Raw genomic sequence first — 144,179 nt, forward strand, 5'->3', positions numbered from 1 at the left:
TTTTACATTTTTTTAAGAGCTACCAGATGTTTTTGGACGATTTTTTCCCCTTCATAAAAGCATCACCATCATCGGATCTTTATAAATATTATAAAGCTCATTTGAAAATTATTTTGAACCATTTCGCCCGTTGGCCATTGTAAAAACCGAAAACATGTCCATAATTAAATTTGAATACCTAACGAAACCAAAAGTCAACTAAAAGCCATAAGGAATGCTCTCATGAGATATTAAGAACACATTGTCTTTATGTAAGAAAGTAACATTGTGACGAAAACGAGATTATTTTCAGTCATTGATCTCCTTTGCTATTGATCACCAAAGTACAATGGTTAGTACATGGAAACAATTGATAAACATAAGAAATTTTTGTCTTTTCACACCTCTACATTTGAGGCAAAGCAGTATTTAAAATTAATATACACAGGTATTTATTATATTTTTTTTACTTTCTATTTTCCTTTTTGAAGGAATAGGTAATATTTTTTTCATTGCTGAAATGTACTGAGGTATGTAGGTAGAATAAATTTAATGTACTTCAGCCTACATTAAAAAACATGCTAGTAAAACATTAAACGAAACATGGTCGCAAGAGGAGAGGGTTCACAAGAGTCCACAACTTGGCTAGAACGGTAGATTTGCCGGCCGATAACACAACGCTACAGCGAACGTACTGTTTTGTATGCATTTAATGGACTGCTAATACAAGTCATAATATTAATAGTCTGCTGGGAGTGCTCCAGGGAAAGGAAACAACATGTATGTTCCTTATCAAGGGAAATGTCCCTCCTACAAGTTGCACTGGGGGTCTCGGATGTGGGGGTAACAGGTACAAGTGGAAATTTTGAGAGCCCTCACCTCCACACTCCACTCAAGAACTTGTAATATTATGCACAACATAAAGCAAGTGCATTCACTTGTTCCAAGTATCTCTTACAAAGTACAATGAAATCTGGGATGGAAAGAACTCTTTTACTGATTGGGTAATGTGGTATGGAAATAAGATAGGTATTGAGAATTTGAGACCCCAAATTTTGATTGTTGAACTTTTCGCTAAAGGTTATTGAGATGTTCCTTTTTAGACCCTCTCTTCCAAAACAAAGCATTTACAAACTGTCTGGACAAGTCGGTCAAGTTATTGAAAGTACAAGAGAGATGATTTACTCTTATTAAAGATATTGGTTGTTTACTTGGTGTTTTGGTATTGATGGTGGGTGATGTTTGCTCATCCCAATGAATTTGTGGGTAGAAAGAAAAAGATAAATATCAGCTGTAGGTAGTTGCTACTAGCAACCAGGGTAGAAAGATAAACAAAAATTATGAACACTGGGGAAAAATGTAGCGTCTACTGAGAAGATAACAAAAGTGTTGCCATGGTAACCACTCGAAAAAACGGAAGAGAACTGAAATGCAAAACTGAAAAACGATAAAAAGTCTATGATCTACTGCATTTTAATGCAATTTCGTACTCACGAAATGAAAATGTTAGAGCCACATGTAGCCCTACGGGACAAACTTGGAACTTCGTATTATTCGTTATTCGTACACATAGAGGTACAATACTCCATGTTTTGTTGTGTTTTTCAGTTCGTCTTGTTAAGTTTTCCAAACGCCATGCGCCAAGTTGTTGATTCTTGACGTGCCATAAATATCGAGTGATTTGGACGTTGATAAACGAACTCCTTTTGAGCGCTTTACTGACAGAACATATTCAAACTTTGATTTCATTTGGCTGATGCTCAGGATCGGGCATTCAAAACAATTTTCAAGTTTCAAATCGTTAACTTCAGCTTCGGACCAAAACCTTCCTCCAGGGACTTTCCTATCTGATGATCCGAAGGTTTTGTCGGCAGATCCAGGACAACGGTCCCTAGGACTACGAATAGGAACATCATAATCACTAATACTCTCGTGCTCCACGTCAGATTCAGAGGAATCCTAGGAACGCCTCTCTTTATCACCGGAGAGCAATCGGAAGCCCCGCTGTCTAGCTCCATGTTTTGTTGTATCTTTCAGTTCGTCTTGTTAAGTTTTCCAAACGCCATGCGCCAAGTTGTTGATTCTTGACGTGCCATAAATATCGAGTGGTTTGGACGTTGATAAACGAACTCCTTTTGAGCGCTTTACTGACAGAACATATTCGAACTTTGATTTCATTTAGCTGATGCTCAGGATCGGGCATTCAAAACAATTTTCAAGTTTCAAATCGTTAACTTCAGCTTCGGACCAAAACCTTTCTCCAGGGATTTTCCTATCTGATGATCCGAAGGTTTTGTCGGCAGATCCAGGACAACGGTCCCTAGGACTACGAATAGGAACAACATAATCACTAAATACTCTCGTGCTCCACGTCAGATTCAGAGGAATCCTAGGAACGCCTCTCTTTATCACCGGAGAGCAATCGGAAGCCCCGCTGTCTATCAGCATCATTCCACCCACTTTGCCAGAAGCGTCAAAAATTCCAAATTGCCGTGACGATACCAGGATATTAGGAGTTTTTAATATATTTTAATTTTATTAATAAAAAACTTGAAATCGTTAAACATTACTAGCAAGCGTTCATCAGAATATCTTGCAAGATATTATACTTGGGTATTTTCTTATCTTAACTTTTTTTTATACACAAATTCATATTAAGTATTATTATTTTTATTCAAGAATAATATTCATTGCTTCTGGTCATAAAGTTCTGTGTAAAATTCTAATACTAACCATCATCGCAAACACACGATGCTTTCTCCTTGATAGAATTCATCTTTTGATATTGTAATGATTAAATGCTTTATTTTCCATTTGTTGTTCATAGGAGACTGCATGTAAATCATTAAAATTAATACCCTCAAACAACACTACAGACATTTCAAGATGGCTTTGTCTGTTTGTGCTATGTGGAGTAAAAAGTTGCCAAATTGATATCTGGTGTACTATTAAGACAATACTGAAAACTTGGATGTTATAATGGAACTTGATACTATTGAGATTGGCAAACCTGTGATGTACAGTACCATTGATGAAAAAGACGATATGGTTCGGGATTTTCACTCATTTTGGTTCGAGACTGGATCAGTATGCAACTGTACACCCGAAGTACGATTACTTATCCGTATAAATAGCAACCCCGATCAAGAATGATTGATTTACAACTCTTTCGAGCTGTTTATTTGAGAGAGCAAGAAAAATACAATGTACTTTTACATTTTTTCAAGAGCTACCAGATGTTTTTGGACGATTTTTTCTCCCTCCATAAAAGCATCACCATCATCGGATCTTTATAAATATTAAAGCTCGTTTGAAAATTATTTTGAACCATTTCGCCCGTTGGCCATTGTAAAAACCGAAAACATGTCCATAATTAAATTTGAATACCTAACGAAACTAAAAGTCGACTAAAAGCCATAAGGAATGCTCATAGGTGATATAAGGAACACATTGTCTGATGGTACCTCTGGGAGTAAAATTATAGCAAAAACGAGACTTCTTTTAGTCATTGATAAAGAAGGTGTCCCATAATGATACATGGTGACATTTATGTCATAATTACTCCGTTTTTCTTTTGTTTTGGACAAAAAGGAAAATATGTCCTCCAAGATCTTCAGATTTGTGGCAAAGCACTATTTAAAAATAATTTTATATATTTTTATGATATTTTTCCTTTTTGAACGAATAGGTAATATTTTTTCATTGCTGAAATGTACTGAGGTATGTAGGTAGAATAAATTTAATGTACTTCAGCCTACATTAAAAAACATGCTAGTAAAACATTAAACGAAACATGGTCGCAAGAGGAGAGGGTTCACAAGAGTCCACAACTTGGCTAGAACGGTAGATTTGCCGGCCGATAACACAACGCTACAGCGAACGTACTGTTTTGTATGCATTTAATGGACTGCTAATACAAGTCATAATATTAATAGTCTGCTGGGAGTGCTCCAGGGAAAGGAAACAACATGTATGTTCCTTATCAAGGGAAATGTCCCTCCTACAAGTTGCACTGGGGGTCTCGGATGTGGGGGTAACAGGTACAAGTGGAAATTTTGAGAGCCCTCACCTCCACACTCCACTCAAGAACTTGTAATATTATGCACAACATAAAGCAAGTGCATTCACTTGTTCCAAGTATCTCTTACAACGTTTAGTACAGAAGGAATTTCAACAAGGTTGCAATGGCCATGGTTCACAATTCAGATGGTAGATTAGGTTAAGCTTAATCTTCAGTTAGGATCGATACACATTGGAGATTATCGTGCCCACCCACTTTACATGTTGGAACTCGTGTTGCTCGTGACTACGGTATCTCATACAACGTTTAGTACAGAAGGAATTTCAACAAGGTTGCAATGGCCATGGTTCACAATTCAGATGGTAGATTAGGTTGAGCTTAATCTTCAGTTAGGATCGATACACATTGGAGATTATCGTGCCCACCCACTTTACATGTTGGAACTCGTGTTGCTCGTGACTACAATGAGAAGCGGTGTGCAATAATGTTCTCCTTTGATTTCTTAATGGATTGCAGCTAATCTGCTCCTTGTGCAGTCGTCAGGAATGTGGACCCAACATCATCCAACAAACGTGATCCTGTGGAAGCTCTATCGAGTCTAGACCAAGTGCTCATAATGTCATTGAGTACAATGAGCGAACTGGAATGAAAAGAGAATTGTCAATCAAATTCAGATTTTAAGCAGAGATTCAAAACAAGAAGGGCTTTATTGCCAAACAATAAACGAACAAACTTAAGCTATGTTTATTCATTGAAACAAAAATCCACGACCACAACCGAAAAATCTCACTAATCACACATCAATTTACATTAAATGGGAGCTAATCGGCAAAGATATCGATCTCTATAAACCTGTACCTCGGAATTAGCGTAATCTATAATTATCTTTTTAATGATCCTTGCTTATTCGTTCAACCAAATGTTCCAAGATGCTCAGGCTGATGCCTTAGTCCATGAAGATATCTCCGATCTAGGACCATACACCTGGACGCTATCCCCGTCAGTAAAAACAAGCACAACAGAAGCTTCAAAGTTCTCATTTCAGATGAGTCGTGTACATCAAGATACTCCGTACATTTCACAGAACAATATTTCTCATGTAGTGCATTATTTTAATTATGTACAAGAGATACGAAGCCACATCATATATGAAAATGTTAGAGCCACATGTAGCCCTACGGGACAAACTTGGAACTTCGTATTATTCGTTATTCGTACACATAGAGGTACAATAGAGAATACTGGATGATCCACACACGAAAAGTTCTGTTATGTACTGGTATTGTATGTAACTTGCTTTGTAATACCTAGTGCCGTCGTCAAAGGGTTTTAAAGAAAACACTCACCATATTGAAGGAGTACCCGGGATTGCGTTCTGCGTGATGTACCCAGTCGACTAAGGACTCTCAGACATTAGAAACCGTAGTCATGCAGATGACGTTAGTAGGTCGGAGGTCGGAGTCGCACGACACCGCGGCATAATTTCCGAAAATGCGAGACTATCATACAGACAACCCTACTGGCGACCTAGTTGCAAGACTTTTCAGGAGACACAATTGAGAAGTCGAGCTACCATGTCTCGCGAATACGCTAATGTGCGAGAGGAGTAGAGGACCACTAGTCAAACACATCAAACCAATTTCCCAGCATACAGAAAAGCGAAAGCTCCAGCCTCTACCGGGGTAAAGTGACTTTTCAGTCCTATCCCAGCAGGATAAACAAGGTATATTCTATTCAACCACCCTGTACTCACGGTCTCACATATTCCTTACAGCCCATACACCGTGGTACCTGTAACATCATGTTACAGCTCCAAGCTCCAGGAAACATCGTCAACATAATACACAACATCAGCAGAAAACTCCACAGCATCATGTACGACAGGAAAATAACTTAATCAAAAGGCAAGAGGGAATTTTTGGCTTCTACCGCGGGGTACAAAATGCAAAGAGGGAAGGGAAAACATGGATGTTTTGATGTACTCGAAGATGCCGCAGGGGTTAAGGAGGGATAAAGGTTGGAAGAAGGGATATTAGGAGGGTAACGTATGGCAGTGTCTGAAATCAAAGCAGAAAAGCAACATTTTTCGAATCTGAAAGTCCCGGGTCTGTTATCCTCTCCGGCCTTCCTGTTACAGGAGCGGGAATGAAGATTGTGGCCTGTTGATCATTTGAACCTGTCCTGTATCCTTAGCAGTATTTTAAGAGATCCTTAGCCGTATTTTAAGAGATCCTAGGCAGTTTTTCAAGAGATCCTTAGCAGTATTTTACTTAGCAGTATTGTATACAGAGCTAAACGGTGGGACCACGTAACCCCTCTGTATAATCGAGCTCGATTGCTTCGAATTGAGGATCGGAGAAAAATCCTTACTCTCTGTCTACTCTACAAAATCCTTGTTACTGAATGTCCTCCCTACCTTTATCACAAATATGAATTCCGCTCCTCGGTACGTTCCAGAGTAACCCGATCCCACGAACTCCTCCTTGAAGTCCCTTCACACAACACTACATCCTATGGAACTTCCTTCCTCATCTCATCCATAAATCTCTGGAACTCGGTACCTCATCCCATCCTAAACTCTCTTTCTTTCCAGTCTTTCAAAGCCTCCTTAACAGAAGCAGTCAGCGAAGGGTTATTTTCCTCCTAATGTCCTTCAAAACCTTCCTTCTCAACTTCCTTACAGCCCATACACCGTGGTACCTGTAACATCATGTTACAGCTCCAAGCTCCAGGAAACATCGTCAACATAATACACAACATCAGCAGAAAACTCCACAGCATCATGTACGACAGGAAAATAACTTAATCAAAAGGCAAGAGGGAATTTTTGGCTTCTACCGCGGGGTACAAAATGCAAAGAGGGAAGGGAAAACATGGATGTTTTGATGTACTCGAAGATGCCGCAGGGGTTAAGGAGGGATAAAGGTTGGAAGAAGGGATATTAGGAGGGTAACGTATGGCAGTGTCTGAAATCAAAGCAGAAGAACAACATTTTTCGAATCTGAAAGTCTCGGGTCTGTTATCCTCTCCGGGCCTTCCTGTTACAGGAGCGGGAATGAAGATTGTGGCCTGTTGATCATTTGAACCTGTCCTGTATCCTTAGCAGTATTTCAAGAGATCCTTAGCAGTATTTTATTTCAAGAGATCCTTAGCAGTATTTTAAGAGATCCTAGGCAGTTTTTCAAGAGATCCTTAGCAGTATTTTAAGAGATCCTTAGCAGTATTTTAAGAGATCCTAGGCAGTTTTTCAAGAGATCCTTAGCAGTATTTTAAGAGATCCTTATCTATTTTAAGAGATCCTTAGCCGTACTTCAAGAGATCCTTAGCCGTATTTCAAGAGATCCTTAGCAGTATTTTAAGAGATCCTTAGCAATATTTTAGGAGATCCTTTTATCCTTAGCAATTTTTGGAATGTGATGATTTTGGACATCTGGACAAAATATCAATTGGTTGATATTACATTCGGACTTGGAAGATTTCTACTTCTAGCTTCTCGAATTCATCTAAAGTTCTGTTCGCTTTTTACTATCCTTATTATTTTATGAAATTATACCTTATTTATGATGATTTTAACCAAAACATAGTTCCAAACAATAATGTACGTAACACGAGAGAGAGGGTCATTTAAAACACAAACACATTAGGCTGGTATTTTTGGTGAAGAAAATTATGCGTTATTTATTCAAATTTTATTCATGGACAGTAATAAATTTTGAGAAATTATGAAGTCTATGTGCTGGTATGTAGGTACGATAGATTCCAATAGTTCCATTGCAAGAAGTGTGGATACTAGGATTCATTTCCAATGGGAATATTGGTAGAATCTGTACGTAATTACGTATGTCTTCGCGTAGGTACTGTCCAACAGCTCAACTACTCGTAGTAGGCTGAAGAATCAAGTCCATGATTTTGAAGCTCTATTAGGTACTTGTTCAGAAGTCACGAAAATTACGTACTACAAAAAGGTGCTGCCAGAAATGAGCAGTGACCATTATTAAGAAATCCAAGATTTCACTGGCTCTTTAGAGAATATAACTTGGAACTTTCTACACAAGTAACGAGCAATTGGGGTACCATAAGGACCAGCGATTTTGAAGCTCTATTAGGTACTTGTTCAGAAGTCACGGAAATTACGTACTACAAAAAGGTGCTGCCAGAAATGAGCAGTGACCATTATTACGAAATCCAAGATTTCATTGGCTCTTTAGAGAATATAACTTGGAACTTTCTACACAAGTAACGAGCAATTGGGGTACCATAAGGACCAGTCGTAGTATAGTTTTTCAGTTATATTAGTTCCTCTGGCTACCAGGTTGAGAATGTTTGGTCTACCAAGATAGCCCAGTATTGTCCTGAACCAAAATATTTGGTATCCTAGCGCGAAGAAAGACATAAACTTCAGGTAAACCACATTGTTTTTACACTTGGAAATTTATCGCGCCTTCTAGTATAAATTAAAACTTGGTTACCTACTTAATTTATTTTGATTTAGGGCTTTGGATTTTTACCTTATTTGGGATAGTTTGGATTACGGAGCTTGAATATTATGTGTGCATTTGTGTAGCCCAAGTACTAAGTGAGCGAGAACTACATGAGTGTTTAAATAAAATATTAACGAAATCATCTAAACTTGGGAAACAATTCGTGAGGAAATTGGATTTGCCAAACAGATAAAACCATTTTTCACCCAGAACAACATTCAAGAGGGGAAAGACAAACAAGCAAGCTAAGTGACAAGGTACAAGACATGTTCCATGCGAGACAATTGCATGATGAACATAAGGTGATAACACAGAAGCACAGACGACAAAATAACGAACATGATAATGATGTCAAAAGCAGAAGCTAAATCACATCTCACATCTTGTCCATAAAAAGACACGCATCTACTACATCTACATCTGGAAGCTCTCGTGAAAAACTTTCCCAGAGCTTGAGGACCAAGGAGACACCAGCAATGGACTGGTAGGAGCCAATGCAAATTATCCCCCCTTGACAATATTCTCCTGATTCTCAAGATAAGGATCTGCCAGTGGCAAACTACCGGGGCAATAATAATCAGATTAATATTGTCGTAACCTGACGTGGGCTTCTTGTTTTGAGAATTTCTGTTATCTTGCTTGGGTCTTTCTTTTCTTTGTTTTGGATTGTTCAGTCCAGGGAAGCTAAAGTCTGTAAAATATAAAAAGAATTTTTAGAGTATTTTATGAATAAGGTTGTTCCTTTCATGGTCCTGAACAACTCTCGAAAAAGATACTGTGACCAAGAGCTCAGTTTTTGTTTATTCAAGAGTTCAAAACGAACGTGAAAATCAGTTCAAATTTTGCTTGTGTTAATATCCGTTTTAGTACCTTACCTTATGTAATTCAGAGGGTCTTACATGGGTTTTCCTTACGTAGCTCGTAGGTACCTAACTTGAGGTATCTCTGTTTGTTTTTCTAGGTATATAGACCTTCATATGTCTCAGAGAACTAAAGACTCCAGTATTGTTATCACGATCACTCATATTACCACAAGGGAACTACCGGAATACTTTTACCACTAAGTGATTACTTAGTCTTGTTTTTGTAAACTCTTTGAGTACTTCATTGAGTGGGAAGCTCCATAGTTTAACAACGAATGTAAACATTACTATTTGTACGGTACAAATGCATGGTAATCATGATATAGTCATGAAAGTTATGAGTTATGACCAAGTCTAGTCATTCATTAGAGGCAGTCATAGACCGAGGAGTGTAAGTAAGCTAGATCTATCTACTAGCATGATGATGCTCTTTACACTTCACATTTTCACCTCCACTTCACATTTTCACCTCATATTTCTAGGATTACCTCATATTTTCTAGGATTACCTCCACTTTTTGATTTTGGATGAGGAAAACTTTAGGGTACTAAATGTGATCAGAAAAGAGTTGAAAATCTTGGTATGATGCAAACCAAGACAGTAAAATTTCACCTGCACAATACATTACACAACGTTATAATAGAAGCAGCAATCATGCATGTAGAAAAACATATCCAGAAAGATTACCAAGCATATTTAGGAATATTGCAAATGATGATGTAACGTCACTACCAGACATATTTGCAAGGGAAACACACAGATTACAGGTTTAAAATGTGTAATCCACCCAGATTAATTGTAATATCTACCACGACTTATGAACACAGTACAATAATTAATTAACAATTTGTATCTTCGCCACAGTTTCTTCTGGATATTTCCCATATTATGTTGTTGCTAGGCTGACAAGCTTTTGAGGTCTCCATTTTGTTTCGTAATCATAACACTTTGAGTTGAGGGGGCGTGACAAAAGACTATGTTTTTCCCTCATTACTAGAAAATATAACAGGTACCCACTATAGTTTGTATGTAAATAATAGGGGGAGAATGGTCAGAACGGTACCTTGGGTAAGTTCAAGCTTCGACCAATAAAACATATTCATCGCTGAATTAATGTGTCCTAGTACTCCCAGTATTTTGCAACGAAGAGTGTGAAAGTAATTATTGTCATTCTAAAGAATATATTGTACTCTTTTTAAGGACCATCTTATTGTATGTAATTGTCGTTCTACGAGTCCCTGAATTACTGTGTCCTAGTACTCCCAGTATTTTGCAACAAAGAGTGTGAATATAACTATTGTCATTCTAAAGAATATATTGTACCTACTCTTTTTAAGGACCATCTTATTGTATGTAATTGTCGTTCTACGAAATATTTCATGTAAGGGAAGAGAAGGTGAAAAATGATTCCACTGTCCCCATATTTTCCTGGGTTCCGCGAGAACTATTTTATTATAATTATAATTATAATTACATAATTAAAATTAACTTTTTCCAGAGCCATTATTAATATGTTTCCTTACGTATTAAATTTAATGCTCTCTCCGCTGTGCTTATGAGAAAATGGTCGAAACGGCTAATGGAGGCTATTTGCCATTTTTTTACGATAATTTTATGCAACCCAATGCATTTTAAATATGGGTTATAATGTTATTTATGCACTCTTTATGCATCGTAAATTAGTTATTACATATGTTGCGAACTTGTAAGAGCTCTGTTCTGATTGGTGCAAATCGTTAGACTTGGTTCACTTTCATGTTTTGCCTTATTAACACTGTTAAGTACTTCGTCTAGCAAGACACACCCAAATGTTTACAATATCGATGAATAATAATTACAAATCCACTTGGTAATCTTTTCTTGAAATAAATTTGAACACTTTAACATTCACAAGTACCTAATAGAAACACTCCACAGCCATTATTAGAGTGTGAAAGTAATTATTGTCATTCTAAAGAATATATTGTACTCTTTTTAAGGACCATCTTATTGTATGTAATTGTCGTTCTACGAAATATTTCATGTAAGGGAAGAGAAGGTGAAAAATGATTCCACTGTCCCCATATATTCCTGGGTTCCGCGAGAACTATTTTATTATAATTATAATTACATAATTAAAATTAACTTTTTCCAGAGCCATTATTAATATGTTTCCTTACGTATTAAATTTAATGCTCTCTCCGCTGTGCTTATGAGAAAATGGTCGAAACGGCTAATGGAGGCTATTTGCCATTTTTTTACGATAATTTTATGCAACCCAATGCATTTTAAATATGGGTTATAATGTTATTTATGCACTCTTTATGCATCGTAAATTAGTTATTACATATGTTGCGAACTTGTAAGAGCTCTGTTCTGATTGGTGCAAATCGTTAGACTTGGTTCACTTTCATGTTTTGCCTTATTAACACTGTTAAGTACTTCGTCTAGCAAGACACACCCAAATGTTTACAATATCGATGAATAATAATTACAAATCCACTTGGTAATCTTTTCTTGAAATAAATTTGAACACTTTAACATTCACAAGTACCTAATAGAAACACTCCACAGACAGGTATACCTATTAGAAAATTACACAGTTAACTCTGATGATACTCTTAGGTATACTAGTATTTTTCTTGAAAATATACACTAGGATCTCATCGTCAACTTCAAAAAATCTTATTAAAGCTCATTAATAAAATCATTTCACAGGTATACCTATTAGAAAATTACACAGTTAACTCTGATGATACTCTTAGGTACGAGTATACTAGTATTTTTCTTGAAAATATACACTAGGATCTCATCGTCAACTTCAAAAAATCTTATTAAAGCTCATTAATAAAATCATTTACATTGTCTATAGAATACTGAACCACATCGACTTGAGAGTTAAAATAGAAGGCCAAAACCTGAACTTCTTGGTTTCAGGTAAAACAGCATTTACAAGCCTTAAAATCCAGCACCAATGGAATTAACATGACGAGTATGTAATCTGTCATAGCCTCTGGAGTTGTGCTATGCTACGGCATACCACAAAGGAAAAACTAGATTTACATTTAACACAAGTTTCGTTTAATATTCAAAATAGGTAAAAACTTGATGTCCACGTGTAGAAAACTATTAAACCAAAAAACTATAAAGTATTGGTGCTTAAATTTTCGGCCTTACTAGGTGGGCCATCAGGAATAGCTTGTCGTTTTAGGTTTGTCTTTTGGACAAAAAATCGAGACATGAAACTAAAGACACAATAAAAACACATCTACATTTTCTGTACCAATATTTGAATGAGATAATGATGTAAATAGACAACACAGGAAGAAAGGTGTGGCAGCTTAATTGGAGTTGAACTCAACGTTCAACAACATTCGATAGAAGAACAATTCATTTGGTAATAGGTTTGATTAACGTTGAACAAACTTCGATGGAAATTGAAAAACAACTCAATTCGTTTCTTAGTTGTTTTGGTCAACGTTGAAGGCAGAACAATAAAATTCATTTGACTGCTAGGAGTGCTAGGCCTACTGGTCCGTTTTCATAATTGGAGTTAAACTCAACGTTCAACAAAGTTCGATAGAAGAACAATTCATTTGGTAATAGGTTTGATTAACGTTGAACAAACTTCGATGGAAATGGAAAAACAATTCAATTCATTTCTTAGTTGTTTTGGTCAACGTTGAAGGCAGAACAATAAAATTCATTTGACTGCTAGGAGTGCTAGGCCTACTGGTCCGTTTTCATCTCATGACTACAAGGAACCAAAACATGTATTATTTTAACCCGCAGGGGAAACAACCTTAAAAAAATTAGTCAATACGATAAGGATAGTCAATAAGATAAGGATCTGAATGACTGATGTCTGCTAGAAACAGGAGACAGTCTCTTCGGCAGCTGTGAAGAACACAAGTTCTGAGACTAGTACATATGTATTATTTTAACCCGCAGGGAAAACAACCTTAAAAAATTAGTCAATACGATAAGGATCTGAATGACTGATGTCTGCTAGAAACAGGAGACAGTCTCTTCGGCAGCTGTGAAGAACACAAGTTCTGAGACTAGTACAAGAAAGCAGACATGGTTTTGCCAGACTTCCAGAGAGCATGTGATGCGATCCCGAGAACATGACCAAAGTGTTATCAAACATTGTGCAGAACAAACGACTCTCCGAAGAAAACGACCTTTAACATAATCAGCGATACGAAATCAATAACCAACAACAATGAACTGAATAACAATCACGCAGGAGGCTTCTGAGAACCAAGAAGTTGGAAGAAAGAACGAAGAAAAAATTAAACTTCATAAAGGACGTGAAAAAACAGTACGAGCAAAACCAAATATGAAACGAAAGAATTTGACTTTATTGTTTAATATTACTACTGAAGAACGGGGTATTCTTGGACGCTGTGAGACCAATGTGGGCAAACGGGTAGAATGACGAGACTTTCAATAGTTTTACCCCTAGGTCTGTCTTCCGTGTTGGTAGGCAGTTTAGGCTTCTACGCAAGCACTTAATCATGGAAAAGGCCAAAAAGGTCAATCAACATGTATGTAAGGCCAAGTATAAAGTCAACATCAGACAGTGTTAGTTCGTTAGGAGACGTATAAGGGGATACTGAAAAGCAATTTTATTTTTTATAGGGGCATTGCCCAAAAGCTTTCCTCACAAATGTTGTCTTTAATTAAAGTTTTAACAGCCAAGAAGGCATTGCTTTATAAATCTCTTGAACAGGTAGTTGAATAAAACACTGCGGTTTCTCTACTAAATTTGATTGATCGAGTGTCACTGCTTGTATCTGTCTTCCGTGTTGGTAGGCAGTTTAGGCTTCTACGCAAGCACATAATCATGGTAAAGGCCAAAAAAGGTCGATCAACATGTATGTAAGGCCAACTATAAAGTCAACATCAGACAGTGTTAGTTCGTTAGGAGACGTATAAGGGGATACTGAAAAGCAATTTTATTGATCCAACTAAATCTAACATTTTTTATAGGGGCATTGCCCAAAAGCTTTCCTCACAAATGTTGTCTTTAATTAAAGTTTTAACAGCCAAGAAGCCATTGCTTTATAAATCTCTTGAACAGGTAGTTGAATAAAACACTGCGGTTTCTCTACTAAATTTGATTGATCGAGTGTCACTGCTTGTTTCTCATCTTTATAACACACCAGTAGGTACGTCAACTGCGACCAAAATTACCCAATGCTACCAGGACTCTTATGAAACCAAACGAAAAAAGAACAACAAATGTCAAAAAGATTCATATGTCGATAGTGAAATATGATGAATGGCTGTGAGGATATTTAGGTCGCCAATAATAACGATTGTATAAGCAAGAAGCTAGCCAGGCAATACGACAGTTCTCAAGTAATTAGTACTCAACTCGCACGTCGCACGACAGCGATCGGCGACAAGCGACAGAATCAAGTTTCCATAAATAAAAATTAATAAAAAAAAACAATAATAATTTTTATAATAAAAATATTAAACTTGATGCAGGCTAAGATGAACGACGTGTAATGAATATGATATTGTTGAGGCCCGTCTGCTTCAAACCTACCCTGGGATAACCAAACAATGATACAAATAAGAAATAGAAAGACTGATGAGAATAAGAAAGGCTGATAAACAAACTGATAAACTCACAAGAAAATAGAGAAAATTTTACCAGTAGTTTTCATTGCAGCTGAAATATTTTCTGAACCTTTGTTAAATGGATCTTCTAATGTACTTCTTCAAATTGGAGCTGATTTCAAATGAAAGCTAAAATCACTTCAAAAAGCATCATCAAACACAGTAGAATCTGCCAAAGAAAATACCAAAAGTTCTTGATATTATTTTATGATGTTCTAAATTGATTCTTCGGCTAGAAATTGGTCGATGAATATGTATGAATTCTTCATAAAAACATTAATTTCATAACAATATTATATCATTTTCATTTACTTTTATTATTTTTTTCTGATCTCTTTAATTTTTTTTATGAACATAGGAAAGGATATTACACATAGGTACTCGTATAATGGATCTTTTTAACATCTATTATCGCCACATCAGCAAGCTAAGGCACAAATAAAATTCCAACACTATTTCTAATCAACTCATTAACTGTTTCAACTTCAAGGTAAGGATTTTGGCAGGTTAAAATAAAATTTCAAACAAGCTCAAATTTGTCACATTAATACCCTGACAGAATATTACTCGTAAAAAATCATTTATTCTTGTATTAAATTGGAACTTTTACATATTGCAGTATCTAATAGTAAACATAAAATTCCTAGATATTGCAATAATTGTGAATTGGAACTTTGACACATAGCAGTACTTCATAATAAACATAACATACCTAGATATTGGAAAATTTTATTCACAAGACATTGGCGATATTATTCTTCCAACTCGAAGAAAATTCTCAATGCAAACCACAACAACGACGTTCCTCAATTCCTCAAATGGTGGGGTTAAAATCTTAGGACCACTTTTAGAACTTGTGGAAAAACCCCTCCTCTGAAATCATTTCAAGTCATGGTTACTCCAGTATCGAAAAAAAGAAACCCATCAACTGATATAAATGAAGTCTCTATTGAAAGATCACCGTGATAATGATAAGACTGAAGGAATCTGAAGGATGGCTAAATGAGGAGCGAAATGTTGAGAAGAAGTAAGGACTAGGGACTCACGAGCTAAAACGCAACGTAGTGGCACTACCACGGCAGTAAAGTTATTTCGAGGTTGAAATTTCCAAGGAAGTTCAACTTGTTGAGATTCCAACGCAGGAAATGTCGATTGAGGTAACTTAATTTACCTTCCCCCCCCCCCCCCCTTTTCTAGTCTGTGTCTTAACATGTCCACTTGAAATCCCAAATGGATGAGAAGAAAACCAATTAAGTACTGCACAACCAAACATAGAAGATGATAAAGATTGTTAATATCAGTTCTCCAAAAAAAGAAGATATAAAGATTGCTAATAAAAGATATGAAGAGATTATTGCATTGAAAATAAATGCAATTGCAATTGAGGAAGCAATTGAAAATACGTCTGAACTAATATAGAAACCAACCGAGAGTTAATTGATGAGTCTGTGGACCGGATAGAAACAGATTGAATTAAAGGTTTATTTGTTCTGGCTAAGTAATTAATTTATTTAACTCTGCATACAAATCTACTTCTGGTAGAACTAGTCGGCAATTCTATTGTCTTGTAGATCTCTCGCTAATTAACTATGAAAACTATCTTGAAATCTTCTCTCCTGATGTTTCTTATGGATCTCTGAGTACAAGATTTGCAGACATAACCCTACAGACGTTATCATTGAAGAAGTCCGTGAGCTATATTTTAGTTGACGGCGAAAAAGTATTGGGAAAATTCTTCTTCTTGAGATTTCTGAAGTTCTTGCTTGGTCCATGGGTTTTGTTTTCATGTGTGGACCTTTACACCCAACTGGGGGTCGGGTTGAGATTTTTAGCCAGTATATTTTATTGAGATATCGACCACCGAATTTTACTGTCACACGTTGATAAGGAGTAAAAAAATAAAAAAAAAAAAAAAAAAAAGGGGGAAAACCAAATTTTTTTTTATGAACATAGGAAAGGATAATAATAATAACACATAGGTACTCGTACAATGGATCTTTTTAACATCTATTATCGCCATATCAGCAAGCTAAGACACAAATAAAATTCTAATACTATTTCTAATCAACTCATTACCTGTTTCAACTTCAAGGTAAGGATTTTGGCAGGTTAAAATAAAATTTCAAACAAGCTCAAATTTGTCACAACAATACCCTGACAGAATATTACTCGTAAAAAATCATTTATTCTTGTGTTAAATTGGAACTTTTACATATTGCAGTATCTAATAGTAAACATAAAATCCCCAGATATTGCAATAATTGTGAATTGGAACTTTGACACATAGCAGTACTTCATAATAAACATAACATCCCTAGATATTGCAAAATTTTATTGAGCCATATTTTCACAAGACATTGGCGATATTATTCTTCCAACTCGAAGAAAATTCTCAATGCAAACCACAACAACGACGTTCCTCAATTCCTCAAATCATTCAAGATACACAATAGATAGTTACAACATGGACTATTACTGTCAGCCGAGAATCGAACGGAACAATCACGATAAGACCTTTCATGGTAGCGCGCTACTCGACCTAATGATGAAGTGAGATGTCATAGCCAGGCACACAGCTGACATGAGGTTACCACCGAGGTAGTCATTCATCGACCTGCAGACCTCCTCAGCTTCGGATCACGGCGATCATTCATTTGACCTGGACAGCATATCCGGTAGCAAGTACATGGATAGGAGATGAATTATGTATTGAAACAGAAGGACTTGAGATGACAATGGAGAATATTTCAAACAAATAAGAGAGTAATAGGAATAGAATCACTGCCGTTTCCGAGTATCGATGTTCTAGGTGAGATTCAAGGATTTAAAAATCAAGTGAACAGGGCAAGAAATGAAGTTAAATTGGACACAAATACTCGTGCAGTGTGATTGGCTAATTCATTAATTAAAATTTCATTAACAGTTTTTAGTAAGTTAAACTTCAATTTAATTGGCCTTTAACCAATGTGAATGTAAGTCCACATTAGAGTTTTTTGGAGTGTCTGATGCATCTACTCAGCCAAACTTACATCTCCACACTTTTGAAATTGAGTTGAATAGTGAATATTTCAACCTTATAACCTCACCAAGTTACCACTCTCAAAAGATCTGGTAAATCGAGTTCATTGGGAAATTTCTAATCACGTTCTTACCTGAAACAACAAAACAATTAATAAATTAAATAAAGTTGTAATTTTATGAAAAGAACCAGAAAACAGACACAATTTAGTTAACTGAAATATTGGTGCATTTAGAAATCAAACATACGAAGGAAAGTAAGAATATATGAAACTTTCGTTAAGGTTGATATCCTTTACAAAATCTTGCTTCTAAAGACATTCTACAAATGAAATACATATTGGAGACCGTATTGGTGTTTGTGAAGATGTTCAAAATTTTGGATGACAAATGATGCGTTTTTGGAAACAGTATCTATAATGAAATTACTAATGTCAAAGCCATTAGGAATCAAGTCTTCTAAGTCTAAGTGAATACTAAAAAGTCACCAGAAATAGCTTTTTTTATGAATAAGAAATGATTGGTGATATTTTTGTGCTTACTCGTGATGGCAATGAAAGGCGGGTTCACTTCCTAGAGTCAGACATATTTTCTGGAACTGTGCAATTATGTATATCCCTTTGTGCTACTAATATGTATATCCCTAAATGCATTTTCTACACGTCTGCTGAAGGGAAAGATGTAATATTTAGCCGTCGAACCACAGGACTTCAAGAATCGTACAGGGCTTTTCCAATAATCCTATAGCCTTTTGTGTCTAATAAGTCTAATAACGCTGATCTCTGAATATTCGTATTCAAAATTGAAAGTTTTAAAAGAGTAAGCTGAGAGCAATCCGCAGGTCCCATGTCTCATTTTCGGCTAAGTTTTGAGATAAATAATAATTGTTACATTTCGTTTGCTGACAACATTTTCAGCTTCAAGCGAGTGGTGACGTGATTATTAATGATCCTTGATGATGTCTTACTTTGTGTTGAGAAGTCTTTGTTCGTTTGTTTGGAGAGAGTTGTTTTCTATTGTGGAAAGAAGGGTAGCAATCATACGTCTGCTTGAAATTTTCGATGAGAAGGGGTTGCTGTCGAGCTATTATGTTTATGAATGCTCCATCTATGTGGGTATATTGGGTGCGTTAGTATTTAGCTATTATCCAGAATGTGATATGTACGTTTTATATGGTGTAGGTACTTTGGACTGGTTATACGACAGACTGGTACTCTCGGTTATTATACAAATAACCGCTGGAGTATCATTGTGTGTATAATCTCCTGAAGGATGATTGAGGGTTAGTTTTTACAACGACTAATGATGTTTTAATTTTGTTTTCGGGATAAGAATACCGCTTTGTGATTTTAACACGGACAGGGTATCATTACAAGCTGGTATTCGGGTACTTGGTTGGTTTAAAGTAGCTGTGGCTGTGGTATGTTCATGATGATTTAGGTGATACTTTTGGTCAATGGGTATCATTAAAGCTTACGAGGTTGTTGGGTCTTTAGCTCTGATTCTTTTTAGTTCATCTAGTTAAAAAGTTACCATTTGTAACCTACTTTAGCAGAGAAAAACTTCATGTTATCAAACTCTTAACCTTTTGCGTACAGAATCAATTTCACCAGAATCGCTCTTACGGTAGGATTCATGTCCCACATGAAACTCAAGCGTTGTTGTTACAGTCAGACGTAAACAAAACATTTTTTTCAAATACGGTAGGATTCATGTGAGACATGAAACCTCCGAAAAGCGATTTGTGGTAGTGTTGGGAATAATCGATTATGATAATCGATTAATCGATTATTATTGATAATCGTAATCGTAATCGATTATAAAAAATAATCCTAAGATTCCAATGAAATCATACAATGATAAAAGAAATTGCACAGAGGTTCCTAATCTAGGAAACATTCATCAAGCAATTTTCCAAGGTTGAGAGAAGAACGATAAATAGGAATGGAAAGCAATAAAAAGCTTAATCCGGATGCACAACCCATCCTGGTCAGTCATCAGTCAGTCTACAACTCTAAATTTCAAACCAACCAGACCAAGAGGCATTAGAAACAATACTGGTGTAAATGAACTACTTGCGCTTAACTAGATCAAAAGTGCACCGGTCAGCGGGGGGAAAATTAGAATATAAAATGCATAAGGATTTCCAAGCGGTCGTAAAACAGATTACAGTGCAAATAACGAAATAATTATCCAGCACCTATTTATTCTGATAGTGTGCATTAACTAGAGTAATAAAATATTTGATATAGGAATAATAAAAGTCATAATTGTGTGTGTATGTGTGGATTAAATATCTACAGTGGTGTTTGAAAATTCTACAAACGTTTCCAAACAAAGCTCAATTGTCTAGGATAGACCTGGTTTATGTGCTTTCCCGGTGCAGATTATGCAGGCCAGGTTTGTTTACCAAACAAACTTGATTAAAAATGGGAATCTTTTATCAGCACTGAACCCTTCTCGTTTTTCTTCACTCAACAAAAGAAAATATTTCACCACTGTATCTAATGTGTTATCTTGTATCTAATTATAGTACAAATTGTATTCTTTTAGTCCAAGTCAAGTGAGGACATAGTATATTCAATTCTACCTCTAGTTATAGTACGAATTCGTTGATTGTTGATTCACCAATGGCAGTACCTACAAGAAAACGAAAGATATTTAAAATGCTCCCAACCACTACTTTCAAAACACACTGTAGCTCTCGGACTTTATGTGCTAATTTAATTAATGATTCCATTTTTATTTTATTGTTATTAATATAAAATGGTAATATTTTTAATTACTATGTTAGTTTTAACATGATGAGTGTTATTAGATTCCTTTTGTTCTGTTATGATCCTAGATAATGCTATAGGTATTTGTAGATTGTAGAGCCCGTACTCAATGTTTGTTCAGCTGATATCTGTGATTATGATTACTGATGTACTCGAGCAGAAGAGTGAAGATAGTTACAAGGAAGATACAACACACGTACCAATTTTACAAAAATTAATCTATCTTGAAAATCATATGATTTAACTTTTTCTAGGTGACGAGTTTTACCTGTTTTCCCCACCAAAAAAAAAAAAAAAAAAAAAAAAAAAAAAAAAAAAAAAAGGTATCATTAGAAGCTGGTATTCGGGTACTTGGTTGGTTTAAAGTAGCTGTGGTATGTTCATGATGATTTAGGTGATACTTTTGGTCAATGGGTATCATTAAAGCATACAAGGTTGTTGGGTCTTTAGCTCTGATTCTTTTTAGTTCATCTAGTTAAAAAGTTACCATTTGTAACCTACTTTAGCAGAGGAAAACTTCATGTTATCAAACTCTTAATCTGGTGGGGCTAAAATCTTAGGACCACTTTTAGAACTTGTGGAAAAACCTCTCCTCTGCCAAATAATTTCAAGTCATGGTTACTCCAGTATCGAAAAAAAGAAACCCATCAACTGATATAAATGAAGTCTCTATAAAAAACTGATATAAATGAAGAAAAGATCACCGTGATAATGATAAGACTGAAGGAATCTGAAGGATGGCTAAATGAGGAGCGAAATGTGGAGAAGAACTAAGGACTAGGGACTCACAGGCTAAAACGCAGCGTAGTGGAACTACCACGGCAGTAAAGTTATTTCGAGGTTGAAATTTCCAAGGAAGTTCAACTTGTTCAGATTCCAATGCAGGAAATGTCGATTGAGGTGACTTAATTTGCCTCCCCGCCCCCAGTTCCTTTTAGTATTTAAATAGTAAATCAGCAATAACTCAAGTGACATTTGAGATGCCTGAAAGATATACGAGGGTCCTTGGTGACATAAATCTATAATGATAAAAATTATTAAGTTTCCTTTAAAAACAGAAAAATATATCGAGGGGAAAGGTTTCAAGAATGAAATTTATTTCCTATGCCTCGTGATTTATTAACGACGATTACTCGAGACTCGCAAGGGGTTAAATCAAAATCTTCAGAATTATTAAGTTTCCTTTAAAAACAGAAAAATATATCGAGGGGAAACGTTTCAAGAATGAAATTTATTTCCTATGCCTCGTGATTTATTAACGACGATTACTCGAGACTCGCAAGGGGTTAAATCAAAATCTTCAGCCCATGAAGATAGACAGGGTAATTTATTGTGAGATAATGTATTTATCGGATGTGTCTTGTCTTTATCTCTGAAATGTGCGAGTGATAAGATTATTGGTGAAGAACTGCTTGCTCCTTACGTGCTTACAACCAGGTAGCGAAATAATCCTTGGTTGGAAAAACTTGGTAGTCCATTTATTCTGTTTATCAATCTTGCTAATCTTATCAAGACACGAAAGCCAACGCAACGCATAAATTAAGATGTCTCTAAAAACTGAAATAATTTAAAAAGAAAGTAAACTACAAGTGTGAAAAGGGCGTCGACGAAAAACTATCAATTCAAAGAATTTAAAGTGTTTGTTTGAAAATATTGCTTTTTTAAGAAAATGAGATTAAAGAATACAAAATGGAACATGACACCAGAAGATATAGCAGCAAGCACAAACAAAGAAACCTTAGTAAATCCTAAGATACCGAAAATTCAGAATCAAGAGGATTCGGTTCGGATCCCGGTGGTGTCAAAATACACCTTGGCTTTCTGTGTCTTCTTTTACATGTGTATGCTTGGTAAAGTGGAAATTTTGAAAAGTGCACTGAGCTTCAAAGTTCGTCAAAATACTCTTCAGCGCGAAAGAAAAAAAAATTAAAAAAATAATAAATAAACAGTTGCGAATATCCAAGACTGGAAAGTAATAAATAGATATTGGTCACTTCACAGCAGTACTATCTGACATATTATTTGACAACTATGACATAATAATCCTGTGTTGCATATCCAAACATCTAATAAGCCAATAAAATTCTTCTCAATTTCCAAGAACAACAAAAAGTACCTTCACTCAACCAATAAGTCACCAGCAGTAATTGGATTAGTTAGGTGCATACAAAGACTATTCACACTAAATGTTGCATATCCAAACATCTAATAAGCCAATAAAATTCTTCTCAATTTCTAAGAACAACAAAAAGTACCTTCACTCAACCAATAAGTCACCAGCAGTAATTGGATTAGTTAGGTGCATACAAAGACTATTCACACTAAATAGGAAACCAACATCAAGCCTATTCAAATTCAAGACTCATCATCAGGCCACCAAGCCTCTAAAAAAAAGCCATGTTCAAATCAAACAAGACAAACGTTATTAATACTGATCTCCCGTATAATTACACTTAAAATAAAATAATTATGTGTTTTTTACGAGACAAGAAAACAAAAAGGAGATACTGTTCAAGTCATATGCCACACAAACACTATTCGGAGTGTCATAAATTTCTCAGAGTTGCCACCTTGGCTGCAGGAAATGTTATGATGAGCATAGAGCACATTACACAGGCCATTACCATGTTTAATTACCTCTCTGAATTGTGTGGATCTGTCGAGGAGAGTTCCGTCGAAAGGGGGGGAACGAAAACCAGGTCTCCGAAAACGGAACCCATCATACTTGGAGTAGATGTTTGATTTTGACCTTCAAATGAGCATAAACTACTGTTTTTTAATTCTTATAATTTCGTAAATTTCTACAGTCATTTATAATGAAGATGTATTTAAACATTCAATACCAGCTACCAGTCATAATTTTCTTAAACAATATTGCACAGATACTTGGATATAATACATTTCGACGAAACCTCCAAAAGTGCATTTTGTACATTTTTTAGGTGACTTTTTTTAGCTTCAAAATTAAATAAGGATAAAAAACAAAACTTCTTGCTCATACTCTCTTAGATATCGCACATCCTTATACCACAGTGTACATGAGAGTATGGAAATGGAATATGAAGGTGAAGATGGAGAAACGATCTGTTGTGAACGTAATGAAAGGAAACTTGGAGGTGAAGCTAGATAAGAAACATTTCCTTAACATTTTTTTACCCGTTTTCAAACCAAAAGAAGAATTGGAATCGGATTTATAAACAATGGCACCTTTATAGGATACACTCACTATAAAAAAGTAGGTATTACTAATGTAATGTTTAGTATATGAATAAACTTATTAAACCAAGTGCTGTGATACCCACTTGTCATTTTTTGGGTAGAGCACATAAAATAAATAATTTTATAATGTGCAGTTTTGGGAAATATAAATAATTTACAAACATGCTTCTGAACCACATCCCTGATATAAATATGTAATGTGATAGAGACTATAGAGAATATTAAGATGTATAGTTTGTACATGCATTCTAATTTCAAGTTCATAATAAGAGATGCAATAAAAATTCCAGACAATAAATTACACATTCCTTCTGGACATGATATACAGGTTGCCTGCACCTTGGTTTTCCTCAAACTTATAGCAAATAACTCAATACTAATAAAAGGAATTACAGAAAATAATATTCGTGTTCCAATTAGTTGAAGAAATTGGAATGTTAGAATTTTATCAACACAAACAAGATATAATATTTTTAGCATATGTTTTGTGTATTAGAACGATTATGTCAAACTTTACCTACAAATGTACTAAAGTATGTTGTTTTATGAATGTAAAACATCATACATAAAATACAAGATAGTCTCAACACTAACTCCCTTTGTATCTATTTTGTTTACATATGTATAACATTAATTAGTGGCTATGATTTATAGAGTAACAATATTCTTTATCTTTACTATCCCTAATCCAAATCTCGGAGGGACGTCTGAAGTTTGTCACCTAAAATATACAACTTTGTAGAGAGGAGCTACCAGTAAATAGTCTGTCATTATGGCAACCAATATCTTCCGATCTCTCTTCTGTTGATGTCCTAAACTCCAGAGATAAATAAAGAACCAACTAAATCTTCCTTGGAACAAAGATTGCAAAAAATTCAGAACAAAATGAAAAGCACTTCATTTATACTGAACATTAAATTTGACTAATATGAAAACAATATGCCTTCAAATTGACAATTCAAGACGAAAGACATTGCGGTACCAGTCTGGGGACAGAATAAAGAATGGAAAACTACGAAATAGGAAACAAAAAAATGTCGTCATCCTACATGATCTGATGACTGACTGGTGTAGTACTTTGGGAGCGGTTTCACAAAAACTATCTCAAGCTGTAAAAATGTCAAGGGCCGTATAATTTTTGTTCCTGTGACCCCGAAATCCATTTCCAGTAAGTGGCGCCTGGAGATGGATGCTCCAGAAAAAGAATAAAAACAAATGGGAACATCTTGTCAATCTGGATTCTGGAATACATGCTGGAGACATTTGTCATATGAATTGGAGTATCATTTGAAACCTGTAGTATTCGAGTTGGGAATGTGGGTGATAGAGACAATATATGGGATCAATTGAACAAAAACACAACTCTATCCTAACAAATCAGCAATGAAGAGTTAACAAGATTTCATTAGTCGTATAAGAATAAGTACAAAAGCAAGCATGCAATGCATCCATTTCACCTGTTGAAAAAATAAATAAATAAAATAGAAACAGAGAAAATCTCCACAACAAAGATGAGAAATTGATAAAAATAATTTTAAAAAATGCATTTTATCATTATTAATATCTCATATGTTAAATAAAATACACCTTGCACCTTAGAATCAAAATAAACCATGGGAAAATAAAGACATCCAAAATCGACAGGTTGGAAGAGCTCTCTGCAACATGATGAAGACAGCATTTTTTCTAGACCACAACATGAAACATAAAACTGTGTCTCCAAACGTAAAGAGTTAACCCCAAACATAATTAACATAACTATCCTTGGGACTTCTCATGATCAAGACAGCATTTCTCCTAGACCACAACATGAAACATAAAACTGTGTCTCCAAACGTAAAGAGTTAACCCCAAACATAATTAACATAACTATCCTTGGGACTTCCAATGCCAATTTAAATTTATGTATTTGGGAAACATTTACAACATTACTACATTATAAACAAGACTCAATCGATTATCGATAGACATAATCAATGATATTGACAGGTTTATCAAAAAGGAGACCTTTACTAAAAAAGAAAGGTTTCTATAAATAAATTGGGACAAAACCGATGCCTATCATAACTTTTACCCATACATTTTTCATGTGCTAGCCCGATTAAGAAAGCTGGATTTCGGTATTATCTGTATCAAATCATTGATGATCATAGGAGTATTGAAGATAAAGAAGAAAGGTTTCTATAAATAAATTGGGACAAAACCGATGCCTATCATAACTTTTACCAATACATTTTTCATGTGCTAGCCCGATTAAGAAAGCTGGATTTCGGTATTATCTGTATCAAATCATTGATGATCATAGGAGTATTGAAGGAGAATAACAGAACCGAGATAGTATTTGAAAACATCATGTCAAGAGACGACTCTAATTTTAATATCAATTTGGAAAATAGAAATAAAAACTAAAGAAAAAGGGCGCCAGACAATTAAAAGGTCCCCAAACGACAATGATATATTGCGGTAGATTTCCTGTCACATGGTGAGAAGGGGTTGCTGTCGAGCTATTATGAATGCTCCATCTATGTGGGTACATTGGGTGCGTTAGTATTTAGCTATTATCCAGAATGTAATATGTACGTTTTATATGGTGTAGGTACTTTGGACTGGTTATACGACAGACTTGTACTCTCGGTTATTATACAAATAACCGCTGGAGTATCATTGTGTGTATAATCTCCTGAAGGATGATTGAGGGTTAGTTTTTACAACGACTAATGATGTTTTAATTTTGTTTTCGGGATAAGAATACCGCTTTGTGATTTTAACACGGACAGGGTATCATTACAAGCTGGTATTCGGGTACTTGGTTGGTTTAAAGTAGCTGTGGCTGTGGTATGTTCATGATGATTTAGGTGATACTTTTGGTCAATGGGTATCATTAAAGCTTACGAGGTTGTTGGGTCTTTAGCTCTGATTCTTTTTAGTTCATCTAGTTAAAAAGTTACCATTTGTAACCTACTTTAGCAGAGAAAAACTTCATGTTATCAAACTCTTAACCTTTTGCGTACAGAATCAATTTCACCAGAATCGCTCTTACGGTAGGATTCATGTCCCACATGAAACTCAAGCGTTGTTGTTACAGTCAGACGTAAACAAAACATTTTTTTCAAATACGGTAGGATTCATGTGAGACATGAAACCTCCGAAAAGCGATTTGTGGTAGGCTTCATGTCACACATGAAATTGTTCCCTCGCTTTTAATTTATTTTCTTTTTTTTTTCCTAGTTGAGATAGAAACATCTGTTTTTTTTTTGTCTTCTTCGGAAATCTTCGGACTATAATTCCGAATGCTTTTGAATCATAATAAACAAACACCGGCTTTTCAGTCTGCATTTGAAAGGAGCAAAAGATACACAAGTTCCTAGGCACGTCCTACCGTAACGCCTCCTATCTGTAAAAATCAAGCCGACCGTAGCGAGTAAATCTGTAGCTTCATGCTGGACATGAATCCTACCGTATCGCCAGATTTAAGTTATATTTCTCCTACCATAATGGCGGAACCATGATTTCATGTGACACATGAATCTGTCCGCAAAAGGTTAATCTGGTGGGGTTAAAATCTTAGGACCACTTTTAGAACTTGTGGAAAAACCCCTCCTCTGAAATCATTTCAAGTCATGGTTACTCCAGTATCGAAAAAAAGAAACCCATCAACTGATATAAATGAAGTCTCTATTGAAAGATCACCGTGATAATGATAAGACTGAAGGAATCTGAAGGATGGCTAAATGAGGAGCGAAATGTTGAGAAGAAGTAAGGACTAGGGACTCACGAGCTAAAACGCAACGTAGTGGCACTACCACGGCAGTAAAGTTATTTCGAGGTTGAAATTTCCAAGGAAGTTCAACTTGTTCAGATTCCAATGCAGGAAATGTCGATTGAGGTGACTTAATTTGCCTCCCCGCCCCCAGTTCCTTTTAGTATTTAAATAGTAAATCAGCAATAACTCAAGTGACATTTGAGATGCCTGAAAGATATACGAGGGTCCTTGGTGACATAAATCTATAATGATAAGAATTATTAAGTTTCCTTTAAAAACAGAAAAATATATCGAGGGGAAAGGTTTCAAGAATGAAATTTATTTCCTATGCCTCGTGATTTATTAACGACGATTACTCGAGACTCGCAAGGGGTTAAATCAAAATCTTCAGCCCATGAAGATAGACAGGGTAATTTATTGTGAGATAATGTATTTATCGGATGTGTCTTGTCTTTATCTCTGAAATGTGCGAGTGATAAGATTATTGGTGAAGAACTGCTTGCTCCTTACGTGCTTTCAACCAGGTAGCGAAATAATCCTTGGTTGGAAAAACTTGGTAGTCCATTTATTCTGTTTATCAATCTTGCTAATCTTATCAGGACACGAAACTCTGGTCAGAATGTCATCCAAAACTATCGATTTGTCTGACCAAAGAATGGGGGAGGTCAGATAACATTAGATAAACTTGGTCGGGAAATATACGGTGTTTGACCCCTGTAAATGAAGAGATAGAAGAGCGAACAATAAAATTCCGTGTATTCATTCCCATTTGTTTCTTCGTATGGTCGTATATTGGGGGATTGGCTCGTACTAAAAACAATGCACCAGAGAGCAAGACATATCAAAATGAGACACGAAACTCTGGTCAGAATGTCATCCAAAACTATCAATTTGTCTGACCAAAGAATGAGGGAGGTCAGATAACGTTTGATAAACCTGGTCGGGAAATATACGGTGTTTGACCCCTGTAAATGAAGAGATTGAAGAGCGAACAATAAAATTCCGTGTATTCCCATTTGTTTCTTCGTATGGTCGTATATTGGGGGATTGGCTCGTACTAAAAACAATGCACCAGAGAGCAAGACATATCAAAATGTAAAACAAATTTGAATCCATGTCTTCGTGAAATTTTACAACTACAACTGCTACTCGCTTGGGTACAAGGTCCTATCCTATATCGTATTATTAAAAAAGATTATTTATTCGTGTATACGAAAATTACACCATGTTCAAATTTATGGATTACACGGTAGTTGGAAAATGTTCTCTAATATTTGATTATTTATTCGTGTATACGAAAATTACACCATGTTCAAATTTATGGATTACACGGTAGTTGGAAAATGTTCTCTAATATTTAATAATAAACTTATGTAATAGTCCATGTTAATGATTATAATAATATGTTATTTGACATGATATCAACATGTTTATTCGTTCTGTTACATGGAACGACTTCTTGATGAAAGGAAAACCAATGTTTCTTTGAAAACATGATGTGAAATGTGAAAGAGATGATGTTTTTGTGTTCCAGATTTTTAAATTAAAGTTAAGATGATGTTACGATGAAGAATTACACCAATGGATAATAATATGTTATTTGACATGATATCAACATGTTTATTCATTCTGTTACATGGAACGACTTCTTGATGAAAGGAAAACCAATGGTTCTTTGAAAACATCATGTGAAATGTGAAAGAGATGATGTTTTTGTGTTCCAGATTTTTAAATTAAAGTTAAGATGATGTTACGATGAAGAATTACACCAATGAAGATATTCGTGAAATGTCAGATGTGTAGCTTTCATGTGGTGAATTTTTTTCACTTTCATGTCCTTCTTTGACTGAAGTCAGCTAACAATTCAGCTGATGAATGTCAACTGTGGTAGAATTAAGATGTACTAGAAATGGTCAATGTTTTGACTTTTGACAATACATGGTAAACGGGGCTGATCGAGGTTGATTACTGATCAGTTCTCCCCAATTCCATATGGACAAATGCAAAGTTAACATTTTGTTTCCACCAAGTGCCCAAAAATCATGATCAAGACAGCATTTCTCCTAGACCACAACATGAAACATAAAACTGTGTCTCCAAACGTAAAGAGTTAACCCCAAACATAATTAACATAACTATCCTTGGGACTTCCAATGCCAATTTAAATTTATGTATTTGGGAAACATTTACAACATTACTACATTATAAACAAGACTCAATCGATTATCGATAGACATAATCAATGATATTGACAGGTTTATCAAAAAGGAGACCTTTACTAAAAAAGAAAGGTTTCTATAAATAAATTGGGACAAAACCGATGCCTATCATAACTTTTACCCATACATTTTTCATGTGCTAGCCCGATTAAGAAAGCTGGATTTCGGTATTATCTGTATCAAATCATTGATGATCATAGGAGTATTGAAGGAGAATAACAGAACCGAGATACATAGTATTTGAAAACATCACGTCAAGAGACGACACTAATTTTAATATCAATTTGGAAAAAAGAAATAAAAACTAAAGAAAAGGGGCGCCAGACAATTAAAAGGTCCCCAAACGACAATGATATATTGCGGTAGATTTCCTGTCACATGTGGCAAGTCGAACATATTCCTAGTTCGGATATTTCCACAATAAAATTCCAAATTGACTCGTGTAATGATGTAGATCGAAGAGTGTTGAACCCCAGAAATTCAAAACCCCAGGTACGAGTGTATGTCTGATGGATGAGTTGTCCCTCACTGAGGACATATGGACAATAGTGCTAATAATTGTTGATTGTAAGGTCAGACCCCTTAATTAAAATAACTGATAAAAGGCCTTCGAAAAAATAAATAAAAGTGTTTTCAAAAATGTTAATTGGTCTTTGAACCCACGTCTTTTCACTCGTAATTGGGTACTGGGTTCAAATGTATCCACAATAAAATTCCAAATTGACTCGTGTAATGATGTAGATCGAAGAGTTTTGAACCCCAGAAATTCAAAACCCCAGGTAGTGTAGTGTATGTCTGATGGATGAGTTGTCCCTCACTGAGGACATATGGACAATAGTGCTAATAACTGTTGATTGTAAGGCCAGACCCCTTAATAATAATAAAAAAAAAAACTAACTGATAAAAGGCCTTCCAAAAAATAAATAAAAGTGTTTTCAAAAATGTTAATTGGTCTTTGAACCCACGTCTTTTCACTCGTAATTGGGTACTGGGTTCAAATGTCTTCTAGGAATTAGGAGCAATTTGTAACATAGACATTGTTGACCAATAAAGATCCTTTCACCCTTGTGTTTGACAAAACCACAAAAATCCTGGTACAATGAGAAATTGTGCAACTTTGAAGGTCCATGTTGTGATTTTTGAAGATTTCTAGATCTTTCAGTCATCTGTGAATTCTGGAAGGATGGAATGCCGGGGATTCCCAGATTCCCTATATGTAGACTTTCGAATATTATGATGGTACAACTGATCCACTCTTGGAAAGACAACTTTGCCTAAGATTGCTTTGAAGGTCCATGTTGTGATTTTTGAAGATTTCTAGATCTTCCAGTCATCTGTGAATTCTGGAAGGATGGAATGCCAGGGATTCCCAGATTCCCTATATGTAGACTTTCGAATATTATGATGGTACAACTGATCCACTCTTGGAAAGACAACTTTGCTGAAGATTCCAATGAAGGCATGCAATGATAAAAGCAATTGTACAGAGGTCCTTAATCTAGGAAACATTCATCAAGCAATTTTCCAAGGTTGAGAGAAGAACGATAAATAGGAATGGAAAGCCATAAAAACCTTAATCCGGATGCACACACCATTCTGGTCAGTCATCAATTTACAACTCTAAATTTCAAACCAAGCAAACCAAGAGGCACCAGAAACAATACTGGTGTAAATGGAACTACTTGCGCTTAACTAGATCAAAAGTGCACCACCGGTCAGCGGGGGGAAAATTAGAATATAAAATGCATTAGGATTTCCAAGCGGTCGTAAAACAGATTACAGTGCAAATAACGAAATAATTATCCAGCACCTATTTATTCTGATAGTGTGCATTAACTAGAGTAATAAAATATTTGATATAGGAATAATAAAAGTCATAATTGTGTGTGTATGTGTGGATTAAATATCTACAGTGGTGTTTGAAAATTCTACAAACGTTTCCAACAAAGCTCAATTGTCTAGGATAGTCCAGGTTTATGTGCTTTCCCGGTGCAGATTATGCAGGCCAGGTTTGTTTACCAAACAAACTTGATTAAAAATGGGAATCTTTTATCAGCACTTTAAAGTTTAAACGGGAGAAGTTTGGTTGGTATTGTGAGGCCAAGAGTTGGTTTGGAGGTTACGTGAGGGTTTGGAGATAAGAGATACGGGGAATGGAATGTGTGTCTATCTGTCTATTGAGAGAAATCTACTTTGGGCCAGGCGAATTTCTGCCTAGATGCCTTAGTGAACTGTATAGCAAACTTTAGGTTTGTTTATGACTCACTAAATTGTGCGCTTGCCTCGTGAGCAGGACTGTTGAAAGCACTTTTGAAATTTTGCCACATTTCGCAATATTTTAACATCACAACAACTATCATCACGTCTTTAATATTACGTCATAACCCTCAAATCTTTTGAAAAGTTTTTCACGGATCAAGGAATCAATTGATGAAATCAAGATACAGAGTCAAACCAAACCCAGATGTCCACAAGTCATACCAACCCAGGAGTTTAGATTAAAACAAAATACAGGGTTCGAAAAAGACTTGATGAACTCTCGGTATTTGGGAATTGAGACAATCCTACTGAGATACATACGTACATAATTTGAAAAGTAAATGTCAACAAGATGGTTAAAGTCCATGCTGATATGTATTAACACAAAATACACAAATGTTGGAATTGGATTAAATTTCTACTGCTTACAAACGGATTTAAATACAACAGTCACGTCAATGAGTATTGCACTGATCCTAGGTACTCGATAAAACTTCCAAAGAAAATATTAATATTGGATAAATCCCTATAGGTACACAAAAGGATGCAATATGATTAAGTGTTTGTTTTCCCCCCTTTATGAAATCCAGTAATTGAAACGTCTAAGCAGCCCAGTTCATTTCATCTCAGGATTTCTTTCCATGTTCTTCTCCAACACTTCTTCAAGTTTGTTGACAAGTTTACCGTCTTCCTCAACATCCTATAACATGTTTGTGTACGGTTTTGGTTGTGATGTTATTTATTGTGTCATGAATGGGATGGGGGTGAAACATAAATTTCCCCATAATGAGGAGGAGGTATGGCCCCAATTATTTTATAGTCGTCTTCATTTTGTGTCAAGTGTATGGTATATCTCACTATATGAATTGGATTACGTGTTTGTATTTACTGTACAAAGTGGAATGTGGAAAGTAGATAGAATCTTTCATAACCAATACAACCATCATATCATAATATGCTATAAGTAAGTATTAGTATATTACTTTATTTCTTGAATCTATTCTTCTTGAAGGCGCCTGAGAAAATTAAGATGCTGTTTGGAACCAAAAGAGAATCGGAAGCACTGATGATAAACTAATCAAATCAGCACCAACATTATTAAAACCGAAACACTTGGCCTCAGACATCACACAAATCTTTTCTTAAATAAGATGAAAGGGCTTAGATAATTTTTAATTAAATAATAAAATAAATAAAAAAGCCAACTTTAATAGATAATCACCGCGCATTAACTGTTAGATTAAAATGTGTGAAAAATACGAAATTATTAATAAAAATATTAAGTTTTCATTTCTGAATATTACTTGGACACTTTTTTTTTCCGTCGAAAAAATAAGTGAAAATTATTCAAGTGTACCACAGTTAAAAATTTGGCCTTGTGTACTGATTTGTTCTCTCAAGAAATGTTGACAAATTCCAACGATGTTTCAATTTCAACTTTTATGATACCGTAAGAGTTAACACTGCAATAACCTAATAACAGACACAGTTGTACTACAAAAAGATAAGTGACTATCGAATTACACAGTGACTCCACCGAAGAAAAAGGTAAAATCCCTCAGGAAAATCTGATAACGGGATTGAATTTGAATATCAATATCAGCGCCGCTTTCAAAAGAATGATAAATGATCTTACCCATGCACAGTCTTTTTCTCAAAGGGATGAAAAGGTACTCCTGATCTGATGAAGTTTTTTATTATCTAGAGAAGAGGAAATTTTGTCCAATGGCTTTAAGTCCTCTTAATTTAATACTATTAGAAGTTGGTAGTAAATAAATACCTAGCTATGTGTATGTACGCATGATAACAAAATGAAGACGATCCATGAGACGAATAGACGAGAAATATTACGTGCCAAACATACTACTGTGTGTCAATATCAAAATTGGACTTCAGTATTCGTGGAAAAATGAGTCAAAACGAAAACTTCCTGATGGTTGAAACTAAACACAAGCAACACACAAAACACATCTTTTCACCAAAAACACTCCTCCACGCTATAAGTGGCTCTGGAGAGAAAAGTAAATAAATATAAATCATTCCAACGAGAAAATTAGAATAAAAAATCGAATTACAAATCGATTACAAGAGGTCTAAAATAATAATAAAGAAAAAGGGGCTTCTGTTTGGCATAAATCAAAAATAATATTTAAAATACATAGCCCCCGGATAAAATAAACAATAAATAATTTGTTTTAATAGGTTTTAAGGTTGTGATAATTGCTTCAATGATATATTCTCGGGTTAGTAATCTGGTAGTATACAGGATGCAACCATTACCATCTCAATACCCAATTAGTGAAGTGAACTTTTATGATACCGTAAGAGTTAACACTGCAATAACCTAATAACAGACACAGTTGTACTACAAAAAGATAAGTGACTATCGAATTACACAGTGACTCCACCGAAGAAAAAGGTAAAATCCCTCAGGAAAATCTGATAACGGGATTGAATTTGAATATCAATATCAGCGCCGCTTTCAAAAGAATGATAAATGATCTTACCCATGCACAGTCTTTTTCTCAAAGGGATGAAAAGGTACTCCTGATCTGATGAAGTTTTTTATTATCTAGAGAAGAGGAAATTTTGTCCAATGGCTTTAAGTCCTCTTAATTTAATACTATTAGAAGTTGGTAGTAAATAAATACCTAGCTATGTGTATGTACGCATGATAACAAAATGAAGACGATCCATGAGACGAATAGACGAGAAATATTACGTGCCAAACATACTACTGTACAAATTGACTTGCCCTGTATACTGGTAGTAAATGATAAAAGAATAAATTTACACAACGGAATGGAGTTTCATATCTTAAATAGATTTAATAATTTATGTTGGAATAATTAAAATAACTTCTTTTCCCAAGATTTGGATAACATTTTGTAACGTTGCGTTGTTTTATACCTTCATATACTGGATCGGAATTTATGATTAAGAAAAGCACTGCCAAGCAGCACAGCAGCACTTTTTCTTCATGATTTACCGGTTAATAAAGAAGTTGGTAGACCAACTTTTACGGGTTCAAGTAGCAACAACAGAACTAATGATTTTATTCCTAAAGATGAATTCCTTCAACACCTAGAAACTAGAAATTGTCCAACAGTTCTGCCATTGTGCCTTGTGGCGTTATGGTAAACAGGGAATTTGTATTTCTCTTAGGGAGGAAGGGGAAATAAATTTATTTATTGAAAAAGTTCGTATGAAATTTTGGACTAGGTAATTAATGTAATTATTGATTAACATTGCCAATTAAAAATAGCGAACCACCTACAAACTTCCAAGAACTGGTAGTGCTTCATCCTGCCAAGTTAGAATATCTCAAAATGATTTAACATTCAAAGAGGTTTCTTACAAATGACCAGATTCACAAATTCACCAGAGAGCACCTGAAACTCCATGGAGGCAAAAAGCTGGAAAAGAAGGGGGAAAAATCACGTAAAACTGCGAGAGTAAAGGGACTTTCCAGTCTCATTATGGCAGTCTTTGTCAACTTTCCCCTATCACACTTGGCAGTGAATTTTTCCTGAAGGCCTCGTTTTTCAAGGAACCTGTATCGTATAGGCACAGTTTCATGCCGAGTCCCTATTAGATAAATGACTGCTTCATGTTCAGAAGTTAATCACTGGACATTAAGTTCTACCGTTTTTAACGTGACTTGCTAATGGTCTCCCATATTGGCCGATGTACTTATTAACCAGAACATTTTTTATTTATTATTATTAATAAATGACTGCTTCATGTTCAGAAGTTAATCACTGGACATTAAAATCTACCGTTTTTAACGTGACTTGCTAATGGTCTCCCATATTGGCCGATGTACTTATTAACCAGAACATTTTTTATTTATTATTATTAATATTTATTACAGTTTTTACAGTTTTTTTTTTAATTTTATATTTAAACTTGGGCGAACGGCAAGGGTAATCTGGTGAAAAGTATCTAATGCGAAATTATTGTGTGTGAAGGTACTAAATAGCTAAATACCAGGTTCAATTTAGAAAATAATTATTCAATTTTATCAAGGCGGATGTGGGATATGAAAACAAGGCTGGTGTTAATGCTTGAACATAACGTTACAAAACTTTAAATTTCCCTGGCTTCAAGTTACCTCTGTACCCACTACCAAGCAAGCGAAATTACCACTGAGCCACCCATGAAAGAAAAGAATTTATGGTCAGAACTCAGGAAAAGACGTCCCAAATCTCTTTATATTCTGTAAGTTTGTAGTTTAACTTGGGAAATGAGTCCCAAATTTCTTTATTCTTTTGATATGTGTGTAGTTATGTACAGAGTACAGACAGTGGGAGGCACCTGTGTACTTCCTTTAGGTTCTATTTAAAAACTTGTTGAGTAATTTTACACCAGTAGATCGGATACATGTTCAGTTTAGTGTGTTTGTAAGTTTGTAGTGTTTCTTGTTTGGTTAAATGTACCGTTTTTGCTTATTCAATGACCAACTCATGTAAACTAAAACTGTTACGGTGTTGTATTTCTGTGTTGAAAAAGTTCATAACCATCAATTACGTCGAGAACATTGTAAAATTTACATAATGCAAATGTTGATATGCTTCTTGTTTTAGATAAGAAAACCTCCAAAACACTAATCCACAGGTCCTAAATTTCGGGATTATTTTGCAAATCCTTTTCATTGAGTCATCCAACCATCATACTTCGTGTCAATCTATTTATTTTGGACATATACAAACCAATTATATCATAAACAAGGATTGAATAGGAAACAATACTCCGAACCCGAGATATCCTTGATGGTTTTTTCAAAACTGACCGCTCAAATGTCCAAATAATACGCAAGATCAGACCGCTGGAATAATGCAAACCAACACGACTATTATGGTACCGTTGTTCGGGTCTATTATGTGACATGTTTACAAGTTATTAGCGAGATAGGTTTTGACAAGCGCCTCTTTGTAGAAGAAATCCGTCATGAGAGGCGACGATAAGCTCCCAAACTGTCACAGATTGTTTCCAAAGAGAAAAGATCATTGGTCTGACGAAATTTCATCCTACTTGTGTTCTAATCGGGAGTATTATGTTTGACAAATAGACCTTGTAAGTCTTAGTCGAGCATTATCTTTTACAAGATTTAGGTTTTTGTGACAGAGAAAATTGGGTCTCCCTTGAGCCTATATTTTTAGTTGAAGGAGACTACTTAACTGAATCTTTTACAAGATTTAGGTTTTTGTGACAGAGAAAATTGGGTCTCCCTTGAGCCTATATTTTTAGTTGAAGGAGACTACTTAACTGAAATCTGATCTGTGATCAGAGAATAAAAAGGAGTATTTGATGTTTTTATCATGGAATTTAACTCTTTTCTTTTACGACATTTTTTGAGGTAGGTACTTCTTCAAATTGTCTCAGATCGTACCCATACACTCCTAAGGGAAATTCTTGGATAGGAGATGTTTAGTTGATTGCTGGTTACCTGCCGTTTTCTATACCTTAATACGCTAGCATTTACAGATTCATTGCCACCTAGCCAATAAGCTAACATTTATTGATATTAAATACAGTGCAAGTACCTGAACTGAAGTCTTGATCAATTTTGCTTCAAATCGCCTGCTATGCTAGCACCAGATGAGAGTAAATTTTGTGCTGCTCTAGCACGTATCAATTTGTGTTTGTGGAGTTGATGAAGCAAATAAAAATTGGTAGGCACCCAATATTTTTTGGATATCCTTTGTGAGCAGACTCGTCTCTTGTCTCCAGATGATCAACATTATTGATTTTGGTGACAAAATTCCTCACCAAGTGCAGACATATTAGACATAATATCTGAAACCCCTTTGCAGAGAGCTCTTCCAACCTGTCGATTTTGGATGTCTTTATTTTCCCATGGTTTATTTTGATAACTCGTCTCTTGTCTCCACATGATCAACATTATTGATTTTGGTGACAAAATTCCTCACCAAGTGCAGACATATTTTTAGACATAATATCTGAAACCCCTTTGCAGAGAGCTCTTCCAACCTGTCGATTTTGGATGTCTTTATTTTCCCATGGTTTATTTTGATTCTAAGGTGCAAGGTGTATTTTATTAAACTTATGAGATATTAATAATGATAAAATGCATTTTTTTTTTAATTATTATTATCAATTTCTCATCTTTGTTGTGGAGATTTTCTCTGTTTCTATTTTATTTATTTTTTCAACAGGTGAAATGGATGCATTGCATGCTTGCTTTTGTACTTATTCTTATACGACTAATGAAATCATTATTAACTCTTCATTGCTAATTTGTTTGGATAGAGTTGTGTTTTGTTCAATTCGTCCCAAACATTGTCTCTATCACCCACATTCTCAACTGGAATACTATAGGTTTCAAATGATACTCGAATTCTTATGACAAATGTCTCCAGCATGTATTCCAGAATCCAGATTGACAAGATGTTCCCATTTGTTTTTATTGTTTTTCTGGAGCATCCATCTCCAGGCGCCACTTACTGGAAATGGATTTCGGGGTCACAGGAACAAAAATTATACGGCCCTTGACATTTTTACAGCTTGAGATAGTTTTTGTGAAACCGCTCCCAAAGTACTACACCAGTCAGTCATCAGATCATGTAGGATGACGACATTTTTTTGTTTCCTATTTCGTAGTTTTCCATTCTTTATTCTGTCCCCAGACTGGTACCGCAATGTCTTTCGTCTTGAATTGTCAATTTGAAGGCATATTGTTTTCATATTAGTCAAATTTAATGTTCAGTATAAATGAAGTGCTTTTCATTTTGTTCTGAATTTTTTGCAATCTTTGTTCCAAGGAAGATTTAGTTGGTTCTTTATTTATCTCTGGAGTTTGGGACATCAACAGAAGAGAGATCGGAAGTTATTGGTTGCCATAATGACAGACTATTTACTGGTAGCTCCTCTCTACAAAATTGTATATTTTAGGTGACAAACTTCAGACGTCCCTCCGAGATTCGGATTAGGGATAGTAAAGATAAAGAATATTGTTACTCTATAAATCATAGCCACTAATTAATGTTATACATATGTAAACAAAATAGATAGTGTGTGATGACTAGTTTGATTCTTCTAATTTACAAATTCGATAACATTATCAATGAAACGGCGGACTTGCAAACGTCAAGAGAAAAACAGATGGATAACGTGTCCAGTATTTGCAGATATAGTGGTTTCAGTGTCTTTGGAGGTTGGTGTTTTAGTTTCTTTGGACCTGATAAAGTCAAGAGTTTGAACCGAGAGTCCTTAACGGTTATCAAATATGTTAATTTGTGTCAAATTTACTTCCTATAATAATATTAATTCTGCTCAGACAAAACCCCAACAATAATACTGTAGATATCACTCCTAGAATAACTATTTCTTGGCGTTTAATTTTCAGTAGTATCGTGGTAGGTAGAATCCGAAGTGCTAATGACTGTTCTTTCTGTCAATTATTCTTCTAATTTACAAATTCGATAACATTATCAAAGAAACGGCGGACTTGCAAACGTCAAGAGAAAAACAGATGGATAACGTGTCTAGTATTTGCAGATGTAGTGGTTTCAGTGTCTTTGGAGGTTGGTGTTTTAGTTTCTTTAGACCTGATAAAGTCAAGAGTTTGAACCGAGAGTCCTTAACTGTTATCAAATATGTTAATTAGTGTCAAATTTACTTCCTATAATAATATTAATTCTGCTCAGACAAAACCCCGACAATAATACTGTAGATATCACTTCTAGAATAACTATTTCTTGGCGTTTAATTTTCAGTAGTATCGTGGTAGGTAGAATCCGAAGTGCTAATGACTGTTCTTTCTGTCAATTCTTTGTCTTAATTAATACTTAATTTGGAAAACTTTTTTCAACGTTAATAATAATGTTATAAGCAAGTACATGAGGTAGGTTATATTCTGTTCGCCTTTTATGTATCTGCAGGGCTTTTTACTTTTCTCTGATGTATATTTTTTCAACTTTTCTACACTATTAGCTTTGAAAAAAATTGTATTATTAATTTAGGAATATATTTTCCAACATTACCATATCATAATGGTATATTATTCCTGTTACATTAATTAAAGCTACCATCATAGCATATTTATGTTATGAACCTAAGCTACGCTAGATGTTAATTTGATAAGTTTTTCTTGTTTACTTACGAGTCCGGCTACCTATACTTATATTTTCCTCAAGCGATAGTCTTTGCTACCTGTACTTGCTACTAGACTTGAGTCAATAACTATTATATTCTATAGTTATACTTTTAAATTACTTCCGTTGCATGTGTGAGTTGCCACGCAATCTACAAGTATATTTGTCTTCACTATTGCTCCTGGATTCTCTTGATTAATATTGTATTCTGTGAGGTTTTTTGATCGTGATATTGTTTATTAGATCAATTCTTCATTAGATCATTGATCATTGCCATCCAGTTGCTCGCAGCTTATCGGTATCTGACTTCAGTATTCGTGGAAAAATGAGTCAAAACGAAAACTTCCTGATGGTTGAAACTCACGACCTAATCATAGATACGATAATTACAATATTAAACACAAGCAACACACAAAACACATCTTTTCACCAAAAACACTCCTCCACGCTACAAGTGGCTCTGGAGAGAAAAGTAAATAAATATAAATCATCCCAACGAGAAAATTAGAATAAAAAATCGAATTACAAATCGATTACAAGAGGTCTAAAATAATAATAAAGAAAAAGGGGCTTCTGTTTGGCATAAATCAAAAATAATATTTAAAATACATAGCCCCCGGATAAAATAAACAATAAATAATTTGTTTTAATAGGTTTTAAGGTTGTGATAATTGCTTCAATGATATATTCTCGGGTTAGTAATCTGGTAGTATACAGGATGCAACCATTACCATCTCAATACCCAATTAGTGAAGTGAAAGAGTTAACACTGCAATAACCTAATAACAGACACAGTTGTACTACAAAAAGATAAGTGACTATCGAATTACACAGTGACTCCACCGATCAATTTCAAGGAAAGTCTTAAGACTTGACCCGTCAGAGGTCCGAAAAAGGTTCATGAGAATAGGTATAATTATTGATGGCTGATTTGGCTCTGATCATAACTTGACAAAGAATAAAAAAATATCCTATAATTTTAAGTCCATTCCAGTCAGAAACACAACTGAAATTCTGCAAACACGGGGTCACCAAATTAGCAGACGGTTAAAATTTCAATCTCTTCCTTTGGTTCACTTCTAATATGCTTCGTGCCATTGTCGCGCCACCACCGTCCTACAAAATAAATTATTGTTATGATTATTTAGAAAATATTACACTCAGATAACACGAGATATAAAGATAGAAATTAATAAGAGAGAAAAGATGGAGGAGTTGTGTGAACAGATAAATCATTTCGAAAATGATTTTTTTAGGTAGTCGTACGTTTGTGTGTCTGTTTGTTTATTAGATGTTGGTTTTGTCTTATTTAATCTTTTTTGAATGAATAATTAACCTTTCAAAAGAATGATAAATGATCTTACCCATGCATAGTCTTTTTCTCAAAGGGATGAAAAGGTACTCCTGATCTGGTGAAGTTTTTTATTATCTAAAGAAGAGGAAATTTTGTCCAATGGCTTTAAGTCCTCTTAATTTAATACTATTAGAAGTTGGTAGTAAATAAATACTTAGCTATGTGTATGTACGCATGATAACAAAATGAAGACGATCCATGAGACGAATAGACGAGAAATATTACGTGCCAAACATACTACTGTACAAATTGACTTGCCCTGTATCCTGTATACTGGTAGTAAATGATAAAAGAATAAATTTACACAACGGAATGGAGTTTCATATCTTAAATAGATTTAATAATTTATGTTGTGTTAACCCGACCCTATTCGCCCCTACACACATAAGAGCACATCCCCACTTGTCAGAGATCAGAGCTCATTTGTGTGAGAAAATGTGAAAAAAATCCCCCTGAAAAGTTTTTTTTTTTTTGGTTTTTTGGCTTTATGGTTCTCTGGACAAAATTTGCACCACCACTTTCGTGTTCCTGATAAAAAGACCTTTAATTTGAATTTATGTTGTTTGATTTACAGAGAATGCAATATTCAATTCAAATCACCATAACTAAAAGCAGTCAACAGCGAACCAAACCTTGGAAGTAACGCGAGTTCTAATACAAAACCATGAGAACCTTCTTTCTCACCAAATCGAGAACCTTGATTATTGATTTCAAACATAAAATCTGTGGCTGGAGAACGTTTTCCTTTTTTTAAATTAAAACATTTATCAATATATTCATTTAAATATTTAATAGAATTCAAAACATGGAGGCTTATTAAGTGAGTTGATTAGATAGTGAACTTGCGTACATGACAATTGAGTTCCGAGAACAACAACTCTTTAACCTTTGTGTATATCTACATTCACCAGAGATATGTTATGTTGAACAGTACGTGCTTGAAAGTGAATAATCAAATTGTCTTCACCAGCATCACAGATGCTAGATTCATCATATTACCACATATCAGAATTTATAGGCATCACTTGAGCAGTACCAACTCGTACTACAATCTTTGATAGGATCAAGAGATACCAACTAGCTCCTAGCCTCTTTTGAGAATTACAAAAATTCCCCTTGCAGAAACAAGCAAACGTTTTCTTGATGGGAGATTTCGCCGAATACAATAGTCCGTCCCTTATACCTTTTTATTACTATTGTAATAATAATGGAAGGACGGACTAAAAATCGTCGTGCGTAGTGAAAACATTGCTTCGGTGAGGTTCATGTGGGTAGGTGGGTAGCTTTTCACCGAATGGTGCGTAAAACCCCTCTCACGAAAAACCTTATCAAGGTTAGCAGTCTAGCATAGTTAGCTTGAATGATAGCGCGTTTGCCTTGTAAACGCTAGACCGCGGGATTGATTCCCGCCCGGGGGGGGATTTTATCCTAAACAGATAAGGTTCGTTCTCGGAACGGCTACCATTCTCCTATCGTGTCTTCCTTCTTTCATCGCTTTGGGGACGATTTGACTTTCGCTTTTTGTACTCGGTGTTATTAATAGAGTTGAAACATTCGGGACGCTTTGACAGCTATAGTTCCCTCTATAAAACCTCTTTTGCAAAAATGGATGGCAGTTATAGACTGACATTAAGCATCAATAATTTATTTATTTTTTTTTAGTACAATTAACAATCTTATGATCTATAACAAACTGCACTAAAAAAAACCATCATACATCCAGATTTTAAGAGAAATCAGTTAGATTGAGCTAGTGAATAGAATAGCAAATTATAAAGATTCCATCCACCTTTCAAGATTACTTTTTAATAGCTTAAAGTTATTTTCAAACATATTAATTGTGTCAGAAAGAGAATTCGCAGAAGTGAAAAGGAAAATATAATAATAAGTTAACTTAATAATAATAAATGAACTTATCCTTGGTTCTCTCCTTGGCAGGACGTAAGGCCCCGGGGTCGCAGTGCAGTGAGCAGCTCGCATGTGTAATAATAAGTTAGCTTAATAATAATAAATGAACTTATCCTTGGTTCTCTCCTTGGCAGGACGTAAGGCCCCGGGGTCGCAGTGCAGTGAGCAGCTCGCATGTTAGCAAATTATAAAGATTCCATCCACCTTTCAAGATTGCTTTTTAATAGCTTAAAGTTATTTTCAAACTTATTAATTGTGTCAGAAAGAGAATTCGCAGAAGTGAAAAGGAAATGTAATAATCTTCTTCTTTACATTCCTCTCCTATCGGAGGTTGGAAATCATCATGGCAATGTGGTGTTTGTTTCTGGCAGCGCTGAAGAGTTGCTTGGAGTTGTAATCGAACCAGTCCCTGAGATTCTGCAACCAGCTGATTCTTGGTCTTCCTCTTCTTTTCTTCCCACAGATCTTCCCTTGTAAAATGCGGTGTAGTAATTGATATTTTTCACCTCTCATAACATGCCCGAAGTATTGCAGCTTTCTTGTTTTTATCATGTTCATCAATTCTCGTTCCTTGTCCATTCTTCGCAGAACTTCCTTGTTTGTCACTTTGTCTTTGTAATGTAATAATAAGTTAACTTAATAATAATAAATGAACTTATCCTTGGCAGGACGTAAGGCCCCGGGGTCGCAGTGCAGTGAGCAGCTCGCATGCAGTGTGCGCACTCACGGACTTTACTTCCCCTACTGAACACTCGACTAGGAAGCTCGGTGATACCTCCCCCCTCCCCGTGTCCCCTCATAAGAGCAAAGACTTTAGCTATCCCTCCGCCCCCGGACCAGGGGAACTCAAGAAGATGTCGTCTCTGTTTCGAATGATCGATGAGAGACATATGGTAAGTTGGAAATACATAAGAGTTGGTAATATCTTAATTAGGAACATTTGAAAGTACCTACCTACTAAACCTATATTTAGGTATACATATAAATGGCCTCCATTTTTATTATTATTATATAACACGTTATTAGGATTTTACAATATTTACGAACAGGTACACAAAACAAAATAACAAAATGATAAGAAATTAACAAAAGAAAACGAAATGCCACAAAAAATAAACAAAACTCCATCCCACCCCAAAAAAGATTAGAAATCAATTTTGTACCCCGCCTTTTATTCACTTCATAATTTGTGTCCTCCTACTTCACGTAGTACCTACCTTTCTTTCCCCTCATTGCACTCCACTTTCCTCTAATATTACTTCTGCTTCACTGCATTGGCGGCGTGCCACCTACCAGGATACCTATAATGTGGGAGCTATTAGCAAATATGAACATACTGATAATCTCAAAGCAATGTGGAAATAAACACGGTCGGGAAAGGCTTTGGCTTTTTTGACTAATAGAAAACGATTTATGAAGATAGAAGAACAGAGCCGTACCAAAGAACAATATTAACAGTGTGATAATGATACTAATTAAATAACTCTAATAAGAAACTGATAAAAATAACAAAATTCAGTGTAAAACAAACACAGACACACAAAACATTGCAAAGATGAAGAAAAAAATCTCGTCTCTGAAAATTAGCTACAAATTCAAGATTGTGTATTTGACTAGAAGAATAATTATTATCATTTTGATATGAAAATATTCTCCCCGATTAATAATCTTGTATTTATTTTAAGAGATGCCAAGAATGTGTGAATCACAATTATTTCTCATTTGCCTTCTTCACACCGCGTCGTGCTTCGCCAAGAGTGTTGAAGAACTTTGCAATCTTGCTAATGACATATACGGGGTATCCTGGTGTGACTGGTAACTATTGCACCTCGGGCGACAACATGAGCTTCTCATTTTATGCTTCATGAATAAACCATCTAATGTCTCTACTAGTGGAGCAACTGGGGTTATCAGTTGTAATCCCTTAACTCTGATGAACCGAATGTAACTATTGCACCTCGGGCGACAACATGAGCTTCTCATTATGCTTCATGAATAAACCATCTAATGTCTCTACTAGTGGAGCAACTGGGGTTATCAGTTGTAATCCCTTAACTCTGATGAACCGAAAAATAATCAAATTGTCTTCACCAGCATCACAGATGCTAGATTCATCATATTACCACATATCAGAATTTATAGGCATCATTTGAGCAGTACCAACTCCTACTACAATCTTTGATAGGATCAACAGATACCAACTAGCTCCTAGCCTCTTTTGAGAATTACAAAAATTCCCCTTGCAGAAACAAGCAAACGTTTTCTTGATGGGAGATTTCGACGTCAAATCAAAACACCCTTTCCTCATTGCATAGCTACCACCTAAATCACTTGAACAATCGCGGACAATCACCTTAGAACTGTTCGTATACTCCAGGGTCATTTTCATACAAAACTTCTCACTATTCCTGGGACAGAAGATTTTTCTCATTTGATCATCGGAAGTGTCCTTGTAACATTTGAGTCCTCTGGTAGAACCTCTACGAGCAGAACTGGGTGAGAGATACACTGGGATTGGAGTTTGGCAGAAAACAGTTGACAAAATTATACACAGCTGAAAAATTCTGAGAGAGTTCATTGTTAAAGCAGAACAAAGACAAACATTGAACTTAAAGCTTAAATTGAAATGATTTCGTTCAAAATTATATGGCTGAACTGAAATAACAAGCTACATAAACATACATAAGTACCTATATAAAGACGATGAAGTACTCTATCAGAGAAATCACATTTCGATCCCTCTCATGAACTGCAAGCCACCTTGTTTCATTCCTAGCAGATCACTCATGTGATACGTCAGATATTTGACCCAGATTCAAATCACTTACGTCCAGTACGTTACGCGTGTTCGCACTATCATTAATTTACACCCAATGTGAGGAAATGTGAGAACACTGTTGTGAGAGGAGATGAAAACCATGCACGCTTTATGATTTCAAACAATGCTTTTTGTATTGAAAGAGAACGGTGGGATGAAACATCGGTCAAGGAAACTGACTCTGCCTGAATGGGGGAAATATGAAAACGCAGGACAAAGAAGTGGGCATTGCAGATAAGTTTGTATTTCCCATTAAGGAGGGAATGGAAGTTTTCAATGTCCACCACCTCCCTCGTCCGTTATTAATTAGTATAGAAAGTGTAAAAGGTTTCGTTCATTAATTATAATATATGAGATGATGGTGTCTGAAAGCAGAAGCCAAAGTATTGAACTTTTCAGATTGTATTAATTATTGCTGGGGTTCTACCCCGATATCAGCATTTGCTTGTGGCTTGTGGGGATGCAAATGAAAGCAATAACGGACGAAAACAATAAACCACAGAAGAAACTATAGAAATAATGGGGGCTATATTCATTCCTTCTCGACCAAAATTGATAACAAAGGATACCTATAATGTGGGAGCTATTAGAAAATATGAACATATTGATAATCTCAAAGCAATGTGGAAATAAACACGGTCGGGAAAGGCTTTGGCTTTTCTGACTAATAGAAAACGATTTATGAAGATAGAAGAACAGAGCCGTACCAAAGAACAATATTAACAGTGTGATAATGATATTAATTAAATAACTCTAATAAGAAACTGATAAAAATAACAAAATTCAGTGTAAAACAAACACAGACACACAAAACATTGCAAAGATGAAGAAAAAAAATCTCGTCTCTGAAAATTAGCTACAAATTCAAGATTGTGTATTTGACTAGAAGAATAATTATTATCATTTTGATATGAAAATAACATTTTGAGCGGTCAGTTTTGAAAAAACCATCAAGGATGTCTCGGGTTCGGAGTATTGTTTCCTATTCAATCCTTGTTTATGATATAATTGGTTTGTATATGTCCAAAATAAATAGATTGACACAAAGTATGATGGTTGGATGACTCAATGAAAAGGATTTACAAAATGATCCCGAAATTTAGGACCTGTGGATTAGTGTTTTGGAGGTTTTCATATCCAAAACAAGAAGCATATCAACATTTGCATTATGTAAATTTTACAATGTTCTCGACGTAATTGATGGGTATGAACTATTTCAACACAGAAATACAACACCGTAACAGTTTTAGTTTACATGAGTTGGTCATTGAATAAGCAAAAACGGTACATTTAACCAAACAAGAAAACACTACAAACTTACAAACACACTAAACTGAACATGTATCCGATCTACTGGTGTAAAATTACTCAACAAGTTTTTAAATAGAACCTAAAGGAAGTACACAGGTGCCTCCCACAAAAAAAAACAAATACTAAATACTTCAATGCATTCAATAACAACAAAGCCACAACTCTGGAGAAGTTAAAATAATATATGGAACTATTTTAATTAAAACCGCATGAGATTGATGATGATTAACAATGAGAAGTTATTGTTTCTATAATCATATTCCAGGCACTACTCATACCCAGTGAGCATACGATGAGCGCCACAATGTAAAGAAAGAATCAAACATCATGAAAAAGATTTTCCGTTCGCATTTGTTGAAGGATTCGGACGTGATCAAACTTTAGAACAAAGTTATTAAGAACACCGAAAGGAATCGGAATTACCAATATAACCAAACGGGAACATTAATATTACTCACCATTAATTTGCTAGCTAGCAGTTTATCTAGGACTTCATGTACAAGAAGTGATCATTTTGGTGTACAAGTTCGCAAGACGGTTATAAGCCACATGAAAATGAACCCAATTAAAAATGACGTGACGGTACATTGAAGAATGTCATGAGTATACGAGTAGCTTGAATAAAATGAGCCACACTGTCTGATATAATTAGATGTATAATACCTGATCCTAGATACCGATAAGCTGCGAGCAACTGGATGGCAATGATCAATGATCTAATGAAGAATTGATCTAATAAACAATATCACGATCAAAAAACCTCACAGAATGCACTACTCATACCCAGTGAGAATACTATGAGCGCCACAATGTAAAGAATCAAACATCATGAAAAAGATTTTCCGTTCGCATTTGTTAAAGGATTCGGACGTGATCAAACTTTAGAACAAAGTTATTAAGAACACCGAAAGGAATCGTAATTACCAATATAACCAAACGGGAACATTAATATTACTCACCATTAATTTGCTAGCTAGCAGTTTAATCCAGGACTTCATGTACAAGAAGTGATCATTTTGGTGTACAAGTTCGCAAGACGGTTATAAGCCACATGAAAATGAACCCAATTAAAAATGACGAATTGAAACAGGTAATGAAAATTTCTAGCTTTTGGAGTAAAAATAATGATGTTTTACGCCTGATGTTATACAAATATTCTTAAGAACTATTTACTGGAGAAGACATTTTCTGTAGAGGAAATTATTGTAGAGATTTGTGAATAACTGGAAGAAAGAAGTTAGATAGAATATTCTGAACTTAAACATTATCAACGTTTCATTTTGACTAGAGCTACTGGTGCAAGGAGGACATTCCCAAATAAGAACGACAGCTAAGGATTAGTTGCCGAGAATTTATGGTCAGAACTCGGGAAAAGACGTCCCAAATCTCTTTATAGTCTGTAAGTTTGTAGTTTAACTTGGGAAATGAGTCCCAAATTTCTTTATTCTTTTGATATGTGTGTAGTTATGTACAGAGTACAGACATATTCGTATGTGTTCTACTTGGAAAAGAAGTCTTTATTCTGAATACGTTTGTAGTGTGTTTTGCGTATTGTACTCCGTAATATGTTGGAGATGTAAATTACACATCCAAAAGCTTTTGTTTTGGGGGTTGTATGGAAAAGAATGAACTGTGGAGGTGAATAAAATATGGAGGGGGTGGAGAAATGTATTATCACCCAAAAAGGGGACGAGGGGAGGGGAAGGATCTCTTAATTTAAATTGAAAATACTCCTGTTCAGGAGATAAATCACGCCAAAGGAAAAGTTTATTCAGAGTTTTCTATTCCCGTAGCCTACTTTTTTGATGACTCATTGCTCTCATATCCATCTGGATTGACTATAACAGTGTTTGTTTCTTTGTACAGATGTTTCGAAACCAGTGGAGGCTGCTGACCTCACTGCCTCCTCACCTCACGCTTCCTATCTGAATGACACGGAGCCGCCACGGTTTAGTCTATGTTCTCATCTGTCTGGTAATACCACCCCCGCGCCGCCCCTGCACCCTGAAACCACGCCTACCTCCATTCCTAGTACTCCACTCTATAAGGTACCTATAGGTCGTGTGAATCAAGAAATTATCTATAAGGTACCTATAGGTTGTGTGAATCAAGAAATTATCAGGACTCAGGACATAAGACATGAGATACACAATGGATAGTAAACAAGAGAAATTCAAACTTTCGGCTTTTCTTTTTGGTATTTTTTTTTGCAGTACATAAACCATAGCCTGGCACATACTTATAATAAGTAAATCAGGCTATGGGGTAACTTCTAAAATTTTCCATCCATCAAAACAGCATAGGTGTCATCAAAGATATATTTTTTTTCCAATTTATTGTACCTACCTATGATATAAATAAAAATAAATGAAGTATTTATGAAAAAAAAAAAAAGATCTGCCTGGAAGAGACTGACAAGAAACGCAGACCCTAGGTATTTAAATAGGAAAAGGCTAAGAAAATTAATGATAATAGTGCTCGCATGTCGTACAAGACTGACAAGTCCCTTTACTCCAGCAGTTATATTCCATACCTCGGCTGGGATTGAACCCACGCCCTCCTGTTTACCAGGCGAGCGTCTTGACCACTACACCACCGAGGTGTGTTTAAGGAGATAATTAGTGTAACTGTATATTATTACCTGTATATCTTAATGTAACTGTATATTACCTGGGTTTCAGCTGTATACAAGTTCCTCACCCTATCCTCAACAAGAAGGTTCCTCCCCCCCTGAAGCCGCTATTGAAGCAACTCCCGAAACCACTCCTGTAAAGGTACGTTAAGTAGCGACCGGTAGCGGTGTTAACTCGACCCTATTTATCCCTACACACCTAAGAGCACATCCCCACTTGTCAGAGATCAGAGCTCATTTGTGTGAGAAAATGTGAAAAAAATCCCCCTGAAAAGTTTTTTTTTTTTTTTTGGTTTTTTGGCTTTATGGTTTTCTGGACGAAATTTGCACCACCACTTTCGTGTTCCTGATAAAAAGACCTTTAATTTGATATATAGGTCGACCAGGTTTGGATAAGTCCTTCTATGGGGACAGACAGACCGACCGACAGACAGACGACACCGAACCGAATACAATAGTCCGTCCCTTATACCTTTTTATTACTATTGTAATAATAAAGGAAGGACGGACTAAAAAGGATTATAAGGGAGACGGAAACCATTTGATTCGCTTCGGTGTCTGTCCCTCATGTCGTCGGTCAGTCGGTCGGTCTGTCTGTCACCCATAAGAAGGATCTTATCCAAAACCTGGTCGACCTATATATATCAAATTGAAGGTCTTTTTACCCAGGAAACACGAAAATGGATGGTGTGCAAATTTTCGTCCAGAAAACCATAAAGCCAAAAACCAAAAAAACTGGTTTTTTGGGAAGCGGCTACCGATGTTTTTTTCACATTTTCTCACCACAAATGAGCTCTGATCCGAAATTTTGTCGCGACGACCTATGAACTCAAAGCGAGAAAGTTTTGATAACACTTCAGATCGATCATTTAAGACCGGTTTTACGCTCCACCTATGTTAAGCTACGCGAGCAAAGGCCATAGAATGGATGGGTGACTTTAAACCTTATATATTTGGTATAAAGGGACGAAACGGGTGCTAGTCTTGATTTTAAATCAATTACATGAAAAGTAAAATTAAAAAATCAAATACAAAGAATAATAATAAACTGAATATTAAACAAATTAGGTAGGCTATAATGGTACGATCGAATAAACTACGGACCTAAAATAATTCCCGAAGGGACGGACCCAGCTTGTTCATAAATTTTATAGTATAATAAAGGCACTAGGATGGACTAAAATTTATTTTTTCAACTATAAACTATAAAATTATGAAAAAAGTAACTATGGCTATTCATAAAATATTTTTAAATGATAAAATTATGTACAAAGAAATGTTCACAGTGGGATTCGAACCCCTCCCCACCCGCTCGGCAGTTTGTCAAAGATCACACTCCTTACCACTGTGACACTCCGACTTTTGACTCTACGTAGTACAAAACTTCCTTATTAATTAACTCGAGCGATAATTTAGAATTTTTCCCCTAAAAATCACTCTTTTATCAAATTTAAGGCTGAAGGGGCCCTTTGGGGGCCTTGAAAATATGAAAAGGCACACCTACCACTCACGAGAAAAAAAATGAGCCATCAACCATCAAAATCGGTCCAGTGGTTTAGGCTGTAGAGCGGTCAACGTCAAAGAAGAAGCGGAAGCGGAAGCAGAAGCAGAAGCAGCAGCAGCAGCAGAAAATGATGAAAAATTTGACGTTTTTCAAAGTCAAATATCTCCGGCTAAACTTAACTGATTTTGATGATTTTTTTTTCAACTTGGTCTACTTTCATGCCCCAACACACACATGCAATCCGTTTTCTTCCATCATTTGTAGTTGTCCCCCTACAACTACCTGAAAACGGCTACTTTCCCTGTCGCGTATAATATCTCTAGTAGCGCGGTCAAACTTTCTTGACTTGGCGGGGCGGAGCGCTACCGCGCTCCTTAATTTTTTGTCTCTATTGTAAAATTTACTGTGATACCGTCAGCTCCCATGGCGTAGTGGTCACTGCACTCGCCTTGCACGCGGGAGACCCGGGTTCGATTCCCGGCGGGGTCAAGTTGGCGTAGTGGTCACTGCACTCGCCTTGCACGCGGGAGACCCGGGTTCGATTCCCGGCGGGGTCAAGAAATTTGTATCTGCAAAGGATTGATTCCGTGACTGGCTATTGCGTGGGGCCCACTCAGCCTCGTGAGGAAAATGAGTAGCTATGACATGTAAATGCGCATAGCGACCGGTGCCAGTCCAAATGTTGTATGAACAATGGCCCACACTCAGCCTCGTGAGGAAAATGAGTAGCTATGACATATAAATGCGCATAGCGACCGGTGCCAGCATGGTAGGTAAACTCAGCCTCGTGAGGAAAATGAGTAGCTATTGCATATAAATGTGCATAGCGACCGGTGCCAGCATGGTAGGTATTAAACATTGAATGTTAGGATTATCGAGATATTGGGAAAAATCCTACAATGCTGCAGTGAGCACCAAAGTTGTGATATAATAATACAAAGAAACTGCATTTACAATTTATTGTGATACCTACCGGTTATTGTATTTAAAATGTTAAGTAATCATGTAATCAAATAAAGAAAGTATTGTTGTTGTTGAAAATAATCTGCTCCAAGCAAAGATGTTTACAAATGTCTAGAATTTCGACCATTTTCAAAGATAATTTCACGTCCGACCTAGAATGTGAAATGCCAGCCTAGTTACTGTTAGCTTGGTTGGTAACGCGTCTGCCTTGTAAGCGCTAGGCCGTTGTTTCGATTTTCGCCCGGGGCGGGTTTTATCCTCATGGGATTATATTCGTTCTCGGAACGGCTGACTTTCTCCTTTCTCTCTTCGATTTCGGGACGATAAGACCTTAGCAGTTACAGTTCCCTCTATCAAAGATATTTATGGTGAGTTTTATGTTCTCAGGCTCAGGGATACTATTAACGCGTCTGCCTTGTAAGCGCTAGGCCGTTGTTTCGATTTCCGCCCGGGGCGGATTTTATCCTCATGGGATTATGTTCGTTCTCGGAACGGCTGACTTTCTCCTATCCTGTCTTCGATTTCGGGACGATAAGACCTTAGCAGTTACACTTCCCTCTATCAAAGATATTTATGGTGAGTTTTATGTTCTCAGGCTCAGGAGTCCCAAGCTTCCTCCACTGGGAGTAAATCCTCCGCCCCCACCTCCCCCCTAAACGTAGCCCCGCCCACTTCAACACAAGATAACTTCTCATTGGATGATGACACGCAACATAACTCGGTACGTAGGAGATTAAACGTAGCCCCGCCCACTTCAACACAAGATAACTTCCCATTGGATGATGACACGCAACATAACTCGGTACGTAGGAGATTAAACTTAGCCCCGCCCACTTCAACACAAGATAACTTCTCATTGGATGATGACACGCAACATAACTCGGTACGTAGGAGATTAAACTTAGCCCCGCCCACTTCAACACAAGATAAGTTCTCATTGGATGATGACACGCAACATAACTCGGTACGTAGGAGATTAAACTTAGCCCCGCCCACTTCAACACAAGATAATTTCTCATTGGATGATGACACGCAACATAACTCGGTACGTAGGAGATTAAACTTAGCCCCGCCCACTTCAACACAAGATAACTTCCCATTGGATGATGACACGCAACATAACTCGGTACGTAGGAGATTAAACTTAGCCCCGCCCACTTCAACACAAGATAAGTTCTCATTGGATGATGACACGCAACATAACTCGGTACGTAGGAGATTAAACTTAGCCCCGCCTAATGACATAAGTACATGTTAAATATTTTTCATGCAACAAGGAAAAAAAAGTTCAAGAGGAATGAATTAGAATTGGAAATTAGAAATGTTTGTTGTTCCGCCGAATTGAAACAGGTAATGAAAATTTCTAGCTTTTGGAGTAAAAATAATGATGTAAAGCCTGATGTCAGACAAATATTCTTAAGAACTATTAACTGGAGAACACATTTTCTGTAGAGGAAATTATTGTAGAGATTTGTGAATAACTGGAAGAAAGAAGTTAGATAGAATATTCTGAACATAAACATTATCAACGTTTCATTTTGACTAGAGCTACTGGTGCAAGGAGGACATTCCCAAATAAGAACGACAGCTAAGGATTAGTTGCCTGCCTACAGTGACAAGATAATCAAGCCTTAGGATTTGAAATGTCTAAGATGAAGGCACTATTAATGCACAGACTAAACGTATTTATAATACTTTGCACAGAATTAAACAAAAATACTTCACAAGTAGATTCTAATGTTCCGTACACACTTGACAAATAGTTCTCTATGAAATGAAATTTATTAAAGCAAAAAGGAGTTTAGGGAGAGAAAAAATCTCTTCGAATATGGAATTTAAATTAGTGCCAAGAAATTCTATATAGAACAAATAAATCAACGTACTCTTAACACAACAAGTGCCAAATTAAAATCTAGAAAAATATATCATAAAGGGGGGAAAAGAAATACAGGGTTCGAAAAAGACTTGATGAACTCTCGGTATTTGGGAATTTAGACAATCCTATTGAGATAAATACGTACATAATTTGAAAAGTAAATGTCAACAAGATGGTTAAAGTCCATGCTGATATGTATTAACACAAAATACACAAATGTTGGAATTGGATTAAATTTCTACTGCTTACAAACGGATTTAAATACAACAGTCACGTCAATGAGTATTGCACTGATCCTAGGTACTCGATAAAATTTCCAAAGAAAATATTAACATTGGATAAATCCCTATAGGTACACAAAAGGATGCAATATGATTAGTGTTTGTTTTCCCCCCCTTTATGAAATCCAGTAATTGAAACGTCTAAGCAGCCCAGTTCATTTCATCTCAGGATTTCTTTCCATGTTCTTCTCCAACACTTCTTCAAGTTTGTTGACAAGTTTACCGTCTTCCTCAACATCCTATAACATGTTTGTGTACGGTTTTGGTTGTGATGTTATTTATTGTGTCATGAATGGGATGGGGGTGAAACATAAATTTCCCCATAATGAGGAGGAGGTATGGCCCCAATTATTTTATAGTCGTCTTCATTTTGTGTCAAGTGTATGGTATATCTCACTATATGAATTGGATTACGTGTTTGTATTTACTGTACAAAGTGGAATGTGGAAAGTAGATACAATCTTTCATAACCAATACAACAATCATATCATAATATGCTATAATTATGTATTAGTATATTACTTTATTGCTTGAATCTATTCTTCTTGAAGGCGCCTGAGAAAATGAAGATGCTGTTTGGAACCAAAAGAGAATCGGAAGCACTGATGATAAACTAATCAAATCAGCACCAACATTATTAAAACCGAAACACTTGGCCTCAGACATCACACAAATCTTTTCTTAAATAAGATGAAAGGGCTTAGATAATTTTTAATTAAATAATAAAATAAATAAAAAAGCCAACTTTAATAGATAATCACCGCGCATTAACTGTTAGATTAAAATGTGTGAAAAATACGAAATTATTAATAAAAATATTAAGTTTTCATTTCTGAATATTACTTGGACACTTTTTTTTTCCGTCGAAAAAATAAGTGAAAATTATTCAAGTGTACCACAGTTAAAAATTTGGCCTTGTGTACTGATTTGTTCTCTCAAGAAATGTTGACAAATTCCAACGATGTTTCAATTTCAAGGAAAGTCTTAAGACTTGACCCGTCAGAGGTCCGAAAAAGGTTCATGAGAATAGGTATAATTATTGATGGCTGATTTGGCTCTGATCATAACTTGACAAAGAATAAAAAAATATCCTATAATTTTAAGTCCATTCCAGTCAGAAACACAACTGAAATTCTGCAAACACGGGGTCACCAAATTAGCAGACGGTTAAAATTTCAATCTCTTCCTTTGGTTCACTTCTAATATGCTTCGTGCCATTGTCGCGCCACCACCGTCCTACAAAATAAATTATTGTTATGATTATTTAGAAAATATTACACTCAGATAACACGAGATATAAAGATAGAAATTAATAAGAGAGAAAAGATGGAGGAGTTGTGTGAACAGATAAATCATTTCGAAAATGATTTTTTTTAGGTAGTCGTACGTTTGTGTGTCTGTTTGTTTATTAGATGTTGGTTTTGTCTTATTTAATCTTTTTTGAATGAATAATTAAAATAACTTCTTTTCCCAAGATTTGGATAACATTTTGTAACGTTGCGTTGTTTTATACCTTCATATACTGGATCGGAATTTATGATTAAGAAAAGCACTGCCAAGCAGCACAGCAGCACTTTTTCTTCATGATTTACCGGTTAATAAAGAAGTTGGTAGACCAACTTTTACGGGTTCAAGTAGCAACAACAGAACTAATGATTTTATTCCTAAAGATGAATTCCCTCAACACTTAGAAACTAGAAATTGTCCAACAGTTCTGCCATTGTGCCTTGTGGCGTTGTGGTAAACAGGGAATTTGTATTTCTCTTAGGGAGGAAGGGGAAATGAATTTATTTATTGAAAAAGTTCGTATGAAATTTTGGACTAGGTCATTAATGTAATTATTGATTAACATTGCCAACTAAAAATAGCGAACCACCTACAAACTTCCAACAACTGGTAGTGCTTCATCCTGCCAAATTAGAATATCTCAAAATGATTTAACATTCAAAGAGGTTTCGGAGATGTAAATTACACATCCAAAAGCTTTTGTTTTGGGGGTTGTATGGAAAAGAATGAACTGTGGAGGTGAATAAAATATGGAGGGGGTGGAGAAATGTATTATCACCCAAAAAGGGGACGAGGGGAGGGGAAGGATCTCTTAATTTAAATTGAAAATACTCCTGTTCAGGAGATAAATCACGCCAAAGGAAAAGTTTATTCAGAGTTTTCTATTCCCCCCTCCCCCTTACTTCAACACAAGATAAGTTCTCATTGGATGATGACACGCAACATAACTCGGTACGTAGGAGATTAAACTTAGCCCCGCCCTCAACACTTAGAAACTAGAAATTGTCCAACAGTTCTGCCATTGTGCCTTGTGGCGTTGTGGTAAACAGGGAATTTGTATTTCTCTTAGGGAGGAAGGGGAAATGAATTTATTTATTGAAAAAGTTCGTATGAAATTTTGGACTAGGTCATTAATGTAATTATTGATTAACATTGCCAACTAAAAATAGCGAACCACCTACAAACTTCCAACAACTGGTAGTGCTTCATCCTGCCAAATTAGAATATCTCAAAATGATTTAACATTCAAAGAGGTTTCTTACAAATGACCAGATTCACAAATTCACTAGAGAGCACCTGAAACTCCATGGAGGCAAAAAGCTGGAAAAGAAGGGGGAAAATCACGTAAAACTGCGAGAGTAAAGGGACTTTCCAGTCTCATTATGGCAGTCTTTGTCAACTTTCCCCCAACACACTTGGCAGTGAATTTTTCCTTAAGGCTTCGTTTTTCAAGGAACCTGTATCGTATAGGCAGTTTCATGCCGAGTGCCTATCTATCTATATAAATAAAATTGTAGATTTGTCTGTACATTGCTTAGAATCGTGAAATTTTTAGTTATTCTTACTCCTTATGCATCCACGATTCCAAAAATCACATTAGAAAAATTTCTGTCTGTCTGTCTGTCTGTCTGTCTGTATGTGTGTATGTCTGTCTGTTACGCTAAATAGACCTGTGGTTGTCCTCTTTTCACGAGAAAACGGCTCGACCGATTTTGAAGAAATTTTTTGTGGTTGTTAAGAAAAGTACTCCGGGTGACATAGACTACTTGAAATTTTCACATTCCATCCTGATTCAAAATGGCGGCGGTTCAAAAACGTGAAGAAAATAGCCTAATACACCCGTTTTTGTCCTCTTTTCACGAGAAAACCGCTCGACCGATTTCGATGAAATTTTTTGTGGTTGTTAAGAAAAGTACTCCAGGCGACATAGGCTACTTGAAATTTTCACATTCCATCCTGATTCAAAATGGCGGCGGGTCAAAAAGTGAAGAAAATGGCCTAATAGACCCGTTTTTGTCCTCTTTTCACGAGAAAACCGCTCGACCGATTTCGATGAAATTTTTTGTGGTTGTTAAGAAAAGTACTCCAGGGTGATAACTAACTTCTAATCCAACACCTAACTTTGTCCATAATGAAAAAAACCTTCCTTGGTTTGGCTTATATGCATTCAAGGGGTGTACTGGATGGACTTCAATAACTGACGTATTTAACTGACGTATCTGTCTATAACTGACGGTGCATCCGATTCCGAAATGCAGGGTCCAAGATGAATGAAAGAATGGGGCTACAGAACGTAATAGACTACACACCTCCTAGGCTAAGATTATTAAAATAAATAATACCTTCATATTCAATTACGAAATTGAAGTTTTAGAAAAGCCTTTGACCACTGAACCCAATTAAATAAATAAAATTAAAGATTAAATCCAATGAAAGGTCTACCTAGTTCATATTGGGGGAATATACTTACGGGACTTGCCGAGGTTACGGAAGAGGTGTCATCATCCTGCTGATTACTTTGCTGAAAACAGACAAAACCAAACCAAACAATTAATAAATATATAAATACATAAACCAAAGAGTTACAAATTTAATGATCAGAACATGGGTGATTACGAGTATGTCGAATTCAAAAGTAGGTGCCTTATAAAGATATCTGATAAAAGTGCAGCATATTAAGATATCTGATGTACCTTCTATGATCTTCTGTTCATTAGTAGCTGACTCTTTTCTATAGAGCTCTACAACTTACAAAAATAATAAAATTATTCAACGAACACATTAAAACCCTAAAAAGATGTTCACAGGTACTTGAAATGTAAATAACTTAATTACTATCCCACTTGTACATACGTCTGCGAGAAATTTTCCAAACAAAACCCGTGTACACATGAAAACATCAATTAACTACTTGAAAAAAGAAAACATTGTTATAGAAAGAATAGTCAACGAGTGTACACTGTACATACTTCAGTGGCGAAAAAATAACAAAAGGAAATCCATTAACATTGAAAATACATTCATTATTTTTTTTTATTTTTTTTATTTTTTTTTTTTTTTACGACGAATGGGGAAAAATGTTCAAAAGTCTCACGATAATCATAATCAAAGGGAATAAAAAAAGCTGGGAGAAATTATAAAAGGCGTAGGGAAAGGGGGAAGGAAAAAAAATGGGAAATTAAAAGAAACATTTTGTATATAATTTGAAACCAAAACATTGCGCTCTCACAATTCAACAAGTTAAAAAAAAAAAAAGATTTTTTCAACAAGTTTCTCAAGAGCAGCTTGGAAGAGAGGGGATGAGATTCCTGGAATAAAATGGAATCTCGCGGAAAAAAAGGGGAAGAAATAAATGATGCTTTTCATTTTGAAAGTTTGTCTGGGAAGAAAACGAGGAACAATAACAACAAAGAAGTTATAATTTTCAATGATGCTTGAAAAGAAAACAGAGTCACGTGTGAGGACCAAGGCTGATCATGCACTTGCTGAGGCTCTCAATGAAATAATGAGTGATGAAAATGAAGTAAAAGTGAAACAAATGAGAAAGGTTCTCAAGGACATTGTGCACAAGCTGGGTGACATTACGATCATTCATCAAATGGTGGAAATGGATTAAGATGACTAATTGAACCAATGATATCAAAGGACTTATGGAAAAGTACAGACATATTCGTATGTGTTCTACTTGGAAAAGAAGTCTTTATTCTGAATACGTTTGTAGTGTGTTTTGCGTATTGTACTCCGTAATATGTTATGTTGGAGATGTAAATTACACATCCAAAAGCTTTTGTTTTGGGGGTTGTATGGAAAAGAATGAACTGTGGAGGTGAATAAAATATGGAGGGGGGTGGAGAAATGTATTATCACCCAAAAAGGGGACGAGGGAAGGGGAAGGATCTCTTAATTTAAATTGAAAATACTCCTGTTCAGGAGATAAATCACGCCAAAGGAAAAGTTTATTCAGAGTTTTCTATTCCTCCCCTTCCCCTTTCTCTCTCTCTATCTCCCCTTCCCTCCCTCCCTCTCTCTTCCTCTTCCTCTTTTTGGTGGATGTATGGTTTGTCTAATACAGGGTACGATGGCAAGTTCGTGTTCGTATCCAAAATTCCACAATTTTCTCCTTCCTATTTTCATTTACGTTTATTCTTGATCCCTTTGATTTTGTTTCTGTCAATCTCCGATATCAGTGGTTGTGATGTGATAACTTTAAAGCGCCCAAAGTTGAAAACGGAGTGGTCGTTTATAAAACGACACTTTCTTCAAAGAACGGACTCTCACTATTTTTCCTCCGGTCAAAGGGGATCGAACCTCGCACCCTGTAATCGAGGGTAGAGCACATAATTCAATCCTCTCTTTTCACAATTTACCTCCAAATTGTGTTTAACCTTCTCCCCTCCCGGGGAAGAAATAAATGATGCTTTTCATTTTGAAAGTTTGTCTGGGAAGAAAACGAGGAACAATAACAACAAAGAAGTTATAATTTTCAATGATGCTTGAAAAGAAAACAGAGTCACGTGTGAGGACCAAGGCTGATCATGCACTTGCTGAGGCTCTCAATTGGAGAAATGTATTATCACCCAAAAAGGGGACGAGGGGAGGGGAAGGATCTCTTAATTTAAATTGAAAATACTCCTGTTCAGGAGATAAATCACGCCAAAGGAAAAGTTTATTCAGAGTTTTCTATTCCCCCCTCCCCCTTTTCTCTCTCTCTATCTCCCCTTTCCTCCCTCTCTCTTCCTCCTCCTCTTTTTGGTGGATGTATGGTTTGTCTAATACAGGGTACGATGGCAAGTTCGTGTTCGTATCCAAAATTCCACAAGTTTCTCCTTCCTATTTCAATATTTTCTCCAATTTTCTCCTTCCTTCCCTTTGATTTTGTTTTTGTCAATCTCCGATATCAGTGGATGTGATGTGATAACTTTAAAACGCCCAAAGTTGCAAACGGAGCGGTCGTTTATAAAACGACACTTTCTTCAAAGAACGGACTCTCACTATTTTTCCTCCGGACAGAGGGGACCGAACCCCGCACCCTGTAATCGAGGGTAGAGCACATAATTCAATCCTCTCTTTTCACAATTTACCTCCAAATTGTGTTTAACCTTCTCCCCTCCCACCTGGCTACCTTTTCTATTTCCAACTTTCTCTCCCACCAACCTCTCCTATTTCTCCTCTCTCCCACAGGATAGATCGGGGGTGTTGGGAAGGGGTCGGGGGTATTGGGAGGGAGACTGGGGTGTTGGGGTGGAACTGGGGGGTATCCAAATTAGAGGACGGAATATAGGATATTAGGAGTGTGTGTATGTTTTGAATTGGGTTCTCTCCATGAATAGTAATTGGAAAGCCCGGCCGACAGATGATGGCCCATCTCTAAAGCTGTGTCCACACAGATGGCCGTCGCCGTCGATCGATGTCGACTGAAACCGTATACACTGCCTTGACAACATAGATTCACCTCGTCAATCGAAAATCGATCGAGTCGATCGACGGCCGTCGACTATGTGTGGATATAGCTTTAGGCTAAAAACAGATTGGAGGGGAGAGCATAGCGCATAGAGCAGGTAGAGGGAAGTGACGATAGAGGAAATCGACGACTTCATTCCGTATACAGGGTGCGCCAGAAAAACTGAGCCGTTGTCAGTGTTTTTCTGGCGCACCCTGTATAACTGAGAGCAAAAGGCTCTATGCTCTTTGCTCTCCGGCTATTTTTTTTTTTTAATCATTCGATTGCTTGATCAGAGAGTAAAACTTAAACGGAGTTTAAACTCACTTTGTTACCCCGGGAGTCAACAGAACACATTTCAGGCATCATTCTCCGGGCCTCGCCTTATCAATGAATAATAAATGGAGCCCAGGGAAGGCTACGGTAGTTCTTCGTGGCAGTTGCCAGTGGGTGGTGCCCAAGCCCATAACTCACTACTCGACTCCCTGCCTCGGAGTAGAATTTAAAACCTCTGGATGCTGAGAGAAACAATAAATTTTTGGTACATGCGTTTATTTTTATAATTATTTGTTTATGATTAAAGTTTAAACGGGAGAAGTTTGGTTGGAATTGTGAGGCCAAGAGTTGGTTTGGAGGTTACGTGAGGGTTTGGAGATAAGAGATACAGGGGAATGGAATGTGTGTGTCTATTGAGAGAAATCTACTTTGGGCCAGGCGAATTTCTGCCTAGATGCCTTAGTGAACTGTATAGCAAACTTTTGGTTTGTTTATGACTCACTGAATTGTGCGCTTGCCTCGTGAGCAGGACTGTTGAAAGCACTTTTGAAATTTTGCCACATTTCGCAGTATTTTAACATCACAACAAATATCATCACGTCTTTAATATTACGTCATAACCCTCAAATCTTTTGAAAAGTTTTTCATGGATCAAGGAATCAATTGATGAAATCAAGATACAGAGTCAAACCAAACCCAGATGTCCACAAGTCATACCAACCCAGGAGTTTAGATTTCTTACCTTGAGAGACACAAGCCGCGGGTTTTCCGATGCCATTTTCGCCAAAGACTGGTAGTCGGCTTGAGCCGCACGAATTAGCCATTTCTTAGCAATCGGGTCCAGCTGTAATGGAGCACAATAACAAACATAAGGATGCGTCTACACTATGTAAATAAAATCAAACTTGCCAAGCTGGTCGCCAAAATCCGTAAGGGATAGTGCTAGTGCACTACAAGAAGAATACACTATGTACAAGTGTACATCCAATCTCAGCCGAAGCATCGAATTTTGTCCTCAATATTATTTTAAAAAAGTTTGTTTATTTTTTATTTATTTAGTCCTAATATTCCAGTAGTATACAAAAGCACGTTTATTATTTGCTAATTTATATCCTTGTTTATGTTTCCTATTAGCTACTTTTGGTTTACATTTGCCTATGTATAAAAATGCCATTTTATGAACTTATTAAAAAAAAAAAATCCTTGTTCACCACAACAATCAAGCTTCACTTCGTGTTACAAATCACCTCAGTTGACCAAATTCCATCTCTTCTCTAACTAGACGACCCACTATTTGGTCAAATGGTTGTCAGATTAACATGTCCATGGAGCTCTACGACAACCATGGGGTTCTTATCTACGGGAGTTGCCTGTCTTCACACTCTCAGCGAACAAACGGTCAGCTGTGAATAAAATATTCTAATTTAAATAACAATTTAATTACGGACATGTGAATGACGTCACGTGTGGGCAGGGGTTCGATCCCCGATTGAAGGAAATGATTTGGAAGACGACTGCTGTTGCAACTTTACAAATGTAGTTTTGGTATACTGTCAGTTACATGATAGGTAATGAGTTGAGATGTTCAAAGAGAATAAAGGTTAAGTTAAGGTGTTCAAAGAGAATGCCAACTGCTCGAGATTAATACTCTTTCAGTGATGCTGCAATGAGAGCTTGGTAAGAAAATTAATTTTTAAAATATTTTTCACCCGAATTTTACACTTTATCATACCTATATGATGGTTATTTTAGTCAAGTACTGTTATTCCTTTGTGGGTGCACTCACTAGAGCCTTGTGAAGACTAGCATTGTGGAGCTGGATATATTCCAGAGGAACGTCAAGGTGGCTCAAACCTCAAAACATAACCTCAGCAGTCAAAGGGTGCTGCTTACAAGCAAAAAATTAATTCTAAACGATCCAGAGGTACATCTAGCTTTGTATTGCCACTGGCAGTATCATAAACTAAAATTGTTTATCTATGTACAAAATGTAAATACACACAATGAAAAGATTACAATAAATTAAACTTGTTATGATACCCACTAAAGTTTTGATATGCAGTTCTAGTCGGAGATAATACATTTTTCACACATACTTAATTGAATATTGAATGCTCGGGTATGTGAGTGTAGCCTTAATTGTCCATTGCCATCGTGGAAACCAGTTTCTGATTCAGCACAAACGATGCAACAGAAAGAAATGAAGAAATCGAGAAATTTAAATGTACACAATGAAAAGATTACAATAAACTAAACTTGTTATGATACCCACTAAAGTTTTGATATGCAGCTCTAGTCGGAGATAATACATTTTTCACACATACTTAATTGAATATTGAATGCTCGGGTATGTGAGTGCAGCCTTAATTGTCCATTGCCATCGTGGAAACCAGTTTCTGATTCAGCACAAACGATGCAACAGAAAGAAATGAAGAAATCGAGAAATTTTACCATCACAGCTTAATACGAATACAACGTGTGATCGATTGGCATTCAATTGCTCATGTCACATTAAGGGCATGCAACTTGAATCATATGGAATAGATTCATGGTGAAGTCCTTATTGCTAGATTAAGATTAGAAAGCACAGTCTCCTTGGAGTAATTCAATACGCGAGCTAAATCTGAAACTTGGAAAAGAAAATAAAAATAACAAACTGTACAACGGAATAAAATTCTCCACAGTCTCCTTGGAGTAATTCAATACGCGAGCTAAATCTGAAACTTGGAAAAGAAAATAAAAATAACAAACTGTACAACGGAATAAATATATACAATATACGTTCCACTCTGCATTGGATTCATGGATATACGACACAATGAAATGGGTACGGGAGAGCATTTGCTCAAAAATAGTTCTGGTCCACAGAGGAGAACCTCAGAATCAAGGACAGTTCACGACACGAAATATTTAAACCAAGAGAAAGAGTCTCCTCTTGTTTGGAGCACGAATAAACCAAAAGCAAAAGGCATGAGGATCGTGATTTTAAAAGGAGAAAAAAGAAATTGACAAATTTCATGGCGACACAATGAAATGGGTACGGGAGAACATTTGCTCAAAAATAGTTCTGGTCCACAGAGGAGAACCTCAGAATCAAGGGCAATTCACGACACGAAATATTTAAACCAAGAGAAAGAGTCTCCTCTCTTGTTTGGAGCACGAATAAACCAAAAGCAAAAGGCATGAGGATCGTGATTTTAAAAGGAGAAAAAAGAAATTGACAAATTTCATGATAAACGTGATAACAAATTATAGAGTACGAACTATTTTATAATATAAGATCCTCAGGGACGGACTCAGAGAGGTATGCAGATCTCAGCCAATGTTGGAAACCAGGGACGAGCATCTCAAGAAATTGGCAGGAAGAGTCCAAAGTATCACACAACTGACTGAAAAACCCATTTATTGTGCAGAGATTCAAGACATTGATCAAAAGGACTGTAACCTGTAAAGCTGTGTCCACACTTCTTAATTGTCTAACGAGTGGACTCAGCTTAACTGTATAAATTTACCTTTCTAGTGATCATTCCTTTCAAATCATTCCTGGAACATTGTGATGAACGATGAACAACCATTTGACTACTTGAGAAACAATAAAAGGGAACCACTTTCCCAAAGAAGTTAATAAACTTGAAAACAAAACATAATTACAATCTTTCGGTGGGTGAGAACAAACACTATGTTTTCACGTAATCACCACAAAAACAAACTAATCCGTCAGACAAAAACCCACCGAATACACGTATTGTTTATCTCCCCCATAGGAGAAAAAATGCCTGCCACTGACCTTTCTGATAAGAGAAACTGTGTCATAGATGAAAACGGAAGTGATTCACATTGCCCGACATGAAAAACGTACACGCATGAAAAACAGTACGGTGGAAGTACATATATTACTCTTCAGAGCTGCAGTAAAAAAAGTTCGCCTGACACTGATGATTGCCAAACTCCGACATGGAGAAGGCACATGAAGAAGAGGAAGTATACAGTCCAACTGAAACTGTAAACTATGAGCCTTTATCAAAAGATATAAAGGAGACAATCGGAGACATCATACAGACGGGAGTGTAAAAAGATTCCTAACACAAAATTTTGAACAGACGCTAGCCGGCACAAGAAAGGATGTTCAACCGTCCACCGAAAATCCCATTGAATTATTTGACCAAAAAACATCCTGGACCGATCCACACTGCACATTATCCGTTTCGATACCGTTAAGGTAAACCAAAACATAGAAGAGAGGGACAATCCCTGAGATCATTAACTTAAGGATGATCGCACGAAAAAGGAATTCCAAGTTCCTTACGAACAAGAAAGGAAAATGGTAAGGAAACACAAGCAATATATGCATGTTATTGCCCTCATGGGCAGTAGTCACATGACCCACATCCAATTCATAAAAGTCGGGTACTTTTGTCATGACACCGTTTCCTTATAGCCACGACTGACACACCTGTTATGCAACGTTGTGTGTCATAGCATCCTAATTTCGTGCACCAGCATTAAAAGTAAACTGATACGATCAGAATTATGATGGGATTGACGGGTGATGTACATACATTATAAGTATTATAACTTATAACTATGTGATTAATGTACATTAAGCTGTCGGTAGCAGGGTCAAGGCAAAAGCACGTTTCTTATCTGCACTCACTTTTACTGGAAATTTGATAAGAAAATTTCTCAAAAGTTGGGAAAAATCCAAATCTGAGGTCAAAACTCCGAAAAAGTAGCTTTAAATGGTCGAATATATTCAACTTTTATTTGCCGTTCTAATGAAAAAGTTCAAAGAGTCGTGACGTCAGAGTTCAAGAAATGCGCACAAACTCATTAATGTCTTGCCTGCGAGGGAGCTTTGCTCGGGACTTGCGTCTACAATAATTATGTAAATAAAATCAAACTTGCCAAGCTGGTGGCCAACATCCGTAAGGGATAGTGCACTCCAGGAAGAATACTTTAGGTCTGTTTTTCATTCCTACGCCGCATCGATGCGGCGTCCACTTGACGTTCACTCTGCGTCAGGAGTGGGGGTAAAATGTGGAAAAAAAATGTAAATCAAAAATCTTAATAATTAATAACTCGTTAGAAATCACTTATCATTAATCATAATCAAGTATTTATCAAAAGAATTAGCACACAACTGCCCCATTTGGACAAAGACGTGTTTGTCTTAACAACTTCTTAGTTTGTGTTTAGAACCGGGATATTCTTGAGGTATGAGGTCTTCAGATGGTCCTTAACAAGATTGGCAGATAACAGGGTGTCAAGGTATTTACACACTTTCATGTATTTTTCATAAAATGCTGTCACGGGCAATGTTGCTGAAAATATTACTAGACCTCTAGACTCATGTCCCAGAAGCAAGAAGTCTTCTTTACCTGACACTGAAATGTGATAACTAACTTCTAATCCAACACCTAACTTTGTCCATAATGAAAAAAACCTTCCTTGGTTTGGCTTATGCATTCAAAGGGTGTACTGGATGGACTTCAAATAGACTATCAGCTCAGGACTATCTGAAATCAGCTGCTTGTTGACTTACGATCTTTTAAATTGTATTTGGAGCCTTTTGATTTATGTGCGAGTCTTTAATTACTTTTCAACTCCTCTTTGATTGAAAACTAAAAGAATGATATATGATAGTACACTTTCTTTTCATTTGTTTCTCTTAATATATCTGATATATCAAAAGTGTGATCAGTAATATACTCGTGGTAATGAAAATAGTTGAAATCCACCCACTACACTGATCATCAAACGCCCATGTCTGTCTATAACTGACGGTGCATCTGAAATGCAGGGTCCAAGATGAATGAAAGAATGGGGCTACAGAACGTAATAGACTACACACCTCCTAGGCTAAGATTATTAAAATAAATAATACCTTCATATTCAATTACGAAATTGAAGTTTTAGAAAAGCCTTTGACCACTGAACCCAATTAAATAAATAAAATTAAAGATTAAATCCAATGAAAGGTCTACCTAGTTCATATTGGGGGAATATACTTACGGGACTTGCCGAGGTTACGGAAGAGGTGTCATCATCCTGCTGATTACTTTGCTGAAAACAGACAAATTTATCCTCGAAATAATTCGAGAATTTGACCACAATAATAGTAGTGGCCTACTGCTGCATTAAAGGGACTTTTCAGCCCTATGCGAGCAGTACCTATAAATAATCACTACTACTGTTATTATTACATATGAGGATAATCACTCATTTATTGAGGTATTTCGCATATACATAGGCTCACAAGAACAATATGTATAGGTAGGTATTTGTTCCACGTTGAATATTACGTCTTCTGTGTTATTATTATTCCCTCCAAGCTAACATTGTTGTGTTGGTTCCAGGTTTGCCGAGTCCGAGAGATGTGTACCCCCCGGTAGAGAGCAGGGTACGTCGCGCCATATCCTGCCCTGAGATGAAGAAGTCGGGAGGAGGTGGTAGTACGACTGGAAGCGTGGGGAGTGCGGGACCGCCCCTGCCTGAAGAAGAGGATGAACATTCCGAGAGTAATGAAGTGAGTTCCAAGGAATACATTTACTAGTGTTTTTTGTTTTTAAACTAGAAGAAGAAGAAAAATAGATTCGACTTTCAACAAAGAAAATTTCTCAAAAGTTGGGAAAAATCCAAATCTGAGGTCAAAACTCCGAAAAAGTAACTTTAAATGGTCGAATATTCAATTTTTATTTGCCGTTCTAATGAAAAAGTTCAAAGAGTCGTGACGTCAGAGTTCAAGAAATGCGCACAAACACTTTAATGTGTTGCCTGCGAGGGAGCTTTGCTCGGGACAGTTGATGTGACATCATCGTGTACGGGAGCGTATGCCGTGACGTCAGAGTTCAAGATTTACCGGTATTTTTTTAAATTGATTTATCTCGGGATCTAGAAGTCGTAGAAGAAAAAGAAAAATTCCCTAGTTCCTCATTTTTTTCTGCTCTTTGACTTAGAAACTTCACCCAAGTAAGCGCAGCTGTTCTATTGTTGATTTCTTTTTTTTTTTTTTTAAGGTTGGTTTAAAAGATGAGTGTTCCACCGCCGTTTTTATTTCGTAGCAATAAAACAACTGCTACATTAGACGCATGTGGCCTGTGTCGTAGCATGCCCATCCCGTAGTATGCCTCTCATCAGATGGGCGAGAAGAGACACAATACTTCCCATTTAGGTGCTGGGTCAACACGAGAACACCAGAAAGTAACCCGTTGAAATATTTGCAATCGAAAAACGAGTACAAACTTTTGTCGATGGTGGGATTCGAACCCGGGACCTTCTGCATGGCGCATCCAGCCAAAATAAATTGAAAAAAGCTTTTAACCTAATTGTAAAGTGAGATAAAAGTCGTCAACAGAAAAGTTCCAATTAAAATTCTTTAAAAAAAGAACATCCTATTTCGACTTCATCATTCCTGAAGGGGGACTGAAATTAACTTCACACCAAAGAACCACCACCCTCCGACAGTCTACAGGGTGGTGTTTCTTCTCCCATCACCCGTCATAACATGCCAATGGCAAATAAAAAAGTAAAACAATTTCACATCTTCCATCAAAAAATCATAAATAAAATAAACAAAAAGCTAGCACACGTACAAGAGTGGTTACTAACTTAATACTATTTTTTTTCTACTAGGTTTCTTAGCATTAAAATTCAAAATTATTATCGAAGACCCCCAGCCTCAGCTACTAGCTAACTTCATAATTTAATGCCATACAGGTTCCATATATTTTTCCTATGTTAATATACTCTTTTTTCTTAAAATCAACGATTTTTATGTGCTCTAGGATTTTGTTTTCCATGTTGTTTTCTTATGGAAAGTGTCTTCAACTAGTAAAAATATCTCACGAACTTCCCTGAGAAAGTTTAAACAATCCAGTGGATGCACGGAGAAGAAGGTAAGTATTTCATTAGAACCACATCCAGCCAAAATAAAATTGAAAAAAGCTTTTAACCTAATTGTAAAGTGAGATAAAAGTCGTCAACAGAAAATTTCCAATTAAAATTCTTTAAAAAAAGAACATCCTATTTCGACTTCATCATTCCTGAAGAGGGACTGAAATCAACTTCACACCAAAGAACCACCACCCTCCGACAGTCTACAGGGTGGTGTTTCTTCTCCCATCACCCGTCATAACATGCCAATGGCAAATAAAAAAGTAAAACAATTTCACAGCTTCCATCAAAAAATCATAAATAAAATAAACAAAAAGCTAGCACACGTACAAGAGTGGTTACTAACTTACTACTATTTTTTTTCTTCTAGGTTTCTTAGCATTAAAATTCAAAGTTATTATCGAAGACCCCCAGCCTCAGCTACTAGCTAACTTCATAATTTAATGCCATACAGGTCCCATATATTTTTCCTATGTTAATATACTCTTTTTTCTTAAAATCAACGATTTTTATGTGCTCTAGGATTTTGTTTTCCATGTTGTTTTCCTAATTTGATTTGTTTATGTTTATGGAAGCTATAGGAGCAGCGTTTTTAAAACAATAAACTAGTTTGTTTAGAAGAGTTCAACATGCAATCTCTATAAAAAAAATCTGGTGTGAACATCACACGACTTTCTATTGCCCTACATCATGGCACATTCTTTTTGTCTATGCTCATTACTAGGGATCAGTTTATATGCATCAATAAAAGGGGAAATTTGTTGACACAGGGAAGTATCGAACCCGCAACTTCTCAACCGTAAGTCGAACAGTTCTAGAAGTAGCACCATTCGATTCGGCGTGAAAAATCACATGGGTTTAACTATTCACATGCTTACTTGGTAACGATTCACGAATAAAAGGGAAATTTGTTGACACAGGGAAGTATCGAACCCGCAACTTCTCAACCGTAAGTCGGACAGTTCTAGAAGTAGCACCATTCGATTCGGCGTGAAAAATCACATAGATTAGAATATTCACATCCAAATGACCAACTGTTTTCGACGTCTCTTACCGTTTACGAAATAAGGGTTAAGCAACAATGACTTTGGTTAATATCTGGATGGGTGACTATTCGATTTTAACCAAATTGTTACAGTCGCGTCCTTGGACCATACCGGGATAGCACACCAAATTTCTATCCGATTTTTACTAAATTGTTACAGTCGCGTCCTTGGACCATACCGGTATATCATACCAAATTTCATCGCTTTACGACTAATCGTTCTTGAGATATTTTGTATACCACCTTTTTCTCACGAAACAATTGTTAAGTAACAATGACTTTGGTTAATATCTGGATGGGTGACTATCCAATTTTTACTAAATTGTTACAGTCGCGTCCTTGGACCATACCGGTATATCATACCAAATTTCATCGCTTTACGACTAATCGTTCTTGAGATATTTTGTATACCACCTTTTTCTCACGAAACAATTGTTAAGTAACAATGACTTTGGTTAATATCTGGATGGGTGACTATCCGATTTTAACCAAATTGTTACAGTCGCGTCCTTGGACCATACCGGTATATCATACCAAATTTCATCGCTTTACGACTAACCGTTCTTGAGATATTTTGTATACCACCTTTTCCAATTTTCCCATTTAAACCTGTAGTACACACATACGTACTTACGTACGTACATACATACATACGTACATACATACATACGTACAGACCATGGGCTAAAAACCACTTTTTTGGAATCAGGGGATCCCAAAACGGATATTTCCACCCATTTCCCGATTTTGAAAATTTGGACCGATTGCAATACTTTCTCATTACCTTGTATAGGTTCCCTATACGTAAAGGTAATAGAAAGTAAAAATGAAAAAAACAAGGAGTTCTTTAGGTTCAACTATTACCGTTATAATCTGTATACAAATGTTGCATTTGTCGTTCCAATGACTTTTCTCCAGGATTGCAATTTGAGGTCGAGCCACAAATTGGGACATTTGGAATTTTTAGAGAATGGAGGGGAACGCCTTTTCTTTAGCAACAAATATATTGATAGCGCATATCAAGACAATGATGTTTATTTCATATAATATGTATATTTATTTATTTATTACTCTGTAAGTTAGCAGTCTTGAATTCGGACTATTTTCGCAGTTGTCTTCAAAAGCATAAGGTCACTTGCCTGTAGCAATATCACGCTCCCAGTTAGATCAAATAAAAGATAAACAATTAAAAATCGGACTAAACCAAATCACCAAATTTGCTCCAAGTCTCCAATTAACAAACAACAATCAGGACTGTCCATCGTCCAATGTCTATTCCAGTTTTCATCTAAAGACCTACTTCCCAAAATGGAGACATTATCCGAAACACACCGTTGGAAAAATCCAACAGTGCTTTTCACACAGAGTTCAAACATTTATAAATAATGCATTTGTATGATACGAAAATAAATAAAACAAGACTAGGAAAAAAATGGCGTACACAAACAACGAGCCATATATTATATCCGTGTCAAAACAATACAACACGGCTGGTTCACTGTTGCAGTTACCATATTTCATATGGAAAACTGTGCCCCCTCACAGCACATCCACTTGGGAAGGCAAAAGAGAAGTGCTGATTGCTGAAAGTGCAATTGCTGTAGAAGATCTGTTATACATACAGGAATGATGACATGAGTTACAGATTAATATTGTTACAGCAACTGTTTGAGATGTGCTGTATCTTAACAGTAGTAGTGAGTATTTATGACTCTTGAATTTGTTTAAAAAGATTACCCAAACATGAGGGATGGTGTCAAAGAATTCTTAAATGAAGTATGTAAAAAAACGTGAAGCAGCAACATTTTCATACGTTCACCAAAACATACAAAACAAAAATTAATGTCATCAATTGAAGTTAATTCAAATCCATTTTAAACGACCTATCTCATTTTTAAACCGGAAAACCAGGCAAACTTTTGCAAGTAGGCACTTCAAACCATGACAATCTCCACATTTCAACCACATTTCATTAGTCTACAACTCTACGCATAGCCTGAAATAAGAGTATTCCGGGTAGTCTTAGGAGAAAATTTCCCCCTTGAGGACAATATGTCCATCTTCCCAAGAGACTCCTTCCAACAATGAACAAGCAATGTGCTATTCACATAATAACAATATCCCTCACCAAGTAAAGGAGCAACACGAGATAATGACTAGAAGTTGCACGGTGAGCAGACGATAATTTTATTCGAAAAAAAAAAACAACAAAAGCTGATAAGGATTTTGAAGGAAAAAAAGAGGAACAGTTACCAGAAAGAAAGCTAATTTAAATGTTGTAATAGTTGGGGAGCCCCCCTACCGAGCTTTTTAATAAGCAAACATGACGGGTCTCATACGTTCACCAAAACATACAAAACAAAAATTAATGCCATCAATTAAAGTTAATTCAAATCCATTTTAAACGACCTATCTCATTTTTAAACCGGAAAACCAGGCAAACTTTTGCAAGTAGGCACTTCAAACCATATGGAACCACACACTGCATGGCAAGAAAAGACTGAAAGTTTGAAGAAACTTTTGGTAGAATCCGAATTTTTGGTGAGATGGTGTGCGATAACAGAGTTCAACTCCCTTGAAAAGCAGCTTGGAAGTAGAATAAAAGCGACATAACTCATTAAATTTAAACAGTGTCACTAGGGACTAGGCGTTAGAGATAAGCTAAGCATGGTCCAATCCGATTCTTACTTTGGATGTAAGATCGATCTCAAGATGAACAAACCTAAAATGTAAAACTGTAAAGTAAATTAACTGAGAACATCATCTCAAAAGGAAAATCACAAAAGTAAAAACAATGAACTATTTCAAAAACTATTTGAAACCGTTCCATTTACTACACACGTTGATCAAAGTTGAGGACAAAGATAACAACAGTTACCAGAAAGAAAGCTAATTTAAATGTTGTAATAGTTGGGGAGCCCCCCTACCGAGCTTTTTAATAAGCAAACATGACGGGTGTATATGAAGTGGAACCACACACTGCATGGCAAGAAAAGACTGAAAGTTTGAAGAAACTTTTGGTAGAATTCGAATTTTTGGTGAGATGGTGTGCGATAACCGAGTTTAACTCCCTTGAAAAGCAGCTTGGAAGTAGAATAAAAGCGACATAACTCATTAAATTTAAACAGTGTCACTGGGGACTAGGCGTTAGAGATAAGCTAAGCATGGTCCAATCCGATTCTTACTTTGGATGTAAGATCGATCTCAAGATGAACAAACATAAAATGTAAAACTGTAAAGTAAATTAACTGAAAACATCATCTCAAAAGGAAAATCACAAAAGGTGACAAAAGTAAAAACAATGAACTATTTCAAAAACTATTTGAAACCGTTCCATTTACTACACACGTTGATCAAAGTTGAGGACAAAGATAATATGCAGCATGAATTAATGTCATGAAATTCACGAGCTTACTTCTGCGATCCAAGATACTCCAAATACCAAGGTAGACAGCCAGTCTGAGCTACTTTACAGAGACAAATTGAGCATACAATCGAACCCAAGACATTTCATGACATTACTATTATTCATGACATTCTGAAAGCTCTCAATGCATTGAGAAATAATCGATTAGCACTAACAATGAATTGAATAGAAGTTGCCACTTTGAAACCTTGGACATACATAAGTGACAAAGCCAGACTTGGACAATTCAAAGAATGGTAGATAGATGTTACAATGCTTCCAATAGACTTTGTCATCAATTCAAATAGAAGAATGTAAACAATGGACTTAAAGACGCGTCCACACGATAGGTTGGTGACAATGCGCAAGCGCATAGGACAAGCGGGAAAATTAATCATAAGGTAAATAATGAGAATAGAATTATGCTAGTGTAAAAAAAAATCTGGTGTGAACATCACACGACTTTCTATTACATTTGCGAAATACGTATTTGAAAAAAAAAAAGTCCTGAGCCTGAGCCGCCTACGGCGGCCGATTTTTGGTCGAAAATTTCCTATCTTAAAATACTCCCCATGTAATGAGGGATCATTGTACAAGTGTACATCCAATCTCAGCCGAAGCATCGAATTTTGTCCTCAATATTATTTCAAAAAAATTGTTTATTTTTTTTTATTTAGTCCTAATATTCCAGTAGTATACAAAAGCACGTTTATTATTTGCTAATTTATATCCTTGTTTATGTTTCCTATTAGCTACTTTTGATTTATATTTGCCTATGTATAAAGATGCCATTTTATGAACTTGTTAAAAAAAATCCTTGTTCACCACAACAATCAAGCTTCACTTCATGTTACAAATCACCTCAGTTGACCAAATTCCATCTCTTCTCTAACTAGAAGACCCACTATTGGGTCAAATGGTTGTCAGATTAACATGTCCATAGAGCTCTACGACAACCATGGGGTTCTTATCAACGGGAGTTGCCTGTCTTCACACTCTCAGCGAACAAACGGTCAGCTGTGAATAAAATATTCTAATTTAAATAACAATTTAATTACGAAGAAGACCTCATGTTGAGAGCTAGTAAAAATTGTGCTGCCATATTTTTCGTTCCTGTTATGGGGCCGTTGGTAAACTCTTTCTATCGATTTTATTAGGATTAGGAAAACAATGTCCTTGGATTTAAATAAAAGGCCAAAAAGACCAAAAATTGTTGTGTATGTAAATAAATAAAAAATCTCAATAATTAATAACTCGTTAGTAATCACTTATCATTAATCATAATCAAGTATTTATCAAAAGAAGTAGCACACAACTGCCCCCATTTGGACAAAGACGTGTTTGTCTTAACAACTTCTCAGTTTGTTTAGAACCGGGATATTCTTGAGGTATGAGGTCTTCAGATGGTCCTTAACAAGATTGGCAGATAACAGGGTGTCAAGGTATTTACATTCAAACCATGTTTTTGGAGTTTTTGAGAGTGTCATGTTATGCAATTTTGAACGTCAACATTTTTGAAAATTTATTCCCGATGAACTTCATGATGAACATAACTATGTACTTAGTGTCATTAAAATAACTCGCTAAAATCCTGCAGTCCAGGTACTTGAAAAACGAAATTAATTTGCCAAATTATTAATATTACGAAAATTGTGCATGTTTTTTAATTTCCGCACTCAACTTTCGGAAAATTTGTCAACCTAAAATGTGCGGAATAGAATATAAAATCGTGTTTTTGTTTAATTTAATTGTTCTAACACAATATAAATAACATTCAAGGGGGTTTAATTATGCCTTTTACAGGGTGTTATTACTAGTAAGCAGGAAGTTTGAATTTCAGTCCAGTTGGAATTTTTGCAGGAATAGATTGAACGACAAGAAGTCATATAAAACAATCTCATTGGTTGATTTAACTTTGGATTAAAACTATCCAATCAAGTTACTAAATTGGTTTAGCTTGATCTAAGTTTAAACGCTGTGTGGCCCCGACCTGACACTGAAAGGTGATAACTAACTTCTAATCCAACACCTAACTTTGTCCATAATGAAAAAAACCTTCCTTGGTTTGGCTTATATGCATTCAAGGGGTGTACTGGATGGACTTCAATAACTGACGTATTTAACTGACGTATCTGTCTATAACTGACGGTGCATCCGATTCCGAAATGCAGGGTCCAAGATGAATGAAAGAATGGGGCTACAGAACGTAATAGACTACACACCTCCTAGGCTAAGATTATTAAAATAAATAATACCTTCATATTCAATTACGAAATTGAAGTTTTAGAAAAGCCTTTGACCACTGAACCCAATTAAATAAATAAAATTAAAGATTAAATCCAATGAAAGGTCTACCTAGTTCATATTGGGGGAATATACTTACGGGACTTGCCGAGGTTACGGAAGAGGTGTCATCATCCTGCTGATTACTTTGCTGAAAACAGACAAAACCAAACCAAACAATTAATAAATATATAAATACATAAACCAAAGAGTTACAAATTTAATGATCAGAACATGGGTGATTACGAGTATGTCGAATTCAAAAGTAGGTGCCTTATAAAGATATCTGATAAAAGTGCAGCATATTACGATATCTGATGTACCTTCTATGATCTTCTGTTCATTAGTAGCTGACTCTTTTCTATAGAGCTCTACAACTTACAAAAATAATAAAATTATAAATACGAGTATGCATATGTATAAACATTTAATTTAGTGTTTATAATATTATGGTTGGGAAAACTTGCAGGTTGGAAGGAACGGTATTGGGAAGACAGGTTTTGCAAGTTTATTGGAATTTTCGTTATTACTCTGCCTTCTTTTACGAGCTGGGGTGAGGTAAGTGAGATTTTACTTCTCCATACTCATATGGAACCTTTAATATTCAGATCCTTTTGTGAGATCTTCAGAGCCCTGTTCTACTTTCGATTTGTAATAGGTCAAATTGATCTTGGTCAATTTGGCCCTCATTCGTTCACAGATCAACAGATCACAGAACACATCTTTAATGTCTAATACAGTCATACAGTGTAGACGAGCTTCCTTCGATGTCGATGGACCATAGCTGTAGATGCTCCGCAGTTTTAAACCCAAACATTCCTTCCTGAGCTTTGGTCTGTCGGTCAATATGTCGGAACATGTATGTAAAACATCATACGGATAACAAGTGTAGCATCATTTGTAACAGCACTAGTGGCACGAGGTGATTTGTCAACAAAGTTCTTATCACGAGAAACGTTCTCTAATTTCCGCCATTCATGAATGAAAGACATCTGTCATTACTAAAAAACACATCTCGTTCAGTTGATTTGGAGACTTAATTGTTTACCAGTTTTATCGCGAACTAAAACAAAAACCCGACGAAAAAAAAAAAAAAAAAAAAAAAAAAAAAAAAAAAAAAAAACGGTGACCTTTCCAATAATGGAAGTTGTGATCAATAATGGATTTGATATTTACGCTGAAACGCCTCACGTTGGATTTGGGGAGTTTGACAGATCGATTATTCATAATTGGAAATTTTGTGACCCACTTCGTTTGGAAGTGCTGGATTATGTTTGGGATATCGGATAAGTGAGAAACTTTTTTTTTATGATTAATAATATTCACGTCATGATAAAAATATGAATTTTAATAATTTCTATGAGGTTATGTTGATGTTTTCGTTATAGGGACGGGATGTTTCGGAATGCAAGTTAATAGGGCAAACCGATATGTACTTTAATAACAAGTGGATAACGATATCTATGAGTGTCAAAACTTTCTTAATCCAAGTCCTAACACTTGTCAAATCAGTAGATTAAGCTTTACTTATGCACCTTTTTAGCCGTATCTTGTTTACCTTAAAGGCACTTTCTGGAACGAACAGAAATAGTCAAGTTTACCTTAGCAGTGCTAGACCCTTATTTTTTAGCTCCTTTAGAACTTAGAACAGTTCGTCAGCCGTTTCCAAGAAGATGAACCAAGTTAGAACAGGGGAGGGAGGAAGAGAGGGAAGAGGAGAGGAAGGAGGAAGAGACGGAGGAGGGCATATAAGACGAGAGAAAGGAGGGTAAGAAGGAAGAGCAAAAAAAGGGGTGATCTTTTTCAAACCAAGAGGCAAGGCCGCACGGGCTAAGTTGAGTGAACTGCCTCCTCCAATCTCTTGTGAAACTTTCTGAGGCTTTTGTTATTCTGTAGCCACACTGCCACATTGTCAATTATGATCTGACGGATGCTGAAAGAAGGGGGCGGCACGTGACTCAAATCAATTAGCCGCGGGTAATCGGGTTAAAAAGGCGAGGGGAAACGAGCCCACACACAACCACATTGAATCAACTTCAGTTTTAAAGGGAAGTTCGCAAGAATGGATATTTGGCATTTGCAGAAAATTCAGACTCATTGCCTTATTCTTATGGGAAAGAGGTCTAAACCACTGGTATCTTAAGGCTTAAGAAATTGAGAAATCACATGGAGAAGTGTTAATGAAAGGACGAAGAGCTTATTCTTTATTATTTTTATTTTTTCATGATTAATATTTTATTATTGAATTTTTTTTTCGGCATAAAACCGGATTTCTTGGTGGTAAGTAAATCACTCAGCAGAAAAATACCTCTAGAACTTCTAGCAAGAGTAGTAGCTCAGTACGGTGTCAGAATTATGATAGTAGCATGATAGAGTGTAAGGATTCTTGTTAGTCATCAAGGAATGTTCAAATCAACTCTGCCTTGCTCGTACATGAGCTGGAGTAACTCTATAGTCTTTAGTTTTTATCAGAGTTGTTGTGGATGGTTTAGTATGTTGGTTGAATATGGTGAAGTGAAATGGACGGGGAAGCTTTGCAATAGGACATAAAAAAAATTTTGATACCTAATAAAAAAAACACTTCTTTTTTACCGCCCAAAAGGAGCGGTTGTTGAGATGTATGTCATCCCCTTTTTGGGTTGCAAAAAAAAAAAAAAAAAAAAAAAAAAAAAAAAAAAAAAAAAAAAAAAACTTATTTTTTGTATTACTCTGCAGAGCTGCAGTAAAAAAAGTTCGCCTAACACTGATGATTGCCAACCTCCGACATGGAGAAGGCACATGAAGACGAGGAAGTATACAGTCTAACTGAAACTGTAGACTATGAGCCTTTATCAAAAGATATAAAGGAGACAATCGGAGACATCATACAGACGGGAGTGTAAAAAGATTCCTAAAACAAAATTTTGAACAGACGCTAGCCGGCACAAGAAAGGATGTTCAACCGTCTACCGAAAATCCCATTGAATTATTTGACCAAAAAATATTATCCGTTTCGATACCGTTAAGGTAAACCAAAACATAGAAGAGAGGGACAATAACTGAGATCATTAACTTAACTTAAGGATGTTCGCACGAAAAAGGAATTCCAAGTTCCTTACGAACAAGAAAGGAAAATGGTAAGGAAACACAAGCAATATATGCATGTTATTGCCCTCATGGGCAGTAGTCACATGGCCCACATCCAATTCATAAAAGTCGGGTACCTACTTTTGTTATGACACCGTTTTCTTATAGCCACGACTGACACACCTGTTATGCAACGTTATGTGTGTCATAGCATCCTAATTTCGTGCACCAGCATTAAATAAACTGATACGATCAGAATTATGATGGGATTGACGGGTGATGTACATAACATACATTATAAGTATTATAACTTATAACTAAGTGATTAATGTACATTAAGCTGTCGGTAGCAGGGTCAAGGCAAAAGCACGTTTCTTATCTGCACTCACTTTTACTGGAAATTTGATAAGATTTCATCGGATTTGGAGAATTCTTGATTGAACCTTCCAGGACCTTTTGCATGCGAGGTGAGCCCGAATTTCGCCGCTAAAGTAGTAGGTAGAACCAAGTTTCAGAGTAAGATATTGACTAGAGAAGACCACTTTGTACCGTTGTCATTGCAGGTTCCCTCGCTGTACTTCTCTGAGAAACAGCAGCTCATCTTTACAAGCCTGTATACAGATTTGTTTCCATACGATTCCAAGATTCCATACAGAATTCAACGGCATTAAAATACGCTCATGTCGCTCATCAATGTTCAGACTGAAAACCAATGCAGACAAGAACTGTCATAAGTCGATATGACGAAAGCTACAACATTCGCTCCAAACTAGAAGCCAACTGGTTTCCAAACATTTCCTACGTCTAATAGAGACATTAACGACCAGGCTTGACATTTGAACTGTCAACTCCACCGCTGAAATATGTCTATCACAAAACGTCCAATCAGGCAGTGGCGAATTGTGAATTATCCATGGATTATGGAAGCTAGAAGCTTGGGAAGTGCCGATTCTCTCCTCTATAGTTAAATTTCTCACCCACACAGATCCAGAAGACTCCAGCACTTACCGAAATCAGTAAGCGGATTACTGATTGTTTCACCTGGATTAAAACAAGCTGGGCCCGTCCCTTCGGGAATTTTTTAGCCCGTAGTTTACTCGATCGTGGTTAAAGAAAATTATTAGTACTTATGTACCTACCTATTTTGTTTAATATTCAGTTTATAATTATTACTCGCACTGCATGCTCGGGAGGTTGCGTATACGGTCGCGCTGCGCGCTTCCGGGGCTTCGCGGGGTTGTGCATGCGGTCGCGCTTCGCGCTCCCTTGTTTACGGTTGCGCTGCGCGCTCTCGAGGCTTCGCACGGTTGTACATGCGGTCGCGCTTCGCGCTCCCTATTACTACATAATGTATGTACTACACTACATAATGTGTGATCGGCATACTGTTTATGGGTTTATAGCAGGGGTGGCCAAAACTCTAATCATGCTTCATACTTCTTGAATTTTTTTCTGAATATCAGAATTTCCATAAGACTGAATTCTGAAGATTATAGACCAAATTTAAAAAAAAAAATTCGCCTGCGGCGTGGCTCGCATCGAATCGGCTTTATTTGATCGCGGCTTCCGAAGGTAAGGTTAGTGGCCACCTCTGGGTTATAGCTTCCCTTTTAGAAAACCGCAAGTCACGCCACTGCCAAATAACATAATCAAAACCTCTCGGCGTCTCATCAAAAGACATCGCAGGGGAACTAATGAAAACAGCTCATTTTACCACCAGTGATGTCCAATTCATTAAGACTCAATCAAGAGTCAAGACCGATCACTGTAATGTGATGTTTTGTGAACTGGAGAGTCCACTCGGGGAAAGATGAGGCTGCACACAATGCACCATAAAAATAAGAGTGTTTCACCGCCGCGCCGTTTTTATTTCGTAGCAATGAAACAACTGCTACATTAGACGCATGTAGTCTGTGTCGTAGCATGCCCATCCCGTAGTATGCCTCGTTAATCATAAGGTAAATAATGAGAATAGAATTATGCTAGTGTAAAAAACAAGGTACCTACCTACCTACGTACTCAAACGAAAATATTTAAGGATTTATTTTAATCAGCATTCAATTCAGTAAAGTAAAGATACACCGAGCGAAAACAAATCATTTAATTTTCTAAACACAACAAACTCCTACAGAACAATTAAACAGACAATACTACAAATATCTTACCATGGATAAGTGAAAGAAAGATCACAGGAAAGAACTTGAAAGTCAACAAAACAATAACTTTAAAACGCACAAATGCAAAGCGTATTGGACAAAACAAAAAACCGTGATGAACATCATTACAAAACGGGGGGTACCACGCAAAATGATGAAAAGATGACGCAAACATCCAAACGAAACATAGAAGAGAGGGACAGACAGAATGAAAATCGCACAAGGTGAAGAGAGATGGAGAAATGAAAACACAATTTGAAATATATGGGAGGTAGAAAGAGATGGAAAAACTGCAACATATAAAACTGTATCACCCACGTTTTGGCGTCTCTCTCACTCTAGACAAGATAGTGACCTTGTGGATAACGTCATCAAGGTCGAATAAATTTGGCAACTTATGTGAATGACGTCACGTGTGGGCAGGGGTTCGATCCCCGATTGGAGGAAATGATTTGGAAGACGACTGCTGTTCCAACTTTACAAATTAATGTAGTTTTGGTATACTGTCAGTTGCATGATAGGTAATGAGTTAAAATGTTCAAAGAGAATAAAAATTAAGTTAATGTGTTCAAGGAGAATGCCAACTGCTCAAGATTAATACTCTTTCAGTGATGCTGCAATGAGAGCTTGGTAAGAAAATTAATTTTTAAAATATTTTTCACCCGAATTTTACACTTTATTTGAACCTTTTTTTTAAAAAAAAATTTCTAAGTCCAAAATCGACCAAAAATTTCCCATCTTAAAATACTCCCCGTGTAATGAGGGATCATTAAAAAGTGTCCAAAAATTGAACTTTTTTTTTTTTGAAAAATTTTCTAAGTGCAAAATCGACTGCCTACGGCGGTCAATTTTCGACCAAAAATTTCCTATCTTAAAATACTCCCCGTGTGATAAGGAATCATATAAAGTATGAAAAAAATTGTCGTTTTTTTTTTTTTTTTTTGAAAATTTTTTTAAGTCCGAAGTTCGAAGCAACATTGACTTTGGTTGATATCTGGATGAGTGACTGTCCGATTTTTTCCAAATTGTTACAGTCGCGTCCTTGGACCATACCGGGATAGCATACCAAATTTCATCGCTCTAGGACAAACCGTTCTTGAGATATTTTGTTTACCACCTTTTCAAAATTAAACCAGTAGTACACACGTACATACATACATACATACATACATACATACATACATACATACATACATACATACATACGTACACACATACGTACACACATACGTACAGACCATGGGCTAAAAATCACTTTTTTGACATCAGGGGATCCCAAAACGGATATTTCCATTTCCCGATTTTGAACATTTGGACCGATAAAAATCACTTTTTTGACATCAGGGGATCCCAAAACGGATATTTCCAACCATTTCCCGATTTTGAAAATTTGGACCGATTGCAATACTTTCATTATCAGGGGACCCCAAAACGGATATTTCCACCCATTTCCCGATTTTGAAAATTTGGACCGATTGCAATACTTTCATTACAGTATAGCCGCTAAACTGTAGTAATAGAAAGTAACAATAAGGTACCTACCTACGTACTCAAATGAAAATATTTAAGGATTTATTTTAATCAGCATTCAATTCAGTAAAGTAAAGATATACCAAGCGAAAACAAATCATTTAATTTTCTAAACATAACAAACTCCTACAGAACAATTAAACAGACAATACTACAAATATCTTACCATGGATAAGTGAAAGAAAGATCACAGGAAAGAACTTGAAAGTCAACAAAACAATAACTTTAAACCGCACAAATGCAAAGCGTATTGGACAAAACAAAAAACCGTGATGAACATCATTACAAAACGGTGGGTACCACGCAAAATGATGAAAAAATGACGCAAACATCCAAACGAAAACATATAAGAGAGGGACAGACAGAATGAAAATCGCACAAGGTGAAGAGAGATGGAGAAATGGAGACACAATTTGAAATATGTATATGGGAGGTAGAAAGAAATGGAAAAACTGCAACATATAAAACTGTATCACCCACGTTTTGGCGTCTCTCTCACTCTAGACAAGATAGTGACCTTGTGGATAACGTCGAGAGTCCACTCGGGGAAAGATAAGGCTGCACACAATGCACCATAAAAATAAGAGTGTTTCACCGCCGCGCCGTTTTTATTTCGTAGCAATGATGTTCTACATTAGACGCATGTAGTCTGTGTCGTAGCATGCCCAACCCGTAGTATGCCTCTCATCAAATGGGCGAGAAGAGACATTATTCTGGACCTGTCTCTAGAGGGGCAAAATAGTTTTAAAAGAGGACCTTAAGATTTAAAATAGCCGTTCATGTCTAAACAAAATCCATGTCTATATGTTAGCTCCGAAGTAATAACAGTACTCCGAAATTGTTCAAAACGTAAACTTTAAATTTCTTGCCACCATGATGTGTTTTAAAGGTCCTTTGTCATCACATCACTGACGGTAGAAGACTTCGTAAAACAACACTAATCGAGTAGCTGTTAGTGAGTACTGCTACACGTGAGTGTGGGTACATGAGGTGAGTCCACACATTGTCGACTAGCCGTCGATCGATGTCGACTGAACCGTCCGCACTGCCTCGACAACATAGATTTACCTCGTCGATCGACGTCCTGTCGACTATATTTGGACACACCTTTACTCTTTACACCAACTAAATTCGAAAATACGCTTGAGAAGTTCGAAATCCCACTACAGAATTTCGAGATCAATGTTCATCTTACCTCCGATGAACTCTTCAACTACTCTGAGAGGAATTGATTTCAGAGAGTTATGACAACTCTGATGGCTCATAGATTAACTTTACACCAACTAAATTCGAAAATACGCTTGAGAAGTTCGAAATCCCACTACAGAATTTCGAGATCAGTGTTCATCTTACCTCCGATGAACTCTTCAACTACTCTGAGAGGAATTGATTTCAGAGAGTTATGACAACTCTGATGGCTCATAGATTAATCCATATTCATACATCTCGTACAGAGATGACCGGGGTATTACCTGACCGGATTGTAGAGCATTAGAGACACGATTCAGGTGGTCAAACATTTCAGACCTTGTCTTTCGTTTTGGTCGAGACTAGAGTCTGCAACTCACATAGGAATTTGCTAGACATCTAGAAAATGGTTTATGTACGGGATTTTGCAGACACTTTTGAGTTCACAATTTCAGATTAAGAGAACACGAGTGGTCGTGAAAATGGATTACTTATTCCTCGGGGACTAGCTAATAGTCTATGTACCTTGGAAAGGGCAGGAGCACGAAAAAGCTGAATTCTATAGACTTTTTTTTTACAATTTCCCCAAGATTTCCTACCCATACTATCATTCTTCTCTGCATTGGAATGCCCCCCCCCCCCATCCTATGCCGCTAACATTTCCTTTCAAGTGGCAGGGTTGCAGGGTTCTCTTAGAGGAGCTCTTCCGCCCAACCACTCTGCATCTTGAAGTAGGGAACGGAACGCCAAGAAACTTATGTCCTCTCTGACTTTGGTTTATCGTTTTCCCCAGTAGATCATGACAGCAGAACACGCGACAATTTTCGTTCGAACCCATTAGTCACGTTACTAGAACTGAATTTCTTCGTTTTCTTCTTCGTCTTTTTTCTTGTTCTTCTCCTTCGTCTTCTTCTCTTCTTTATCTTTGTCTTCTCTTTCTTCTTTTCCTTCTTCTTCTATTTCTCCTTTCCTTTATTTTCCTTCTTCTACTCATTTTTCTTCTCTTTTTTACCTCTTTCTTCATCCTATTTCCTAACATCATTTCTTTTAATCTATTCTTCTCTCCCTTTTCCCTTCTCTTCTGAGGAAAAGCAGGCAACTACCAAGACCATTTAAATTTAATATAAACTTTTTAAATCGGACTTTATACTGATGTAGACATGTAGACAGGTAAAAGTAAGTACAGAAATATGATGTCACCATTCACCAAACAAAGTGAGTATGTTGTTTTGAAACGAAAATTAGTTAAGTAGGTATGTAGTTAGTTCAAAAAGCTCGATTTATATAAACAAAAGAAAAAAGGTGCTATATTAGTGTTAGCATAATGAGACTGGTCCTTACCTTGTCAACACGTTTGGTGCCCAGGGCCGTGGAAGAGGGGGGCTTGTTTGTGGGCGAGGTGGCCTGAAGTAGGGCACTCTCAGAAGCCAACCTGTTGAACTTCCTCATGCACTCTTTCACACTGATGTTGTGTTCGGGGTCCTGAAAACAAAACGGAAGAGGGAAAGTAGTGATAGAATTGGTTAAAGCTGTGTCCACACATAGTCGACGCCGTCGATCGATGGTCGATCGACGAGGTGAATCTATGTGTGGACACAGCTTCATTGTCAATAAAATTGTAATCAGAACACTATAGATATTATGAAGGGTGTTTATGACGGGCGTTATTTTGTGGTCTTGTAAGTAAGCAAGTAAGCCTTAAAAACCTTAACCAAGTCAGTTGTTGAGCTGGAACTAGTCTCAACTTTAATGGCTGCATTAACTAAACGAGGCCAGTACAACTACTGATGATACTTCCTTAAAAAATAAACTGTATCGTACTGGAGCAAATAAAGTAAAATTCAACCAAAAACTTACTGACGCAAAGGGATTCAATAAAATTGATTCACATTTTCAATTCACACACACAGAACCGCACCATGAACAAATATAGACGAAACTAAACAGTGGAAACCTAGCATGAGAGTATCAATGACGTCACAACATGTGTTTTGAGTTATCATGTTGGCGAAATCAGTCCTCGTTACAACTGATTGTCAAACCTTCACCGGGGAAATGAAAGAAGAATGTTGTAGTGGAATTTAAGTGAATGTAAAAGAGTGCATTTAAATGACTCATTGATTGAAGTATGCCTGTACCAGTGTACTACTGTACTTATGTATGATGCATTGCATGAATGAAGAACTAAAAATGATCATTAGTTAATAATAAGTATAATCAATATGTAACAATGTAACAATCTAACTACCTATAAGCGACCTTTTTGGGATGAATAAAATATTCGGTCATAACCATGCTTTTGCCTACCTGTACTCAATCATTCATAGACAGATACTTCTAGAGAAATTAATGTAAATACAAGGACGAAAGGGACGTGCATAGGTAAAGATTATGCAGTCTGCATTCATAGTAAACTCTGTGACACTCACCTCAGTTGTATCTCCCGGAGTACTAGCAGCACTGTTGATAGGTGTCTTGTCCTCCTCATTAGGTGTGGAAGCAGAGTGAGGTCCCGGCATGTTTTCTTTATCCGCAGAGTTGAGTGCTTTCTCCGAGTTCCTCCTCCTAGGGGGGACAGGAGGAGGGGGAGCGCCATCCAACATGGCCGGAGGTAACTCCAGCGTAGTCGGCCGGGTCTGACGGTTACCATCGCTATATTGGCCACGGTTGTCATACGGGGATGTAGGACTGTCAAGTGAATGGGATCGCGCGGTTTTGTTCGAAAAGGCGGGTGCTTTGGGCAGAGGTGCTCCATGATAGGAGTTGGAATGTATGAAGGGGGGATGCTGGACAGGATAGGCTGCTGGAGGGGAGTTCATCCCGTAAGGAATGTGTGGTGGCATGTATGGATTGGGAGGAGGGTTGGAGGGAATATAATTCAAAGCACTTTTGTTCAATATCAAGTGAGGGGAGAGATGCGGGGGTGTTGTCACCAGGGGAGGAGGGGGTGGACGGTAAGGAGGCGGTTGTCTGAGAGGGGGACCACTGGTTGAGGAATAACCAGAATGCAATGAGTCCTGGGAGGAATAACGGCTAGGTGTATTCCCGGGGGAATTATACGGATGGGCATGAGGTTCAGGAGACATGGCAGGTGTTGAAAAGTTACTGTATTGATCCATCAAATGCTGTGGCCGGTACCTTTTCTTCAAGATTAAATACTTTTCCCCCTGGAACATGTAAAGTACATTCACACCCATGTTGAAACTTTCCCCAAATGGAGACATCTTGTAACACATTTGTCATTCACCTTTCTAGATTTTCCATTAGTTATTTTGACTGAAGTAGAGGCAAACAAGTGACAGATAAGAGGCATGTGTACAAGTATGTTGACTACAAGTAAATAAATGATGGAGAGAAATAGAAAAGTTTACATTGGGGAAAAGTTGTAGTTCTCTTTCTTTGTACCTACACATCAATGTTCATTCTGGAATGTTCCTTCTCTGATTTTTTTTTTTTTTAATTTCCACAAATTTAGCTATTTAGTTATTTACTTATGGAGACTTTTTTTTAAAAAGTAGTTTAACAGGTATTTAATCATTTGATAACTTACATCATCACTGCGAACAATGGTGGCCACTTCATTCACAATTTCTTTGAATAGGTTTCTTGCTTCCACTGTAATGACTTTACGCAGTTGTTTTTTTCGTCCGCTAGGTAGCGCCAGTATGCAAGCACGCTTGCGGAGGGAGCAGAAAGAAATGCGCAGTAACGAGTGCATCTGCCTTGTAAGTGCTAGGTCATGGGTTCAATTCCTGCCCGAGAGGATATTATCCTAAATAGATAAGGTTCAATCTTGGAACGGCTGGCTTTCTCCTATCCTGTCTTCCTTCTCTTTGCTTTTGGGACAATAAGAACTTAGCAGTTACAGTTCCCTCTATCAAACCTTGAAAAAAAGGAACATTTTCTCTTCTTTGGTGCATAGGTACTTTTTAAAATTTTACTTGAAATGGAAAGTACTGAAATGGAAAGTGGCTACTGAACTATGCTTTTCAAAATAAATAGGAACCAGAACTGAGATTATTATGTCTGTTTAGGACAGCTTCTCTACAGAGCAAGATCACCGATAGTTTCCGACACTCAACCAATTAAGAGCCTGGTAGGTTTTGATTTTTCATATCAATTGGATAAATGATTGGATAGTACAATAGATTATGCCCATGTGATCATGACACTGTGTAAAATTTCCGTTCTGTGTTTACCGAGCAAAACTGTGTGATTATTTATCCCTTGATCTAATTTTTTTACAGTTTTAAGTCATAAATTTTCTTAGGTACCTAGGTAAATATGTATGATGGGAGGAAATATTAATTTAAAAAAAAAAGAGTAGGTATGTAACTTGGAACATGATACCGTATTGCTTTTGTGACTTTTTACAATATTCTTTACAATAAAATGTTTAAATGAGCAGCATTGTCAGCCTATAAAGCTTGGAGGGTAGTGCATCTTGTCAGCCTATAAAGCTTGGAGGGTACTGCCTTTTAAGTGCTAGGTCATGGGTTCAATTCCTGCCCGAGAGGATATTATCCTAAACAGATAACATTCAATCTCGGAACGGCTGGCTTTCTCCTAACCTGTCTTCCTTCTCTTTGCTTTTGGGACAATAAGACCTTAGCACTCTTAGCAGTTACAGTTCCCTCTATCAAACCTTGAAAAAAAAAAGGAACATTTTCTCTTCTTTGGTGCATAGGTAGGTACTTTTTAAATTTTACTTGAAATGGAAAGTAGTGCCTACTGAACTATGCTTTTCAAAATAAATAGGAACCAGAACTGAGATTATTATGTCAATTGGATAAATGATTGGATAGTACAATATATTATGCCCATGTGATCATGACACTGTGTAAAATTTCCGTTCTGTGTTTACCGAGCAAAACTGTGTGATTATTTATCCCTTGATCTAATCGTAAGAAAGATCGGAGCATGTGAACCAGACTTGAGGGTCTCCATAATGTAGAATTATTGTAGATAATAATTCTATAATATTGACAACTCATAGCAGTGAAAATACTGATCCAACATTTCCAACAAAGTAACTAAAGCATGAAAACTTGGTGATTAAAATTCGTTATCACGTAGAACTCTAGAAAGTAAGGATCTGACCTACATTGATGTACACAGCTATTTCCTGTTCAAATGGACTGCTTTTGATGAAAATCCAGTTCATTTAAACCCAATAAAGGCTGTTTCTGTTACTATAGGCTGAATTTACCCATTTTGGGCGTATTAAACCGCCAAAGAACGTTCAAAACTTCAGATAAAACACTGTTACGTCAAGGATAGAAAGTAGACAACTCACCTCTGTTTTCAGGATTAGTCAGCGCATTTTTGAACTGTTTGACAAGTTCGTGGTTTTTCACTTTTCCCCCTCGGTACACTATAAAATCACGGACGGAATCCAAACTTAATTCGCACGATAAATTCATTTTATTTAACACTTAAAACCGAAATTATTTACACGAAAAATCACCATAATCACAGGAATAAAATATTTTTTGAGGAATGTAAACAAACCACTTGTTGTTTCGATATCGAACGCGTGAGAACGATGAATCGAATCGGTTTTTCAACCAGTGGCGCGGTAGTGGAAAAAATCGTGGGGAACATTCGCGAAGATATTAGTGGAGATGTCATTTTCACATTTTCTAAAAATCTCTATAGGTGAAATTGACATCTCCACTATCACCTCAATATTATGTGGGTACAAAGGCAATGTGCAAGACCTGCACATAGTGCTTTCTCGAACTCAATCTTTTCATCTTAAATACTGACCAAGGACTTGTGTAACGTATTTGTCTGACATACAGGTTCGAATCAAGCTTCTGTACAATACTAAAATGAATTAATAGGTGAAATTAAAATAAATTAAAGCAAATAAAAAATGTAAATAATTATGAATTTATTATACCTATAATAACAAAAATATTAAATAATACTTGAGTTTTTGATTCCTGGTTATGGGCTAGATAGGTATCATGTTTGGAAAATTTGGAATTGAAACCGATTCCTACCTACTTAATTACCTAGGTATTTCCGAAACAGAGGTGAAAAATAAAATCATGGGGTGAATAATTGAATATCATTTGCGTGAATTTCAATTATCACAATGATATCATTGCATTATCTTTATCATTTTTTTATCATTGCATTATCCAGTAGCGGTTTCTCTGTAGGTTCAATGGTTCATTGAACCCCCAAGGAAAAAATCAAAAGAACGAAATTTAATAGTATTATTAAGTTAAAAATGTTCCCAGACAAAGTACCAAGTTACTTCCAAAGAAAAGAAAAAAAAAAAAAAAAAAAAAAAAAAAAACTGTGGGCTAAAAACCACTTTTTTGGAATCAGGGGACCCCAAAACGGATATTTCCACCCATTTCCCGATTTTGAAAATTTGGACCGATTGCAATACTTTCATTACTAGTATAGCTCCGCTATACTGTAGTAATAGAAAGTAACATTACTAGTATAGCTCCGCTATACTGTAGTAATAGAAAGTAAAAAACATCAAAATCGTATGTACAAGGTATGCGTGGTTCACATTCAACTCTGAACCCTTTGGCTCTATATAAAACATAGGAGAGGTCTTAGGAGAGGGGAATTTCTTATGCAAAAATAACACGCATTTGGTTCAAAACTCAATTTGAACCAGGCAAAGAGGTTTGTACAGGAACACAACTTCAGAGTTCAAAGAGTACCTTTTAATCCATAGAAAATGTTGAAGTGAACCTTTGTGTTCAAACATCTTTGACTTCTCCTCATTAAGGTTAACACTGTTTTGTTATCAACAAGTTATTTTCGTTTGAGTAGGTAGGTACTTTGAGTTTGAACGGTAGTTTGTGTATTGTGCAATGTGTTTTTAAAATTTCATCATATGGTATGTTAAGGCGGTCTCTTCCTGATCCCTTATGTGCCGCGTCCATTTTAATTTAGGACTATCATAATATATGTATGTTAGTGTTTTGGGTATCTAAGGAGGGTATCAAATTTACATACTTAGGTATGTACCTACAAAATGAGATGTTTGAACCCCCAGTTGGAAGGGCCAGGAACCGCCACTGGCATTATCTAATTTCTAATATCTATTATCTTTCTATTCATGAGATGGGAGATAGGCATCAAGTATCCCATTTAAACTGCCCATATCTCTGTATGTATAGGGCTATTTCTACATTAGGTATTTCTATGAAAAGAAGAAGCAATTCTCAAGTTGTGATTATCATGTAAGTAGGTAGGTAGGTATTTATTTATTTTTATACCGAGGTAGCTTACATGATATACCTATGTAGACCTACGTAGATATTTATGATAATGTTTGTAGATTACAATGATATTAAATTTAAGTGTTTCCAGGTTGCTACTGTGCATTTTTAAGCTGCTATCCCTTTCATGATCCCCCTTCATTTGGTATAATGAAGTTCTAGGTTTACTAGGTGAGCACCTATCTAGATCTTGGTAGGTATCTACCTATGGCTTAAACTGCCTACGTCCCCATGACCTATTAAATAGGTATAAGTATATGTTCTTATTAGGTAATTAGGTAGGTACTTCATAATAGTAAATACCTATACGTAAAAAATAATTACATACCAACCTACTCATCATTCTTTCGTTTTTAAGAAATCAGAATTAATTTCTTCCTCCTCTTTAATGGTGTGAAAACATGGGTTATTTCACCTAAAGTCTTTAATTTTCAGTTCTTTTTATGTAAGAAAGTATCTACTACAAACCACTTATGACTTATCTACTACTCTACTACAAACGACTTATGACTTATCTACTACTCTACTACAAACGACTTATGACTTATCTACTACTCATGGGCAATCAAGTGTTGCTGACTTTTTCGGTCCAACTCAAACTGCGGGGTGATGTTCAAATGTGAGGAGGCAGGTAGCTTGTTCAGATATATATAGATTAAAACCCCCCAGCAGTTAAAAACTTTAGTAGTTCTACAGTACCTAACGTTAAACCCTTTAAACAAACAAATGTAGAGAGAGAGAGAGAGAGAGAGAGAGAGAGAGAGAGAGAGAGAGAGAGAGAGAGAGAGAGAGAGAGGCAACATATTAGCAATACTGGTGCAATAGCCGCAATAGATTGTTGCAAAATAGGTAATCCTACAGAAATGCAAGGACCGACTTTACATGTTTGTAGCTTTGCAAGAATTCGTATTTAAAAATAGCTGGGATTAGGAGTCGTAGGAATAATATGGGAAATCCCTATCACTAATCCTGTCCGTTTCACAGCCAAAGGGATTCAAGATAATATCGACAACATAAGTAGCCACAAGCCAGCGGCGATAGCACGTTGAATGCACCAACTCCCAATGGATCACTTAGGTTAAGCAACGTTGCGCGTTGTTGGTATCCGGATGGGTGACTGGGCAATCAAGTGCTGCTGACTTTTTCGGTCCAACTCAAACTGCGGGGTGATGTTCAAATGTGAGGAGGCGTGTAGCTTGTTCAGAAATATAGATTAAAACCCCCAGCAGTTAAAAACTTTAGTAGTTCTACAGTACCTAACGTTAAACCCCTTAAACAAACAAACAAACGTAGAGAGAGAGAGAAAGGAAGGGACAGAAAGAGTTAAGCTTTGAAGGTGGTGGTTATGGTAACTTTGACATCTCCACTAATATATTATTGTAGGAAGTTTGACATCTCCACTGATAAAATGCATATGAATGTAGTTCTGGCATCTCCACTAATATCATACAAATAATGGTAGTTTTGGCATCTCCACTATTTGATAAAATTAAGAAGACATGTTAAACAAGTTAAGGAAATTAACTCGGCCCTTTGTGGGCCCCGCAAAGGGCCCTTTTCTGAATGAGTTGAACAGTTCACTGAACTGAACAGTTCACTGAACTAAAACATGTGCATTATAAACATGCCATAACTTCAAAAAATCTGAACAGTTTGTCCAAATTGGATGAAATTTGTTGGACATAAAATTTCCTCCTAAGATTCTGGACCCCATTGGGGCTTTGGAGGCCCCCAATGGCCCCTCTTCAGAGTGAGTTCTACAGTTCACTGATCTAATAGTACGTATTAATCAAACGAGTATACTAAACATGTATAATGAAAGACTCATCGTGGTTATTATTTCATCTTCCGGTGAGAGTTTGGTTGTTTGTTTAGTCAAATACCATCCAGCACTAATATTGTAGGAAGTTTGACATCTCCACTGATAAAATGCATATGAATGTACTTCTGGCATCTGCACTAATATCATACAAATAATGGTAGTTTTGGCATCTCCACTATTTGATAAAATTGGGTAGACATGTTAAACAAGTTAAGGAAAATTAACTCGGCCTTTTGTGGACCCCGCAAAGGGCCCTTTTCTGAATGAGTTGAACAGTTCACTGAACTAAATTATAACTGAACTAATCGCATTATAACTAAACATGCCATAACTTCAAAAAATCTGAACAGTTTGTCCAAATTGGATGAAATTTGTTGGACTTAAAATTTCCTCCTAAGATTCTGGACCCCATTGGGGCTTTGGAGGCCCCCAAAAGCCCCTCTTCAGAGTGATCTCTACAGTTCACTGATCTAATAGTACCTACGTATTAATCAAACGAGTTTAATAAACATGTATAATGAAAGACTCATCGTGGTTATTATTTCATCTTCCGGTGAGAGTTTGGTTGTTTGTTTAGTCAAATACCATCCGGCAAGGTACTCGAGACATTAGTATGCCATCCAAGTGATCGACTCCCAAATCACGACTCTTTTATTGATTAATGATATCAGTTTCCATTATCTACACGAACGTTAGGTACAGGCTGGTTCAACAAGTTATGGTTGGGGACAACCTGTTTTTGGGGCCTGTATGAAGAAAAATCTCGGGATTTATGTCTCTGTATGCGCGTATAAAATCGACAAATGCCCTCTTTCCTGAAAGCTTACAAACAATGCTCACTAAAGGAGCTTTTGAAAAGTTTGAGTAGGAACTAACTATATCATCATAATTTCTTTTGGAACCGATCGAAGGAGTGTGTTTAATTTTTTATTAAATCATTCTACATTCTAGCAATAGGTAGGGAGGTTTTTTCGACATGGAAAATTTTCGCACTTGCGGGCGAATTTGTACTTTTAGGGCCCATAGCCCCCACAGTAACGTACCCTAGACATAGAAAATTAGAACAAGACATCTATGTATGTGCAAATGCATCTCTGTCAACTTAGTTCCGTTGCCCGACACGACGCAAAATCGCAACTTTTTCCGCAAACTAACCTTCCCCGAGCAAGATTTTATCAGTTGACTGAGTAGCCCCGTATACAGAGATATGAATTATGAATTTGTCACTAAATGGTTTTTATGTATCGGATTGGCAGTCAGGCAAGTTCACGTTCATTAATTTTCCCATGGTAACATTTATGGTTGAATTGAGTGGACCACATTACCTATCTTGTAAAATTGTACCGGGTCGGACTGAAGCTCATTCGTGAAAGTTATAGGTATAAGTAAGGCTTTATTTAGACTGTCAGGTTAGAAAAAGTTGTTCAATTATGGTAACAGTGTGATAGAGCACCTCTTTATTGATATAAATTTGCTTACAATTTATTTAGAGAGAAAATAATATACTGTAATAGAACTGTAACTGCTAGGATCTTATTGTCCCGAAATCGAAGAGAGAAGAAGGACAGCATAGGAGAAAGCCAGCCGTTCCGAGAACGAACAACGTCCGTTCAGGATAAAATCCGCCCCGGGCGGGGATCGAACCCGCGACCTAGCGTATTTTACAGTAAGCTAAACTTCCATTTCATTGGCCTTTAAGTCAATATTTGTGACCAAAATCATCATAATTATCACACGTATGTCCACTACAATGATATCGTCACCTACCATGTCACCGAAATCTGGTCTGATCACCCTGTTGGTTCAAATCCATGGTATCCAAGTGATTAATCATTCACACAATGCTTTGGAGAATCGGATTTGAGAGTTTGGTGCTCTGTGTGGCTTAATTTTTATCATCAAAGTTTCGAGTTTTTTGTTGATTTTTCTGTGTATTTGTATCCATCACTTTGTCGCCTCTTGGATATGGTATCTTGGACGTTATATCGGAGCGCATTTAAAGATAACTTTGGTGAGCAGCTATTTCCAGTTCAAATGGACTGCTTTTGATGACAATCAAGTTCAATTAAACCTAATAAAGGCTATTTCTGTTACTATAGGCTGAATTTACCCATTTTGGGCGTATTAAACCGCCAAAGAACGTTCAAAACTTCAGATGAAACACTGTTACGTCAAGGATAGAAAGTAGACAACTCACCTCTGTTTTCAGGATTAGTCAGCGCATTTTTGAACTGTTTCACGAGTTCATGGTTTTTCACTTTTCCGCCTCGGTAAACTATAAAATCACGGACGGAATCCAAACTTAATTCGCACGATAAATTCATTTTTTTTAACACTTAAAACCGAAATTATTTACACGAAAAATCACCATAATCACAGAGTAAAATATTTTTTGAGGAATGTAAACAAACCACTTGTTGTTTCGATATCGAACGCGTGAGAACGATGAATCGAATCGGTTTTTCAACCTTTTAAACCAGTTAGCTGGAAAGATAGCGGGTAAGGCCGGTCACTCACTATCAGGTAGAACTGACAGGCGGACCTGATCAGGTGTATCTGTCAGGTCTACCTGATAGTGAGTGGCTGTCCTAAGGATAAAAAGTTTTTAAAACAGAGTGGAGCGGAGTCATCACTGTCCTCATCTTGCTCGATGCTTTAATGCACCATGGCTCTCCGCTCTACTGTTCTTTTTTTTTAACCCCAAGACGAAAGAATGGTGCTGAAAATCATGGACCTCGCCTTGGTCGGCTGTCTACTTCGATTAAAACATTGAAAAAATTACTTGTGACCTACCTAACGTAAAATAAACTGTAGAAATGTGGAAATGTGATTGATCTTTGAGTATCTTCCTCAAACAATTTACCCTTTGCTGTGGCACATGGCACATAAAGTTGGACTTCAGACCAAGAGTAAGTACCTGCGTCTTCAAACTCATCAAACGACCCTTGTAGGAGGGACCAAAAATCATGAAAGGAATGGCCAAGTTTTCTGACCTCTCCATCTCCATAGAAAGAAAACAGGTAGCTAACAACAGCAAACTGGAGGACATGTACATTGCCCATAGTCCATACTTGTGGAAAATGCTACTTTTATTTCAGACACAAGACGAAAAGTAAAGTAAGTAATTATAAAAAATGAAGGAGGAAAAAAATTAAAAACTTTTAATTGCTCAGCACCATTTTCAGTCATGTAGGTATTCCTCAACCTGCACTTCTCCTGCTTTAGATACATATCTCTATTGACTATTCGTATAAGTACATAATTATAATTATATCTATCCCTATTGGTACATTCATATTCTTTTTTCTACACACACGTACATGTATTAGGTATAGATTGTATAGCCCTCACACATTACAGGATTTCCAGGCTCAAACAAAGAAAATACAAGACAACTTGCAAAGATAAACGTGAAAGGAGGAAAGCCCGTAATCCTGCAGCCCCACAGCACACGATGAAAGAAAATTCCACTCGTAGGAACAGATTACAGAAACAACAGGAAAATTCTGACTTTATGACAGAACGTCATAAGAACAAAAATGTGGATACCACAGCGAAAAAAATAATATAATAATAATAATAATAATAATAATAATAATAATAATAATAATAATAAATAACTAAAAAATAAAGGGTACCTTTTAGTGCCTTAGTCGAAATAGCTCACCTTTTTTGGCTCACAATTTGCGTGAACGTGATTTTTTTTCCTCTGAAAGTGGGGGCACTCCAAGCATTGGGAATGTGTAGTCCCAACAACGTTCCACCCTCTTCTCGATGAACATAGCCCACTTTCTGCTGCATGTGTTTATGTACCTCTATGGGTATTATAACCTCTCTTTGTTTTTATTAATAACGATAATATTGTTAATTTCGTGTGACGTATAGAATTTTAGCTCTCCGATAATTTTCGTGGTGGTGGAGAGAAAATTACGCGCGTAAATTATCCGTTATTTTTTTCCCTTTTTACCGTGCCCCAACTTTTTGAAAAAATAAATTGATTTTTTTTTTCTTTATCAATTTATTCCGATTTATTTATTTAGGTATTTATTCATATTGTGTGTTAAATAACTTATTTTTTTAGTTTCTTTTTTTTTTACCATTTAAATTGATTTTTATTATCATTTTTTCGGTTCTTCAAGTACGAACTTTTGAAGTGTGTTTTTTCTACAATTGAAGTTTTTTTCGTGGAATTTTACGATCGATTTTTACGTACCTACTATTAACCGAAAACGAGTGTCTATTTAACGTGTATCTATAACATTTTATGAACACAGAGTAATAATTCAAACCAATTTTTACAATAGTTTTTACTTTTTTTTATTGCCCATCAATTTATTGTTTAAAGTTGATTGAGGATTAAAAAGTTATCTAAGTACCTAATCATATTACCCATCATTTTGTAGTGATAGGACCTAGCAACCTATCCCTTATTTCCCTTTTTCTCCATTATTTTGAGTTTTTTAACTAGTTTTTTATTACCTATTTTGTCAATCGGTTTATTACCATTTGATTGCTGTTCTAGGGTATGTATTTCCTTTAGTTTTATTATTAGAAGTTTAGTTAACTCTTATTTCACTCATTTTTGTAAGAACTCATACCAATCGTTCCACATAATTTTATCAACTTGGTACTTACGTTTCCTACATAAATATCTATTTATTTTATGACCCTATAAATTATGAACCCAATTTAATGATATTTACGATTTACAAGACGTGTCCTATTTTAATTGATTGAATTTTAATTTTATCGTTTTCGATTCATTTTATCTAGGGCTTGGTTTCCCGCTGTCTTATTGTGGATTTTGGATCCTATATTGATCTTAGGTATAAGTAATAATAGATATAGAATATAAATTATTTTCCAAATGAACTATGTAATTTATTTGGCTTTCCTTATTCTTATTTTGGTGAGTTGCTGGTATTCGAACCGACATCCTCTCGGCTACGAATCCAAATCCTTTAGTAACTCTATTGTGGATTTAATTACCTAATCCATTAATTTATTATCTACTAGGGCTTCTACCCCTGTGATCTGTTATCCCCCCCTCCCCTCCCGAGAATTCGTGGATTGAGCCCAACATATTAGCAATACTGGTGCAATAGCCGCAATAGATTGTTGCAAAATAGGTAATCCTACAGAAATGCAAGGACCGACTTTACATGTTTGTAGCTTTGCAAGAATTCGTATTTAAAAATAGCTGGGATTAGGAGTCGTAGGAATAATATGGGAAATCCCTATCACTAATCCTGTCCGTTTCACAGCCAAAGGGATTCAAGATAATATCGACAACATAAGTAGCCACAAGCCAGCGGCGATAGCACGTTGAATGCACCAACTCCCAATGGATCACTTAGGTTAAGCAACGTTGCGCGTTGTTGGTATCCGGATGGGTGACTGGGCAATCAAGTGCTGCTGACTTTTTCGGTCCAACTCAAACTGCGGGGTGATGTTCAACAAATCCTTTAGCAACTCGATTGTGGATTTAATTACCTAATCCATAATTTGTTATCTACTAGGACTTCTACCCCTGTGATCTGTAATCCCTCCCTCCCCTCTCGAGAATTCGTGGATTGAGCCCAACATATTAGCAGTACTGGTGCAATAGCCGCAATAGATTGTTGCAAAATAGGTAATCCTGCAGAAATGCAAGGACCGACTTTACATGTTTGTAGCTTTGCAAGAATTCGTATTTAAAAATAGCTGAGATTAGGAGTCGTAGGAATAATATGGGAAATCCCTATCACTAATCCTGTCCGTTTCACAGCCAAAGGGATTCAAGATAATATCGACAACTTTTTTTACATGAACATTTTTTGTGGTCCCTCGATAAGTATTATGCCATGATGACCACACGTGTTGCTTTCATATCCGATTTGGAAAATTGAGTCCATGTATGGTGAACTTACTCCATGAGAGTACTAAGAAGCTTGGGTGTTCGTTGCTTTAAGAAACAGAGATCCTTTCTCAACTCACCTTTATAGGGACCTAATAACTGTCTGGTCTCTCTTTGTTACAGCTCAAATTTCTTTGTCTCCTTCTTCTTCTCCTCCTCCTCGTCCTTCTTCTTCTTCTTCTTCTTTCTTTCTTCTGCTGCTTACATTGCTATTCATGTGTTGAGTCCGCACTCAGCATATTTACCAGACAATTTCGATCAGCATAAAGATTACGTCACTAGATTTTTTTGTGGTATCAACACTTTTAAAATCATTGATAAAATCAACTACCTGACTCAACACTATTTGTCACCAATCTCAAAATACACAATAAACATGTTTTTTTGTTTCTTTACAAAAGGTACTTGTACACTCATGTGCGAAAAATTCGAATTGACTTTAAAAGATCAGAACCTCATTTTCAATAGGAACCTATCAATAATGTTGCTATTAAAAATAGAGCCCACTAGAGTCTAGACAACCAAAGACATGCGACCAAGCGCTATGTCTCGGGTTTTATTCTCGCCCGGGGCGGATTTTATCCAGCACAGTACTTAGGTTAGTTCCAGATAGTAGAGTGCTATCAGGTACACTCGAGTGAGAAATAATTGCACTCTATAAAGATACCATTAATATTGAGAGAATAAAAGAAATCGCCAGGAATACAGGATCTGGGCACAGTACTTAGCTTAGTTCCAGATAGTAGAGTGCTATCGGGTACACTCGAGTGAGAAATAATTGCACTCTATAAAGATACCATTAATATTGAGAGAATAAAAGAAATCGCCAGGAATACAGGATCTGCCAATCTGCCATAAAGCAGTGTATTGGATATTGGATTAGGATACAACTGTGTATGGTTCTATATGTAGAAAAGAACCAGCAAAAATGAATCGCACAGCTGGGTTTTTCAAACTTTTCTCTCTGGATTTTGGTACCAATAAGATTTAATCATCATTCTATTACCAAAAGTTCAAGTAATTGGACTCAATTCTCCAGTTCCAAAAAGTTCAGGTTGTTTTGAAGTAGCTTTCCAAAGTTCGTGGTCCGGGCGAATCTAAACATCTTAGGGACTTAGGGTTTAATTTCATAGGTATAAAAAGGGTCAAAGGGGATAAACCAAAATTTGTTAACTGAAGTACTATTAATTAAACGGGCTCGATTCCAATAATTCACAGGCTTTCTAAGTTAATGACCGAGATAGCACGTGCGCCAGGCCAAGTTTCAGTTTTGAGGGTACGAAATTCAGTTCAGAATCTATGCTGCTCAACTTGGGCTAATAGGTGTTAAGATTATGTCCAACACTTCAGGTCTCGTAGGAATACATATTACACCCTGTATACTTATGAACACTCGTACATAAATTCAGACACTCGGTATGAATACAATCAGTGTAGCCAACAATTAAAATTTAATACCATACTCAGACCAATGTTTGTTTACCTTCATACATCTGACTGATTTCCAACAACGTTTTTTGTTGTTGAATGTTTAATTATTATTTTTTTTAGTTAATTTTGCTCTCTCTCTCTCTCTCTCACTTACTTTAATAGCCATCATCTCAGAGTACTGTTAAAAAAGTACTACAATACCTACTACTTAAGCTCGATTCCAAAATTATAGGGGAACGCTGCAGATATGATTACCGTGTATAAATATAGGGGTCTCTCTCTTTTTGAATACTTCACCAGGAATCAGAATCCTTAGCTGGATCACAAAGAATAAAAGTAGCTACATACCTACTTTACGAGTCCGATTCATCAAATGCCAGGGCAGGAATAGATGATTTGCTCCCGAGGCTCCCTGGTACCAATAAGATTCAATCATCATTCCATTAGCAAAAGTTCAAGTAATTGGACTCAATTCTCCAGTTCCAAAAAGTTCAGGTTGTTTTGAAGTAGCTTTCCAAAGTTCGTGATCCGGGCGAATCTAAACATCTTAGGGACTTAGGGTTTAATTTCATAGGTATAAAAAGGGTCAAAAGGGATAAACGATAAACCAAAAATTTGTTAACTGAAGTACTATCAATTAAACGGGCTCGATTCCAATAATTCACAGGCTTTCTAAGTTAATGACCGAGATAGCACGTGCGCAAGGCCAAGATTCAGTTTTGAGGGTACGAAATTCAGTTCAGAACCAATGCTGCTCAACTTGGGCTAATAGGTGTTAAGATTATGTCCAAGTGTCCAACACTTCAGGTCTCGTAGGACCGTAGGAATACATATCCCACCCTGTATAGGTATACTTATGAACACTCGTACATAAATTCAGACACTCGGTATGAATACAATCAGTGTACCCAACAATTAAAATTTAATACCATACTCAGACCAATGTTTGTTTACCTTCATACATCTGACTGATTTCCAACAACGTTTTTTGTTGTTGAATGTTTAATTATTATTTTTTTAGTTAATTTTGCTCTCTCTCTCTCTCTCTCTCTCTCTCTCTCTCTCTCTCTCTCACTTACTTTAATAGCCATCATCTCAGAGTACTGTTAAAAAAGTACTACAATACCTACTTAAGCTCGATTCCAAAATTATAGAAGAACGCTGCAGATATGATTACCGTGTATAAATACTCGTATAGGGGTCTCTCTCTTTTTGAATACTTCATTGTAATGCTTTGACTTCATATTGCCGTTGGAATTCGCCCCCTTTGAAAGTTGTCAAGGGTAATATTGTGGTGATTTTGGCACATCCACTAATAATAGTTCTACCCCTCCTAGCTCCTCTTATGTTGTACCTAATTTTCGACATAGGTAAATAAAATTATTCAGGCGAGAATTTCCGACTTAGGTTATTTTTATTTTACTCATGAGTACATAAAATTAACTTTGCCTTTAAAACTGATCAAGGAGCTTTTTTTAACCCTATGTCGAAAGTACATGTGAATAATTCCGTACTTCTTTGTAAGAGTTGCAGAACTCACAAGGGGTACCGTTACACGTCCACGTTCCCCTAACACATTCAAAGTTTTGATACTTATCCGGTCACAAAAACCCACAAAAATCTGAATAAAATTAAACATAATTTTATTGTTCACAGCAATGTGAAGAAAATATTCAAATTAAACGTCCGATTGTTTATGATTTTGCATAAATTCCCTTATTTATTGCCCATGTCAATTCTTTGCATTTCTCTTTAACACGGTTTGAGCTCACTTGAAAGCGGAAACGCGCAGCTTGTTAGCACTTAAACAGAGATCTCAAATTAAGTGAAAACCAGGTAGAAATACACAGAACTTCGTGGTTGTTGAGTGAAATTTCACTGGGCGAAACTAATGTTGAGTGAAATCAGAGAGTTTCTTTTTTTACATGAACATTTTTTGTGGTCCCTCGATAAGTATTATGCCATGATGACCACACGTGTTGCTTTCATATCCGATTTGGAAGAACGCTGCAGATATGATTACCGTGTATAAATACTCGTATAGGGGTCTCTCTCTTTTTGAATATTTCATTGTAATGCTTTGACTTCATTTTGCCGTTGGAATTCGCCCCCTTTGAAAGTTGTCAAGGGTAATATTGTGGTGATTTTGGCACATCCACTAATAATAGTTCTACCCCTCCTAGCTCCTCTTATGTTGTACCTAATTTTCGACATAGGTAAATAAAATTATTCAGGCGAGAATTTCCGACTTAGGTTATTTTTATTTTACTCATGAGTACATAAAATTAACTTTGCCTTTAAAACTGATCAAGGAGCTTTTTTTAACCCTATGTCGAAAGTACATGTGAATAATTCCGTACTTCTTTGTAAGAGTTGCAGAACTCACAAGGGGTACCGTTACACGTCCACGTTCCCCTAACACATTCAAAGTTTTGATACTTATCCGGTCACAAAAACCCACAAAAATCTGAATAAAATTAAACATAATTTTATTGTTCACAGCAATGTGAAGAAAATATTCAAATTAAACGTCCGATGTTTATGATTTTGCATAAATTGCCTTATTTATTGCCCATGTCAATTCTTTGCATTTCTCTTTAACACGGTTTGAGCTCACTTGAAAGCGGAAACGCGCAGCTTGTTAGCACTTAAACAGAGATCTCAAATTAAGTGAAAACCAGGTAGAAATACACAGAACTTCGTGGTTGTTGAGTGAAATTTCACTGGGCGAAACTAATGTTGAGTGAAATCAGAGAGTTTTTTCTTTTTTTGTTTATGATTTTGCATAAATTCCCTTATTTATTGCCCATGTCAATTCTTTGCATTTCTCTTTAACACGGTTTGAGCTCACTTGAAAGCGGAAACGCGCAGCTTGTTAGCACTTAAACAGAGATCTCAAATTAAGTGAAAACCAGGTAGAAATACACAGAACTTCGTGGTTGTTGAGTGAAATTTCACTGGGCGAAACTAATGTTGAGTGAAATCAGAGAGTTTTTTCTTTTTTTACATGAACATTTTTTGTGGTCCCTCGATAAGTATTATGCCATGATGACCACACGTGTTGCTTTCATATCCGATTTGGAAAATTGAGTCCATGTATGGTGAACTTACTCCATGAGAGTACTAAGAAGCTTGGGTGTTCGTTGCTTTAAGAAACAGAGATCCTTTCTCAACTCACCTTTATAGGGACCTAATAACTGTCTGGTCTCTCTTTGTTACAGCTCAAATTTCTTCGTCTCCTTCTTCTTCTTCTCTCCTCCTCCTTCTTCTTCTTCTGCTGCTTACATTGCTATTCATGTGTTGAGTCCGCACTCAGCATATTTTACCAGACAATTTCGATCAGCATAAAGATTACGTCACTAGATTTTTTTGTGGTATCAACACTTTTAAAATCATTGATAAAATCAACGGTACTCCACGAGAGTACTAAGAAGCTTGGATGTTCTTTGCTTTAAGAATCAGAGATCCTTTCTCAACTCACCTTTATAGGGACCTAATAACTGTCTGGTCTCTCTTTGTTACAGCTCAAATTTCTTTGTCTCCTTCTTCTTCTCCTCCTCCTCGTCCTTCTTCTTCTTCTTCTTCTTTCTTTCTTCTGCTGCTTACATTGCTATTCATGTGTTGAGTCCGCACTCAGCATATTTACCAGACAATTTCGATCAGCATAAAGATTACGTCACTAGATTTTTTTGTGGTATCAACACTTTTAAAATCATTGATAAAATCAACTACCTGACTCAACACTATTTGTCACCAATCTCAAAATACACAATAAACATGTTTTTTTGTTTCTTTACAAAAGGTACTTGTACACTCATGTGCGAAAAATTCGAATTGACTTTAAAAGATCAGAACCTCATTTTCAATAGGAACCTATCAATAATGTTGCTATTAAAAATAGAGCCCACTAGAGTCTAGACAACCAAAGACATGCGACCAAGCGCTATGTCTCGGGTTTTATTCTCGCCCGGGGCGGATTTTATCCTGAACGCATAGGGTTCGTTCTCGGAACGGCTGGCTTTCTCCTATTCTGTTTCCTTCGATTTCGGAACGATAAAACCTTGGCAGTTACAGTTCCCTCTATTTCCAATGGTCAGCTTAAAAATAAAAAAATAAAATATAAAAAAAAATAAAATAATAAAAAAAAAATAAATAAAATAAACTTCATCTCAAAGGAAAGGAAAAGAATGGAAACTGTCCCCAATTTTTTGCACCCCAGTGTAGCTGAAACGTTAACGCCAAGTGGTTCTGATAAATTCGAAGAAAACAAATGATCCAGCAAACATTATCAATGAGAAATCAACTCAGAACCCAGAATTAACAGAATTTCATATCAGCGGATTTCAATTTTAGCACTCTCGTTTTTTTTTTTTTTTTTTTTTTTTTTTTTTTTTTTTGTCAAGTTAGTTACGGTTGGTTAGTTATCATAAGCCGGAAGCTATGTATCTAACTTACGACGTTTAGTATAGGAAAAATACGTTTTCTTGATCGAAACAAAAGAAATTTGGTAGCGCGTCTTATACCACCACAACATAATAATTATGAGAGATGAGAGAGAAAGCTGTCCAGTAAGGTAGGTAAAAGTAGATCACAGTACCTACAATACATGAGGTTCGCGGATTGCGGCCACGATTAATAATTGAATTAGAAGGTTGCAATTAATAATAAAAAAAAAGATGATGAAGCCCTAAAGCCATTTTTGGAAGCCCCAAAAGTCAAAACGATATCAACAGAGATAACAACAGAGTATTGGTTAATATTATTAGGTCTGAAGCATATCAGCGCAGCATGCAATCTTTTAGTTTAGAGTAAAGAACAATTTTCAAGTAATACTTAACATTATTACTCACCCCTTGTCCTCAGTCCTTTGAATTGACTTCATTTTAGACCAACTTGCTTATCCATAAATTGTCAGATCACTCTAAAAACATATTTAAACCCCTGTGACAAGCAGTTATGTTGTGGAGAACACTTGGATGGAGAGAGAGAGAGAGAGAGAGAGAGAGAGAGAGAGAGAGGAGCACAAATAACTAAGTTGGACATTTGTGGACATTATTTCAAGAGACTCGGGCTCCCATTTCCGACCTTTTTCCTGTTTGACTAGATTTTCAGCGTTGGAGGTTTTCCAAAAACAATTGGAGATAATTTTTACGGGGGTTTTAATGTGCGTCGCATTCTCTTCCTCATCCTTCTTCTTCTTCTTTTTCTGGTTGGAAAGCTTTTTAAATGATTTCGTAAGCTTTAACATTAAACGGAGGTATTTTGAAATTTGAAATTACGGTGGTTATGGTTAGATTGTACTGTTTTCAAAGTACCTACCTACCATTCTTGGGATTACCTAAATGTTCGTAAAAATTTAGGCTACAAGGTACAAGTAGGTACCTATGTATTCAAAACTTTCGTAAATTTAAATTCATAAACCATTCAATTAATTGATTCATTATTTTAATTTTAGAATTTTGCATACGGACAACTCTTTTGATAAATTTAATCAATAATGAAAGGAGGAACCATTCGTAATAATAAATTCCATGACTTTTGAAAATTTTATTGAATAAGACAAATAACTACTCCAGTTAAATGATTAGGTTTTAATTGTGCATATTTCTTGTCAACAAAAAGTGTGAAAACCTAATCCAATTGTGAATGATTTTAAACTAGCCCTTTTTATTGGATCTATTCTAAGTCAGTTATCTCGCACTCGCACAAACCTTAGTCAGCATGGAAAATGACTGCTGGCCCACACCAGGGTCGGACCAACAACTACATCAGCACCAATCAGCACCGTACAACACACTGAACAGCTGTGCAGGACCGGACAATGTCAGTCAGCTTGATGATCTCAGATACAGCAATATGGATCATGGATCAGCACATGTGAGTCATTGTTAACTTTTACCTCTGCTTCTATGTCTTTCAAATTCATGATTTCTTTTTCTTCTTCAAATGATTTAAATTACTTCAGTGATGTAGTGGTTAGCACGGGGGACAGTGTCCACTGGATCTGGAGGTTCGAGTCCAAGTCGAGTCATAAAATTTAGCGTAGTGTATTTAGCGGGAAACGACATTTGTGACAAGCATTTATGCTCCACACATTTGTGGTTCGAGTCCAAGTCGAGTCATAAAATTTAGCGTAGTGTATTTAGCGGGAAACGACATTTGTGACAAGCATTTATGCTCCACACATTTTAAATTCCCTTTTTTTTCGCAAATTTCCCCCGAACTTTGTCATTGAACTTTACAGTAAACATGGTGATCCAATCGAATTAAAAGACTTTCTTTATTTAGATCAAGTATGCAAGTAGGTAATTAAATTAACCAATCAGCTTCGTACAAGTAAATCGAACTTTAATCTCATGTGAAAAACGGTTTCAATTGATTCTTGCATAATTGATCGCCCTCGTTTAAATCGATCACCTGCTGTGTTTTTGGTAACCAAACTTTCCGTCTATCCGGGTAAACTGATGACTGGTGTCCCATATTTTTATTTCCCGTCACATGGATCAAACCCTCGAGTCCACGGTATAGGATGCGGGTGTGAGGAACCTAATAGTTAATTTATTAGACGTGATGGTTCACTAAGCCAGGTGTTTTATTATAGGACGCTTTGGAATCAATAAACCATCTATCAGTGTATCTATGAACAATCTACTTTTAGTTCTAGGTACATAATACATGGAGTTATAAACTGAAAGAAATTAAGAACCTGACGTATAGCTGTTACAACAATTTGTAATGTGTTTTTATAACTGACTCTTTTTTTTTGTTTCTGCTGATGATGAGTTACGACTGTTACTAGTTATAAAAAAATAAATTAATAAATAAAAAAAAAATACTAGGCATAATTATCGTAGTCATTCAAAATTTTAGATAATAAAACCTTACCTCAAAGCTCACAGGTTCAAAATCAAAATTTCTATTTGTATGCTTCTTGTTTTTCCATTTTTCTTAATTTTCTTTGGACTCCTTCTTCATATATGATATCAATCCATTCTATATTTATTTTCCTCATGTACTACTTCATACTCTTCATAGGTAGTTATGAATGAAGAATATCTATTAATGTATGTAGGTGGCTAGGTAGGTATATGTAGGTACATAATGTCTTGTATCCAGTACTTTCTAGGACATAGGTCTCTATAGTTTTTATTAGTTTTTGTTTTTATCTCTATAGTTTCATTCCATGGATATCATTGTGAGACAAAAACTCAAGAAAGGTGTGGTTCTCAGAGAGATCTCAAAGTTTGATTGATGATCCTGATCGGGAGATCACTATTGTGTGATCCAAAGTCTTTTCGGATCAATTAATCAATAATTTATTCAAGTGATATTTTCGAACAAATTTTTAATTGCTATCGCTGATGTCTGGTGTGTTGTGAAGTTGTGATTATGACTGTTGACTATCCCTTCAATTTTGTCTCTCTACATAACTATGTATATTTTGGGGAAGGGAGGATGTCAGTTGTAATTTTAATTAGTGAAGTGAAGTTCCTACCAATCCAAGCATACCTGCCTCTCTTTCAACCTACCTTTATTTTACTGAGTTGCAGTATATCACGTATTTATACCAAACTAACCATTATTAGCGAAACTCTGTCCCAGGAATCAAAATCCTTAGCTGGAACACAAAGAATAAAAGTAGCTACATACCTACTTTACGAGTCCGATTCATCAAATGCCAGGGCAGGAATAGATGATTTGCTCCCGAGGCTACTCAATTAAGCAGCCCTGGTGGAGACGACAATTTTCAAATTAAATGACGGTCCCATTATTTTCGTGTAGTTATGTGAAAAACTTCACGAACTATTATTTATGGCGCTTCGCTCTCGATAAATCAAATTTGGGCTGTCATTTTGGTCGCTTGTAAATTTTAAAACGGAGACGAAAATTTTCAAATTAAATGACGGTCCCATTATTTTCGTGTAGTTATGAGAAAAACTTCACGAACTATTATTTATGGCGCTTCGCTCTCGATAAATCAAATTTGGGCTGTCATTTTGGTCGCTTGTAAATTTTAAAAATCGGGTTACTATCGCTGAGCAGAGGTGACAGCGATGTGTGTTCGAAATTTGTGTTTCTCTCTCGAAAAAAAGTATAGTTTGTGGGAAAATTATTTATTTCCATGTCATACTTTTATGTGTTGTTGTGTTTTCGTGTGTTGTTGCTCCGAGGTTCCATGTTTTTCTTTTGATTTATTTTCATTTAGCTTCAGCGTTGCTATCAATAGAGGTTATGGTATCTGGAGGAGTTTGAACCTAGTGCACGTAACCTGTCTTCTGTCTTTGGCTGGAAATCTTTTTCCACCCAACGTTTTTATAGAGATAATTCAATTTGCCTTCGAGTCTAAGAATAAGAACAATAGGTAAATAAAGCATAGGTGTTTTACAATTTCATATTCATTCTTAATATCTTAATTGTTATTGATTATAATTAGTTGATTAGTAAGCTTCTAAAGCTAAAATACCTAAGACCTCTGCCTCCCCTATACTCAAAATCTATGCTGATATGTAGGACTGTATAGGTACTAGACTTCTGTTCTTGGTAAAATACCTTCCTAAGACCTACAATGAAATGCAGAAATATTTCCATACTTTCATTGGTGAACGAGTACATACCTGGGTAAATCTAGGCATATCTACGAGCATTATTTAATTCAAGATCGTGTTAATGTCCTACTTGTAATTTCCGAACACACATGGAAAATTTAAATTACCCACCTAGATAGCCAGGTAGACACTCTAGGCAGGTAGGTACCTACATCTAATCTCAACTCTCATAATTAGGTGATTATATTTCAGTACAAGGGCCTCATTAAAACTTCTACAAAACATTTTCAAAAAAAAAAAAAAAAAAAAAAGGAGGTTCCATGTTTTTCGTTTGATTTATTTTCATTTAGCTTCAGCGTTGCTATCAATAAAGGTTAATGGTATCTGGAGGAGTTTGAAACTGGTGCACGTAACCTTTCTTCTGTCTTTCGCTGGAAATCTTTTTCCACCCAACGTTTTTATAGAGATATTCAATTTGCCTTCGAGTCTAAGAACAATAGGTAAATAAAGCATAGGTGTTTTACAATTTCATATTCATTCTTAATATCTTAATTGTTATTGATTATAATTAGTTGATTAGTAAGCTTCTACAGCTAAAATACCTAAGACCCCTGCCACCCCTATACTCAAAAAATCTATGCTGATATGTAGGTACTATAGACTTCTGTTCTTGGTAAAATACCTTCCTAAGACCTACCATGAAATTCAGAAATATTGCCATACTTTTATAGGTGAACGAGTACATACCTGGGTAAATCTAGGCATATCTACGAGCATTATTTAATTCAAGATCGTGTTAATTTCCTACTTGTAAATTCCGAACACACATGGAAAATTTAAATTACCCACCTAGATAGCCAGGTAGACACTCTAGGCAGGTACCTACTTCTAATCTCTACTCTCATAATTAGGTGATTATATTTCAGTACAAGGGCCTCATTAAAACTTCTACAAAACATTTTCAAAAAAAAAAAAAAAAAAAAAAAAAAAAAACCCCGGGAAAAAAAAAAATCTTTTGGAGGGAAAAAAAAAAAAAAAAAAAAAAAAACTCCGGGAAAGAACAAAATGATTTGCTGCATGAATAAAATCAACCCTGAAAAAAAAAGAGGAAAAAAATGCCAAGAAAAAAATTTCGACTCACGAAATTTATAATTTTTACTATGTTAAACATCATAAAAATTAGGAGCCTTCGACCGATAACTGAAGCTAAGTAACAGGGAGTATGATTCATATCTGGATGGGCGACAGTAATCAATATTGCCGTCTTCGTATTAGCTTATCTTACGTAGATATCGAGGCTAAAAGCGAGTTAAAACCTACTGTTTTCCAGCATCGATAGACAAGAATTCCTCTTTGGCGATTTGCAGAACACTTTTCCACTCGAAAAAAGTTTAAACAAACTCTCAACTTGGAGCAAGAGAGAAGGTACAACTTTTATGTTGAATTACAAACGCAAGTCTATTATTTATTCCACTTCAAAAGAACTGTTGAAATGTGGACTTTTAGTAAAATGTTAAACTTCGAAGGCCGTAAATCATTTTATTTAATTCTATTTTCCTTGTCCTGATAAGTATAGCTATTGGATTAGTGGTAGATTTTGTAGATTACTGTTGACCATGTTGTATTTATTGTTACGTTTGTTGACAACAAAGGTTTTGTTCTTTGATGTGGCGTTGGGGGTTGAGGGCGCGTTGGTAGGTACTTACTTACTGACCTATCAACCACCTACCTACCTACCTACCTACCTACCTGCCTACTGACCGACCGACCTACCGACCTACCTAGCTACCTTCAGGTACCAACCTACCGATATAACCTTTGTAAATGAATAAATAATTGAAAATTAAAAAAAAAAATCACCAAATAAAACAATTTTGCATCAGCACAGGGCACAACAAAACAAAGGACATGGCCAACCATGTTTTCCTTTTCTATGATCAAACTTTCAAAATGGAAAGTGGAAATTGGAAAACTAAAATCTCACCAATAAAAACAATTCAGCATCCTCTAATGATTCTAATGAAACAACTAATGACAAAAGAGGTGCTCAAAGTTTGATTGATGATCCTGATCGGGAGATCACTATTGTGTGATCCAAAGTCTTTTCGGATCAATTAATCAATAATTTATTCAAGATAGTATAATGGCAACCTTCTGTTGTGAACTTTAGGAAGGTGACAAAAAAGTAAGCATTTTCTTCTGTGAACTATTGCTAACTAACTTTGGATCCCCTTTGCAAACAATACTCATAACACGGAGAAAAAATAAGTCAATTTTTTCATTCTCCAAAGAGATACCTATAGATACAAGAGGGAAAAAACAGGTTGTACAATTTCTTGCACATTTTCTTCAAGTTGACTTTTGGTTTCAAGAATGCTTTTCAAGAGAAGTGTCAAAGTCAGTGGCGCATACTACATTAAAGTTGGGAACACCGCTTTCCTTCCTCTTCACGGTTTTACTTAGCAAAAATAGTAAGTGATTATTGTTCAGCAATTCAATCAAACTTTCAATTCAAATTCAACATGGATAATATGGGTTTATACATACTTTATAGCTTCCCCTTTTGAAAATACACGCCACGCCTCTGTTTAAAGTTGGCGATTAATTAAAAGAACATTTCATAGTGGACGTGCTTGTGATTCCTGCGAAGTGGTGAAGTGTATTAGTTGCGAAATAGTTCGCATGCTTGGAATGGTTTTGTTCGCAACTGATGAGACAAGATTTGATTTACGGTGACATTAGGAGACCAGAGACTTCTCACTTTTCGAACTTTGGTCTTCTCCTACTTCTTCTTCTTCTTCTTCTTCTTCTTCTTCTTCTTCTTCTTCTTCTTCTTCTTCTTCTTCTTCTTAAAAGGTGTAAAAAAAAATGTTGGCCAATTTAGTAGAAATTTTGGGAGGTATTAGTTTTCAATGAGTAGATGAAAAAAGCTATAAGGCGTGTAGTCCTATCTCCAACCCTTCAACCCCAAATTTGCCTTCAAAATTTGAAGATTTTTTCCATTTAGAATACATTGCGACCAAGGTACAAAGGGTATGGGTCCAAGGTACATAGGGTAGTTGTACCTTGAACCCCAAAAAGGTGGTGTCGGAAAATTGGGTATATCTCTTAATTAAAAATTAGTAAAACAATCATTGCTAATTGTATAGATAGCCAAGAAAATTTCCTTTCTAAATCAATTAAAATTATGCCAATAACATTAATAGAAAAAATTAAAAAAATCAAAAAGTGATTTTGGGGGCCAAGGTACAACCAGGCACCCTAATGGAAAAGTGTTTTTCTCTTTCATTTTTCACTCGGTCCCTTTGCCGGCTAAAAATCTCTCCCTTTTTTCACCCAAAAAATAAATGGTGCGTGTTATACGTTATACTACCCAAAATATAAACCTAACTAACTACATAGTTAGATAACTTACACAAAATGTAGGGAATTTTCCAGTAGGAAATTGGTAGTGATCCTTATCTAAGTTAACCTGGATTTCCTAGTTCGAAGGATGTTTATACCCTTTAAATACTAAGAAGGATCCTTTGAGCCCCCCCCAAAAAAAAAACACATTTTTGATCTCAACTAAAAGTCTAAAGAGAATCATGAAAATTATTAGATCAAGTGAAGTAGGAAGTGTTGAATTTTTTACACAAGAAGAATCACTCAAAACACAGAGAGAGAGAATGAAGAAGAAAATAAAGGGTGACATCTTCATAAAAGCAGCAGCAACTGGCAGCAAGACTCACAGAGATGACTAATTTAAAACACAGGGAAACACTGGGAGCTTCGCAAAACAGAAACTCCTACAGCCCACAGGGAAAAAATCTGTTAAAAGAAAAGGGTAAACAAAGGCTTTCGACATTTTTTCCCCCTCAAGTGGGGGGAGTGTAGATATAAGTGCTTTTTGAAGAACTTTCATATTCTGCTGAGAGGCTCTTTATTTCACCTGCTCTCTCACGTTTTGAACCAAAGGAAGAATTGTGTGGAATTTTACTTTTTTTACATTCTTTCTTTTATTTTTATCTAAATACCTATGCAGTTGGATCAATAAATAGGGAGGTAAATTTGTTAATGACATAGCTTTGTTACAATTTTTAAATCTTATTTCAGGGACAATCTTACTTTCCGCTGAGAAAGACATGCCACCTATCTCACAGTCTTGGAAGCCGTTGGATGCCCAGAAACCATAGCTACATTCCTTCCATGTCCTACAGTAAAATTGTAAATAAAACCCTAAATAGGACGTGAATCTATGTATAATATCTACAATTCTACATTTATGGTTTCATAATTTCGGTAATAAAATAAGCTTCGTGCGATTCTTCGCCGGCTGAATTTGAACACAAAATGATATATTGTTGTTTACCAAGTTATGTTTGTGTTGAGGAAACACATAAGTAGGTATTATCTCGAGTAATGTGCTTATAATATGAGGGTTTTATTGTTTTTATATTTTATTGATATGATACTACTGATAGGCTTCGAAATCTGATTGAATTTGGTTTTGTTTGTTGATAGGATTTTATGAATTTGTTATATGTAAATTTTCCTTTGACGATTTCGTTGCTTGCGAAGCTGAGAATTTGCCAACTTGGACAGCAAAATTTACCTCAGTTTGTTTTTCTTTTTGTTTTTCATTCTATTTTACTCGATCCTCACCAAAATTGACTAGCACTTAACATACTCTTCCATCTATTTCAAAGAGCCTGAGCAGTACTCTTTTACAGCTCGCTCTGGTAAAGCCATAATTTAAATCATTTCTCATTTTTGAAGACCCATGTTGAAAACTGAAATTCAATACCGGTTCATCACAAATCAACATGGTTCTCGAATTTTGAATGGATAATTAATCCGATCCAATGAGTATGTATAATTTTCTAGGTTTTCTGAGTCTTGGAGTCGTTCTTTGTGAACAAAAACCAACGAATAGCATCTTCTCCTTCAGATTTAAAATCTACATGAAGAAGAAGGTGACGAAGAGGAAGAAGAAGAAGGAGAAGAAGAAGAAGAGACAGAAGAAGGAAACGAGTTTCCTGGGAAAAATATTCACGATGAAGAATAAATCGTGCACGCATGGACGTAAAGCTCACGTTGGCCATTTCCAAATTCAGTGGCGACCTTACGGGATGGCGGAATCACGAAAACTGGCCAGAGATGGCTTTTAAGGGACTAAAATTTTTCTTCAGATTTAAAATCTACATGAAGAAGAAGGTGACGAAGAGGAAGAAGAAGAAGAAGGAGAAGAAGAAGAAGGAGAAGAAGAAGAAGAGACAGAAGAAGGAAACGAGTTTCCTGAGAAAAATATTCACGATGAAGAATAAATCGTGCACGCATGGACGTAAAGCTCAGGTTGGCCATTTCCAAATTCAGTGGCGACCTTACGGGATGGCGGAATCACGAAAACTGGCCAGAGATGGCTTTTAAGGGACTAAAATTTTCTAGAGAACTCAAACCTAGGTGATTGTCTTTGAGCCTTAAAAAAAGATGGGTATCCCTCATTAACTAAAAAAATATATTCATGGTTGGAGATCAAGATCCCAACTCTCAGCTTACCAAAAGTTAATAATACTGATTCTGTGAAAACTATAACAATTTTTGTTGAGACGCCAAATGCACACCTTATCCCTTATTCTTCAGCTGTGTTAGCTAGCTGGAATGAACAGATATTTTAGTCCCATTTGATCAGGATAAAGAAGTTACAATTTTATTCTATTTTGGTTTATTAAGCCTTTGATCTCCTCGGAACTCATACTACACCACTGAGGGGTAAAAACTTTGAGAAAACTGTCTCAACTCTTCTCAAGATGGAATCTTTCTCCTTCTCTTCTCACTGGAGAAATAGGATGGTCTCTCTCTCTCCCCTCTTTGCTTCTCTTCTCTTCTCTCTCTCTCTCTCAGCTCTCTCTCTCTTTCTCTCTCTCTCTCTCTCACTCTCTCACTCTCTCTCTCTCTGCTCTGTCCTCTCAATGACCCATGATTTTGAAGCGTCGAATTTGATCAGCCGGAATTAATGCATATTAGCACATACTCCAGTCAACACTCAGGTTGTACAATTTGGATATAAAACTGGATTCTAATTCGATATAAACACGATGGAGCATTGATATGACAATACTATAGCAGTTTACGCCATGTCTACGCCCCAGTGGCGTAAATGGGGAGAAGTGGGGTAAGAGGATAAAACAGGAGAAAAAGGGGGAATGGGAGAAGAGAAATGAGTATGAAGAGATGGGCCAGAGAGAAACAAGCATGCGCCTTCTTTCTCTCTTCGATTTTGGAACCATAAGACCCTAGCAATAGTTTCCTCTATGTTTTATGTAGGAAACCTCAATATTTGTCTAAAAAGTACTCGATTTCGATTGGTGGCGTTTAAAAGTGGACCCTTTCTAGACCAAGTAGGAATCAAAATCGAGACAAAGGTAACAAATACACAAACTAAGTAAATCCCAGAAGATCTCACCCATACATACTACGCCACTGGTCTCATATTTTGAAATACAATCTCCCTATCCCTGAACCCCAAAACCGGCAAGATTCTCTCCTGTCATCAAAATCATCATCAAAATTTTTGTCCAATGATATGGTTCCTCGGTTGATTTTGTAATCTGAATTCAGTGGCATTTTGAACAAAAACATCGTAGTTGAAATTGAATATGATGGGCTTCTAAGTAGTTCTTGTGTGGAGAGAACTGAACTTTGGATTTCTCTCTAATTTTTGACGCTCTATTTTTAGTAATCTTATATATCATTGCATGTTCTACTGACTTCTGTAGAATATAAGAAAAAATAAACATGGAAAATATTTACTTATCTACAGTTTTACTTTGCAAACTTAGAAAACAACCATTACACAGCTCTAAGTACCTATGCAACCTATAGTCAGGCACATATCAGATCTAGGTAGAACTTCTACAAAAGGTCATACATTGTACATAGATAACTACCTACCTACTCTAACTTACCCACTTAACGTGTGTATGGAAACTATCTTTATATCTAAATAAAATAAAAGAATACCTACTTCTTAGGAATTCATAGAGATAGATAAAACAGATAGGTAATATTACTTATAACTTATAAATATAGGTACCTATAATATTGTAGATAAATAATATATATTAGGTAATGTAATATATTCATACTCATATCTTACAAAAACTAAATCAGTGTAGCACTTAGCAAACTTCTCACCTCTCTAGAGATTCTATTGTAAACTTTATTGTAGACTATTGTAAACTTTACGAAAGCTCAAACTATTCGGATCTATTGTTTCCTGGATTGTTGAATATTCACAATACAGTTTTTTTTTATACATTTTCTCTGATTTATTGTTTGTTTGCATTAAAAAAGAGAAAAAATTGTAATACGTACCTAGCTATGTACATATTATGGTCTAAATCTAAAAGCACCATAGTAAATGTATTATTAGGTATATGTTATCATGCTTTTACTCTGAGTACCTAATGTTTGCATCTTTTTTTTATCATTTGTGTTTCGTTTGAATTTAGGTACCTATGTAGCTATTTTCATAATTTTATTCCTCTTTAGGCATTTATTTTATCTCCAATTAAAACATCTTAATCAATGGTAAGTTGCTACTTTAGTGGAGATGTCAAAACTACCAACTAGTACTTTTCTTCTTCTCTATGGTCGATTCTCTTCTTTTCTCATCATCCCTTCTAAAATTTCTTTTAATACTAAAAGGTCATATTTATATTGATATTCTAGGATTATCATTAGGTCTGTAACTTTGTAGGTCTAATTAGGTACATGTTGTTTTATTGTTGACATTAATAATAATTTCCTTTGATTGTTTCCTAGAAAAATAATACCTACACTTTTGACCTCAAGAGGGCCTACTTCGAAAAACCTTTAGGTAAGTACTCACTAATTAGAAAGCTACACTTACTGTACAATAAACCCCTATTAGACCAGATTGACATCTTATTGTATGCGGTTATTAATTACATAATGAATTTTCGACCTGACTTCTTAGAATCCATTAAACGGACACAAAAGTTGATTACTCAAATAACGAATTTCGAGAATTTGACCGAATTCAGCTAAGACTTAAAGAAAGACTTATGCCAGTTTATAAAGAATTAAAAGATAGGTCGATAGGAAGTATAGATAGATATAGGTACAGCTACATTTAGATTACGGATAGTGTCCTATATACCTACCTGCCGCTGAATACTACGAAAGGCGGAAGAAAGCTTTTTGGTAGGGGTCAAACAACCCGTAAGTACTTACTAATTAGAAAGCTACACTTACTATACAATAAACCCCTATTAGACCAGATTGACATCTTATTTTGTATGCAGTTATTAATTACATAATTAATTTTCGACCTGACTTCTTAGAATCCATTAAACGGACACAAAAATTTGATTACTCAAATAACGAATTTCGAGAATTTGACCGAATTCAGCTAAGACTTAGAGAAAGACTTATGCCATTTTATAAAGAATTAAAAGATGGGTCGATAGGAAGTATAGATAGGTATAGGTACAGCTACATTTAATTACGGATACTGTCCTATATACCTACCTGCCGCTGAATACTAGGAAAGGCGGAAGAAAGCTTTTTGGTAGGGGTCATACAACCTTCTTCCTGATTTCATGCTTTCCAGGAAACAGAGGACAATGCCTTTAGTACAATTATAATCAATTACTGATAGATGCACTTCCGAGTAATGAGATATCTGAATGCCAGATAGGTACTACCTACTAATGTCATAATTATACAATACTAGCCGAAATCTGCTAGTAAATCCTTAAGGCATGTTCGTTCATGTCACTCATCCATTTAGTGGTCTCGCTCGGCGTAGCTTAACAAAAACGAACCGGAAATAGCCTATGACCTTCACGGGAGTGCAAGCAATAAGTTCACAAAGTTTCATAGCAATCGGATGAGCGGTTTGGCCAGGCATAAAGTTCGAACAAACACACACACACACGCAAACAAACAAATATTAATTTTATATTTTAGATATTACCGACATATTACGGGAGGGAAGGGATTTTACAGCCTCAATCTGGCAGTTCAACCCGGATAAAAATTATGTTTGTGATTTGTATTTTTTTTTTTTTTTTTTAATTTCATTGTTTGTTTGGTAATATTAGTACAATTAATTAACTAATTAATTCCCCAATACAATACATTATATTGTATTTTCGCCGTAACACAGGTATAGCTACAATACAAATATGAAATTTAACATGTGAACTTGGCGTCTCCACCAATTTTGTAAAATAACACATAGTAGGTATCCTCAGTGTGGGGGGGGGGGAGTGTTATTGGATAATAATAATATTTTGGCACCTTTATTAGACATACTTTTAGGAACATGTACATATGTAGGCATGACATGTCGATACGAGACCTTGTTTAGACTGCTGGGGTAAAGGGACTTTTCAGTCCTATTCGGGCAGGATGAACAAGGTATATTCTATTCTATTCTACATATACGAGAGTATTGCTGAGATAAGAACCAAGAAAAATATAGTCCCGTAAGGCTGTACTGTAAAAATACACAACTACGTATTTGTTCCCTTATTGCCTGGGGCAATCTCTACCATTTGACAAAAACCATTCGAAATAAAACATCGATTTTCACACGTGTGGTTTAAAAATAACGTCCGCTAATTATTCCTCCTGATAACCACTCGAGGTGACATCCAAAATAAAACTCCCTTATCAGTTGAACAGATCTGAGATGTCCCGACTGATAAGGCCATCATTATTGGACCTGTGATTAGGCAGAGGTGTTATATTTTCGTCTCCTTATACAGGGTGTCATTAGGGTCGATGTGAACGTTATAGGTATTGTGTAATTATAATTACATAATTATTATGTAATTTCTACAGGGTATTATGCGGCTCACTGTGAACATTAAAGGTATTACCTATGTAATATTATTTTGTAATGTCATAGTAAAATTATTAATAGAGTTTTTATCCTCCCTTAATTCGCTACAAAGATCTAACTTTACCACTGGATATGATTATCTAGGCCCGTCGCTGTCCAAATTTTTAGTGAATTGATCCAAGTTTCAAAAAAAAATGACTCAATTTAGGGAGGTTTGGAAATAACCGTGCATCTCTCTCTCCTCCTCCTCCTCCTCCTCCTCCTCTTCTCTCTCTCTCTTCCTCCCTCTCCTATTTCGGTACAAAGTTCTATCTTGGATGGGTAGATATTTGTGGACACAAAACTTAGGAAGTGCCTCATACATCATGTAATCTACATCCACAGGTACACTGTGATGATATTATATTTGTGATGATTTGATGATGAACAAATAAAGACTACAGGATTTCGATTGTAGCGTTTACATGTGAACATTGAATTTCAATAATTCATATGAAACGCCTTCGAGCTAAAATAAATTCACATCGCGGATAAAAAAATTACATTAGGGGGAAAAACACTTTTTTCTCGTTATTTTTGTATAGGATTATTAAAAAATATTCTCCTGCGGTACAATTTTCTGGTTAGAGGACTGAACATTGAATTTTAATAATTCATATGAAACGCCTTCAAGCTAAAATAAATTCACATCGCGGATAAAAAAATTATATTAGGGGGAAAAACACTTTTTTCTCGTTATTTTTGTATAGGATTATTAAAAAATATTCTCCTGCGGTACAATTTTCTGGTTAGAGGAGAGGTATTAGTTATGTAATATTATTTTGTAATGTCTTAGTAAAATTATTAATAGAGTTTTTATCCTCCCTTAATTCGGTACAAAGACCTAAACTTTACCACTGGATATGATTATCTAGGCCCGTCGCTGTCCCAATTTTTAGTGAATTGATCCAAGTTTCAGAAAGTTGACTCAATTTAGGGAGGTTTGGAAATAACCGTGCATCTCTCTCTCCTCCTCCTCCTCCTCCTCCTCCTCCTCCTCTTCTCTCTCTCTCTCTCTCTTCCTCCCTCCCTCCCCTATTTCGGTACAAAGTTCTATCTTGGATGGGTAGATATTTGTGGACACAAAACTTAGGAAGTGCCTCATACATCATGTAATCTACATCCACAGGTACACTGTGATGATATTATATTTGTGATGATTTGATGATGAACAAATAAAGACTACAGGATTTCGATTGTAGCGTTTACATGTGAACATTGAATTTCAATAATTCATATGAAACGCCTTCGAGCTAAAATAAATTCACATCGCGGATAAAAAAATTACATTAGGGGGAAAAACACTTTTTTCTCGTTATTTTTGTATAGGATTATTAAAAAATATTCTCCTGCGGTACAATTTTCTGGTTAGAGGATTCAAAACCACAAAAATGTGCGGCCAAAGGGGGGCGGGGAGAAATGGCCTGACTTTTATTTCCCCACATTTTAAAAAATTGCTAAATAATTTTCGTACAGGATGGAGGTGGTCGAAGTTTTTGTGTAGTTTAATCCCATTCTGAGCATAACTTTTGCTATCCTCTTTTTGTAAGGAGTGATATTTTTTGCTCTTTTTGATGAAATAGTAGGCGTGTACCAATCTGTGTTTAATTTATTCGTCTAACATATTTCTTGAACAGTGAACTTTCTTTTCTAGTAAAGGCTTTTGAAAATAAACATCAGTGGTCTTCAATATTTATGTACCTACCTACAAAATTATGGAAGACAAGACGCACCAAAGTAGTTCCTGTAACTTAGAATGCTTACAAAAGTAGATACATTAAGTAGATTCTTACTGGGGCTACGATTCCTAAATATCAAATTATCAACTAACCTTACCACTAGGTAGGTACCTACATTTCAAATTTTCAGGCATCAACCTACATAGGTACAATTTTGGATGTTCTTAGTATTTGCAATCTTTCATCTGGAATGCCTTTGGAATCATCAATCTACAGTGTTTTATTATACTGTCATATCAAAACCTCTCGCCTATCGATAAAATTTCAATCAACACTTTACTATTGTCATATTATTGTCACATTTTTTTATTTAAAAAAAAGGAGAGAGAAAAAATGGAATATAGATTAACACATTTAAAATCAAATTTTTAAACCTCACTCTCCAAACCTTCTTTCCAAAGTACTATTGTCATATTATTGTCACATTTTTATTTATTTTTTTAAAAAAAAAGGAGAGAGAAAAAATGGAATATAGATTAACACATTTAAAATCAAATTTTTAAACCTCACTCTCCAAACCTTCTTTCCAAAAATTGAATGAGAAGGGAGAGTGAGTTTACGGTCCCACCATCAGTATAATTGATGAAAACTTTCGCCTCCCCTATCAGGATGCATTTTCACACTCTACCGTCACCCCCAAAATATTTAAATAATGGAGTTTGAACTCTTTTTTCTCTCTCCTAAAACACTCAATTTCGAGGTGGTGGTTGAAAGTGTTGAAACTCTACAGGGCTGAATTTAGTAGGCGCAAAAGTTTCGCTGAATTTGCCAAAATTAAGTTTAAACACTTTGAACAGAGAGCTGACCAAAAAGGATAATAAGCAAGGTGTACCTTATTGGACTAGGTACATAAACTATATTGGAACACAAAAGTTCATTCGTATGTATGTGTCATTCGTACAGAATATGGAGTTCTGACATCTTCTCTAATCTTACATAGAAGAATATTCAATACCTATATGAAATTTGACACATCCGCTATTATTCGTACAGAAGAATAGGAAGTTTTGATATCTCCACCAATTTGCACAGAAAAATAGGGAGATTTGGCATCTCCACTGATTTACACAGAGGAATATTATTTTAAGCATGGGAAATTTGTCACATCCACCGTTATTATTCGGACTCAAGAATACATGGGAGTTTTGACATCTCCACTAATAAAATTAAAGTAGAAATGGCTCCAAAACGTTGATTGTCATTTTGTGATGTGTAATTTTAGGTATGTACATATCAATGGTAAACAAAAGTTTATGTTGAAATTTTTCCACCGGGCCTGAACAGAGAGGACAGAGAAGGGAAGGGAGGAAACTGAAAGGGAGGGAGTAGATTAGTGATTGACTTATAGTTGATGGGATGACGGATTTCATTCTCGTTTAAACACTTTGAACAGAGAGCTGACCAAAAAGGATAATAAGCAAGGTGTACCTTATTGGACTAGGTATACATAACTATATTGAAACACAAAAGTTCATTCGTATGTATGTGTCATTCGTACAGAATATGGAATTCTGACATCTTCTCTAATCTTACATAGAAGAATATTCAATACCTACCTATAGGAAATTTGACACATCCACTATTATTCGTACAGAAGAATAGGAAGTTTTGATATCTCCACCAATTTGCACAGAAGAATAGGGAGATCTGGCATCTCCACTGATTTACACACAGGAATGTTATTTTAAGCATGGGAAATTTGTCACATCCACCGTTATTATTCGTACTCATTTACTCAAGAATACATGATTACATGGGAGTTTTGACATCTCCACTAATAAAATCAAAGTAGAAATGGCTCCAAAACGTTGATTGTCATTTTTTGATGTGTAATTTTAGGTATGTACTTATCAATGGTAAACGAAAGTTTATGTTGAAATTTTTCCACCGGGCCTGAACAGAAAGGACAGAGAAGGGAAGGGAGGAAACTGAAAGGGAGGGAGTAGATTAGTGATTGACTTATAGTTGATGGGATGACGGATTTCATTCTCGAACAATAATTAATTAAATAACTTTTAAAAATTAATTAATAGGACTTTTTTATGAACCGTAACATACAGGGAAGGGAGGCCTAGTGTGTGTGAGAGAGAGAGAGAATTATCAGGAAGGAAGAGAAAGGGAGGGAAATTTTTACAACCGGTATTACCTTTTACAAACATGTGTAGATTAGTTATTTTGAAACGAGTACCTACTATTAGATTACAACTTGTCAAAGAAGGATTTTACTTTCCAGTTTTTAGTCAATGTTTGCAATTCCACCTTTAATGAGTCAAACTGTCAAACAGTAGATATCCAAAGGCCATCAAAGAAACTGTGAATCACTCATTATTTGGATCATTAAAATTAGATGTACGTATAGAGATAAAAAAAAAATACTTGATTTGTAAGATGTAAGAAACCCTTAGATAATGTGTAGCAAAAAATGGGCAGATTATCTCAAAAGCGCTAAACAGATTTAATGAAGACGGTACGGTCATTGTTTGGTCAGTTGATCTAGTGGGTAGTTTGTTTAACTGTAGGTATAGGCACAAGTATGAAGATAAAACTATATTCCGTAGTAGAATAAATAAATGTAAATTTACCTGTGAGGAGGCGGGAGATGGGTATGAATACCCAAATTGAGTATATGTGGACATAGTCATCAAAAAGGCAATACTAGCCGAAATCTGCTAGTAAATCCTTAAGGCATGTTCGTTCATGTCACTCATCCATTTAGTGGTCTCGCTCGGCGTAGCTTAACAAAAACGAACCGGAAATAGCCTATGACCTTCACGGGAGTGCAAGCAATAAGTTCACAAAGTTTCATAGCAATCGGATGAGCGGTTTGGCCAGGCATAAAGTTCGAACAAACACATCAAAAAGGCTTCTTAAAAGAACATACACAAAATCACAAAACTAAAAAATACATTGAACACACCGACTAAGCCTCTTCTGATTGATCTTAAAAATAATCAAACAGAAATAATTAAATTTAAAATTATAAATAAAATAAAAGTAATAAAATCACAGAATTATCATTGTAAATGGTTATTGTAAAAATATTGTACACTCAACAGAAAAAACACGATTTGTTTTAAATTATTATTATTTTTAAAAAATTAAGCCTATCGATTTACTAAAGTACACCTTGTCGGAAGTACAGAAAAAACACGAACAAAACGCGGGGAATTTAAAATTGTATTAAAAAAAAAACATAAAAAATAAGGGTTGGTACAGAAAGCTACGGAAACTTTATCTTTTCTCTTGCGATAGGGTTAATCGTTACCACCCCCGTGCCGTGTTGCGTTTTTTACATACACTGAACAAGTACTAACCTGAATACAAATTTTCGTGTTAACACAAACGCACTCTATACACAAGTTGTTGAACTATTTGTGAGAACAAGCAAAAACTATACACATAACCTCATTTAGTATGTCAACACTAATAGGCGGAACCTAACTTTCACTGAATCCACCAATGAGAGCTTGTTATTTTTGTTTACAATGGTGTTTTTCAAGCTTGGCTTGGTTACTATGTACGCCTTTATACGCCTCAGATTCTCCTAATCTCTTCTTGTTCCTCGTGTTCTTCTTTTCTTCCAATATAATGCTAACAATAATAACCGCAGAAAACAAGCATTTAATTTATTTGTCAACATGAATTTTAGTTCAATTCCTACATTTGTTCTTTTTTATTTAAACTAAATTCCTTGTCTGATGCCCTTTTTCCATTCTTTCCTTTCTTTTTTTACTCTCTCGCTTGTATCTGATGACAGTGGAGAACCAAACAAACAAATATTAATTTTATATTTTAGATACCTATATATTGCGGGAGGGAAGGTATTTTACAGCCTCAATCTGACAGTTCAACCAGGATAATAATTATGTTTGTGATTTGTAATTTTTTTTATTTCATTGTTTGTTTGGTAATATTAGTACAATTAATTAACTAATTAATTCCCCAATACAATACATTATATTGTATTTTCGCCGTAACACAGGTATAGCTACAATAGTGGCATTAAAATTGTATTTACTTCGCTGAATACATGTACAGCGAACCAATACGCCGTTTCCACAAATGGCTGTCATAAAATTTAACGGCCATGTTGACAGCGTTACAGTTTGTAATTGTCTCCCTAATTGGACCCAAATCAAAAGGTGTAATCAATTAGTGTCTGGCGTAATGTAATGAGTCTCTTATCGGTCCCCGAATCAGTCACCAAAACATGATGTAAACATGGGCCGAGCTGTGATCATTGAGAGTTTTCGTGACTTTGTCATTGACTTTAATTAATTTTTAATTAATTTATTGGCATAAATGATTATTGCAAAATCAAAGAAGAAGCAGACTCTTCGATTGATGCTATTTTAAAATTAAGATGTCTCAAGTACCAATGTTCACTATCTACGAATAAGTTAATTAAAACTTTGAACAAAATCACGAATCATATTTAAATGATCAAGTATGTTTGCACATTTGAATTGCTACAGTGGAGATAAGTATGACGGCTGGGAAATGGATATCGAGTTTTTACACTTCAAACATAGGTAGTTTAAAACGCTTATCTGTCTCTTAAGCGCTACTATAATCAGTCATCTTGAAGTACTCAATGCATGAAGTTACACTTCAAGATACATTAAATTTATCGATAACGAAAAAAAAGTGGTCTAAAAATGTATCCTTGAGGGCTTCTTTTTATTATCTTATCAAATGCATTGCGTAAATCACATAAATGTTCAAAATTCCATCTATTAATTAAATTTAAATCATTACCTATCTAATACTTGCCTACTATACCTACGATTGTATGAATAAATTATTAAATAAGTAATTAAAATACATAAGTAGATAGTTGAAACTCTTGTTGGTTTTGTCTCTGAAACTATAACTGTTATTAAAAAGGCTATAACAAAAGTACCTATTTACCCAAGAAGGTACTTGCTACCTACTTAATTAGATTTTATTTCAATAATGGTTAGCAGTGTTAATAAATAACTGGAGAAGGCAAAAAGTAAGTTTCGTTAATGTCTATTTTTAGATCGTCTACCTTTTGTATTGCATTCTGTTATGCAACATGTTTCAAGCCATGGTACGAAAGGAACTAATAAATATTTTGCTTGTCAAACAATGTTGTGCAAAAATAAGTGTGGTGGGTATAAAATATGTTTTACAAGTTTGATGGGTTGTTTCGGAAGTTGTAGCCGTTGACAACATCCAATATAATCTTCACCACCTTGATAATGGCGTCCGTTGTATCCCAGCTGATGAGAGCTGTCTCTTCCCAAGGTTAGGTTTTAAATATGGGGGGTTCTGTTCTTACTTTCGCAGTTTACTATAAAACAAAAACTTGAACCCATAGTTTCTCCAGACTGCATAAAGCATAAAATCAAACATGCACTGTCGATATCGTGTTGCCCTGAGTAATGGGGGGTTCTGTTCTTACTTTCGCAGTTTACGATAAAACAAAAACTTGAACCCATAGTTTCTCCAGACTGCATAAAGCATAAAATCAAACATGCACTGTCGATATCGTGTTGCCCTGAGTGCCTGAGTCCATGTATTAAAGTGTGCTTTATACTGTCAGGGGTTGAGGTAAGAGGTTGTTAGGTTATGATTATGACCATCGACTTTGAAGAATCCGAGATATGTCTTTTAGAATCGATAGGATAGGTGTTAAGGAATATTTATGTAAGTACGGAAAATTTTTCACATCCACTATTATTCTACAGAAGAATAGGAGTTTTGCCATCTCCACTAATTTATACAGAGGAATATTTAGGTATGTGAGTATGGAAAATTTGTCACATCCACTATTTGGCTTTTTGGTTGCAGTTAAAAAGGTGATTCTACACTACATACTATAAGACGTAAGAACTAAAAGAAAAACGCTGATCTAGCAACTATTTAGGCACGATAATCAGTTAGACATGATCAGGATATCAGTTACCTACTCATATGACAAAGGATAATTAATTACCTTACAGGAGACATTAAATTCACTTTGAGAGTGAATAAATAAAAAAATAGATTAGATAAGTATCACTTAATAGATTAATGTCCAGAAATTCTTCCAAATTCGTGAAGATGTTTTGGGGGTTTGCGTTTCCGGTACATAAATAACGAATACAAAGGGTTGAAGTGGATTTTGATCGAGTGATCGACAAAATTGACCGACATTAGTAGAGTTGGATTATTTTACATAATTTATTTATTTTAGAGGAGAAATTTTACCTTACTCCAACTACATATAAGTATTTTTATTGTATGATTGTTGATCGTAACACATGCAGTTGCATGTTGATGTCATCTTGATTTCATTCTCAGATTTCTCAGCCGGCCAACCTGATGCAAAATGGAATAAGCGTTCAATAAAAAATAAACCTAATAGATTGCTGATGGCATTGTTCGATTAGAATTGATGATATTGATCTTACATGGCCAAGGAACCTCTGAATAATTTTATGACTTGATAATGATCTAAATTAGTAATTCCCTGAGTACCTATAGCTCAATATAAATATTCCTTACGTAAGGGGCAAGAACAAAAAAGCCAGACAAGACATAACACTCAACAAACGAGATACTTGTAACAATTAGTAGTTTTAACGTTTAGCCAGAAGTGCCAATAGCTCATGAACCAACGTAGACGAGAAGCCAAAAACCTTCAGGGACTAAAATTAGATTCAATATAAATCCATTCTAGTGTAGTATCTATGGAATAATATATTGTTTAATTATTCTAAAGTATGAGTTCAGTATCTTGTGCCGTTTGCCTTTCATAATTTAGATAACCACTATGGTGGCAAAACTCTTGTGGGAGAGATAGAGAAACATTGAAGTTTATCACCAATGTGGAATACTAACTTCTCTCGGTTGAACCTAGGTAAATATTCATACACATGTACAATAATTGTACATTCGGCAAGCAATGAAACATTAGAATGATGACTAAGGATATTTACTTAAATGCCATTTAGAATTGATGCTAAAAATCTTTTGCTGATACAGATATTTGAAAATGTCCACTTTGTTTAGACCACTGGCTTTTGAGCAGAAAGTTTCTACAGGACCCCAAAAGCCCAAGTTTAGAATTGAATGAGCAAATTTCCTTTGTGTGAAATATGTTTGTCTAGCTTTATCAATAGAGAGACAACCAAGTTTATCACCAATGTGGAATACTAACTTCTCTCAGTTGAACCTAGGTAAATATTCATACACACGTATATTCAGCAAGCAATGAAACATTAGAATGATGACTAAGGATATTTACTTAAATGCCATTTAGAATTTTATTGATGCTAAAAATCTTTTGCTGATGCAGATATTTGAAAATGTCCACTTTGTTTAGACCACTGGCTTTTGAGCAGAAAGCTCAAGAAAGTTTCTACAGGACCCCAAAAGCCCAAGTTTAGAATTGAATGAGCAAATTTCCTTTGTGTGAAATATGTTTGTCTAGCTTTATCAAACGTCGGACCGACCGTTTGGAAGTTATTATGAAACAGGCAAAGATTGAATACAATATACCTTATTTATCATGCCAGAATAATACTGAACAGTCCTTTACTCCCGCAGTCTAAACAAGGTCTTATTTATTTCATGAGTCCCTAGACCTTGTTGAAGTTATAAGTAGATACAGAAAAACTCAAAGCAAGAGCGCCCTTCGTTCGTTCACATCACAAGCCTCCCATTCTGTCATATCATCAATCCTCGATGATAGGACCAAGACATCCAGACAAGGCCCAACCAAACAAAGGAGTTTCCTATATCACTATAACTGCTGAAGTCTTTAGTGACGTAATCACATCAACATCATGTGCCTTTTAAAACGAAGGACAGTTACCTTCACATGAGGCTGAACCTGATTTTCTCTTTGAACAAACAAAGACCGCTCTCTCCACAGAAAACATATATCATCCCCATTAGTAAAAACCCCAAAACCTCTTACCAGAAAGTAGCTTTTAAGCATTTTCAATTGCGGGATCATGTTATAAAATTCCGAAGGGGGCGAACGGGGGGGTGGGAGGGGGGAGAGGAGAGAGATTTATGATTTTAAAACATCATAAAAATTAGGAGCCTTCGACCGATACCTGAAGCTAAGTAACAGGGAGTATGATTTATATCTGGATGGGCGACAGTAATCAATATTGCCGTCTTCGTATTTGCTTATCGTACGTAGATATTGAGGCTAAAAGCGAGTTAAAACCTACTGTTTTCCAGCATCGATAGACGAGAATTCCTCTTTGGCGATTCACAGAACACTTTTCCACTCGAAAAAGTTTAAACAAACTCTCAACTTGGAACAGGAGAGAAGGTACAACTTTTATGTTGAATTACAAACGCAAGTCTATTATTTATTCCACTTCAAAAGAACAGAACTGTTGAAATGTGGACTTTTAGTAAAATGTTAAACTTTGAAGGCCGTAAATCATTTTATTTAATTCTATTTTCCTTGTCCTGATAAGTATAGCTATTGGATTAATGGTAGATTTTGTAGATTACTGTTGACCATGTTGTACTATTTATTGTTACGTGTGTTGACAACAAAGGTTTTGTTCTTTGATGTGGCGTTGGGGGTTGGGGTCGCGTTGGTAGGTAGGTACTTACCTACTGACCGACCCACCGACTGACCTACCTACCTTCATGTACCAATCTACCGATATAACCTTTGTAAATGAATAAATAATTGAAAATTAAAAAAAAAAAAAAAAAATCACCAAATAAAACAATTTTGCATCAGCACAGGCCACAACAAAACAAAGGACATGGCCAACCATGTTTTCCTTTTCTATGATCAAACTTTCAAAATGGAAAATGGAAATTGGAAAACTAAAATCTCACCAATAAAAACAATTCAGCATCCTCTAATGATTCTAATGAAACAACTAATGACAAAAGAGGTGTATTGAGCTCTAATTAGCTGAATATTACCCTCAATCAGCAATATCCTGCGGTATACATCAGCATAATGCTGACGCGTTGTAATTAGCTCCATATTAGTATTGTTCAATAATGTCACCTGACTAATTAATTTTCCGACACGGATTTTAACAGCGCCAAATAAAGCTGTACTCTTTGGTGTTCTCGGACTCCTCGGTAATTTTGTCCGCTTCTGTGGTCGGACAGCAAAATGTTGTCTCTCGATTCAAACATGCTGGGTTCAAATCGTAACTTGGACAGATTTTTTTATTTATTATAATTTAGGTATCCAGGTTACAGGTATTTAGAAATAGAAAGAACTCTTTGGTGTTCTCGGACTCCTCGGTAATTTTGTCCGCTTCTGTGGTCGGACAGCAAAATGTTGTCTCTCGATTCAGACATGCTGGGTTCAAATCGTAACTTGGACAGATTTTTTTATTTATTATAATTTAGGTATCCAGGTTACAGGTATTTAGAAATAGAAAGAGTGGAAATGGGAGAAGAAGAGAATAAAAGAAGGGGAACCGAGAGGAACAGAAGAGAAACGCACGGTAGAAAATCCTGTGTCACACTCTGAGATCAGAGTTAATCCAGTCAGATTAAGCATTTTTTTTTTCTTTTAATGTGAATATTGATTTCAGCCAAGCATAAATATGTCAAATTATGGCCCTGAGTCCTGGTATTTGTCAGCATACTCTCCCAGAACCAAATTCGGGGACCACGGAACCAAACAGCACTGAAATTTAATTCGGTCGTCCAATGTTTTCCATTGCTTTCCTAGTTTCTCACTCAACATCCTCATTTTCTCCTAATTAACTGTCGAAAGGCTTGGCCTTTTGTTCCCACACATCTAATTCTGAGGGCCGTCCGCAGGGGGGTTTATGTGGTCCCATTTGTCTCACAACCGGGTTCCTCGAGAGGCCCCGAACTAGTAGACCCTAATTTACCTACAACTAACTAATCTTGTTCTTCGTGTTTTACCGTGTTCAGACGGGGTTGCCGCTTTTCGTCAGCCTCTTAACCAGTCGTAGGGTGATTGAATTTGGGCTGACATTTGGTTTTGGCTACAAAGGTACAAAGTTTGACGAGTGTATGCCCTTCACACTCAACCGTTGCTATTTTTTTAGCAAGGGAAATTTCAGGCTAATATTTTCCTTGTTTACAGTCCCCCAGCCAAACTAAGCTGATCTACTGAATGTTTAAAGTCCCCTAGATAGACTAAAACTACCTAATATTGTTTGTTACCACACTCTGAGATCAGAGTTAATCCAGTCAGATTAAGCATTTTTTTTTCTTTTAATATGAATATTGATTTCAGCCAAGCATAAATATGTCATTTGTCATATGTCATTTGAATATTGATTTCAACCAAGCATGGCCCTGAGTCCTGGCATTTGTCAGCATATACTCTCCCAGAACCAAATTCGGGAACCACGGAACCAAACAGCACTGAAATTTAATTCGTTTGTCCAATGTTTTCCATTGCTTTCCTAGTTTCTCACTCAACATCCTCATTTTCTCCTATAATTAACTGTCGAAAGGTTTGGCTTTTTGTTCCCACACATCTAATTCTGAGGGCCGTCCGCAGGGGGGTTTATGTGGTCCCATTTGTCTCACAACCGGGTTCCTCGAGAGGCCCCGGAACTAGTAGACCCTAATTTACCTACAACTAACTAATCTTGTTCTTCGTGTTTTACCGTGTTCAAACGGGATTGCCGCTTTTCGTCGGCCTCTTAACCAGTCGTCGGGTGATTGCATTTGGGCTGACATTTGGTTTTGGCTACAAAGTTTGACGAGTGTATGCCCTTCACACTCAACCGTTGCTATTTCTTTAGCAAGGGGAATTTCAGGCTGATATTTTCCCTGTTTACAGTCCCCCAGCCAAACTAAGCTGATCTACTGAATGTTTAAAGTCCCCTAGATAGACTAAAACTACCTAATATTGTTTGTAACTAATAGTTAATTTATTAGACGTGATGGTTCACTAAGCCAGGTGTTTTATTATAGGACGCTTTGGAATCAATAAACCATCTATCAGTGTATCTATGAACAATCTACTTTTAGTTCTAGGTACATAATACATGGAGTTATAAACTGAAAGAAATTAAGAACCTGACGTATAGCTGTTACAACAATTTGTAATGTGTTTTTATAACTGACTCTTTTTTTTTGTTTCTGCTGATGATGAGTTACGACTGTTACTAGTTATAAAAAAATAAATTAATAAATAAAAAAAAAATACTAGGCATAATTATCGTAGTCATTCAAAATTTTAGATAATAAAACCTTACCTCAAAGCTCACAGGTTCAAAATCAAAATTTCTATTTGTATGCTTCTTGTTTTTCCATTTTTCTTAATTTTCTTTGGACTCCTTCTTCATATATGATATCAATCCATTCTATATTTATTTTCCTCATGTACTACTTCATACTCTTCATAGGTAGTTATGAATGAAGAATATCTATTAATCATAATTTTAGATAATAAAACCTTACCTCAAAGCTCACAGGTTCAAAATCAAAATTTCTATTTGTATGCTTCTTGTTGTTCCATTTTTCTTAATTTTCTTTGGACTCCTTCTTCATATGATATCAATCCATTCTATATTTATTTTCCTCATGTACTACTTCATACTCTTCATAGGTAGTTATGAATGAAGAATATCTATTAATGTATGTAGGTGGCTAGGTAGGTATATGTAGGTACATAATGTCTTGTATCCAGTACTTTCTAGGACATAGGTCTCTATAGTTTTTATTAGTTTTTGTTTTTATCTCTATAGTTTCATTCCATGGATATCATTGTGAGACAAAAACTCAAGAAAGGTGTGGTTCTCAGAGAGATCTCAAAGTTTTGACTTCCATTGACTTTGTTAGTGGATGGGGGTTTATTAGTGGCTTATGAATATCATTAACTTTGGCTGTGTTTTTTTCCATGGTGTTTTTTGTTTTCGAATTTAATGTGTGGTCTCTGCCTGTGCCTGCCACTGGTTTTACATAATGAAGTTAATTAATTGTTTAATGATATTGTTTCATTCCTCTGAAACCAATATACATGTCCGTGTATAATGGCTTTTTAGATTTTTTTTTTCTTTTAGAAATTATTTTGGGCCTCAGTGGACCATTAGCCCAGATAAATCGGCTAATATATTTTGAACCTTTATTGTAAAATTTAAAATAATAAAAATAATTTAAATAAAAAATGATGTAGCGGAAAGATGTTAGTGATAAAAGAAAAATCCGTGCAACACAGAAGCCAAAAATCCAAAAAATCGAGAGTAAAATATCTCTGACAAAGTCTCAATCCAGACTTCCATCACGCGGGCTTAAAAGATAACATGTCTAATCCATGGGGCTTAAACATGTATCATGTACCTCACATGTTTCATGTCTCAACATGATGTGCTTCATGTATTTAAACATGAACATCAATTATTTTATTAGGTGATATTTATATCTGTCTCGCATTGTCATCAGATTTGGGGACAGACAGATAGATGGTTGCCGTAAGCATTGTCATTTTTTACTGTCCCCAGGTTGAGGCTGTTGATAATTACTTGAATTAGTAAGACATATTAGTTTTACGTAGATACTCACCTACGTATAGGTACGAGTATGATCTTCTAATCCATATGGTAGCAACCTAGACAACAGTAATCTGACTTATTCTGAGGTTTTGGTCCTAAATTCTCATGTTTACAATTTACAATACAAACAAATTGAAATGTAATGTGCACATGTCTTTTTTGAGAACGTGAGTATTTCGTGCAATATTTAACTGAAAAATACGAGGGGTTAACTAGTTCTAGTTTTAACATTTTAAATGAATCAAATTAGAAATTAGATAAAAATGTAAAAATACTTATATGTAGTTGGAGTAAGGTAAAATTTCTCCTCTAAAATAAATAAATTATGTAAAATAATCCAACTCTACTAATGTCGGTCAATTTTGTCGATCACTCGATCAAAATCCACTTCAACCCTTTGTATTCGTTATTTATGTACCGGAAACGCAAACCCCCAAAACATCTTCACGAATTTGGAAGAATTTCTGGACATTAATCTATTAAGTGATACTTATCTAATCTATTTTTTTATTTATTCACTCTCAAAGTGAATTTAATGTCTCCTGTAAGGTAGGTAATTAATTATCCTTTGTCATGTGAGTAGGTAACTGATATCCTGATCGTGTCTAACTGATTATCGTGCCTAAATAGTTGCTGGATCAGCGTTTTTCTTTTAGTTCTTACGTCTTATAGTATGTAGTGTAGAATCACCTTTTTAACTGCAACCAAAAAGCCAAATAGTGGATGTGACAAATTTTCCATACTCACATACCTAAATATTCCTTAGTAAATTAGTGTCACAAATCTGCCTATTCTTCTGTGCAAATTGGTGGAGATGTCAAAACTCCTATTCCTCTGTGTAAATTAGAGGAGATGTCAAATCTCCCATTTTTCTGTGCAAATTGGTGGAGATGCCAAGTTTCCCTGGTATTCAACCAATCATTCTTCTATTCTACAATCAGGTTGAAACACCCAGTACTCCCCATACCTTGTTGATATCTCCATTGAACCTTACCGTTTACCGGCGCTATCATCAGAACCATGTTGCAAAATATTTGTCAAGAGTCCTTAAAGACCCTTATAATAGCATCATCATTAGTATCATTTATAGTTCCCTTTTGTACCTTTTAGGGAAGAGTATCTATGCGGAAACCACATTTACAAGGATCAAGGATCTGTTCCTAAGTGTTTAGGAGACACCCGAGCAACGCTCGAGCGGTTTCCTTCATAGGAAACTCCTTTGTTTGGTTGGGCCTTGTTCCTAAGTGTTTAGGAGACACCCGAGCAACGCTCGAGCGGTTTCCTTCATAGGAAACTCCTTTGTTTGGTTGGGCCTTGTCTGGATGTCTTGGTCCTATCATCGAGGATTGATGATATGACAGAATGGGAGGCTTGTGATGTGAACGAACGAAGGGCGCTCTTGCTTTGAGTTTTTCTGTATCTACTTATAACTTCAACAAGGTCTAGGGACTCATGAAATAAATAAGACCTTGTTTAGACTGCGGGAGTAAAGGACTGTTCAGTATTATTCTGGCATGATAAATAAGGTATATTGTATTCAATCTTTGCCTGTTTCATAATAACTTCCAAACGGTCGGTCCGACGTTTGATAAAGCTAGACAAACATATTTCACACAAAGGAAATTTGCTCATTCAATTCTAAACTTGGGCTTTTGGGGTCCTGTAGAAACTTTCTTGAGCTTGTCCTGCTCAAAAGCCAGTGGTCTAAACAAAGTGGACATTTTCAAATATCTGGCATCAGCAAAAGATTTTTAGGCATCAATAAAATTCTAAATGGCATTTAAGTAAATATCCTTAGTCATCATTCTAATGTTTCATTGCTTGCTGAATATACGTTGTGTGTATGAATATTTACCTAGGTTCAACTGAGAGGAAGTTAGTATTTCCACATTGGTGATAAACTTGGTTGTCTCTCTATTTCTCCCACAAGAGTTTTGCCACCATAGTGGTTATCTAAATTATGAAAGGCAAACGGCACAAGATACTGAACTCATACTTTAGAATTAATTAAACAATATATTATGTCCATAGATACTACACAAGCGTAGATTTATATTGAATCTAATTTTAGTCCCTGAAGGTTTTTGGCTTCTTGTCTACGTTGGTTCATGAGCTATTGGCACTTCTGGCTAAACGTTAAATCTACTAATTGTTACAAGTATCTCGTTTGTTGAGTGTTATGTCTTGTCTGGCTTTTTTGTTCTTGCCTCTTACGTAAGGAATATTTATATTGAGCTATAGGTACTCAGGGAATTACTAATTTAGATCATTATCAAGTCATAAAATTATTCAGAGGTTCCTTGGCCATGTATAAGATCAATATCATCAATTCTAATCGAACAATGCCATCAGCAATCTATTAGGTTGATTTTTTATTGAACGCTTATTCCATTTTGCATCAGGTTGGCCGGCTGAGAAATCTGAGAATGAAATTAAGATGACATCAACATGAAAATGCATCTGTTATGATCAACAATCATAAGTTTAGAACATCAAGTAAATATGATGAGTTTTCAATTTTACAATGAATTGTAAAGTTGATTATTATGCCAGTAGTAAGTATATTGTTATTTTATGTCCTACGAAGTGGGCATTAGAGAAACCCAGCTTATATTATTTGTAAGATTAAATTCAAACAGAAATCTCTACATTGTCAACCACAAATCCCTGAATAAAATTCAATAGGTACCTGTAGCGATATTGAATGAATTGAGCCACCCTGAATAATTCATTGATAGCTGATCGGTTTTTCACCAATAATAAACCAAATGAAAACATTAAATCGGGACAATAGTGTCTCGTGCACCTTCATTGAGCCCAAATCCATTGTTTGGAACAATAATAGGGACAAGTAGACCTGTAATGACATCGATCCTGGCCCTCCTAGGCGCCTCGGTGGGTTTTGTAACATTTTACGACATTTTATATCTACATTGTCAACCACAAATCCCTGAATAACATTCAATAGCGATATTGAATGAATTGAGCCACCCTGAATAATTCATTGATAGCTGATCGGTTTTTCACCAATAATAAACCAAATAAAAACATTAAATCGGGACAATAGTGTCCTGTGCACCTTCATTGAGCCCAAATCCATTGTTTGGCCCAATAATAGGGACAAGTAGACCTGTAATGACATCGATCCTGGCCCTCCTAGGCGCCTCGGTGGGTTTTGTAACATTTTACGACATTTTGGGCGACACACTGAATATATTATTAAATTTTTACTGTTTGCAACGAATTCCATATTTGTGTGTTTGTGTGTCTTTGCTTTTGTTTGTTTCAAAGCCTGAGCCCATCATAATGAGGGTGGCTACTAGGACAAGGTATGTGTTGCTTTGTTTCTTTGCTTTTGTTTGTTTCAAAGCCTGAGCCCATCATAATGAGGGTGGCTACTAGGACAAGGTATGTGTTGCTTTGTTTGTTGTATCAATATCACTATATACTATTAGAGACATCCGGAGTCCGGAGGGTCATTGTTCTCTCGCATATTTTGGCAACTTGTTGATGGTTCCGTATTGTTGACCGAAATTCCTGATTATGCCGTCGGATATGCTTTTAGATTTAGACCATAATACCTAGGTACGTATTACAATTTTTTTCTCTTTTTTAATGCAAACAAACAATAAATCAGAGAAAATGTAGAAAAAAACTGTATTGTGAATATTCAACAATCCAGGAAACAATAGATCCGAATAGTTTGAGCTTTCGTAAAGTTTACAATAGTCTACAATAAAGTTTACAATAGAATCTCTAGAGAGGTGAGAAGTTTGCTAAGTGCTACACTGATTTAGTTTTTGTAAGATATGAATATGAATATATTACATTACCTATATATTATTTATCTACAATATTAGGTACCTATATTTATAAGTTATAAGTAATATTACCTATCTGTTTTATCTATCTCTATGAATTCCTAAGAAGTAGGTAGGTATTCTTTATTTTATTTAGATTTACAGATAGTTTCCATACACAGTTAAGTGGGTAAGTAGAGTAGGTAGGTAGTTATCTATGTACAATGTAGACTGTTGTAGAAGTTCTACCTAGATCTGATATGTGCCTGCTATAGGTTCATAGGTAGCTACGTGTTTACAGTAAACTGTAGATAAGTAAATATTTTCCATGTTTATTTTTTCTTATATTCTACAGAAGTCAGTAGAACATGCAATGATATATAAGATTACTAAAAATAGAGCGTCAAAAATTAGAGAGAAATCCAAAGTTCAGTTCTCTCCACACAAGAACTACAATGATAAAAAAAAGATGCAAACATTAGGTACTCAGAGTAAAAGCATGATAACATATACCTAATAATACATTTACTATGGTGCTTTTAGATTTAGACCATAATATGTACATAGCTAGGTACGTATTACAATTTTTTCTCTTTTTTAATGCAAACAAACAATAAATCAGAGAAAATGTATAAAAAAAAACTGTATTGTGAATATTCAACAATCCAGGAAACAATAGATCCGAATAGTTTGAGCTTTCGTAAAGTTTACAATAGTCTACAATTCGAAATAGAGTGTGTATTTGGAGAGAGAAAAAAGAGTTCAAACTCCATTATTTAAATATTTTGGGGGTGACGGTAGAGTGTGAAAGTGCATCCTGATAGGGGAGGCGAAAGTTTTCATCAATTATACTGATGGTGGGACCGTAAACTCACTCTCCCTTCCCATTCAATTTGGAAAGAAGGTTTGGAGAGTGAGGTTTAAAAATTTGATTTTAAATGTGTTAATCTATATTCCATTTTTTCTCTCTCCTTTTTTTTGTATGAATATATTACATTACCTAATATATATTATTTATCTACAATATTATAGGTACCTATATTTATAAGTTATAAGTAATAATACCTATCTGTTTTATCTATCTCTATGAATTCCTAAGAAGTAGGTATTCTTTATTTTATTTAGATTTAAAGATAGTTTCCATACACAGTTAAGTGGGTAAGTAGAGTAGATAGGTAGTTATCTATGTACAATGTATACTGTTGTAGAAGTTCTACCTAGATCTGATATGTGCCTGCTATAGGTTCATAGGTAGCTATGTGTTTACAGTAAACTGTAGATAAGTAAATATTTTCCATGTTTATTTTTTCTTATATTCTACAGAGGTCAGTAGACATGCAATGATATATAAGATTACTAAAAATAGAGCGTCAAAAATTAGAGAGAAATCCAAAGTTCAGTTCTCTCCACACAAGAACTACTTAGAAGCCCATCATATTCAATTTCAACTACGGTGTTTTTGTTCAAAATGCCACTGAATTCAGATTACAAAATCAACCGAGGAACCATATCATTGGACGAAAATTTTGATGATGATTTTGATGGCGATGATTTTGATGACAGGAGAGAATCTTGCCGGTTTTGGGGTTCAGGGATAGGGAGATTGTATTTCAAAATATGAGACCAGTGGCGTAATGTTTTTGTTCAAAATGCCACTGAATTCAGATTACAAAATCAACCGAGGAACCATATCATTGGACAAAAATTTTGATGATGATTTTGATGACAGGAGAGAATCTTGCCGGTTTTGGGGTTCAGGGATAGGGAGATTGTATTTCAAAATATGAGACCAGTGGCGTAGTATGTATGGGTGAGATCTTCTGGGATTTACTTAGTTTGTGTATTTGTTACCTTTGTCTCGATTTTGATTCCTACTTGGTCTAGAAAGGGTCCACTTTTAAACGCCACCAATCGAAATCGAGTACTTTTTAGACAAATATTGAGGTTTCCTACATAAAACATAGAGGAAACTATTGCTAGGGTCTTATGGTTCCAAAATCGAAGAGAGAAAGAAGACGCATGCTTGTTTCTCTCTGGCCCATCTCTTAATACTCATTTCTCTTCTCCCATTCCCCCTTTTCTCCTGTTTTATCCTCTTACCCCACTTCTCCCCATTTACGCCACTGGGGCGTAGACATGGCGTAAACTGCTATAGTATTGTCGTTTGTGTATTTGTTACCTTTTCTCCTGTTTTATCCTCTTACCCCACTTCTCCCCATTTACGCCACTGGGGCGTAGACATGGCGTAAACTGCTATAGTATTGTCATATCAATGCTCCATCGTGTTTATATCGAATTAGAATCCAGTTTTATATCCAAATTGTACAACCTGAGTGTTGACTGGAGTATGTGCTAATATGCATTAATTCCGGCTGATCAAATTCGACGCTTCAAAATCATGGGTCATTGAGAGGACAGAGCAGAGAGAGAGAGAGAGAGAGTGAGAGAAGAGAAGCAAAGAGGGGAGAGAGAGAGAAAGAGAGAGAAAGAGAGAGAGAGAGAGAGAGAGAGACCATCCTATTTCTCCAGTAAGAAGAGAAGGAGAAAAATTCCATCTTGAGAAGAGTTGAGACAGTTTTCTCAAAGTTTTTACCCCTCAGTGGTGTAGAATGAGTTCCGAGGAGATCAAAGGCTTATTAAACCAAAATAGAATAAAATTGTAACATCTTTATTCTGATCAAATGGGACTAAAATATCTGTTCATTCCAGCTAGCTAACACAGCTGAAGAATAAGGGATAAGGTGTGCATTTGGCTGGCGTCATACTATTAGAGACATCCGGAGGGTCATTGTTCTCTCGCATATTTTGGCAACTTGTTGATGGTTCCGTATTGTTGACCGAAATTCCTGATTATGCCGTCGGATACCTTATCCAATTAATGTCCATCAACCTGACGACCTACCACTCACATTGGACTATCGACTAGAAATCTTGACTAACCTGAATTGAGAACGTTCTTACCTATGGAATATGTAGAATTGTTGAAACTACTTGTGGTCCCTCACTTTCAAGATAGGTGCCGAATTTACATCACCTATCCTATCGATTCTAAAAGACATATCTCGGATTCTTCAAAGTCGATGGTCATAATCATAACCTAACAACCTCTTACCTCAACCTCTGACAGTATAAAGCACACTTTAATACATGGACTCAGGGCAACACGATATCGACAGTGCATGTTTGATTTTATGCTTTATGCAGTCTGGAGAACATCACCTATCCTATCGATTCTAAAAGACATTTCTCGGATTCTTCAAAGTTGATGGTCATAATCATAACCTAACAACCTCTTACCTCAACCTCTGTCAGTATAAAGCACACTTTAATACATGGACTCAGGGCAACACGATATCGACAGTGCATGTTTGATTTTATGCTTTATGCAGTCTGGAGAAACACCCTGTATATTCTGTATAAGGAGACGAAAATATAACACCTCTGCCTAATCACAGGTCCAATAATGATGGCCTTATCAGTCGGGACATCTCAGATCTGTTGACACCCTGTATAAGGAGACGAAAATATAACACCTCTGCCTAATCACAGGTCCAATAATGATGGCCTTATCAGTCGGGACATCTCAGATCTGTTCAACTGATAAGGGAGTTTTATTTTGGATGTCACCTCGAGTGGTTATCAGGAGGAATAATTAGCGGACGTTATTTTTAAACCACACGTGTGAAAATCGATGTTTTATTTCGAATGGTTTTTGTCAAATGGTAGAGATTGCCCCAGGCAATAAAGGAACAAATACGTAGTTGCGGTAGTTGTGTATTTTTACAGTACAGCCTTACGGGACTATATTTTTCTTGGTTCTTATCTCAGCAATACTCTCGTATATGTAGAATAGAATAGAATATACCTTGTTCATCCTGCCCGAATAGGACTGAAAAGTCCCTTTACCCCAGCAGTCTAAACAAGGTCTCGTATATGGCTTTACAGAGCGAGCTGTTAAAACATACTGCTAATAGTTTTTTTGGTGTAAATGGAAGAGTATAAGCTTAAAGATAGACATCTTTAGTGAGGAGTAAAATAGAGTGAATGAAGAGCCCAATAGAGTGAAACAATCAATAAAATTTACTGATGGACTGCCCAAAGTTTGGGTTGCAAATACTTTTCAGACAAAATTCTTAGAGTTGAAACAAAATTATAGTAGGTAAATTTGTAGTCCAAAATTGACAAACTCTCAACCTCGCAAGCAACGAAAATGCCAAAGAAAAATCTATAGGTGACAAATTCATAAAATCTTATCCACAAACAAAACCAAATTCAATCAGATTTCGAAGCCTATCAGTAGTATCATATCAATAAAATATAAAAACAATAAAACCCTCATATTATAAGCACATTACTCGAGATAATACCTACTTATGTGTTTCCTCAACACAAACATAACTTGGTAAACAACAATATATCATTTTGTGTTCAAATTCAGCCGGCGAAGAATCGCACGAAGCTTATTTTATTACCGAAATTATGAAACCATAAATGTAGAATTGTAGATATTATACATAGATTCACGTCCTATTTAGGGTTTTATTTACAATTTTACTGTAGGACATGGAAGGAATGTAGCAAACAACAATATATCATTTTGAGTTCAAATTCAGCGGGCGAAGAATCGCACGAAGCTCATTTTTATTACCGAAATTATGAAACCATAAATTAATGTAGAATTGTAGATATTATACATAGATTCACGTCCTATTTAGGGTTTTATTTACAATTTTACTGTAGGACATGGAAGGAATGTAGCTATGGTTTCTGGGCATCCAACGGCTTCCAAGACTGTGAGATAGGTGGCATGTCTTTCTCAGCGGAAAGTAAGATTGTCCCTGAAATAAGATTTAAAAATTGTAACAAAGCTATGTCATTAACAAATTTACCTCCCTATTTATTGATCCAACTGCATAGGTATTTAGATAAAAATAAAAGAAAGAATGTAAAAAAAGTAAAATTCCACACAATTCTTCCTTTGGTTCAAAACGTGAGAGAGCAGGTGAAATAAAGAGCCTCTCAGCAGAATATGAAAGTTCTTCAAAAAGCACTTATATCTACACTCCCCCCACTTGAGGGGGAAAAAATGTCGAAAGCCTTTGTTTACCCTTTTCTTTTAACAGATTTTTTCCCTGTGGGCTGTAGGAGTTTCTGTTTTGCGAAGCTCCCAGTGTTTCCCTGTGTTTTAAATTAGTCATCTCTGTGAGTCTTGCTTTTCCCTGTGGGCTGTAGGAGTTTCTGTTTTGCGAAGCTCCCAGTGTTTCCCTGTGTTTTAAATTAGTCATCTCTGTGAGTCTTGCTGCCAGTTGCTGCTGCCTTTATGAAGATGTCTTTCTTTATTTTCTTCTTCATTCTTTCTCTGTGTTTTAAGTGATTCTTCTTGTGTAAAAAATTCAACACTTCCTACTTCACTTGATCTAATAATTTTCATGATTCTCTTTAGACTTTTAGTTGAGATCAAAAATGTGTTTTTTTTTTGGGGGGGGCTCAAAGGATCCTTCTTAGTATTTAAAGGGTATAAACATCCTTCGAACTAGGAAATCCAGGTTAACTTAGATAAGGATCACTACCAATTTCCTACTGGAAAATTCCCTACATTTTGTGTAAGTTATCTAACTATGTAGTTAGTTAGGTTTATATTTTGGGTAGTATAACGTATAACACGCACCATTTATTTTTTGGGTGAAAAAAGGGAGAGATTTTTAGCCGGCAAAGGGACCGAGTGAAAAATGAAAGAGAAAAACACTTTTCCATTAGGGTGCCTGGTTGTACCTTGGCCCCCAAAATCACTTTTTGATTTTTTTAATTTTTTCTATTAATGTTATTGGCATAATTTTAACAACTCTTCGATTTTATTCTGTTCTGTTCCTTTTAGGAAAATGTCTTAGTAACAAGTTCCCTTCCATCTGTAAATAACAACTAGCGCTGCGTAAACGCAGGGTTTGTATTAATAGACATAGTGTACAGTGTGTAGACTTGTATGATTTCCATTTCTATCTACATATAGGTATCTAGGTATGTAGGTTAAATCCAGTAGCAAACTCCAGGATAATGTATTTCCAGAATGGTTGGTCTTTAAGTCCTTATTGTCGATACCTATATCTATATACCTACCTCTGCTCACAAACGACAAATACCTATTAATTTGTACTTTTCCATAACCAAACCTAATAGTTGCCTGTCCTAGAATCATGTTTAAATGCAAGCTACCTCTTATCTTGCCTGAAGGCATGTTCAAAACATTGAGAATGTGTCATGTATTATGCCTAGAGGAGGGTTTGATCAAAGTACCTATAGATATTCTATAAAACTGAGGTTGTCGCTGAAGATAAAATTAAATCATAATAAAAATTATGGTAAATGTAATACAACCAATTACCTGGACATTGCTATTTTGTGGATTTTTAATGTCAACATTATACGATTTTTAAAATCACTCTCTCTTCTATTTAACAACGTTGTAAAACACACAAATGAGCACAGAATGTAGACCGATAACTCGTAAAAATCAAGATGTATTCAAGTACCTGTACATCTGATCATCATTATTATTAAATTCAAAATATTAACTAGAACCTGTAGACCGGGTTCTAAAAAGCTAAAAACTCGCTGATAGTTTACTATACTCATGTAAAGTATTTACAAACTTACGTAAAAAAGTGAAAAATATTGCAAACTGAAATTTATTCTTCGTTGAAGTCCATTGCTGGTGTGAGAACATTAATTGATTAATACTTTATTTATCATTATAACAATTTTT

The 144,179-nt window shown here is 35.9% G+C and overlaps 2 protein-coding genes across 8 annotated transcripts in view; one reads left to right on the forward strand and one right to left on the reverse strand.

Annotated features, from left to right (window-relative positions):
• Window positions 1-4,316: 4,316 nt before the first annotated feature.
• Window positions 4,317-95,999, reverse strand: LOC103506139 (pollen-specific leucine-rich repeat extensin-like protein 2). 7 transcript variants are annotated; one of them, XM_026821275.1, is made up of 7 exons: window positions 89,843-90,060; window positions 88,097-88,161; window positions 86,976-87,713; window positions 85,888-86,028; window positions 76,707-76,757; window positions 62,722-62,823; window positions 4,317-4,640 (listed from the first exon to the last, which is right to left on the reverse strand). In XM_026821275.1, exons 1-7 carry the CDS (start codon window positions 89,967-89,969, stop codon window positions 4,620-4,622), a joined length of 1,245 nt encoding a protein of 414 aa, XP_026677076.1. In that variant the 5' UTR covers window positions 89,970-90,060; the 3' UTR covers window positions 4,317-4,619. The 7 variants fall into 7 exon arrangements, with proteins under 7 accessions (XP_026677076.1, XP_026677077.1, XP_008468745.1 ...); XM_026821276.1 differs by lacking the exons at window positions 4,317-4,640; window positions 76,707-76,757 and adding exons at window positions 18,071-18,109; window positions 67,992-68,042 and having other exon boundaries at window positions 89,843-90,061; XM_008470523.3 differs by lacking the exon at window positions 4,317-4,640 and adding an exon at window positions 18,075-18,109.
• Window positions 96,000-106,672: 10,673 nt separating this feature from the next.
• LOC103506141 (homeobox protein caupolican-like) overlaps window positions 106,673-144,179 on the forward strand; it is a 111,862-nt gene continuing 74,355 nt past the window's right edge. Inside the window, exon 1 of the mRNA XM_008470525.1 lies at window positions 106,673-106,828. Within this exon, the coding sequence (XP_008468747.1) occupies window positions 106,673-106,828 (156 nt within the window). The remainder of the gene's footprint in view (window positions 106,829-144,179) is intronic.

Source organism: Diaphorina citri, unplaced genomic scaffold (genome assembly GCF_000475195.1).
Source record: "Diaphorina citri unplaced genomic scaffold, Diaci psyllid genome assembly version 1.1 scaffold218, whole genome shotgun sequence".
NCBI lineage: Eukaryota > Metazoa > Arthropoda > Insecta > Hemiptera > Psyllidae > Diaphorina > Diaphorina citri.

Coding starts and splice junctions, on each gene's coding strand:
- LOC103506139 (XM_026821273.1), bottom strand. CDS start 95,948: ATGAATTTATCGTGCGAATTAAGTTTGGATTCCGTCCGTGATTTTATA. Junction 88,162..95,821: donor GACTAATCCTGAAAACAGAG/GTGAGTTGTCTA, acceptor AAGTCATTACAG/TGGAAGCAAGAAACCTATTC. Junction 56,213..62,721: donor CGCGGCTTGTGTCTCTCAAG/GTAAGAAATCTA, acceptor TTTATTTTGTAG/GACGGTGGTGGCGCGACAAT.